This window comes from Agelaius phoeniceus, chromosome Z (assembly GCF_051311805.1).
Source record: "Agelaius phoeniceus isolate bAgePho1 chromosome Z, bAgePho1.hap1, whole genome shotgun sequence".
Lineage (NCBI taxonomy): Eukaryota > Metazoa > Chordata > Aves > Passeriformes > Icteridae > Agelaius > Agelaius phoeniceus.
The window spans coordinates 54,951,816-55,095,994 of NC_135303.1; the positions used below are offsets into that span (position 1 = coordinate 54,951,816).

The 144,179-nt window shown below is 37.8% G+C and overlaps 1 protein-coding gene across 1 annotated transcript; it reads right to left on the reverse strand.

Annotated features, from left to right (window-relative positions):
* Positions 1-33,429: 33,429 nt before the first annotated feature.
* LRRC2 (leucine rich repeat containing 2) lies at positions 33,430-112,288 on the reverse strand. The gene is made up of 9 exons (XM_054652669.2): positions 112,162-112,288; positions 100,169-100,314; positions 88,391-88,601; positions 75,252-75,408; positions 61,546-61,682; positions 40,320-40,465; positions 38,075-38,230; positions 36,133-36,269; positions 33,430-34,584 (listed from the first exon to the last, which is right to left on the reverse strand). The coding sequence occupies exons 2-9, from the start codon at positions 100,291-100,293 to the stop codon at positions 34,535-34,537; spliced, it is 1,119 nt and encodes a 372-aa protein (XP_054508644.2). The 5' UTR covers positions 100,294-100,314; positions 112,162-112,288; the 3' UTR covers positions 33,430-34,534.
* Positions 112,289-144,179: the final 31,891 nt, after the last annotated feature.

Below are 144,179 nucleotides of genomic sequence, written 5' to 3' on the forward strand. Positions count from 1 at the left end.
ATTATTCAAGAGGGAAAGAGAGCAGCATTCTTTACAGAGGAAACAGATAAAAAGTTAGAAATTATTTTATCATATATTTTATTAAATTATTCCTTTTTCTTGATAATGGCTGAGAACTGGAAAACATGGCTTTCAAAACTCTTTCTAACCATTTGTATTCAGAAACCTGTGTGTGTGTCCAATGTATATATGAAGTGCAACATTACAAAGCAAAGCCTCAGGAAATCAGGTAGCCTACTCTGCTGGAAAGGTTGCTATTTAATTCCGCAATTCCGCAAGTTTCCCCAACAAGATGGATGGGCATCTACACAGATACTGAGAATGCTTCCTTACAAAACACAGTAGAGTGTCATATTCCAGCCAATTGACTAATTCTGGCACACAGTAAAGAAATGACAAATTGCTGAGATGATGCACCATATCCTCTGGTATCTCATTGAGTGCCTCATAAAGTGCTGTACAGCTCTCTAGTGGTCAAGTGAGCACATTTAGAGGCAGCTAAAATATCCCCAGACTGTGCCGCCTAGAACTTTGCCGCTGTTGTCAACAATATACTTTTCTACAAATGCATTACTTGTAGTACTCACAAAAATTGTTTCTATTTGAATACATGTATTTTCTTTCTTCTCCTCAAATAAAAAGAAAAATAAACCAATTTTTCACCACAAAAACTGCCAGCTACCTCCCAGTTCCCCTGTGGAAGATAGTGTCAAATCTGCCATTTACCTGAACAGCAGCAGAATTTTGCCAGTGTCAAGTACTCTTCAAAAATCCGCGTCTTCATCTCTATTGTTTTGAGAACACATACACAAGAAGGATCGAGTTGTTACCATATAAGTTTCATAACATTTTCTGCAAGACATAGCACTATTTTCTTGTTTGATGAGCTGTGACATTGTTGGTGAAATCAAACCTGTTGCTCTAAAGGTTGCTACCATGCAAGCTCTGATGGAGCCGGCAACTGAAAATTTAGATGGATTTTTTTATTCCTTCATACTGTGATACAAAACAAATAAAAAATTGCACCTGAAATCTATTCTTCCCTTAGTGTTGAACCACAGGCATGCACCAAAGAAACATGACAGTATTTTGAAACCCCTCAGGTATTTTTGGCTGGGATGAAGGTCAGAGCATAAAGTAAAGCTTAGAGTACTTTTCTTAGTCCTCCACTATGGTAAGGCTACTACCCTCTCTTAACATAGCCTGAGAGGCAGACAGCCAGTTTGTTGGATGGGTGGGTGGCTGGTTATCCTTCCACCTTTTCTCTGTACCTGTCTTCAGACAGCAAGGAAGAGGGCATTTGTTCCTGAGAGGTGGTTTTCCACAGGTGCATTGGTGTTCCTTGGGCTTGGTTTTGAGGGCAGCAGCTGGGTGTTGTAAGTGTGGAGGAGATCATCTGTAAGAAAGGAGAGGTGTAGAAGAGGGAGGAGGCAGATGTCAAAGGTTTTGAGAAATATCAGTTCAGCATAAAAATACCTCAGAAATCAAAACAGAATAAAAATAGAAATCACTAGCAGCACAAAAAATTAAATAGATATAGCCTGTTAATCTATAATAAGAGATATGGACAGAGTTATTATAGAAAATCCTAAGTGGAAAGCCCTCAGAATTCATAATTGAAGCAGAAATGCAGCTGTAATATCTGAGTGTTTCCTGCTAAAAAATTACAAAATGCAGGAAGCACTGGCTGACTGTCCTTGCAGAACACCCTAAAGCAAACAAAAGAGAATCACAATTTCAGATTGGCAATAAAGTTTTTAATCTCTGATGGAAGTCGGAAGTGAAAAAAACCCAAACTTTTTCACCAAAGTATTAAAAATATGCTGTGCACTGTCCTCTCCTGCTCTACCACACAGAGAGGTTCATTAGGTGATTTACAAATCAACAGCAATTAAAACGTAACTTGCTTAAGTGCTCTGAATGAGAGGACACTAAGGGACTGAAGGATGGCAGTGAAGAGCTTTCGTCTCTGTGCTGCTCTTGAATGGAAGAGAGTTAAAATTTCCCACAGTCGCTGTTACGGCGCTGCATTTTGGGATTGTGCAGCACATATTGCTGGCCATACGAGGCAGATTTCATTCCTGCTGAGCTGCACTGACACAGGGTCAAGGCCTTTTCTGCTCCCCATCCCAGCAAGCTGATCTGAGCAAGATGTTGGGGCAGGTCACATGTCTGCGACAGCTCACTCCCACTTACCAAGGGGATATTCCATACCACATGAGGACCAGCTCAGTAATAAAAAGCTGTAGGAAGAAGAAGGAATGGAAGACACTTAGACTTATGGACATTCAGAATAATGGCATTTGCCTTTGCAGGTGGCTGGTGCAGGCTTGCTTTCCTCGAGATGACTGAAGACCTGCCTGCCTGTGAGAAGTGGTGAATGAAGTTCTTGGTTTGCTTTGCTTGCTTGCAGCTTTTGCTGCTCTTCTGACTCTCTTCCCCATCCCTCTGAGGGAAAGTGAGTGAATGACCAGCTTAGCTGCTGGTCAGAGTGCTAGAGATACTGACTGATAAGATCAAGTTTTTCAATACAATATGAAAATTAAAATCAAAGAAATTGTTTTCTCTAAACCAATTTCTGTATCATTTCAAAACCTACATTTCTATACCAAAATATGGTCTTCCCAGATTAATCCGAGATTTTAATATTAAAAAAATAATATTTGTGTAATTTTAGGTATTTCCTGGGGGCACTCATGCAATTGTTATCATTCAGGGAATAATAATGACTTGGGGGTTGAGAATTTAGTGGCATGAGGATCAGGCATTCTTAATCTGCATTTTCCACCTCAACAAGATAGAATACCTATGTCAGAGTACACCTAAAGTAGCCAGTTTGCAATAACAAAAAATAGATATAAATATAGTTTCTACTGCCTAACCTTCTTTTTACATTAAAGCACAGTGTTCATTATCTTTAATAGATTAAAATGAAATAAATTTTGTAGATATTGAATCTAATTTAGTGACTGAGTAAAATTAAGGTATCTGCAGGAGAAAGATATGGGTTTATTTCTGTGTGATAAAGGTGAGAGAGAGTTCTATGCATCTCACAGAAATGCCAATAGAAGTATGAAGTTACCAGATGTCTGATCACATGGGTTTTTTTGCTTAGGCTGTGTTCTAGAAAAGTTTTGTTAATAACTGCCAGTAGTACTATGTTCCTTCACTCCAGCTATGCAAAGCTTTTCTAAATTTATGTAATCTAGCAATATTTCAAATCTTTGACTTGAAAAGTGATCAGATTAATAACGATATATTAGACCTCCCAAAACAAGTTTTTTTTAATAAGGGAAAACAAGTGGTTCAGTACATCACAGCAAATACCAGAAACAAACATCAGTAACATTGAAAAAGTAATATCCTTGTTTTTCATTTCATTCAAACAATTCTAACACAAATCAGCCATTTAATACGAGATAAAAGCCACTCTAGAGCAAGTCTGCTTGCAAACAGGATTGTTAATTTCTGTTGAGTCTAGAAACTAACTTTCAAAGATTAGATCTATCTTTACAATAGATCTCCTATGTTAGAAAATAAAAGAAAAAATAACAAAAATAACAAAAAGACTAGTAAAGAATTCAGGGATTTTCTTTTCTTTTTTCTTTTTGTGTCTTTAACAATTGCTCCAGCAGAAATATAGTTGCAAGCAACTTGCAGAAAGGCATAAAAAGAACATGAATTTAACTGATGGCATGGTTTTGTAAATTATACTGTAAATAAAAATAAGGCTTTCCCAGAGCAACATATAAATTGGATCCTTTCTAAATTCCCAGAGTGGTTCAGGGAAAAGCTATCTGTATTAAACAAGTATGCAGTTCTTACTGTTCAGTCAACTAACAGCATCCAACAAAAAAGCTTTTGAAGAATTGGCAATAAGCTGGAAGGCATCCAACAATTACAGAAGGAAGAAAACTTAACAAGGAGAAAAAAGTTAAGTGTGAACACTACTGTTTCCAAGCAAAGCATTCTGTCAACATGGACATTAGGCAATATATACAGGCATACGCATCACATGTTGACATACATATGGATTGCAAGTATCAACTTACAAATTAGTATGAGGAACAAAGCTGGTAGTAGATAATGACAATTTACAAAAGCAAACAATAATGCAGACCGAATTCACAATTAAAATATAACATTTGTGTATGATGTGCCATGCCTCACAACACTAGTGACTGCAGACAGAATATTAATTTTCAAAAGTGTTTAGACTTCAGGATAATTAGAGACAGAAGCAAAGATAATTGGCTATGGTATCACAGAAACAGCAGGAAAATCACTATGAAGTAGCAACCACAGATATAAGCAAAAAATTATCTTAAAATAAGAGGACAAAACCAAATTTTCTTAAAAATCTTTTGCACAGAGGTACTTTAAAACATATTTTTGCAGGAGTTTTAGGCATACTAAATCAGAAAGAAAAAACATTTATACTCAAGAGCCAAATATCTCACCAAACCCACCAATATATATATATAGGCCTTATGGTCTTTAAAATCATGGGATGTGATTTTTTTCCCTCATGTAAGGTATGCTATGAAAAAAAAAAAATTTAATTGACTTAAAATAGATGTAAGAATGTAACACAAATATCTTTAAAATCCTCTCCAAAATATATTTCTCCTTCTACCATCCTAACAATAAGATTTGTCATACTGTGCATCCAGTTGCAAAAGGCAGACATGGCACCCTTACTCCAAAAATAAAAATAATAAAAAATGAAATTAAAAAGAAAGAAGGAAGAATTACTTCATTTTTTATATATTTTATATTTATATCTTACTAGTCCTCTCAGAAAAATTCTCTTCATATGTTCTTTCCTTTTACTGGAAGGAGCAGATTCAATTAAATAACTTGCCTGATCAGCAAAAAGACATTAACCAAAACACAATGTTTGCTGAAAACCAGACGTGTCATCCATAACTCCAAGATTGTGGGTTAGAAGACTGTTATTTGTGCCCCTTCCCACAAAGGATGTAGCTCTCGATATCTAAAAAGCAGCTGCTATTTTTTAAATCTTACAGATTTAGAGATTTTGATGGTTTCTCAAGCAGGAGATATATTGATGACTACCTGCAGCCCAGGAAGGTTTCAAACAGTTTAAAAATGAACATGAGAAATCACACCTGGGATAGGTAACATGAGACTTATTAGGTAAAAGAAATTCAAAGAACTTGAATGGGTTGTAATCATTCTGGTTACTGGAACAAACAAGATCTATATAACACAGTATATCAAAACCCAAACTAACATTTTGGCTGAAAGATAATGCATTCAAACTCGGGATAGAGCCACTCATAATGTCATAAACAAATTTGTAACAAATTCAGGAAAAAAAGCACCACTAAAACTAAACTAAATGAAACAAAAAACCAAACCAAGAAAATAAAAAAACAATGCAAAAAAGTCAACTCCAGTGGTGGAGTCACTAACTCACTAACTCCTGAAGATGATGGTTTCAAAAATATTGCTCTAGAAAGTTATTATTGAGATCCACAGAAACCTTCCAGCTATGGTTTCTCCCTTGCATTCAGAAACATAAGCCTAAAAATCTTGTCCAAACACACGAATATTTGATTTCAGGAGATAGATTCCACAACTCCAGAAGTCCTGCTCTGCTACATTACTAGAAGATCTTCTGTTTTATTAGGGAAGAGTAAATCCTTAGAGACTGACAAGACCCTTCCTAACAACATTTCTCAAGAGAGCAGATATACCTCAAGCTGCAAACACACCTCTGTGTTTCTATTAGGTTAATGCACATAAGCAAGTGCTTGCTTTAACAAAAGTCACAATAGATGATTTTGTCATCATACTTCAGAATGAAGTGGCTTTTCTCCTTTCTACACAAATTTTAGCATTAGGAACTCAATCTATAATATTAATCATAACACTTTCTACTTAGCAATAAGCATTTCAACCCACTGTTTCCAAAAGTACCATCCCAATTCAAAGACTACTGTACAATCCTGGAAACTAAAAAAAAAAAAAAACCACAAAAAAAGGAGGCCCTAGCCAATCCATTTTATTTAGTTTTGCACAAAGGAGTTCAGTTGCCCTGCAGCAGGGTAAGAAAGAGGATTCTATACCCTCCCGACATTGATTTCAATGCCAGTTAGGATATTAAAAGAATGGCACTTGTGACTCAGCTGCACTGAGCTATTTCTGTGATGAAACACTGTAATAAATCCAGCTTAATTTAATGGGTACATTTTGCTTACAGCTAATGCTTGTTACTGACAGAAACTCAATTCCAAGTTCTTTAGGCGAGAGACTGTCTTTTCCACCACATATTTTTAACATGCAGGACAAAAAGGCTGAGATTCAGAACAGAAACAACTGCAGCAGACAGAACCCACTTGTGAATCAGCTTGACATTTGCTCTAGACAGCTATTTCAGGCCATTACTGTTTAACTTTAGGTCACCCAATTAGACGCATAGTAACTATGTACAGGGAGAATCCCTGGTGGCTTTGTATCATGTCCAGAGCAGGTAAATGACAGGTTTTTCTCCATCACATTTGCCAATGAAATATTTTTGCAAACTTCACAGTGATGGAGACAGGGGAAAAGAATGAAAATGCCCCTTCCCAGCCAGTTTCTCCACTCTTGCTCTCAATTACTTTTGAGTTCAACATTTCATTATCAATTGTGCCAACTGCAATTTAATTAGCCAGCAAAACCTCAGTACACAAAGCTAGTCAGAAGAGTTTGGTATTATGAAGATTTAGTCTGCTTCACTTTATGGAGCTGTAAGTAGGAATGTTATTTTGCCAGCCTTTTCTAAATTGGATATGACAGCTTTGATTTTTTTATGTAGAATATAATACATCAGGTTGAACAGCTGGATAAGCTAGAGCTTTAGCCACTTACAAGCTTTTGTGAAATATTAAATCAGAAATTTATTTACCATATAAGCTATATGCCTTTCAGTTGCAGTCAAAAAACCTCAAAGCTTGAATAGATCTCATTTGTAAAAGTAAATACATAGTTGTGCATACAGGTTTATGTGTTAATACATATACAGTAAACACAGGCAAGGGGAAATTGAATGTAGCCATATATACATGTGTGCTTGTGTATACCATCTCTCATATACATGTGCACAGAAATCACTGGATGCAGATGCTTGGGTTTGGTGGGGTTATATAAAACCTCAATGGAAATTCAAGGTGCCTGTAAACTTCCTGACTGAACACCCTTCCACAAATTCCTGTAAAACCTTCCTGGGTTTTATCCTATTTTAAATCAAACTAGAATAGAATAGAATAGAATAGAATAGAATAGAATAGAATAGAATAGAATAGAATAGACTTGTTCCATTAGCAGAGATTTACAGTGATCTTCTAGTCCAACTGCCTTACCACTTCAGGGCAGATCAGAAGTTAAGGTCCCTTATGAAGAGCATTGTCCAGATGCCTCTTTTAAAGAGATTGACAGGCATCTGGACATCAACATATGGTCTTATTTGCACCTTAACTCAGGCATAGGCAATTCTTATAATTGGATCACAACATGAAGCCAGCAGTATGGGTGCCTTTTCCTGGCTGCTTACTAACCAGGCAGCCTGATGCATGTGCTGGTGCCTGGCTGTGTCCCTCCCCAGGGGCAGGACTTCAAATTTCTCCTTCATGAACTTCTAGGGGCTCCTGCCTTGGCAGGGTATGCCCCTGGGTGACACAGAGAGCACAGGGGCAGGGGCTGGCACTGGAGAGCTCATGAGTGGCCTGGGGTGATGGGCTGTGGGGCACAAACCTGGAGACCTCCCTGCTGGAAATATCTGCCCTGGGGCTGGCTGCAGCAATGGGCCTGGAGAAGGCCTGCACTAGCCTTCAGGGGGAACAGAAAAAGAGTCTGGAACAGCCTGGCACATACAGAAGGACCCCTCCACAAATATCCCCCCTTACCCGTCAAGAAAAGCAAAAAAACATGAGGATAGCAACACCACATGCCCTTTTCATAACACTGAGACTTTTCCTGTAGTTTTCATGCATTTATTTTATTTGAATAGTTTGATCTGGAAGGCTGGGAACCTGTGAGAACTGGTGTCTTCCCCAGCTGATGCCTTAGTCCTGGTCTGGTCAGCCCCCAAGACACCCTCCAAGGTAACTGATGCCATGTCAGCCTCTTATTAGCTGGAGAGGTGTGGGGGCTATTTGTCCTCCTCTGGCCCACAGTGGTGCTTTCACTGCCCTGGCTGGAAGTGGAGGGCCAAAGCACAGCCTCCCCTGCTTCCTTCTGAGTCTCTTGGTGCTCTGCACGGATGGCAATAGCAGCAAAGGGGGTCTTCTGGTTGAATGCAGCTTACTTAGACCCCCTCCACTGGCTGTGGAGGAGATGCTGGGGAGCTCACTGGCACTGGGTCTTGCAGCACTGCTGAAGGAGGCTGGGGTGGGAGTGAGACCCTCCTCAGGACGTAGCAGGGCCAGGGACACATGTGGGCTGCTCCCTTGCTCCTGGTGGCACAGGTGCCCTGCCAGCCCAGCAGACGACAGCCTCTGGGGCACCATTGCACAGCCACAAGCGCATGCTTCTGTGCAAATATCACCATGGCAAGAAGCTTCAGCTGTGATGAACACAGGACTGCAGGATCTGGAGGAGTGTTGGGTAGCTCTGGAAGCTGTTCATCCAGTTCAGGGCTTGGAGGTTGCCCACAGGATGCCTGGGTATCCTTTCCAAAGCCCGCCATGAGGGTCCTTCTTTTCCTTTGCCTCTTCTCTCCAATATAATATTTGTCAACTTAGAGAAAAACACTCCAGCTGTGGTCCTATGCAGCATACTGTGGCTTGTGCCCCAAGGACAAGAACATCTTGCCTAGACCTCCAAGCTTGCAAAGCTCCTCTGAATCCTTAAGAAAATTTATTTCTTCCCATTCCTTCAGGCCTGGAGGGACCTGCTCTCTCAGCTGTGAAGGCACCATATGGTACTTGTGCTATGTGGAGGAGTGGCAGCTGATCGTCTTCCTACAGAGCAGTGCTCAGCACAACGTACCCAACAAACTCAGCCTGCCCCAGGAAACAAACATAGGTCACTTAGACAGCCTACTTTTTATTTTTGGGGTTTTTGGGTTTTTTGGCCGGGGGGAAGGGAGGACACATTAAGAAAAATAAAGAAACTTAAGATATCCAGCCGTCTTCCTCTTCAACAAGGCAGAGTGGAATGTGTATTGTAGGTGACAATTTCATGTTTCTACCTACAATAATTTAAAAGGTATTATCTAGAGTGAAATTAAAGTCTGTAGTCTTCTCGTTTCCTGAAAAATTTCACTGGTGGTGGAAAATCTAATATACAAATTGAATCTTTCAGTGAACATCTGCACTCTCCAGGTGCACACAGGATGATCTTCATACTCATCTCATAAATATTTACATGACCTATAAAAAGATTTCTAGATTCACTTTCAATTTCAGTAGCATCTTAGAATACTTTCTGCAAAACTTCTTAACCCGTATAGTGCCCTAGAGCCTAGTGCTAGTGGTGGGAATTCTTGACAACTCTAAAACACATAGATAAAACATAAATTTTACCTGTCATCAGAAGAGAATAAAGAGTTATATCCAGAATTTTGCTCTGAAGACATTTTGAAAGTCATGGATCTCATTTAAGGAATGCCCAAACTCATACTATATTTTCATCAGTGGAGAACCTGGCCAATTATAATATGGGAATTCTAAGGGGCAGGGGGGAGGGAGGGAAGGACAAAAATTAAATAATACTCCTTTAAGTTGTAAAAAGTATGGCTAACTGATATAGCTCCTAACACACCCGTAGGAAGCTGACCAACTTCCTTGGGTCCAGAGCTGCAGAGTCCATTTGTGGGGCCTGAAAATATAACATTCTGTTTTTCAGTTCCAGGACGTCCGTAAGTCTAGGTCCTCATAGACAACAGTTTTGTTCCTGGAACTGCTGAAACTAGGTAAAGCAAATTCTATCAAAGCTGTTTAAGACAAATCAAGCACTATCTTTATATTATTACGTTTAAAGTGAATTAACAGAGCATTATAGAAGCAGCTTGTGACGGAAAGCCTATGGAAGCTAAATTTCAGACTATCCTGATATATTCAAAAGAGATCAGAATGTTGAATATATATATATATATATATAGCTGTCAGACAACTTGCTTTGTACAACTGTAGCATTGCTGGACATAATCTGGCTGTTGTTTATTCCCTATATTATTATTTTAGTTGCTAGATTTCAAAACAAACATAGATAAACTAAAAACTAAAAAAGTTTATTTACCTGTATTTTTTCTTTAATTCATAGCAATCACACCAAAACAAAAGTAAAATCACCCAAACAAAAACATTAATTTTAATATCCACAAAGTGTCTGTTCACACCTCATAAGTAAGGTAGAAAGAATATAAGAATAGCCAGTCTGATAATTATTAAACACAGCAATCACACTGTTTTACTTATTAGAAGACATAATCCAGATGGGCTCAAAATAAATGAAACACTACTTAATAAATGTACATCAACATGCCATTCTAATCTAGCTTTTTCATAATACTTCACATAATAATACTGAGATACTGGGATGCATTTTCACTTTTGTACAACCTGTCAATTTCATCTTAAGGCTTTTTTGTTTCTGCTGTGAATATCATCCACAGCTTCAGTTCAGTACCATCTGCTATACACCTTAGGACTCCCAAACAACAGCCTTTCCCTTCAAAACAGAAATCATTTGGAGTAATAAAATCCCCTACTGTGTTAGTATAATTTGGGAGGCATAACATAATCACAAATTTCATTTAATGTTTTTCCACCAAATACTTTTACCCACTTTTTCCCTTCATTTATTAGCATTTTGATCATGCTAGATAGAATTGGTCTCTTTTTGCCTGCTGATTCAAAAGTGATAAAATGTGCAGCAGAGACAGCATGTTAAATTTTCTGTGCTGCGATGCTGTCTTGCTCAGATGTTTATGAAGAATTGTCACCTTTCTGGAAACCCTTGTCATCAGTTCTCTGGTTCTTAAAGACAAGAAAAGAGATAAGGGCAAATTCCAATGCTGAGGTGGCAACTGGTTTGAAGAAAATTGAGTGAAGACAAAGATAGGGATTTTTTTTTTTAATGTCCTTGGAAACTATTTTTCAAATGTTTCAAATACTCAGTCCTGATCTGTCTGACAGGAAATTATCCAGTTTAGAAATTTTCCTTAAGCTTGAGAAAAGCCTTTAACAACCCTGTCCAATCTTGTAAATTGGAAAAAAAAAAAAGGCATAGTTGCATTTTCAAAATGCTTCCAAGAGCATATCACAGCTCAGCGCTAAGATGTTATTACACCTTGTGGAGCCAGAGTCTCAGAAGATGTATGTGTGGTAGTGGTACACAAGTTGTACCAAAACAAGTGAGTTAGCACCAGAAACATCTACCAGCTCTTGCACAGACCTTCATATGATAGATAAGCAGGGTAAACGAGCGTGTTAAAGTTAAATGAGACTGTGAAAGGACTGATTCCAGAATCTAAGCTAGCCTCACTAGCTCTTGTTTTTTCTACAGTCTGCACTGCAACCCATCTACACACAAAGTGCTTGGGAGCTTTGCTTAGTTTTCATTAGTACCCAAAGCATATAATCTAGCTTTGTAACTGTGTGCATACTGAGTTTTTCCTGTTCCACAGTTCAGCATCACAGAACACAAGTACTCACAAAACTAGACTAGACTGCTGTATAATTAGGAGTGTTGCCATCACAGGGTACTTCAAATATCCCTCAGACCCATAACATTTAATTTTCTTTAGTTTGCTTATTGATGCAGGAAATTATTAAAGTAAAAATTAAATGAAAATTGACTCCAGCTATGCTATGCTAAAAATGTAAGTAGTTTCTCAACTGTTTAGTCAATTCCTGACTGAAAATACACTGTACTTTCTGTGTATTGCAAAAAGAGAAGGACATAATGAGATTATGAATTAAAGCATTGTTTGAGAAGATATGAATAGCTAAGCTGACCTTGTCTACTTGAAAATAACCAGTACAGTGGTTATGATCCAGGAAACTTACTTACAAAAAGCCAACAGTAATCAAGACTGTTTGGATTCAACACACATGAAATTAGATAGCACAATGTACACCAGGCTGGGCCTTTTTTGGGGTTTTTTGTTTGTTTTTTTGCTATCATAGAGAAATGCAATTTGAATGAAAAAGCCAATCAAATAAAATTCCAGGAACCATTGAACACTTCCTATAACCTACAATAAGGTCCAACAGCCAGAATGAGATGAGAAATAAAATTATCTCTGTTTGAAATGATTGCTCTAGTCATGGTGAAGAAATAGCAAAGATATTCTTCTCTATTTATTTTTCTCTTTTTTTTTTTTTGGTTGATTATCTGGTTTGTTTGTTAGTTTCATTGATGAATTGGTTGGTTGGTTGATTTGCTGCTACACAACAAGTTTTCTATAACACAGAATTAAGAGTTTTGTACTTAATCGTGAACCATCCCATGTCACATACAGGTTCATAGGTCTGTACAAGAATTCTCTGCTTATAGGATCATGGAATAGTTTGGGTTGGAAAAAACCTTAAAGATCATTTGTTTCTAACTTCCCTGCTGTGGGCAGGGACACCTTTCACTAGACCAGGTTGCTCAAAGCCCCATCCAACTTCGTCTTCAACACTTCCAGGGATGAAGCGTACACGACTTTGACAGAAGTGATGAAAAATTAAACACGTGTTTAGATACCATGACTTTTCAAAGTCAGTTTCCCTGCAGCAGTGGATTATTTACCAAGCTTCAGGACTCAGCAGTCCACCATTTAATTTGAAGATTTTTGAGAAAGCAAGTTACTACCATATGTTTTTGAAATTAGCTGCAGCCTGGTCCTCTTGGGCAATTTCAAAGTCATCTGTGGCCCTCAACATCACTTGCTCTTTATCTTTCACTTCTTATTCCAAGGCATATGTATCCTATGTTGCTTCAGTAGTTCTTTCTTTTCATGTCATGAGTTAATTTTTTTTTTCTGAGAATAAATACTTCTTGTTTAATGCTCTGATATTCCTATTAAATGAACACGCAGCAGGAGATAGCAGAGAAATAAGAAGTTATATGTTAGAATCAACAGCAAAAAAAATTTCTCCTTGATAACTGCAGTCAAAAGCATTCAGAATACAAGCTGGGAAGGCAATTATACAGAAGACATTTTGGTCTTCTTAGTGCAAAAAATGAACTTTGTTAAGTCTCTCTGTTACACTGTCTTAACTTGAATTATTTCATAGCCTAGCAAGATTTGTCTGGTTCAGTCGAAACCTTATAAAAATGCATCTTACTTTCAGCCACAGTGCCAGAAAGAAACATTAGATACTTCAGCTCCATGACTTTGTAACTATATTTACACTGTAATTTTTTTGTACATGTATTAGACATTAAGCAGAGCGTAAACAGGGACTATACAATGTGTCACTTTAAAGCAGTAGTCAAACTTATTACCTGTATATCTTCCCTGGAAGATATAAGGTTGTCATACTTAGCATCTGAAGGCCACTGTTTAAAGCAAAGAACATATTAAAATCAATTTTTATTTACCTGACTTTGAAAATGAGTTAATCTTTTAATCTCTATAAATTGAAACACTATGTTTTAGGTGGTGGTTCTCTCCAACATCAGAATTCACAAGCACACTTGCATGAATGCGAAACAACTACAAAGGGAATCCTGCACACAATAAAGCAAACCATCATGCTGATAAAGCCCCACATGTCATTATCACATCAATGGAGAACATAGGAGCTGGTGAGATACGATAAAGAAAATTGCACAGAAGAGTTCCAAGAACAGGTAGAAAACAAACAAGCAAACAAACAAAACACCAACCAAAACCAAAACAAAACAATCTAGCTTAACTTGTGATTATATTTAATGCTCAAAAACATACATTTCCTTCTTCAATTTCTTCTTTACTAATTTAAAAATATGGAAATCTTTTCTAAAAAGAGGGCCACCTATGGAGTAACTAATTCATATTATGGATGAATTCCACTGGAAAAGGGATAATTAAAGCAGGAAACATTTCTTTTGTGTCAGCTTCAGAACAAATGTAAACTGTTCTCTCACATGCCTTTGGTTAGCCTTTTGAAAGTGGAAGAAGTAGGGAGAAAAAAATCTTACTAATTGCAAACAAGTCTCTCTCTCTGCTCAATTAAAATTTAAAGTGGAATAATTGTACATATGGCGTGCATGACAACAGCAGTAACATCCTGCTCAATTCACTGCAATGGAAATCTTCTCCTGCTGTTACTTGTATATAATGACACCAAATTTTAAAAAATTAATTAAATAAATGGCAAAAATATGGTTCCTTAAAAATCCTTACAGAATGAAAAAACGAGTATCTGACAGGACCTCAGGAAAATGTTTATGACTGTAAGATGGCCAAAGGTTTAGCAAAGGGTGACATTCATTGCATAGACCTGTTTCTGGGTGCATGCAGTAACATCTCCCAACAGAAGGGGTGCAAGATGCGATTGCAGCAATGCTGTATTTTTAACCTTCAAAAACTCAAGATCCCAACAGAGTAGGAAAGAACTACAAATTTTGAGTCACATAAGATTAAATTGAATGTTTTGATCTCTATGATTAAAAGACAGTTAATTCAAAAGGGCCGTTAGTGAGACTCTGACACCAAACTTTTTTTACTGTTGCTGACTGGCTAGCAAAAATTCTGTAATTCTGTCACAGATTAATATAATATTTTTGATTATTTGGAACATGGGTACCAGTACCAAAATTTTCAATCTATTTTGCATACATAGGCAGTCCACTTCTCACCAAAATTCCTCAGTTCCTTGTCAATTAGAACGCTATGAAATGACAATACAAAATTTATGATCATCATCCACAGACATCTTATTCCTCAGTATGGTTAGCTGACTACTGTCTCATGTGTCATTAGGCCTGAGCATTACAATATTTTCTTTCTTGATGTCCATTCTCATTAATTTCTTTAAGCTGTACATAATACAGGTTCTAGAAAGAGCAGATAAAGATTATCTTTTAAACAAGGTTTTTGCTGATCTAAAACCTACCCAATTGCATTTTTAATAGAAAAAAAAGACACTGTCTTATCTAAAAGAAAAATTATAAAATATATCATAAATTTTTTTTAATCATTTTAATCATTGTTAGATGGGCAACAAAAAAACTATCAGTTTTACCATACTTTGATGGATTAGGGAAAAGCATAAACCATTCACATGGCCTTTTTAAATCAGATTTTTTCAGTAGTTTTCACAATGTGAAATATGTTTCTAATCCTATCAAAACTGAAGATTTCAGCTTCCATAAAAAGATTTTCTTACAATTCAGATAGTTAGCAGCCCACCTGCAGTTTCTTTGTTTCACAGAATTCATTTTCTTATTGATAATTTAATTCTAATTCTATATATAACAATCCGTTGCCCTAAACATTACTTGAAACCAATTTCCTTTTATTCTAATGACTTCTCTTTTTTTTTTTTTTTTTTGTTTGGTTTGAGATTTTTTGTTTGAGGCTTTTGATATACAAACCAGCTGTGTTCTCCAAATGCACAACATGATCCCCTAAGATCAGAGGGCGGAATGAGAGAGAAAAGAAAGGAAGGGCTTATAGAGAAGGACACACTAATTCATCATTCAGTCAGTCTTCATTGATTAGGTTACTGTGAAGACTTCACTTCTTCTACCTCTTCCAAAATAGTGATTTATTCTTGAAGATAAGTTGCATTTAATTTTCTGAGGCAAAGAAAGACATGGTAGACATGGAAACCAAAAGTTATGTCCTTTAGGGGAATGACAGTCCAATCTCTACAGCAAGATAACATGAAAATATCTGATAGACACTTCATGGTTATTCAGAAATAGCAATCTAATAATTATGCAAATCAAACCTTTCTCAATCAGAGTGCAGGGATTTACATAATTGAGAAATAAACATACAATTATGGGTCAGTGATGGCACAGCATCAAGGTACTTGAGAGGAAATATCTCAATATCACTGTATTTAAACCAAAAACATGGAGTTATGGAAGGGCAAAAGATGTAGCATATTAAGCCTGAATCTACAGAAATATGAAACCTATGAAAAATCTCATTCTGTGCACCAGAATAAAGTACAAATCCTCAGCTGCTAAAAGCCTAAACAGCTTCACTGATTGAAATGGAGCTACATCAATTTCAATAGCTAGAAACAGAGCACTGTTGGATAAGTCAGTGTGCTATGCAATCAAGATAAAGACATGGAACCAAGATAAATGTTCTTAGAGAATTACAGCCTTTCCCACCCTCACCTCCCCTCCACCCCCATTTCCTCAGCAGAATGAATATTGTTTTGAACCAGGATTATCCCTAACATTATGAAGACCTGATGAATTCTCTACCGGTACTGAAGGTGTGAGTGGAGCAGCAGTCTCAAAAGGTCACTGCTTATGCTACACACCAGGACTCACAAACTTAGTGGCAGATGCTTGGGCAAAAACCTTTTTGCCCAAAAGTGGGATTAAATGTTTTTAATCTGGTGTGTAATCTGCCGCAGTTAACAAGAGTTAACTGCCTGGCCTCTTTCGTTTCATTTTAAATTTCACAAATGCATGAAAAGAATGTCTGGAAGTTACTAAAATAGTATTTTTACCTTTTTTTAAATTTAAGAAGAAGTAGGAGAAAAAAATGCCTGTAATAGGAAAAATAAACCTGTCACACTTTTCCCAACATTATTAAAAAGACTAAAGATTTTGTTAGAGGCCTCACAACAGACTATGAGCTAATTTTCAGCTAACTACTAAAAGATTATATAATTTTCTATGTATCTCTTCAGACCCTGGAACTTTGGACCTCTATTCCTGTTTGGGATTTTCAGATTCGTCTTTTCTTCAAACAAGAACTTCACTACGGTTTTTCAGCTCAATTATCCTACTTTGTAAATTATTTAGCTTCTTGCCAAACATTGTTTCCACCTCTCTTTTTTTTTTGCTCCTGCTGCAATCAATGCCATCAATCCCTTGAGTGTCAGTCAAGAGAAGGGAATTAATGAAGTCATTAATGAAAGTCTTGTCCCATGTTACAGACATTTCTTAAACCATGTAGCAAAAAGAAAGAAAAGCCTGCTAGACTCAAGAAACCAGATTATAAAACCACACATATAGTCTGTATTAATTTGCTGGGATAGGGAGCTGGAAGAGCAGGGAAAGATGACTATTAACCTTTGGTGGCACCTCATACGTTATTTTACAGAAGATGCAGAAATTCCTAATTTGAGAAAAATATCTTTGTATCTTTGTCTTTACCTTTAGGATTTGTTACTTTTCTGTTGAAATTTCTTCCATATATTTTGCCAAAAGAGGTCTGTCCTTTAATTCATCTGTTTGCTTGATTGTTTTTTTGTTTTGCAAAAGACCAAATCAACACACATATTTAAAGGCAACTGAAATAATATTATCACATAAATAACGAATGCACATATTGAGTTTTTTGCTGTGTGTAGTCTGTTTCCTACCTGTTGGTTACAAGAAATTTTCTTGAAAATCTTTGTTTTCCACTGTCCACTTTCACTCTGAACTATTTCACAAGCAGTTAGAAAAACACAATGCAAAAGCATCACAGAAACTACACTTCTTTAAAAAATTCAACCAAAATCTGTGTTCTCATTTGTCAATATGAAACATATACTGCATAATTATAAATTACTGGTTATAATAAAAATCTGCTATATCAAAATATTTCTATAAGGCAGACTCAAAAAATATAACGAATATAAAACAAAAGAATGACTCAAAGTGCCACGTTAAAACAGAGAATGTGTACCATACAACATATTAATTAGGCTTTATATCAGCACTGATTTTGAAAGGAATGTATTTTCTCTTTTTAAGTTGTAACAGGTTTTTTAAATAAACAGAAGAATTTAAATACAAGAAAGATATTTTTATGCCTGTGATATTCAGTGACTTCCCGCTGGCCTTATACTAGTGTTTTCCGCCTCATGTGTATCCTACTTAATCTTACTAAGTTGAATGTTTCTGCTGTAAATTTAGCAAAAGCTGTTATTTATTTTAGCAGAAGCTATAAATTAAATCTACTTCCAGTCTTATCTGAAAGATCGTATAAAATGTGGTAACTTGTTTTCCTTTCATTCAAGATGGTTTGAAAACAAAATATAATCCAGAACTGAGTCCAAAAAATCCCTCTTCTCCTTAGCTGCACAATTTACATGCAGTGACCCTGGAAACCTGCACTTCATATACTCATAAAATCACAGAATTGTTAAGGTTAAAGTTGGAAAAGATCTCTAGAATCATTAATTTCAACTGTTTAACTAATGCCTTTGTGGTCATCACTAAACTGTGTCCTCAACTACCAGAATCACACGTCTTTTGAACACTTCCAGGGATAGTGATTCCACCAGTACCCTGGACACTCTGTTCCAAAGTTTGAACACGATTTCAGTGAAGAAATTTTTCCTAATATCAAGCTTCAATTTGAAGCTACTTCTTCTCATTGTGTCACTCTCACTTGGGAGAAGAAGTCGACGCCCATCTGGCTACAACCTCCTTTCAGGTAGCTGTGGAAAGTGGTAAGGTCCTCCTTGTCCCTTCTTTTCTCCAGGCTCAACAATCCCAGGTCCTTCAACTGCTCCTCATGTTGCCAGGTGAAGAATTGCTTTCCTCTATTGGGCTAACACAATGATAATTTTGCAAAATCATAAGGCCATGGAACTCCCCACAATCAAAAGTTACAATAAACATTAACCATGGAGAGAAATAAGAAATTACACTTCATTGATCTAAGGACTCACAGTATGATGGACTAGACCAGATATTTTAACTTCTCTCCTAATTTGGAAAAATAACATCAGTTCCCCATGTGTTTGGACAAATAACACCAGTTTATGACCACCAGAGATCACCAACAACACCTTCAAGACAGAGGAAGCTATGTGCTGATGGAACGGAATATATGTTAATGGCTTTGGGGAAATTATCATCTCATATATGTTTCTTCTGGGAAAACCTATGAATATGTATGTGAAATATAGTATGCAAACAGGAGCTTTTTCCATACTCAGCATGTAAAACAGATGGAGCTATCCTCTGTATATCTGATGTCACAATGAAGAATGCCCTGCTCCAAAATACAAAAATTATAATCTTAGGGAGTTTGCTTTTTTGCTGGTTTTTGGCAACACTCATAGAACTTGTGCTCCCTATCCTTTCCCAGATTTGATGACCTTCTTCAAATTTGCTCCAGCACCTTAAAATCTTTCTTGTAGTGAGGAGTCAAAAACTGAATACAGAATTCAAGATACACCACCACCAAGTACAGGGAAAGGATCCCTTCCTAGTCATGCTTGACACATTATTCCTGATATTCGCATTAACAATGGCAACATAAAAAACACAACTCAGCTTCTATGCTAATTAAAAGCTGTAAATGTTTTTCTTATCTTGCTTTTCTAATTGCTGTAGATTTTGCACACCTTCTTCATAAGTACATGGCATCAGCAGCAGCACCAGGCTGCTGGACAAAAGGAAAGAGAAAACCTCCACAGCTCCAAAATTAGTAGAGCCTCCACAGCTCCAAAATCAAGACCTTGACAGTAACATATGGCAAAGACTGTAAAAGTACTGTGAATAAACACTAAATGGTGATTTTAAATTTCACCTTGAAAGTTTTTTAGTTGCAAGAGCAAGCTAGTTTTTTACTTCCTGGTGACTCCTCCTGGATAAATTTTAAAAGACAGGCTAGATGTGTGGCTGAGGTTTACTGTGCTTAAACAAGCTTACATTATGCAAACAGGTGGTGTTATAAGGTGAATTAGGAACCCACAGTTTAGCAACAAATTTTCATTTCCTTTTTGGTCACAACTCCCAGCAAAATATTGATACTGATCTTAATAAAACACTTGATTCTCTCGCTCCAAAATGTATTTCTGTACCAAACTGATAAATTTCTGAGAAGTGAAAGCTTCACTGTATGTGCTTTTTATTTTTCAGTATTAAAGGGGAAAAAAATCTAATATTCACATGACTAATCAAATTCACTCTGAAATGTAAAGAGTTCATAAAATTAATGTTTCCAATGATATTTGTATTTATCATTGTACTGGATTTGTCCAGGATGAAATTTAATTTCTACACAGAGGCCTTTTGGGTGCTATGCTCTGGGTTCATGGCTAGACCACTGTTGGTAGCACACCTGTGTTTTGTTTATTGCTGAACATGCTTGTGCAGTATGAAGGCTTTCTCTCCTCTCCCTTCTTCCCTGTGAGCAGCCTGAGCATGGAGGGTACATAGCCAAAACAGCTGACCAGATCTGGCTAATGCATTATCTCCTAACATTTCACATCTTGCTCAGCAACGAAAGTTCAGGGAGACGAGGAAGGAGGGATCTTTGTGGTTCTGGTATTTGTCTTCCCAAACAACCAGTATGCTTTTGCCCTGTTTCTCTGGGAGCAACATCTTCTGGGGAGTGGCAGACACTTCTCATTTTCCTTTCCATGAAGCTTTTACTTTTCTTGCTAAAATGTTGTTGCCTCTACCTATGAGTCTTCTCACCTTCTTTCTTTTTTTTCCAGATTCTGCAAATGTGAGTGAAGAGCTAGGAGGTTGTTTGCTGGGACAACCCACTAAACTCTCTCTATGATTTTACATGATTTTTGCACTATCCATTCACTTTAATATTTCCTCTCTACTGCTTACCTTCTCTGATTAATGTATCCACTGGAAAATCTTTGCTTTTTTGCCTTCTTTCGCCCTTCCCCTTTATATTTCCCTGTAGAAAAATGTGTTTGATCATTTTAAGAATACAAGGATAATTCAATGAGACAAATGAAACAACTATGCGTGTCTCTGATGACACACAAAATTAAGATTCTTAAACAGAATTATAAGATGTTTCATTTTCATAGAACTGTAGAATGTGCTGAGTTACAAGACCCATCAGAATCATCGAGTACAAATCCTGGCCCTGCACAGGACCCCACAAAAGTCACACCATGTGACTGAGAGCATTGTCCAAATGCTCCTTGAACCCTGTCAGGCTTGGTGCTGTGACCACATCCCTGGGGAGCTTGTCCCAGTGCACAAACACCTTCTAGGTGACAAACCATCTCCTGATGTCCCACCTAAACTTCCACTGACCCAGTTTCAGGCACTTTCCTTGAGTCCTGCCCCTGATGAGTATTCTGAGGGTGGGAGAAGGCATATGTTTAAGGTCTGAGAAATATTTAAGAATATCCATATGGATATCCCTTCACAATCCTATAAAAAAGCACAAGGACTTACCTTTGAACCTAATTCAAAATTTCCAAAAATATCAGCTGATTTTAAGGTGGATTATTTCATGACGGCAACATAATAAAAATGAAAAATATTTTAAGAGACATTGCAGAAGTATCCCACAGGCTTTTACACAAAAATTTTCCTGTTGCGAAAAGAATTTCTTGAAAATGAAGCACATTCATTTTGTTTCATTGAAAATAAATGAATGAAATACTTGTGGAAAACTGAAATCATAATACAGAGACCCCTAAAAGTTCTATGGACTAAGAAAATGATTAAAATTTAAACCATGTGACTTCCCCTTGAGCATTTCAATTATAATGAGAAGAATCAAGATTTTTCAGTAAGCAACATGATGAAAAATCACCAGTGTGGGCATCCATAGAAAACCAGCACATATTCTGTACATGCTTGAGTATGTGACAAAACCCTAATATTGCTCCACACAGCAGTGCTGAAGCACACACAGCATGATGCATGCCCCTTTATTCACCAATATATAAAATAAAAAAAGAAAGAAAGAACAAAATAAATTTTTTTAAAGGGGGTGGTGGGTGTTACTCAAAGCAATAAGACAGAGTAGACATCCTAGAATCAATGCAAATACCATTGAGAGAGAACTGCAGATTTACAGAGTAAATGAGAATTAATTAAGAATGAAAAATTTTGCTGATAGTATGCATAAGAGAATGATGTATAAGGACAGGGAAAAAATCCATTTAAGGGCAACCTTGGTACAGAACTAAACAAATATAAATGTTTGCTGGGGCAATCCATTGCACTCATTCTATCATTTTACATGATTTTTCACACTATCCATTCACTACACAAAAATAAAAAGGGAGAAGGAAGTTCCTAATTGTCAGAAAATGAGGCTTGACAACAACATTTGAAAGCATTAATAACGTGAACTTGGGAAAAGGGAAAGGATGTCATGACATTTCCCTTTTTGCTTGGCAAGGAAAACATGCGTTAATAGATTTTGCAAAAAAGTTATATCAGAAGGCAGGTTGATGGAGCAATTTTTGCAATAAGATATATGAGTCTTCCCACAAGAACAACAAATGTAATTTAAAAAATTATTCTTAGAGGTTAGTATAAAATGATTTTGTAATATAACACTATAAGGCTGGACAATTTTAAAATAATTATGAATAGCCAATTTATTCAACATTCAGTTAAGACCAGGCAGTCAAGTCAAGAAATACAGTGAAGAATGTGGTGAATCAATTACAAACTTCATTGGCACATTCTCTTAATTACCAATCTTGTAAGTTTGATATGACATCTTTTTTTTAAGCATAAAAAGTCACTTGGCATGTGGCATTAACACCAATGCTGGTTTACAAAAATAATGAAAATTTAAATACTTCTAATAGCCAGTTAAAGAAGAAAACAGCATCTGCTGACTTCAGATAAACAGAGCACTTGCTCTGCTACTGTTTACCCAGCTACAGCAATCTAAATTCTATGGCTCCTTTCTTTTGATATCTTCTGAATTTTTCACCAGATATATTAGTAATATCAAATTATAACTTCTTTTATGAGAAAGAACTAAATTTTCAATATAAAAAAAAATTTCTAAAACAGCTAAAAATGCACTGAAGATATCTGTAAACTTAGGGGAAAAAAAAGAAAGAAAATAGATATGGTCTAAAGAGCATGGTTGAAACAAGGAAAATATTAATGTAATTTTTTAATTGTCAAGAAAAACAATAAAGTAACCTTGTGAAATTTATGCATCTATTACATAAGTCAGGCTACTTCCTATATGACATTAAAGCTGTGGTAATAATCTCGTGGTACTCCTCTGTCTTTTTCCCATCACATGATAATTTCTGCAGATCTCTCCATGTAATTGGTGTGGCAGGGAGAAAGAGTAGGGGATAGCTCACATTCCTGAAAACAAATCTCACGTCTCAGGCTGAATCAACAAGTTTCAGAAACCTCACAGAAGAAAAGTTACTAAGAATGGTGTTTCTAGCATTCTAATGAAAGTTGTCTTCCTTGAGACTGAGACACTACAGGAGTGAGAAAACACAGAGGACACCCATTTGTGGGACAGCGAGGTCTGTGAGATAATTTGGCCAGAAATCAGTCACAGAGTACTTACACTATGAGTTACAGTCACTACCAGCCCAAGTAGTACACGTAATCCACAGGATATTTACAGTTTATGAATCTGAAGACATTGCCCCATAGGAATGGAGGAGACAGTCATAGGAGATGTGCAAGCTGGAGGCAAAGTGAAACTATTCACTACAAAGTGAGCAGCTTTTTGAACAGTGTGGAACTATTCAAAAAGCTGCATGCATTATAATGATTACGATGCTGTAAATTCACATTTACTTCATATTTTTGTCATTTTATATAAGGATTCTGGAAGTAGAGGAAAGACCTACAGTGCACTTGACAGTCTTTTCCACAGTGCTGGAAGCTTCATCTAGATACCTTAAACTTATTTATTATGCCAAATAATCCCTTTCAATCAATTTCATTGCTACAGTGCACTCATTGCTGTAGTCTCCTCCCTTCAATTCTACTCAAACACCTGATTAAAAAGAAGAATAATGTGAACATAAAATTCATGCTATTTTCTTTAACCAAACTGATCTGGACAGACACTAAAATGCTGGCAACTTTCTACCCTAAGGCTTGGTACTGCAAAAGAAATTAATGTATATGAGTGTATGTAATTTCCTGAAAATTTCTAGCATGACATCAAAAGTCAAAGCAGATAATGGGAACACTTTTCACTTGGCAAAATGCCACTGATTTCTAAGGCAAGACTTATATGGAACCAATCACTCCAATGCTGCATAGCTTCCCTTCTAATAAACCTTTCTACATCTAATGCATGGCAAGGTTTTATATTAAAGTGCTAGATATTACAGTAATCTTCAGAAGGACTACAACTTGGGAGCAAAATCTTTGTATTCTAAAGTATACTTATGAAACACAATTCCTAATAATTTGATCAAAATCTCTCTAAAGTGGTTGTGAAATGGGACTAACAGAAAGGTATAAGACATATTTTTGTTGGCCTCTAGGCCATAACACCACTCCCCAGAATAAGGCAAAGAGTGATACATGTAGCATTTGTGCTGGACAAGCCATTTTCAGCAGCTGCATGCCAACCCTGGGCGTGCACCTTTTCTCCAGCCAGGCAAGGAAAGGACATGAAATGTCAGTGAACCAAGATGCTCTCCTCAGCTTGCCCTACTAACGGTGCAGTTTGCAGAACCACAACAAGCAGGGCTAAATAAGAGAATTTAAGATTACTGGATGGGTGAGAGCTGTGCTTTGTGAATGTGGGAATTTGTGTGGGAACAGCTAGACAGATTCTCCCAGGGTTTAGAATAAGATCAAGGTATACAGTAAGAGTAGGGAGAAGGGCCTGTCTCCCACATTTGACAGCACCTGTCAGCTCCAGCTACTCGAGCCTCCTCTTTGTTCATACAACTTGTGCCAAAAATATGTCACATTAAGAATCTCAACCAGACCAGAAAGCAAGCCTCCCTTGCACTTAGCTGCCATTTCCTCAGCACCCTGCTGTCAGACAGAAGACATATGAGTAGGTAGCTTGCTTGTCACCACAAAAACCTTCCAGATACACCACTTGTCTGACTATCTGCCCTTACAGACAGCCTCTATGGTCCCCCGTGCACCCTACAAACTAGGAGCAGTTTGCATCTGGCTGAGTTGGAAATGGCCTTGAACTCACCTTCAGACTCCTCACTCCATGTCTATATGTGTGACATGGCTACAATAGGTAATTTCCTACTCACATTACAAAAGACAGAAGAACAATACTAAGCCATGGCAGTTTCTACCAACAGGTGTAATTGCTGTGCTTTCTATGTACAAGTTCAGCCTCTCTAAAATGAAAATGAAGATTTCTTTCCCACAAACAGAGGACCACAGAAATTCAGAAAAAATTACCTTCCTGCTTCCCACAGTGTAGTACTTCTTTATATATTGATTTTTTGTGTCTTGAAGTGACACAAATGAGGAGCAGCTAAATCTTCTGGGCTAGAAATCTTTATAAAACTTCAGAAAGCCAAGCTCATACAAGTTTGGAAGCATACTTTTTTTCTAGACCACTGGTAAGTGATAAATTAATAAAAGTCTTTCATGCTGAACTTAGAGCTACATGGACTAGAGCAGACAGCATATGGTCTTTTTTACATTAAATAGACAATCTCTATTGACTATGAAATGCTGTACTTAGTTTACCATCCCTCTCAAACCAAAAAAGTCCTACAATCTCTATTGTCCCTGCATTACAGAATTTCTGCAAGCCAGTCAGTCCTTGCTTTTTGCCAACAGATGCTGAAACTTTACCTACAGATAAAGCTAAATTCTAATTCATTGCCTGTACATTGCTTTTTGCCACAGTTTCTGTATCTGGATGTAGGCTTCCAGAATGCTCCTTTTGGTCAGAATGAAGACAAAAAGTAGGTTCTTAAATATAAATGTATTTTAAAGCTGCATAATACATAAATAATAAAATATTAAGGGTGAAATGTAGAATGAGACATAATGAAAAGGTAAAACAAGGAAAAGTCATACTTGGTAAAGATGTTTTATAAGAAGTAACCTTGACTGCAATAGTGAACACAATTTCAAATTATACAGTACTAACCTGGTCTTCCTTAATCTGTTGATTTTGTTCTATTATTGTCTGGTTTAGTTTCCATTAGGGAGGAAGAAGTGCATAACCCACACAAAAATTCCAGTACCTTTGAAATAAAAAGCTTCTTGAGGTATTCTGATAGCATCTGAAAACCCTTCAGACGTGGAAGAATAGACCTGTTCATATACTGTAACATTAACAGAGAGGGAAGAGAAGTCACAATACTTTTTGAAATTAAAAGGTATTCCTGGCTGAAGACATACATTTCTGATACTTTTCAGAACTCCTCTCTCATGTAGCATGCAACTATTCTCTCTCTAAATTTACAGTCATATACAACAACAACTGACCAAAAAAGAAGTGAAAACTTTGAAGCTTAAGATCCATGCAGCAATATAAATTAAAACCTTTCCAAAATTCTCAAGTCTACAATCATGCCTCTCAGACAATAGAAGACTACTCATTTAATTTAGAAACACCTAGAGAAATCTGTTTTGTAACATTTTGGACTTTGTCTTTCCTAAAGTCTCAAGCCTTTTTCTCCATTCACACCATTTATCCTGAAAATACCTTATATTGCCTCCTAGAAATTTAGAAAATTAAATAGAAGAAAAATGCCATGAAACTGGAAGGCCTTAAGAAAACCTGGGCCTTGCACTTTAGATTGCAGTAAGACACTGAACCATATTTCAAAGCGCATTTACATCAGTGTTTCCTTCCAATCAGTTGACCCTTGATACTGTACAAATAATTAAAGACTTAAATTTATTTTTTTAATGTTGAAAATACAATAATAATCACCATTGTCCCTTTAAATAATCTATATGTTTTGATTAAATTAAGAATCCTAATGGAAAACTTGTCCAGAAATGTTTATCTCTCTCCAAAATAAGTAACGGAATGATCAATGAATTCTCAGTCGGTGTTTATGTCTTGGGTTTTCTTTGTTTCTGACATTTGTGTCTATATGGTTTTCAAATAAAATATAGAAATATATTATAAAGAATTCACTGGGAGCTTTTGAGGAAGCCAGATATGAAAGCTGTTGAAATTAGTAACTGCACAGAGCACAAGGAATGGACTGCAATTCCCAGAAGATTGCATGTAAAATGCAATACTTAAGTATTACAAACATGGCTGACATGTTTTTTTCCAGAGTTCATTCCTATTCCAATATTACAGAGGTGCCACTTACAACTGTTACTCTGATAGTTCACAGCAGCACTTCCCATGTGTATCTGCTACATTGATTTTAAATGGATCAGAAAATGTCAGGAGCCAACAACTGTAATCTACAATGGATAACCTGCAACTTCTCCACAAGCTGGTTGCTAATGAGGCAAGGCTGTAGTTTAGTGAACACTTATTTTGGAGGAAATGCTTTACTAAACCCCTTTGTGATAGTAGAAACAGTCAAACAGAGAATTTACCAGAATTAAAACACCCAAAAAAAATTTAATCCACATGAGTTCCCTGAGGGAACCGAAAGCAATATGAAGAATAAATTATGCTAACACAACACTAGAAAAAGAAACTACTGTCAAACTCTGACAAAGATACCTTACTGGTGACTTCAGAGATTTCATCTGAAACTTTTCCTACCTTAACTTGCCATTCTATATTTAAAACTATTTTACTTATTAACCTGAGCTTCTCAGAGCTACTCTTATTTCTGATTTGATTTTAAACATAGTTTCTGAGGGGAGGGGAGGGGAAACAGAAATCTGGAACAGAATCCTGAAGTCTTTTCTCAATTATTCTGAAACTGAAAGTGCTAAGTATTTTGGCTTAATAAAATATATTCTTCAGCTAGTCCAAAGGGGGAAAGGAACCATGGGACATCTTCTGAGCAGAAACTTTTCTATAGGAAGACTATCTAACATACACAAGGTGTACTTATAGCATAAAAGCAGATATATATTTTTTATCCATATCAAGGTGTCATCAAAGATCACTTTAATGCAATTAAAATACTATTGCTTTCTTTGTACTTTCATTCCTGAATCATGAGGTACCATGATATGCCAACGTGTTCTTTAACAGACAGCTTCCTTAGCTATAGACAAAGTAAAGCTGGCAATACAAACCTCTTTAAAATGTAAAAACAAAACCATACTTACTTTTTTTTCTTTTCTTTTTTTAAATAACAGCTTAATCTCCTTGAGTTGCCTGTTTTTATCAAGTGTTGCCAGTAGTAGTTCCTGAAGTGGCCATAATGTGACCACTGAACTCACCTTCTCTGAATGCCCTCAGAGCAAACAGATGACCTGGCATACTTCTCTGGGGCCAGGGCAGCACCACTGACCTGGGATCAACTTATTTGCAAATATTTATCTTGACAAAAAGTTGTATAGATTCCACAGGTGAAATATTATTACAGTTTTGAAATCAACAAACATTGAATAAGAATGAAACACTGAATAATATTTTATTAATTTAGAGCCCTACAGTATAACAAATTGGTTTTTGCAAATGAATTATTTTATGTCATTACCTAATACACAGGCTCAAAGGGTGACTGTGCTACAAATTGTCTGAACCTATGTAACAAATGAAAAAAAAAATGCAGTGTTATATATGTAAATTTGAACTCAAATATTGCTCTTGTATAGACTAAAACTGATTTTCAGTTCTCTAAGATTATATTCTTCTTTATAGATCTATTCACCAGGATTTGACAGATAATTTAATTATTTTATAAATGTCACTGTTGATTTTAGGAAAAGATTAGAAGTATTAATGAAAAATAGAAACTCTGAACATAGCCAAGGCAATATGTTTAAGACACAATTGCATTTTAAATACAAAAAGCATCTTTACTAAGATTTTGCTGAACCTTGAGTAGTTATGTTGCAGCTGCCAGAAAACAGAAAGTTCCAGGGAGTAGCAAGAGACAGTAATGATCCTTTCATATTAATGACAGCCAGCAGATAATGAAAACACCATGCAAATGGCCTATTTACACTGAGCAATACCAGAGCTGTTAATGGACCAGTGAAGTGAAGAAGAGAGCAAGCTGCAGTAGAGAATGTAGTCACAGCTGGAATCAGCCCAAGTAGCAGATTCAGCTATTGAAAAGAGAGGAGACTCTTCCTGAATTGCTCAGTGTATAATAGTTACTCTAGAAGTACAGAACTGGAGTTATGCTGAGTTACAGTTCTATTTATGAGGACCAGTTCAATTGAGGTCTCAAAATCAGGAGAAAAACCCTTATTTCCCAACCTCCTCCCATCCATTATGAAGCAGGTGCTAATCTGTGCAGAAAGTGACACCAAAAAAGCATGAACACTGTTAGTAATTGCTGACTTCTCACTGAGAGTTGCTGAAGTACCCATTTGCCATCTGCTGTCTACTTGCTGTCTACTGGGGGCTCACATTCCCAAGGTCACAAAGAGGCTGCCACACCTGGTAAAACCAGAGGACTACCATGCACTCCTACTTTTCCACACAGGCCAAATTAGGTTGCAACAAGGAGTTCACAAAGTATGAAAAGGGGCTTCACATCCTTCAGAAAGATGTTGAAGCGATCAGAATCATGGTTAGTGTTCTCCTCTATACCCCTAGCTGGAGACTGGGGACCTGGAAAGATGAATGGGTCAAGAGAATGGTTGACTGCATGGCTGGTGCCATGCTTAGGGTTTTGGCTTCTGTGATCTGGGATGCACCCTTAAGAAACAGCTGACAGTCAATGCAGCTCACCTGACTGCCTGAGATGAGCATGTTCTAGGAAGGAAACTGGCTGGACTTCTTGGCAGAGCTTTAAACCGTGCTCAGCAAAGTATGATATTTCCAAGTGTCAAAGAAGAACAAGGAAACAACAGCACTTCCAGAAAACAGCAAGGAAATACACATAAATCATCAGCAAGTAATTAGGGAAGGATTCTCCCAAAAAGTGAAGAGATCTCCAGCTCAGAAAGGGCTATATGGATGTAGGTCAGAAAATAAATTCCAAGGAGAGTGTACTCCCGTCTCTGGTAGATGAGAAGGGAAATCTGGAGAAGGATGTAATACTCAAAAAGCTCTTTGCTTCAAACTTCTCCCACCACCAGACATCCTATGTCTCTTAAGTCCCCAGATTCCCCATCTAGGTGGGATGGGGGAGTGAGTTCTCTCCCAGTGTCAATGAAAAGGAGGCTTGAGATCACTTGAAGCTGAATAATCACAAGTTTACAGGACCTGATGACATGCATCTGGGGTCCTGAGTGGTGATGCTGTTGCCAAGCACTTCTCCATCCTATTTGAAGAGTCATAGTGACCAGGTGAAATCTCCAATACTTGGAAAAAAGGAAAAATCACTCCTATTTTTAAAAAGGGGAGAAAAGAAGACACAGAGAACTGCAGACTAGGGAGTCATACTTCTATGACTGGGTAGTCTCACTTCTGTGACTGGGAAGATCGTGAGGCAAATCATCCAAGAAAATATTTTAAGGCACATAAAAGACAAGGAAGTGATCTGAGGCAGCCAGCACAGGGACTGCAGGTAGCAGAGAGGGGTTGGATGAGCTGGGCTGACCCTCCATACTCCACACCTGCTCCCTGAAGCTAAAGACAATAACCCTTATGCTTCTGGCCCCATCTGAACCAAGGCCCCACAGTAATGTGGGAGATACGGAATTAAACAGTCCCAGAAACTACATCCCTTTTTTTCTATAACCACAACACTAAAGGCAAATTTGGCCTGACCAAATTGGTGGCCTTTTGTGATGAGCAACTGCAATGGTTGACGGGAAAAGGCTGATCAATGTCACCTATCTAGACTTCTGTATGACCTCTGACACTGTTCCACACAACATCCTTAACTCCAAAATGAAGACCAGTTGTCTTCGAATTGGACATGGATTTGAAGGGTGGACTGCTTGGTAGGTAAGAATTTGCTGGACAGACACATGCAGGGAATTGAAGTCAGTGTCTGGGTGGAGCTGATGACTAGCAATGTTCCTCCAGTCTCTGTGCTTTTCAATATCTGTCTCAATTACACAAACAGCGAGGTCAAGCTCTCCCTCAGCAAGTGGGGGATGCAGATGAAACAAAGCTAAGTGGAATTGTTGGCACACCTGAAGAATGAGACACCATCCAGAAGGACCAGGACAATCCTGAGAAGTGGGCCGATGAGAACCTCATGAGATTCAACAGGGCCAAGTGCAAGGTAATGCACCTGTATTGTATTTGCAGGGATCGCTGATGAAGGCAGGAATGATGCATCTGACTCCATGTTCTCTTCTAGAAGGCTAATTTGTTACTTTATAATACTATATTATACTAAAAAATACTATATTATACTGTACTAAAGAATACAGAAAAGATACTTACTGAATGCTAAAAAGATAATAATGAAAACTTGTGACTCTTTCCAGAGTCTCAACACCCCTTGGACATAATTGACCAATGAGTCAAAACAACTCACACCAGAGTCCAATGAGGCAATCACCTTTGGCTAAACAATCTCCAAACACATTCCACACAGGAGAAGCAAATGAGATAAGAATTGTTTTCCTTTTCTCTGAGGCCTCTGAGCTTCCCAGGAGAAAAATCCTGGGCGGAGGAATTTTTTCAGAGAATTTGAATGCTGCACACCTGGGTCAGGGTAATCCCAGATGTGAGCACAGAAGGAGAAGTTGTTGAGAGCAATCCTGATGAGGACTTGGGAGTTGTTGTGAATGAAATGCTGGACATGAGTAAATAGTGTGAACTCAGCCTAGAAAAAACATTTGTGTCTTGAACTGCATCAAAACCATAATGTCCAACAAGTTGGAGGAGGTGATTTTCTCCCTCTGCCCTGTCCTTGTGAGACCCTACATGGAGTGCTGCATCCAGCTCTGGGATTTTCAGCACAACAAAGATGTGTTGGGAGAGCCATAAACACAAGCAAAGGGTCATCTTCTATGACGACAGGCTGAGACAGCTGGGTTTGTGCAGCCTGGAGAACAGAAGACTTTGGTGAGATCTTATAGCAAATTTCCGCTACCTTAACAGGACTTAAAAAAAGAGGGAAAGCTATTTTTTATGCAATCTGATGGTTTTAGGTCAAATGGGGACCCATTTTAAAATTTATATTAGAATTAAATTAAACATTAGAAGAAATTCTTTACTCAGAATGTGATCAGTCACTGGAACAGAGAAATTGTGGATGCCCATCCATGAAAGTGTTCAGTGCCAGGTTGGGTAGAGGTTTAAGTAACCAGGTCAAGTGGAAATTGTCCCTACCCATGGCAGGGAGAAGTGAAACTAGGTGACCTACAAGGTCTTTTCCAACCCAAGCCATCTACGATTCTATTAAATCTTCCACAAAACAGGACCTAGAGCCTACCATGTCAATTGGAATGTCCCTTCCAGTTGAAATCAATATGTGATTCCATCATAATTGGATTGAAAGGTGTCTGAAGTCAAGTTGAAGAATACTATTTGGAACCCCTGTGTTTGCATTTTCCATGACTTAATTGTTACAGTTTTTTATTTTTAGGAACATGTTAACCTGAACTTAAAGATTGCTGGTGATTGAGAATTTGTGGTTTTTAAGTAATCCCATGGTTACTTTTATGGAAAAACAGACCTTTTGTTTCTAACTCAGATATGTGAATTCAAGTTTTAGTCTTCTGCCTTATGTTTGCCTGCTTCATTAAAAAACCCTGCTTCTAGACAGTGATCTTGCATTTGTAAATATTGACAAGCAAATGGACTTGTGAACAATGCTGTTCAATGAACTTAAAAATGCGTGGATTTTATTAATGCTAATTTTTTGTTTCTGCCTCCAAATTTTTTTTAGCACTCTTATCTGTGAACAGCAAAAAATTTTTGAATACGATTAGCAGCAATGCTAAGGACTAATATGACTTCTCTATTAATGTAGTTTCTGTTATTTATCCAATACTGCTGATGGTAGAATTTGCACTGGCACTTTTGTTTTGTTAACTGTGTTTGCATCCCTAGTGTTTTGTAGTTGCATCTCCATTCTATAAACACAGCCTTTGTGATTTGCTTTCCTATAATTTTCAGTGGATCATATTAGACTATAAGAGAATTCTAGAAATAGAATTTCAACCAATATCAGAACAGATGTCTTACAGAAGTTTATTACATTAATATCAATACTTAATGAAGTAAATTTATAATTTCAATAAAAGAAAGTTTCGTAAGATATTTTCATATAGCCTAATTTCTCTGAGACCATTTTGGCACTATTTTTTCCTATTTCAATTTCTTAATAATAATTTTAAAAAAAAAGTGTTCTATTATTCTGCTTCAGATCAATGCAAATTTTTCTAACTTTTTTAAACTTACCCCTGGATCAGAACTTGCTTAAAATCTGCATTAACACCTAGAGACCATTTTGAGTGGGTTACATTTTGATAGTAATATAACTGCAGAAGACTGTAAGTGGAAATAACACACCCACTATTTAAATTCTTTTTCTTTTAAAAGATTGAATGCTAGAATGTTGAAAAGAAAACATCTGAAGTTCTTTTTCTAAATGGAAGCCTGAGGAGCATATCCTTCATTGCTTTGTGTTTTAAATATAGCTACTTAAGTGACATTCTACTGCACAAAACAGAAAATAGATCACCCATAACAAAAAACAAAGATGTAAATATTGTCTCACCTAACTGCACTCATAAATTTAGGACCATTTAAAATCTATCATTTGAGTCTAATTTGAGTCTCCATTCTCAAAGTCACAAATTTTTAGATTAAAAAGTTTGCTTTATTAAACAAAATACATGTAAAACTAGGTTTCTGAAACTCTACTCTATATACACTTAAATAATTGTATATAAACAGATAATTAAATAGCAAGCAAAATAATGTTTTACCAGGAAACTCATTCTTACACTACTTGGAAAATTCCAACAAATGTCCACAAAATCCTGTGATCTGAAACCATTAATACAAGACCTGTATCATCATTTTGCTGATAGTATTAGCTTACACTGCTTAGTGCCTTAAAATCTTACTTAGTACACTACTATACTATAAGACTGCTTACCACAGAAATTTCAATCACATTGGTACTTGAATTTGCAAACAGGTTAGAGCTTAACACGCTTGAATAAAAAGAGAAGTGCTACAGTTTCTGTATGTAAAGTTGTTGAAACTTATCTAAACTGAAAATTCCAAGAACAATTTTCTTGCAGAACAGAATATAAATGCAAACCAAGGGTGTGTTCTCATTTGAATATTTAAATACTTAAATGTGTATTTGGTCTTAAGAAAACAATAGATTACATTCATTTTCTAAATCAGTCTATCCCCTTTTATAAAAACAAATCTCTTCCTAAGATCACATTTTGTGTTTCACCGTTTCAGCTACAAGATACAATGTCTTCACTCTTCAGCTATGCCTGTGTATACTTAATTATAGTGAATATTTACTTTCAGCAGGTCTACATGCAAATTAGTGGCTGTTGTGGGAAAGTTGAAAACAAACATGTTGACTTAAAATGTGAAACAGCATCTTATGAAGGTTCTACTGCTCCTTGTTTTATCTGTAGTTACTTGAAAAGACTACAGAAACAAGTAAATAATTCAATATGATTTTGATGTCATTCTGACCATCTATATTTTCATGTGTTTACTGTTCAGGTGGATAAAAAGAGTTATTCAGATATTCAGTAGAGATCTAGGGATTTTTAATCTTCAGAGCTGGAGGCTGAGCATTACTTTTGTAGTGTAGGAAGGAGTAGACTCTGCAAAAAGAGAAAAAAGAAATAAATATCAGACTTCAGCTATGTAATCCAGCACAAATAAATGAAGTCCTTAGCTAGAAACAGCTGGGTTTGGTCTTGTTTCAGAGGTACTCTACAAATTATCTCTGTGCTGGTTCATATTTTATGGAAGATATTCCTTCTACAGTCTGTTTTTCAAAAGAGCTGTTGGCATTATCTATAGCACAAAAGTTCTGAAGCAGGAAATACAAAAGTTATTAATGATCCAAACTCTTCATAAAAAGCAGGGAAGTAAGTTCTGTCTAGGAAGGAAGAAAACGGTATCCCTGAGCTGCTTTGCCCCAGAAGAACACAAACCTGGCCTGTGCTCAAAAGGGTCAAGGCAGGTTTCAGGCAGCCTGTCATATCTCCACGTTTCCTAAGACTGTAGATACAACTCCATCACTACATATTTTATGGCTGCCTCTAAAGCCAAATTATGACCAAAGTTTTTTCCTCCATTTTTTTCTTCTCTCCATTTTAACCATGTTGTTACTGTTATCAGAATCCAGCGCTTTTATAGCAGATAGATTTTATAGAATCCAGCACTTTCAATTTAGAAATAAACAGAATTAATATTCATATGCATAACTTCTAGATGTTAAGGAACAGAAGTCTGGAATGAGAACATGAAAAGTATTATGAAGTCACACCCTTTCTTTATATTTCTCTTTTAACAGGTTTTGTAGGACCACTATATAGACCACTTAAATTAAATGCAAGGAATGAAAATCTACTGTAAGATTCATTCCACAAAAAGTCCTTTCTACACACAAACTATTAATGGAACTAAAATGAGCCTATGGGGTAGTCTGTATCACAGGAAACTTTCCCCTTTTTCCCGAACAAATCTTACTAAAGAATGCTCAAGAGAACAAGGATTTCTCAATGATGGTAAATATAAAACAGAACAGCAACATGAATAAATATGTACAGTTGCAGATGCAACTTTACATATCAGATGTAATAAAGATAAAAGCAGGTATTTTACTATAATTGTACAGTGATTAAATAGATATTATCTTGAAGTAGGTAATATTGTCAAATAATATTCTACCAATACAATGAGGCTTTCATATATATACTATCCTTTTTGAGGAGAAGAAGCACTTCTTAAGGAATTCAAAATCACTAATATTAATCCCAAGAGAAGTAAGTAAATCTAGTGAATGAGAATATTCTTTGTGTACACCATCAATCAGTTGAGGTTAAGGCATATACTGATGCAATTAATTTTGTATACATTTGTTCAATATCAAGGGTCTTAATTAGGGTCCAAACTTTTAGCAAAGCAGATTTGGCATTTCACTATTAGTCTCATTTAATACCATAAAAGACAACTGGAGTTTAAGGGTGTATTGCTTGTCCTCTTAAAATGAATTGTCACAATATATGTCTGCATTTATATTCACATTATTAATACCGTAAAAGACCGCTAGAGTTTAAGGGTACATTGCTTGTCCTCTTAAAAATGAACGGTCACAATATATGTCTGCATTTGCAGAAAGCTTACTGCATATTTACACATACCCCTTTCCCTTAGGTCTTCAATGTATGCCTTCATAAACTCTTTCTCAACTTGCTCACGTTCACGTTCATTTTCTATAATTTCTTCAGTGTCTTCACATACAATTGTTTCAACCGGACTGTCCTTGAGACTTACAAATCTAGACAGAGATTAACACACAAATGTATGTACAGGCAGCTGAACGTCACTGGCCATTATGAATGACAGTTTAGAAATTGCTACCAGAGCCAGAAGCAGAAATGTAAAAACATTACCTCAATTTTGCACTATGGCATAGTTAGGATACATCTACTATAGAAATACAGATTTCAAATGGAACTTTCTCTACAATCCACTTTCTGTATAAAAACAATCAGGTTTATCTTTTTTCCATCTATCTACATAAATCATTTTTTGTAATAACAGGTTTAGTTCTTTATTACGGAGGTTCTGACTGACTACACTGTAGTTTCCCCATCTGTTAATGAACAATATGAATTTAATCCTAACAATATTGCCTAGCAGTCTGGAATTTTGCCAGAATCTTTTAGCTGCAATATGTGGCTCCATTTTTTGGTTATTGCATTCCTCGTCTTTTACAATACATGACAGGACATGCATTACTTTGTAATTGAAAATATTGTAAAGGTACACTTTGCATGTGAGAAACTAAGTGGTTACATAAACAACTTATATCATGTGCAAATAAGTGCATATCATTCTGAAAATCTCTGATTTTTACTCCAAGAAGGAAAAAAAATTCAAAGTTATTGCTTTCAGAAGAACACATGTTCCAACAAATTGTATGGCTTTCTAAAATTCTAATGAATTGCTGTAAATTTGTGATCAGCTGACTAGTTTGGCCCAGGTACTCACCAAACACCTCTCTCTGCCCCTCTCTTCAACTAGGCAGAATAGCAAATAAAGGGAGAATAGCAAATAAAAAAATTGTAGATAAGCTTAATGAGAAAAATAAAACCAATGCATAGAAGAAAAGGAAAGCAAAGCAAAAAAAATAACTCTCTGCTTTTCAATAGGTAATGTCTAGCCACTTCCTGGGAAGCAGAGACTCAGTACATCTAGCTGGTTTCTTTGGAAGACAAAAACTTCAACAACACATGATCCACCACCCCTCTCCTTTCCTTCAGCTTTATATGCTGAGCATGACACCATGTGGTATGAAACATCCCATTGACCAAGTGGAGTCAACTGTTCTGGCTGGTGTCCCCAGCTGTCCTGGCTGTGTCCCCTCCCAGCCTCCAGCTCACCTTCAGCCTACAGTGCTTCCTTAGGGGACAGCTGGAGAGACAGCCTTGTGATGTGACACCACTGCTCAGCAACTGCTAAAAACACTGGTGTGTTTATTATCAGCACCTTTCTAGCTACCAGTGCAGGGAATAGCTCTAAGAGAGGAAAGGTAATTCCATCCACAGCTCACTCCACTCTGAGCCAGATCCAGTATTCAGTCAGCAACAGTTCCATAATCAAAAACATAAACATTTCCTGCAGAAATGCAACTGCAGACTACAATTTAGGTCTTTTAGTCCTATCCTGCATGCACCAATAAGATGGTATTTTACAGCAAGGAACTACTAAACCCATGTGACCTTATCTAACATTTTCCTAGCCATATCTCCCTCTCCCAGCAGGATGCCACTTATCAGCAGCTAGATTCCAGGCTACTAGTCCCACTCTGATGCACGGTTTTGCAGCTCCAGAGTTAGAGCTACTAGGACCCTGTGTACCCAGGAATAGCTCTTTAGACACAGAGATGCACAATGTGGTAGATGAAAGTCATGAAACTGCAGGTCCTCTGTAATTTTCAATCTTTTTAGTGCCTCCTTTACCACTCTGATATAAATTGGGTCAGAATTTGTAGAAACATGCTGCTGAAAGCATTTCTTCTGGGTGTATCTTACCTTATCGTCTTAAGGATATTTCCTTTTCTTTCTCGCTTTTACTTACTTTAAACCTCTGGTTGACTCACAGATGGCTGTGGGTATCTCAACCAGGTCATCCCCACTGACAACTAGCAAACTGAGTTTTGGCATATTGACAAGAGCTCGTGGAAGATAAGTCAACTTGTTTTTCTGTAGGAGAAATGTCTGCAATTCATCTAACCTGTAAAGATGTCAAAGACAGAGATGATGTAAAATATTTAGGAACATCCAGCCAAGATAGTAATACTCACTTGATCTTGTGTATAATAGGAGCAATTGCATGCAACATCTTTGTCTTAAAAAGTCACTCAGACACTACTTTCAAATTTCATCAACTTTCATGGAAATATCCAGTACTGGGTCAGCACTATAGCGTTAATAGCATACCTCTGACAAGTAATCAGAAGCATGCTTAGGATAAAAGGTTACAAAATTTACTGTGTTTTCATACAGAAAATGTGGACAGAACATGATATAAAGCCTCACCATGTTCATCCTGCAACTAATGAAAAATACAGGCCAGCAGGTCACACTTTTGCCCATATGCTGGTTTCTATGAATTAGGTATGTCTGTGGTAGGCAGTACATCTCCATGTATTGTTTTTCAGCAGTAATTAATACTGTGGGGAGCAGGAGAAAGACCAGCTCCTCGTCAAAAGACTCTTGCAAGTTGTCCCAATGAAATCAATTTAATGACAGTGTTTTGTGGAGGAACTTTTGTTTTATTTCCCCTGGCTTTTCCTAATGCAATAGAAATTTTGTGTCTGTGCCTTTATTCTTTATATTAGGTAGAAGACAAAGAGCATAGCAAATTGATGAAACAAATTTGTCTTATTTGACTGGAAGGGTCCATTCTTAAAACACTGTTGGCAGGCTATGCTTATCAGGCCCATGCGGTTTGTTTGAATTCAGGTAAAAATATTAAGTAAGGCTTCAGTTTAATGTCAACTCATCTTTATTAATCATAGATTGTTGTAATGGTATTGCAGACAATGATAATTCACAGAGGTTCTTTGACACCACAGGCATTGAAATTATGAGAGTATTAGTTTACTGATGCAGGGTTTGTCCTGACATTTTTTAGTCTTCTGAATGCACATGAGCCCAAAGTCAAGCAAAGATCTCATTTTTTATTGTCTGATTATGATATTCTAGCATCAAATCTGACAACTCAGTACAAAATGGAGAAGAAAAAATGTAGAAAGGGAATAATTTGAAGCTAAGGGAATATAGGTTACAGGGGAAAAAAAGGTCTATAAGTTGAGAGGGTATCCTTCCTTAAAAGAAAAATATCCTCTTAGGAACTCTTTGAAGTTAGTTAAATCTCTGCTCAGATCCCTTGGGAAAAAAACAGCAAGCTTATGTTGTTTGTTGAGAATTACTAACACAAGTTAAGACCAGTGCTGCTGTCAGAATAATCTGTGATTACACCATGTCCCAGAAAAGTCTTTTTGCCCAGCAAAAAAGGCCTTGTGATAGTTAGGAGTGAATGAGTTTTCTGTGAAGTTTATTCTGCCTTAGGAATTTCTTCTCCCAGATAAATAAATAATCTTGAATATTTTTTTAATAAACTTTAGGTAATATGTCTGGGTTTTTTCACTTAAGGCTAGGTAAAGTTTCATAAACCAAGTTGCTGCAGCATTCTAGAGTGAGTAGTTTAGCTCAGGGATAAGAAAAGTGGTTTCTCAGCTAGCAAGTCCCATTAAAGGGATCAGAAGAATTTTTTAAAAACTAGTTCAAAGTGGTTATCTAAACTGGGAGAATGAGTGTATGTGCATACATTTGTATTTCCTTCAGAGTAGAAGGGGAGGATTATCAATATGGTTTTTGAATTTTACCAATATTTTTCTTCTTTACTAACAGAGTTTATCAGGCTCTTTGAGTAACTTAAATACTTTAGTTCACCTTCTCCTCCCCATCTACCCTCCTGAGAGTTACTGCTGCTAATTCCATATGGTGAATTCCCTGTGCTGGAACTGGAGCAGAATATATGTGGAGAACTTCCGAAAAAACCAATGTCTAGACAAAATGACAAATTATTATGAAAGCAGCAAAAAATATGTTTTGTTAACTGACTGTCATCAACGAGGTAGTAAAATTAGCTTTTGTTCTCAGACCCAGTCCATCAATAACAGAAATATTTGTATGCAAAAATACTTGATGTGTATTCCAAATGTGACTTTCTATCAACAGTGTCCCTTGGAAGCTTTTTACTTTCTAAATTCACTTAAGAGTTCCTATACCTGTCATTGAATTAAAACATAAACTACCTGTCTATGTCTTCCGGGAGATCTTTCAGGCTGTTGCTGCTAATATCCAACCACTGCAAATTAGACATCCGGAGTACACAAATTGGAATAGAATGGAACTTGTTTGCCGACACATCCACATATGTGAGCTGTTTCAGGTTACTTAGCTAGAAAGAAGTGGTGCTTCATTTTAGTTACTTTTTGCAAATACAAGAAGACATTTCATTCATCAACCATTTTTATTCCTCTAAAAGCACTTAGAAAGATAAGAATTCTTTTTTTTTTTACTCAGCCATTTTCCAGCCTTGTCTCCTAGTCATCATTTTATAAAAAAAGTAATTCAGAAATCCCTACCCTCCCAAATTGTTCATCAACTTTCCAACAGCATCAGAGGACTGGATGAAATTTTTATTCTTTAAAATCCTAGAGGTTTAGATGACAGGTCTGGAAGCAGAAAATTAGTTGGTTCTGAGGTAATAAAGGACAATTTTTATAACTAATAGGTTACCATTCTCAAAATCAAAGATGTGATAACCCCTATCAAAATGACAAAGATTGCCTTCACTATAACTCTACTGTGCACTGTGTATTACTAGCACATGATTAGAAAATGAAACTATCAATTTAAGCCAACAGATAATTAGGTCCAATAGTTTTCAAAGATCTGTAAAAACACATCTTCCATACTGCAAACTAAATATATAATAAAGTACAATAGATAATTTTTTGAAATAATTTTCAAAAGAATTCTATTTTTATGTAGTAAACACTAAATGCAATGAAGATTAAGTACAAATGTAAAATATATCTGTTAAAGAAATTAATATGTTGAATAGAGTTCTATGTGTAGTGAATCAATCATGCACTCTACCAATGTTCATAAAACCATTCAGCTAGCTAAAGTGAATGTCAAAGGAGTATAAAAGTTAACAAAAAAAGTGTTATAGAATAGAAATTGTATTTCTGAAGTTCTAATCATCAGTCACCATCACAATCAAACTCTACAGATCATGATACAGAAAAAAAAGTAGCAAAAAAATGCCCTTGGCCTTTACCTGATGGTACCTTAGAATACAGAAAAAACCCTCTAACCAAACACATTTATCACTTCCAAGGCGAGCAGAACACATGCAAAAGATAAAATATGAACAAATGCTAAAGTAATAAAGTACATTATGAATCCTTGACAATTATTTTTTAATTATTAAGAATTAAGACCTGGAGTTTTTTTATATTATCTATACCAGCTCCTTGTTATTGCAATACTGCTAGACTTTTATCTTAATTTAACCCTTGCTATTTCAAATCTTCATATTCACAACACAGTGTTCTGACATAGCTAGTTTCTTTAGGGACTTTTTGATGGAGGCTTTTTGCGTTTTGTTTTTTTCTTTTGTAGGGTTGGGGTTTTTTGTTGTTGTTGGGGTTTTTTTGTGGGATGTAGGTTTCTTGTTTGGTTTGGGATTTTTTGGGTGTTATTTGCTTGCTGTTTCTTTTTTTCTAGTTACAGCCTCATAAGCGCTGAATCTTATCATCTTGAGAAATATTTTCAGGAAGTTTTACTGAAGCTATTCTATTACACAGGACTACACAATGAAGTTGATCTTTCAAAAACATAATGGAGGTTCAGAGTTCCTGAAGTAAAAGGCATAATTTCAAAATCTCCCCCCCTCACTGTCTTAAAACAGTCCTGGTGAGTCATTACCATGGATATGTCTCACCACAGATTCAGAGCAGGCAAACACATTTTATTGTGACACTTTTTACTTTCCAACCATTTTGTCATTTTGGGGACTGACTAAGAGCAATGAACATTCCATCATATCCTGTAAATTTTCCAGATACTGAATCTATTTTCCAGAAAAACAGAAAGCACAGCAACTCTTCTCGAATGTAGTAACAGGACAGTATGGAAAACAACTGGCACCATCTTTATACTGAAATAACTTTGTGATTTTAAATTATTCCCACAATTGAAAATCCCAAGCAAATATTTAAAGTTTTTCTAAACTCAGAATAACTTACTAAAACTCCTGATACATGTATTTCAACAAACTCTCCTCCCAAAACTTTTGCAAGTACAGAACTAAAATATCCCACAACCTTAAATACCACCCAAAATATTCTCAAACCACCCCCAAAGAAGAAAAGCCACAACCTCTAAATACAGAGTAGCAGATCCATGTTAAAATATACTTTCTTTACTGTTCACTCAAGTTCCTAAACACTTTACTTTTACATGCAGTCACCCATCACACTAAAACAACTTGGTAACATTAAGATTAGATGGTAAATTTATATTTCTTCAACTAGCCTTCCCTGAAATTTCTTTATTGAATTAAATATTACAAGCTATCTTAATATGTACAAACAAAACACAAGGCCGTCTACTCAATCAATACAAATTTTAGCTCAGCATGCCACAGAACACTTGGAGCCAAGTTATATTTTGTATGCTGCAAGCCCTCAGTACTTGTACTTTTAGGGTAATATTTAACAAAGCTGTCCATTTTCTAGAGCATGTTGAAACGTAATGGAGTTTTTAATTTAATATCTTCATGATATGTTACCAACAAATGCATTTGATAGATGATGCATTGGAAGTTATGGTAGCTGTGTATTATATTTTCTGAAGAAAACACTCTGTATTTTATTTCTTCTTAAAGGAGTGATGGATTTTTGCACCTTTTGCAACATTTCGTTTTCAAACAAGCATGGGTCCTATATAATTTTTAAGTTATCATTCATTTCTGTTTGACATTGATTTTTACTATTTTCCTTTATGATGCAACTTTGAATCAATCACTATATAGACTTTATGCAAGTTCAATTTTTTAAAAATAGCTATATTTAATAGTCTAGCTACCTGGACAGACTTATTGTGGTACTTATGTTTAATCATTCCTGTTACTTTTCTTTGACAAACTGCAGCATTTATCTTCATAATTTTGCTCACAGAATTATTCCAGATAACATTGTAGAGGTCCACCACTTCTTTTTCTCTCTGGCAGTTAAACCTCCAGTTGAAAGAAGAGGACATGTCCTGAACTGAACTATTATTTGATTAATGGGTGTGGTTTTATTTTTCTTCTGCTTTTTTGCTGTGAAAGGGATTTGCAAATAAGGTTGCATGCTTATTTACCATGAATTGCCTACTACTTAGCATTAACACATTAAAAGGCGCAACATTTTGTTAAAATACCATAATTTCCAGTGACATGTAAATAACAGAAACTGCAGCCCATCAAAGTCAATACATGATAAGATATGCAAAGGAATGTCTATCCATGCATTACAAATGTGCTTTTGCCCAGAAATTTCAGAAGAGACATCAGATAAAATTTGTACCACTTCAGTAGTGTAGGCTATCACATATATTGTTTCCCATAGATTGACACTCATTATTAACCTGCTGAACACAGTAGGATATATGTGAAAAAGTAACACCCTAGGAGCAAACTGCAGAGTCATCCACTTAGATATGGTGACTTCAAACCAAGTGCCTATCTTTTCCTTCATTGACCTGTAAGTGTAAACTCTTCTCTAATCTCACTGGCATTCATGGATAAAAGCAGCAATTACAGAAACAAGAATCTTTAGAGGCAGAATATATCTTTCAAGAAGATATAGTTGTGTATTTATAGACTGGTTCACCATCAGACTGCTAAACTGGACTCTTAAACTTGATAAGGCAAAGGCATTCAACAGTCAATCCAATGGCTTAGAAACAGAGTACTAATGTCATGTGTCTTGTGACAAAACCCTCTGAAGCCCAAAAATACATGAAATCAAACAGCACTTCATTTGGTTGTATCTTCTGCAATGCCTTAAAGATCACAGTTGTCTGTCTCAAACACTGTTAAGGCCACTGTTAAGGAGAAGGACTTTGCCAGGAGATGGGATAAGCACAGAACGGAGTGACAGGATGGCACTAACTCCAGGCCTGGTGGAGGTGAGAACAGTGACAGCATGGCGCTGACTCTAGGCCTGGTGGAGGTGAGATTAGGGTACTACATCCTGGACAATGCATCCAGAAAAAATTCACACTGCAGTAAACTCTGCAAAGAAGCAATTGCTCATATGCTCATCACCAGTCAGACAAAGCTCACCCCAAGCTATGGTATGGATAGCATCCATAATCACCGAAGCCCCTCTGAAAACACCTCTGTGGATACCTGGAATTTGGACAGTAAATTAAGCCACCACTTCAGGAGCTTGAGATAAGATTAAGGTGGTGCTATTGTCTTAGTGTTATCTCATGGGGTAGGTTAACAAAACTTGGGGTGAAGAATCTATCACTGATAATGACAAAAAAGAATGCAGAATTTATGGGCTCAAGGAAAGCCAACTCAGCAACTGTGCTGAAATTATGTCCATCTAGATAAAAGGTAATTCCTGCAGGGGAAGATCATGAGCACCAACTCACAGCCCACCGACCCAAGAAACCCAACTCAAAAGAAGAGAAAAACTAAGGACATGGACTTTACTATCATTGCAAGTGAGGTAATCACATGACCAATAGAATAAGATAACAGTGTAGCCAACAAGCATTAATTCCTTTGTTTGCTAAATTGTATAAATAGTGTATAAGAGTTTTGAAAGACATCAAGAACCACACTACCAAGAATCCCAGGGTGGTTAAGGACCAGTGGGATGCTGCTGGATTCATGGGTGGAAAATATCTTCTATTTTATATCTCTCCCCTCTGCCTTTTCTACTTTTTTCTTTCTACCTCACGCTGATTGTTAAATAAAATCTGTGCTGTTAACTTCAGCATATGGTGTTGTTTGCACCTTAATTAGAGCAGAGGCATTTCTCACTGATTGGATCTTGGTAAACTATACCCAAGAAATGTAAGTGAAAGACAACCTTCACTGTGATGGCATCGTTCTGATTTTGCAGCGCTAAAATCCTAAACATTTTGTAGAGTTAATCCACCAACAGACACTGTTATCCTTATACCAAACAATTTACTTGAAAGCTTAACATTGTCCCCTTTCATTGTTCATCATTTGTCATCCAAACAGCTAAAGTTTAGTGTCTAATAACGTAAATATATAATGTAATATTTTATATAGCTATGATAATCTCAGTATTAGAAGTTCATAGAAAGGGACTTTGCTTGTTATTAAAGCAGGTTTTTTGTATGTACAAATCTTTCATTAGCTCTACAAAAAAATGAGGAAATCAGTTTTATTCAATATTTACAAAATACATGCAATACATGCAACATAAAATGTTCACAAAAGTATCAGGTATCGATCATTCACAGGTGATTGAAGAATTACATACTAATAAGGACAGGAATATCATCATACAATTAAAATCCTTAAGAATGTGAATTATGTATTTAAGTCTAAATATAGGAGTTGTTCTAAGCCAACAGAAGAGTCACATGTATGAAATTACGTACCCAATTAAGGATTTCCTGGGCTAAAGCCAAAATATGTCTTTTGTCCCAAAAAATAAAATTACATTGATTACTTATGTTAAATTTTCATAGCTTTGATGCTGCAGCTACACACTCTGCATATATTATTTGCTATCATAAGCTTTGCCATCATGAAGTCATGTCATATTCAAATTTCCAAAACTTGTAAATTAAGGACATGCTTTATAAGGGAAAACTAGGCTCTACCAAAGGTCAATTAAAGATTTTTCATTGACTTAAATAGGTCCAGTCGCTCGCTTTGGGAGTGTACTCTTCACATGTTTCAATTAAAAACCATTAAAAGAGGAAGAACAGCAATGTCAGTAGCATATAGACATTAAGTAACCTATCCAGCATGTTTGGAGACAAAGTGCCTTTGAACCTATCAAAAGACTCTTTAAAGATATATTCTGTTCCTTCACCAAGAAATTATCAATATTGTTTACTCTTACAACAGAATAGAGACAAAGCCAAAAACATTTTTTCATTTCTGCTTCAAGGTGCATAGCAATGGTATTCAAAAGAAATACTATTCAGACAGAATCATCTTATTTATGATTAAAGCATGCACAACGATTCTGGTTTGCCATGACAACACAATGCATCTTGTGAAGTTACCCTTCTCATTCAAAAAACTGAGTATGCCCATTTGAGCTCATTCAAACTCATTCTAAAACCCAAAATAAATCACTATTTTCCAAAATGGGATGTAGGAAAAACATCCAAGATGTGAAAATTTTATTCTGTAGCAACTTAATATATTATAAACAAAGATAACAGCTCAAACAAAGAATTATAATACATCGGCTATTTCATTTTACATTGGTAAAATAGTAACCATTCACTTCAAAAGAAAAGATTCTCAAGGATATTTGAAGAGGTAATATCAGCACAAGAGAACCAAGTAATGATGCAATATTGACAGATGCAAAATAAATAATTAGGCAAACTGTGGGAGAAAATAATAGAAATAAAAGGATGTGGTTCTGTAGTTCTAATTTGTTACAATCACCCCATTTAGATGATTGATGATGAAATTATTTCACCATATATATACTTGGGCTGGGCAACGACAACAATCTGTGTTCTACACCAGATCAAGCAGAGATAGCCTGATAAGCTTGGAAAAAAGACTTTCATGAAATGTCAGGCAGAAATCAGCTTAGTAAATTGAGTGGAAGACATAATGTTATGGCCAAGAAGATACTTCTACCTCAGCAGCAGAGGTCAGAAGATTTGCAATTTGTGAGCCTCCTTTATGATACCAAGAATAAGCATCTCTGTGATTTTTTTGCCTTGCAAACAGAAATGGTGGAAATTCTTTTTTGTCATGGCACAGAGTAACTTCACCAAAATGCACAAGATTCTTGCCATTTTTGGCGCCGAGAACTACAGCAGTTGTGAAGAATTGCCTACCAGCAGGAGAACCCTGCAACTTGGATCTGGATTTGTCTTCTTGAAGCAGGAGTTTTATAAAGAATATCCCCATATTTGTGAAATTCACAATGGAGATAAAACTACTTTGCACACTGTGACATATCCCGTCTGGAATTAGACCATGTCTAGTGCAGCATATTTTTGCAAAATATCCACTATAAAAGTTATTTTTCTTGTAACTTCACAGACAACGTGTGTATGACACTGATAGTATACAAACCTACAACTGAGGACACTGTCAACAATTCAACAAAACAGGCCACTGCTTTGTGGCTTGACAGGATTACAGCAAATTTTCTCTTCCTCTTTTTCCTTCCTTTCTTATAGCACTACTAGACACACATGGGTTTTTTATTTACTTTCCTTCGGGTAGTGACAAAGCTAACAGGAAAAATTTTGACTATATCTCTTCCCAAAGGATTCTATTCTCCCTGTTTTAGAACAGTATTTCTAGGAAGTTTTATGTTGTGCTTTGACATAAACATGCAAAACCAAATTGAAAATAAAGCTAATATTAGTAAAATAATCAGATATGCAAGAGGTCTTTTCCTGACTTGGATAAGAAAGCTAAGGAATGGCACATATGTTGTGTGTACAGTGAGCAAGATTTTGTACAAATAGATATCTGGCTACTTTCTAGGAACTTGTTGGTGCAATTAAGAGCATGAAGCTTTGAATTCTTACAGTTCTTGGTACTTCATTGCTATTTTGCACTACTCCATCCAGTCTGTGACTGAGTAGCCTTAAGGCATCCATTGAATTATGTTGTTCTTATTAGGTGTCTGATAAATATAAAAATGAATACTTATTCATATACATACCTTAGAAAGCTTGCAATGAAGCTGGACTTTCAAGATGCATTTTAGAGGTAGAATTCCCCTAATGTGAAATTTACAGAGATGTGACACAGGTTCTGGAGGGAAGTACTCTAGCAATACTACTCAGCCATGTAATCTTTGGTAAGGATGGTTACATAGCAAGCCTACAAACATCAGCTGCTTTTCACTGGAAAGTCTGGAACTTATCTCTTTCTTGGGATTTTTGGTTGGTTGTTTGATTGGTTGACTGGGTTTTTTTCTATTATACACTAATGAAGCATTTGCTGAAATGGTGTATAAGAAAAAATTACACCTGCCTGCATAGAATATATCTGGCCAGGTCTTCAGTGTAGCCAAGATGCTCTTGTATTTCTGGAAGCTGCTAAGTCTGAATTATATCAAGACCTCTTCCATTGGCTCAGAGTACCTCAGGTAGGCATGAATGCAGCTGAAGGCTTGTTCCATAAGCCCCTTGGATTGCTAAATATTGTCCTGTGTCTCTTAAAAAACAAGAAATAAATGGCTAACAAAATCAGTCATCTGGCCTGTCCCAGCATAGCTGTTCAGATGACAAATTGTGTAGAATCCGGTTTCATGGTACTGAAACAGTATAAGCTCAGATACGTTTTATACTTTTATTTCTATGCCCTATATCAATGTAAGCAGCTTACAAACAGATGTTTTACTACTCAATTCCCTCTAGATTGCATCCAAGCTACTTATCTTTGTTTAGCTACATATTGCTGCTAGAGGCATATACAGCCCCAGTAATTTTTTAATAATAAAACAAAAAACTTTGACATATTTGTATATATCATGTGCAATATCAGATAATATTTTCTGTGACCATGACATTTTACAAATACCTATATAATGCTTTGAGCATATAAAAACATGAATATAACAAAAAAAAAGGTATGACTGCTGAGCAAATACATGGGAGTAACATTTATTATTAACAGCATGCATCTGAAGCTGTCAAGACTTTCACAACTGCAAATAAAACCTAATACTGAGTTCAAGCTAATGCAAGAACATTTCTTAAACTGACTGAAACCTGGGAAAAGGTGGAAAAATGAAAAAAGTAACTCTATGAAACTCTTGCACTCACTATGCATTAGTGGTGAAAAGAGCAAATAAATCATTGGATATATATGTAATGTGATATACAATAATTAATCCCAAATTACTTCCCACTGATTAAAACAACACTACACAAAAACCACCATAATTCCTAATTTTTCCTCTAGGTAAATTATGGGATTTTGAGATGAACAATAGATAATAACAGAATAAAAATATTTGTTATTTTCTTTAATTTTTTGGTTTGCAGTAGTTCTGAAAGACCTAAATCAAGATTAGGAAAAGCCATAAAGGTTAGAACAATTGAGTGAGAAATTGGTAATTCATGATGTATTTTTCTTTGACAATGTTCCTACAAGAGCAACATAACCAAAAATCATTGCACCTCTCAATAAAATGAAACCTTTACACAATGTTGAAGATTGCAATGCAAGATGTTTTCCATTACCATCTGTGTGGCAGATTACCTTTGTCAAGTGGGCAGTTTGCTTTATCTCTCTCTCTGAGTGACCACATTCACACCTCCCTGGGGAGGGGACATTGCTGATAACAGCTATTGAATGTCACTGCACGACTGATAAGAACTATAACATCCCATTGTGAGATGCTCTGCCCAGAGGGAGGAGCCAAGCATTGCTGCCCAGATATAATCTAGAAGATTTTGAGACACCAGCCTGGCTTTCTCCATGGGATTCCCCAGAGGAACAGCAGCTGTCTCTTCTTCCATGGGATCTTCAGAGGAAGAATACATCCTTCTCTACAGATTCCCCTCGCTCCAACAGAACCACACCTGACACTTCAGGAGGAGTGCAGCCACATTTCCAATTGGACTGCTACCAACACCCCACAGGGTGTCAGGTTGGGTTCTGACTCTGTCAGTGTTGTTCTAGTGTACTGCATTGTTTATTTTATTTTTTTTTCTTTTTCCTATTAAAGAACTGTTATTTCCTGCTCCCATATTTCTGCCTGAGAGCCCCTTAATTTAAAATTTATAGCAATTCAGAGGGGTGGGGAGGGTTTACATTCTCCATTTCAGGGGAGGCTCCTGCCTTCCTTAGCAGACTCCTGTCTTTCCAAACCAAGACACACAATTAGATTCTAGAATTTGCAACAACACGTTTTTAAATTACTTTTCAGAATTCTGAGGAAAATGACATTTACACAAATAATGAAAATCTCTATTTCTATGTCACAGTTCAAAGAAACACAGTTCAAATTGTTTCAACCTCAGAATATAGCATGAACACCTCACCAGTATTCTTGTAAAATAATACTGCTTACTGAGATTTCAAATGTCATAACATCTAAGAGTTTAATTTTTTGTAAAGCAGATCTGCAATTTAGGGTTTATTACTCTACTAATATCATTATTACCGGAGCACAAAAAACTGGAAATAAATCTCTGTGATGCAAAGCTCTAAAAAACACACAGTAAGAGTTCTCTGTTGTGCTGATTTGATACAATTAATAGTCACTACAAGCAAATGGAAATAATGGAACACAAACACAGTGGCAGGAAGTCACTTACCAAGGTGAAAAAGTACATTGCAGAAAGTATGACACAGGTTTCCTGATTTCTAGTCTTGAGATGCTGAGGACCACTCCAGGTATGTAATATAACAAGTATATCAAGACTTTAATTACGGCAATGAAATTATTTGAGATTTAAGATTACCTATAATTTTAGAACCTTCTAATTTCTTCCCTTTTCTTGAAAAATGTAGTTTAACATTCTACAGTTCTGAAGCAGCAGATTAGGTCCTCTAATCTCAATATTTTTTTGTTGCCTCTAACCACTATTTCAAAGAGCATTTTATATCTAAGAATAAAAAATATTTCAGCTATATTAAAGACAGTTTGAAGTAGCCTGGCCTCTCCTTAAACCAACTCTCTTCAATGAAAGGAGTCTATTCAAAGAGAAACCATAAGGGCAGAAAAGAACAGCAAGTCATTAAATGGTGATGCCTACATGTGATCCAGAGACTTGTAGCCCCTCTGCTACCACTGTCACACCCTTCAGACATAATTTTCAACTGACCAGGTCTGTATTTCAAGATGAAATGAAATAATAGCCTCAAGACTACAGGACAGCCAGCATATGACATAGCTGAAGCTAGGAGTCAGCAGCAGCTAGCCCTCAGCAGGAATCCATGGTGCATACAGACCCAGTGATGTAGCCATATAATCGGGCATTGTGTAACCAGACACAGTCAAGGGAAGTCCTGTCACATAGTCATACACACTCTTCATACAAACTCTACACACAGGCAGGCACTGGTTACTTTTACCCCACATCTGCACTGCACGAGTAAACTGGCACTTGGAATCTCAAATTTTGAGTCACAGAATTTGGCAAATCAAGACTATCGGTATCGCCTTGGATTAATCCAGAAAGAAACACTTCGATGTGGCTACAGCAATAACAGGTGATGGGGAATCCAGTAGAACACATATCAATTAAAATGGATAGGAAAAACATAGGTTGATTTTGCAAAGTAAAAGATAAGAGAAGTCTGGAAATTTTATTCTTACAAAGCTGTATTTTAACCTTTCCATGACCTCTATAACATTTGATTTTATTATTCATAAAATTACACATCTCCTTCTAAACTCCATCAGTAGTAAATGGCTCTATGACAAGTAAAAATAATTAATTAGATGGATAGTCTAAACAGCTAGTGAAGAAATGTCTCCATTTTTTGTATTTGTTACAAGCTTTCCAGTCTTTCATTTCTTAACCTGAGTTCATCCTGCTTTGTAATACAGTTAAGAATGAGAGAAGTCCAGGCCTGTGAGTTGACATCTCAGGATGCCAAAAGCAGGAATCACTGGGACATATCCGTCTTTGAATTCCCTCACAAATTCAACATCTCTTCCACTTTATATTGAGTATAATTCTATGCTCTTTTATCCAGGACTAGAAAGGCAGAGATCTTACCCAAGTTTTATATGAGATAAAAAAATTGTGGGATGATGTCTACTTTCAAGTGATCAGGCTATCTCTGTCTTCATATCTTTCACATTGATCAATGATGATGAATAAAAATGACAGTCAGCCTTACCAGGTGCTTTTTACAGCTGTGAAGAGTTGATCAATCATATAACTACCTGTAATTAGTTAATAACTGATAGAAATATCTTCAGTAATAAATTAAATACATTAATTTCAATTATACTCTCCAACTTTATTCTTCTTAAGGAATAAATAATACCACTCATCATCTGTACTTTATGGAAAAAGCATGCTTTTCTCTCCCTCCAACTATAATTCTGTTTTGATTCCCATCAATCCAGGTATGTTGGCACCAGAAACCTTTTTCTGCAAGACAAAACATGCAAGTCCGGTAGTGCTATGTATTTGTTCTGCTCTCTGCTTCTATTCAGTAGCTGTATAAAATCTGCCTCAGATTATCTCACAGACGAATGGAGGATATATTATTAGAATTTTGAAAGCCTATTTTGCTTTCAAAGAGATTTGGAGCTGTTTTGAGAGAAAGCAGGGCTGGAACAGTACCAAATACTCTTTCCTAGCACTGAATTCTTTTACAGTTATATTCAGGCTTTTTGTAATAATACAGCCATGTTTTAATGCTCACATTATGCCCCTTTGGTCATTGTTAAGTCTTCCCTTATGCTGTAAAACTACTTGTCTGTCATTCCCTATTACAAAAACGTTTTAGACTGTGAAAGGTGATACTACTTTTACTGAACTAATGTGAAAGGTAAAGGAAAGGTCACTGGCACCACAGCATCGAGGTAAGCACGGGTCAGCTCTCCAGTGAAGTGGACTGTTATTATTAGCTGCTGACTTATTCTGATAGTGAAGTGGTTTTAAAATGATGCCATATAAATTAGAAGGCTTTGGAAGCACAGTGTCAAGAGGGGGATCAACTGGCACATTTTCCCATGCTTAACTTCATAATCCTATTTCCTAACATAGATCTGTGTCCTTCTTTAGCCCCTCAACTATTAAAACATCTATGAGAACTCCTGCAGCAGTAAGGCCTCTGAGAATCTCTTCTGACACCTAACACCTTTGCACCTGCTTTTTTTGGCTTTCACACCCCTCCTGTTAATGTTTGATATTGCATCTTATACCAGTTCCACAACACAGCTGTTGTTTTGCACAGATTGACACTTTGACCACCTGCATTGGAAAACAACTCATCATGAGCTTTAAGCAAATTCAAAGAGAATATAAACCCTGAGCAAAGAAGGACAAGATTAAATTCTGTCTAATGGAGATGCAACTAAGCCAAGCAATTGGAAAATGCCTTCTGATACTGAAAAGTGTATGTACAGAAATGATGGCCCAATTACAGTCAATTGGACTCTTCCTAGTGATTTAAAATGAAAAATTTACCAGAAGCTGGCTTCCCAGGTCCAAGTTAATCCCATAATTACAGTACTTCTCTCTGTTTTGTGGTCCTGAAAAACCTTCACAAATAAAATTTCATTTTTAGCAAAACTTACAACCATTTTTAACAAATATGATATGGGGCTCCTTTGCAACCTATAAAAAAAATCTTACAGACATAAAGATTCAACAAATTCTTTATAGTCCCATTTAATAAGACAGGAAGGACCTGTGGGTGAAGTCTTCCAGTGCCTTACTGGATGCTGAAACCACTGGGAAGCTAATGTCCCGTACATTTGATTACATTTTTTATTTATAATTGTCACATGCATTAAAAAAAAATAGCAATGAAACAAGACAGGTTTGGAAGCATATGGATTTGAAGAATAATGTACTGGTAAAGCAACCTAACATTTTACATTTCTATCGAGATGGCTGGTCTCCCACCTACCAGGTAATGACTTTGAGATATGTCAGTCACTGATCACAAAAACAGGTAATATGGAAATGCCCAGTGGGGACTTATTTTGAAGTGTCCACACATGCATAGAGCTTGTGCCTCTGTTTTTCCTGCTAAATGTATGGCTTTGATGAAGAGGACTGGACAGACAACAAAAAGAGGACAAAAGAGACTGAAAATTTTCCAGCTATTGAACCACAGTTTTAAAATATCAATTGGAATTTTATTAATGTGTAAAAAGTTATTTGTGTCTGTTCTGGATACCGTTGTGTTTGAAAATCATAGGTGACTAATGTTAGAGCCTAATAAATCCCTGATCATGTCAAGGGGTTTTTTAAGGTCACACCTGTTAGCATTATTAAACTATTTAAGAGACAACTATTTATAATTATATTTTTCAGGTAAGCAAAGAAGAGAAATAGCACCAGTTATAACTCCTGTGACCAAAGCCTTTCCAGAGGGAATGTATTCCTGGACCCATAGGTCATCAATGCAAGTAAACTAATTGGTGACCTAAAGATAAGAAGCAACCTGGGCTGCAGTTATCATACACTAATGGAATTCACAGTCCTGAGGGATATGAGTCAGTTGAAGAGCAAAGTCAGGACCCTGAGCTTTAGGAAAGCAAATTTCCAGCTCTTCAAGGGCTTAATACATCGCAATCCTTTGGAAAACTTATGTCAGGGGCAAGGGTGAAAAACAGAGCTGGTAGATATTTAAGGATACCTTCCAGAGTGCACAAGATCTTTCTATGCCCAGGCGTAAATGATCAGACAAGGATGACAAGGGTCTAGAATGGCTAATCAGGGAACAGCTGGTAAAACTAAGGGAAAGAAGCAAATACATAGCAGAAGCAGGGAAGGTAGCCTGAGAAGACAATAGGAATATAGTCCATTTGTACAGGGATGGGGTGAGGAAGGCCAAGGTGAAGCTATAAGTGGATCTCTGCATCCACTTGGATGTGGAGCTCCATGGGCTGCAAAGGCACAGCTGCCCCCCCATGGGCTGCACCATGGGCTGCAGCAAAACCTCTGTTCTGGCACCTGGAGCACCTCCTCCCCTTTCTTCTGCACTGATCTTGGTGTCTGCAGAGTTTTCCTCTTGCATGTCCTTACCCCACTCTTCTCTGGTTACAACTACAGCTGCACAATAACTTTTATTTCATTATTAAATATAACAGAAGCATTGTCACCATTTCTGACTGACCTAGCCTTGGCACTGGCTCTCCCAGACTTGGAGGAAGCTTCTAGCAGCTCCTGATAGAAGCCACCCCTGTAGCACCACACTACCAAAACCTGACCATGCAAACCCAATACACTATGCTAAAGCACGCAGAAGACAGGGAGATGATTCAGGACAGCCAGCAGATCTTCACCAGGGAAATGTTCTGCCTGCTCAGCCTAGTGGCCTTCTACAGTGGAATGACTCCATTAGCAGGTAAGGAAAGGGTCATCTGTATGGATTTCTGTAAAGCTTTTGACATGGTTCCCCACAACATACTTCTTGCTGAGATGGAGAAAGTGTGATTTGATGGCTGGAGAGGTCAGTGAATAAGGAACTGGCTGGGTGGTGTCATCCCCAGAATACTTGTCAATGTCTCAATATCTGGATGGGAGTTGGTGAGAAGTGGTGTGCCTCAGGGGTCTGTATTGGAACAGTGCTATTAAGTATCTTCCTCAATGATATAAGCCGTGGGATCAAATGGACCCTCAACAAATTTGCAGATGACACCCAGCTGAGTGGTGCAGTTGACCTCTTTGGATGATTGATGTGATGTGATGTGATGTGATGTGATCCAGAAATGTCATCCAGAGGGACCTGGACTAGCTCAGGAACCAGGTCCACATGAGCAGCTTGAGATTTAATAAGATCTAGTACAAGGAGCTGCACCTGGGTTAGGACAATCCCAGCACCAGCACAGGCTGGGGATGAACAGATGGAGAGCAGCCCTGCCCAGAAGGATTTGGGAGTGCTGGTGGGTGAGAGGCTGGACATGACCCAGCCATGGGCACTCCCAGCCCAGAGAGCCAAACGTGTCCTGGGCTGCATCCAGAGCAGCGTGGGCAGCAGGGCCAGGGAGGGGATTCTGCCCCTCTGCTCTGCTGAGAGCCCACCTGGAACCCTGCATCCAGCTCTGGGGTCCCAGCACAGGGAGGACATGGAACTGTTGGGGTAGATCCAGAAGAAAACAAGAGAAATTATCAGAGTAATAGAAAACCTTCTCTGTGAGGACAGGCTGAAACAGCTGGCATTGTTTAACCTGGAAAAGAGAAGGTTTCAGGGGAGATCTCATTGTGACCTTTCAGTTCTTAAAGTGGGCTTCCAGTAAAGATTGAGACAGTTTTTAGTAGGAACTATCGTGATAGGACAAGGAGTAATGATTTTAAACTCAAAGAGTCTACAAATAGACGATATAAAGAAGGCATTTTTAACAATGAGGGTGGTGAAACACTGGTAGAGCACCCCAGAGAGGCGTTAGGTATCCTATTCCTGGAAACATTCTAGGGCCCCAGATTGGATGGGGCCCTAGAAACATGTTCTAGTTAAAGATGTTCCTGACCTTGGGAGGGGGTTGCACCAGATGATCTTTACAGATCCTTTCAAACCCAAACTATTCTACGTGTCTATGTTCTATGATTTTGAAAGGTCTTCATGTCTGTGCTTGCTTATATTAGGACTGAACTGAAACTGTGATCAGAAATACAAAACAAGATTTAATTTGATCTTTTGAAAACATAGTGTGTTAAAGCAACCATGAAGCATAACATTTTAATTTCTCAGAATTTCAAAGATCAGTATATACAGGTTGACATGAAAATGTAGGTATTCATAGGTACTCACTCTGCTTGACAAATTATTCATATGCTTTAACAGTCTCTAATTTCTTCATTTTGTGCTACTCAGATGATACAGAAAAAAATCTGGTCTCTTACTGGGACTCCTCAGATGTAGTATTGAACACTGCTGAAGGCACAATGATGTTGAAAAAAAAATTAAATTTGTTTTCTGTATCAGAACATCAGCACAAGCATTTCTGTCTTGCTCCTGGTACTGTGGAATGGCTTGCCTGTCCTGTGACTGACAGTATGTGCTGTACCAGATGGTACGGATGGAGGAAATTAGAACTTCTTAATATTCCCTCTCTTCTCATTGAAGTTCCTTTGGGTCACATAGTTGCTGTTGGCTGCAGCAACACTATTGGCAGGAAAAAAGGAATCCACAACAGAGCTGTCTTTTTGAAATATCATGCACAGAAAACTCTAATTGTGTGGTTCAGTAAATAATTGTAGAAAGCAATACTTTCTGAAGAAAGCACACCTGAAAATAAGGTCAGAGCAGTTTTTCTACAAACTTTAATAATAAAATATATTATTTATAATACAGGGCTTTTTCCTGAAGAAGAATTTTATTGCATAACCTGTATGATGATAACAGTGTGAGGAACACTATCCAACAGTTAAAATACAAATACTATCATCATACTAATGCTTAAATTCACATGCAAAATAGACAAGAAATTTGGAAATAAATCTATCCATCTCCTTCTCCCTGTAACTACTAATACATAGTTTATAGTATAATGACACTGTGGTGAGAGAGGGATTGGATAAGGTACCGGGCATGCCTCTCCTGAGCATCTTAGCTAGAAGAGCAAAGTCCTCTCCACCTAAGAATCTTATAAGGTATGTGTCATGTCAGGGAGGATTATGCCCTAGGCCTCATAGTGTACCTTCCTCTGCTAAACTTGGCTACTGAGGTCTGTTTCAAGCTGACTACATAATGTCATGTAGGTTGACCTTTCTTATGTACACTTATACTTTATTTCAATTTATATTTTCACTCATGTCCGGAGGAAGACATTGCTTATTTACAAGTGCAGCTAATATAGACTTGAACTCCACTGCAGATCCCTAAGCTTTCTCTGCCAAGTTTTACTTCTTGTGATACTAATCAAATATTGATTTTTAACGAATATCTAAAATGTTAGACATAATATCTAAATATTTAATTAGATAATACCTAATAAATATCTAAATCTAAAAATGTTAGACATCCAACAACAGAACAAATTTTAAAAAATTGAAAGCTAGACATTGAAACAGATTGCTGTTCCTTGGACATAATATGGAATGGTATGAAGTCCTAATCCTTGAGAAAGTAAAAGATGAGAGTACACATCCCCAATTTTTTTTCATGTAGCATCAGATTACCTCATTTTAAGATTTAGTGAGATGACTTACAGAGTGTTGAAAGTGGCCTTTACAGGCAGAGAAAGAGCTTTTTGCTAGAAATGAACAGACAAATGAGCAATCTGCTTTCCTCCTGATGCTGTTGCACAAGGAATGTCCCTCAAGGAGCAGCTCCAAATCACAGTTCCAAATAGAAATAGTCCAGGCACTTGGACATTCGTGTTTCTTATAGGCTGATACAGCCACTTCATGAGGTGCATTTGGACAAGAATAATGTCATGGTTTTGGATGGGATGTCTCTCTGGCCATTACTCTATGTAAAAAAAAAAAAAAAACTTAAATAATTTCTACTGGGCTGCAGTTGGCCTTTATTACTTCTCACTAAGTTTTACACTGAAGAATACTGATGCCATTCTCACACACTCCTTTAATCTTCCCAGAAGAAACTTTTAAGGACTTGAAAGTCAAATAAAAATTTAACTTCCTAAGAGAGGGTAAACAGGAAACATATTTATCAACCTTCTATGTTATTTTTTCTATTGGTTGCCAAGTTTTCTCTTTCTTCCTAGTTTGTAAAGAGAAGCCATTCTCCTACTAAAACAGAGTTTGCACATATTTGCTTTATTATAATCTCCAATTCCTAGTACTGACTCCACATGAGAAACACAGCCAACCCTTATGAGCATTTCACTGGATTAATGGATGTTAGCAACAATTCTATTGGACAATAAATTATATAATCTAACTTGTGGTCATTAATACTTGTATTGCTTGTCCATGGCAATGTGCTGGCAGTGTGGGGAGTTCAGGGGAAGATGCTCTGCAGAAAGACACCAGAGGCTGCCCTAAATGGATACCAACAGTTCCAGATGGCTCCAATGGACCAAGCACAAGACACAGAAAAGCTCCTCAGCAAAGTGTGTGGTGGTGCCACTCTAAAAACTGATTTAAGAAAAAGGGAAAGATCCACCAGAGAAAGGGACAAAATAAAAAGAGTAAGAAATAACAGAGGAAATACCAAGTCAAAGAAGGAGGAAGCAGAGGTGCTGCATGGTGGAGTAGATCCTACAGCTACAGCTCATGGAAGACTCATCCTGCTGCAGATGGATATTCCTGAAAAAAGCTCAGCCCGTGGGGACTCCCATGACATGGGGACCCCCATGACAAGGGGAGAACAAAAGTGTGAGGATGAAGGAGAAGCAGCTATAAACCACTGTGTTCTGGCTGTAAATTTCCTTGCCACCCTGCACTACTCAGGGACGGAATAGGAATCTGAAATTAAGTTGACCTTGGGAGAGGGGAAGATTTTTTTTTATTGTCTTTGTTTCTTACTACTGAAATATATGTTGACAAATATTAAATTAATCCTCCCAAAGCACAGTCTGTTTTGCCTACAAAAGTAAATGAGAAACAATCTCCCTGTCTTATATCTTGAACCATGAGTTTTCTCAAAATATTTCCTCCCAATGTCATGCTGAAGAGGGGGATGAAGTGATCAGACAGGGTAGGCATTTGGCTATTCAAAGCTGGCCCAGCACTATTTTTCTGTTTTCCCTTTTTAGACTGTTAAGACTAATTCAATATTTTAATTTATTAAACAGTTACCTGCTAATCACTGTTTGTCTGAGACACCTATTAGACACCTATTATGTCAGCAAGGATTCTGATGCATTTGTTCTGCATAATATGAGCCATAGTGAGCATGCTAAAGGCCAAACACTTAGCAGCATTTCACATCATTCAACAAAAGTGTTTCTTTAATTGTATGTTCAGCTTCCAAAGCTGCCCTTGAAATTTTGATTCTGAGAAACTGAGTTTATAATCTAAATCAGAAGAGCTAGTTTAGCCTACCTCCCAGATCACTACAAATATAAATTGAGTTTCAGCCTCCAGAGAAACACAATAAATAATGCCAATATTTTTCTTCTTGACCTTTTGTACCGTACTAACACGATGTTGCTTGCAGTTTTTACTATTATATACGGTTATTTGCACAACTCCAACTTTTTTTCCCTAAGTTTTAAGTGAACGATTAGGCCATAACCTACACTCACTTTTGTGGCTTTCAATTTCATTGAATAGGAGACTTTAGGAAGGAAACAATATTTTAGAGCTCTCCAAAAGAAACATCAGTCTCTCAGACTCATCCCTGAAAAAACTTACATGCACAGGTAGGTTTCCATGCAAAGGCTACCCATAATGCATAAACATGGGTAAATCCTTCCACTACAAGACCTATGTAAGCAGCTGGGAAAATACTCAGTGGTTTTAAAACAGCAGTGACTGGGAGTAAATTTCCATCCACAGGTTTGAATATACTCACATATTCTCACAATATCTTATATTCTGAGATAATTTTGTTTAATTCATTTGCCTATTCAGGACATAGGATTTCCTGATTCCATTATGATCCCTTTTTACTAGTTAAATTCTATCTGTTTCAGTCACTGACTTTGCTATCCAAAGGAGAAGAGGCAGGAGAAAGGACACCCTGCACTGGTTATTCTGTTGCTAGCATTTCTTTTTCATGTCCATTTATTGTGGGAAGGTTGACTCTTTGTTTCCATTTTGTTCACTCAATTTTTTTAGCAATTTTTTAAAATAAACTTCTTTACTATGAAAAGTCAGTGGAGAAAATTAATTACTATTACTTTCCTCAGAAGAGAACATAAGCAGGGCTAAATCAGATCTCACATAAATTTAATCCACTCCAACATTGCCAGTGAATTACCAGTAACAGATGTTTAGGGAAAAAGTAGGAATCAGTAAAGAAGAGGCTGACACTTTTCCCTGAAGGTTCCTCTACTCACCCCCCAGAAATCAGGATATTAAGAACCTGAGAAATACAGATGACAGCAAAAATTGTGGTTAGGTACCAGCCAATGATTTTATTTCCCCCTGACAATAAGTCTCAGAGCAGCTGTGGCAGAGAGCAGTTATGCAGCCAACAGAAAGAAAATAATGCTGGTGCATGCCTGGGAGTTCTTTTCTCAGTCTATTATACATTCATGCCATTCCTCACATGTAATATCCTTTTCAGAGAGATATTTGTGCTCATAGCAAAATGCAGTGCTGTTTATAGAACTTTCCATACAGTTTTTAAACTAAAACAGACACTGGGAACAAAGTGTGTATGTGAATTTGACTATGAAGATGTATTTTATTTTTACAGAAAACAGCTATTTGCAGCCTTCTGCTTATTACCACAGCCAAATCCCCTTTAGGATTCTGTCCTCCTTAATATATCAGAATATATACAAGTAAAATTTAGTTACTGGAAAACGAAAACAAAGTACCTTGGCCGTATTTAAGTGCTTTTAAGGCATTTTCAATGATATTACTAGTAAAACATTATTGTTAAAAACTTGAAGGAGTATGATTTAATCTGTTAAGGAAAGATTTGAACACTGTAATAAAATACCTTTTATGCCAAATAAGAAAGATGGAAACGAACATAGATTGTTATCTTACTTCAAATGGGAGCTCTGTTATTTCCATATTTCCAGACAAATCCAGTTTTTCTAGATTCTCACAATCACCCAGTTCTGGAGGAACTGACTTCAAATTATTGAAACTCACATTGAGCACTTTGAGGTTTTTTAAGCAGCCTGTGAGGGTAAGATAATTCAAATCAGTGTACTTAAAAAATAAAAGAAAGAGAGAGAAAGCAAAAATAAAAGGTATACTCAGTTAAGCAAAGAAAAAGCTCCTTACTGTGATGATGAATAAGATTAATAAATACTTTCTGCAGTGATCACTAACATTTTGAGGGGCAATAATGCCCTTAATCAGCAATGTTTCTGGAGAGAGTTTGAAAGGACATAGCAAAGACATTCAAAGATCTTGTTTCTTCTAACAATGAGATGCCTCTTGACTGCATTTGAAACTAGAGAAGTTGGTTTTTGGCTTGACCAAAAGTTCTTTCTTGGCTGTAGAAAATTTATTTACCTGCCTATTTACCTACACATCTTTGCAACTTTTATACAACCTCCTTGTTGAGAACAATCACTCCTACTAAACTCACATCAAGAATTTTGTCTTTAGTATCCTGCATAGCACACTTTTGATTATATAATGGATCTGTGCATGTGTTTCAATATTTTCTTTTTTGTGATATATCATATCTACTGGCTTAATTTAAAGACCATTATAATATTCTATGCTACGTTTAGTAACAAAGCTTTTTGTTTCTTCAAATTATAACATTACATAATTGTGAACAAAAAGAGGAGGTTAGAAACATAATTAAAATTCAATATCCTGAAAAAAATGCAAGTTATTCTGTGATAAAATCAAACTGGAAGAAATTTGAAAGTATCAAACAGCTAATGTGGTAGCAAAGGAATCATTAAATACACAACAAAATGAGAACATTTTATGGAAAGCCTTGTTTTTGTATTACATGAATGATCACGGAATTGCAGAATCGCAAATGGTTTCATTTGGAAACAACTTTCAAAAATCATCTAGTACAAGGCCTTGTCCAATCTGTCTGAATACTTCCCATGATGAGTCATGCACAATTTCTCCAGGCATACTGTTCCAATGTCACATCACCTTCACCATAAATAATCTCTTAGGTCCGATCTACACCTACTCTCTTTCCATTTGAAACCATTGTCCCTTGTCCTGTCAGCACAGGCACTGATGAGAAGTCTCCTCCTACCTTGCTCATAAGTGCACTTTAAATGTCGAAAGGTGGCAATAAGGTGACAACAGAACCTTTTCTCCCTCAGTCTAAACCCTCCCAACTGTCTCAGCTTTCCTTCATAGAAGTGTTCTAGACCTCTGGCAATCTTCACAGCCCTTCACTGAAGCCATTCCAGCAGGCTCATGCCTTTCTTGGACTGGAAGCCCCAGGACTGGATTAAGTTTACCAGGTGGAGTCTCCCTTCAACATACTGGTCACACCCTTTTTGCTCAAGATACTGTTGGCTTTCTGGGCTGCAAATGCACATTGCCAGCTCACATCCAATTCTCATTCACCAGTATTCTCAAGTCCTTCTCTGTGGAGCTGTTCTCAATCCATTCACCCCCAGTCTGCACCAATATTAGAAATTGTCCCAGCACATGGGCAGGATCTTGTACTTTCCCCTGTTGACTTCAATGAAGTTCACATGAACCCACCTCTCAAGTTTGTCAAGGTGGTCCTGGATGGCATCCCTTCCTGTAAGGATATTAATTGTATATACTCAGCTTGTTAACATCTACAAGATTTCCCTCTATTAATTTATTTTTCTGTAGTATTCTCTTCTACCCAGCGACAGAATACAGCATTTAGAAGGAAATGCAGAAGTAAGAAACACAAATGCAATTCAGCAGTTGGAAACTGGGAGAGAACAGTATCATTGTCAACAAGTCCTCAAAGCAGACTAGATATTTTTAATGCAAGAGGAGACACACAGCAACCAAAAACTTATATAAATCAGAGTGCCAAGTCTGGCCAGGACAGGACTAATTTTTCCAGTAGCTGATAAAAGGCATGGCCAGGACCCAGACATTATTCTATACCACCTCACATCATTGTCAGGAGTGGGAGAAAGAGACTTTCTTCCAGCAAGAAGGGGTTCTGGTTTGGACAAGTAACCATGGTGAAGGGAGCAGCCTGATTTATTAATTTTCTATTGTCAGGGTTTTTTTCTGTGTGAATGACGACTTTTCTTGTAACTTCTGTCATTAGTATTGTGGTTTTTACTGTACATTTCATTAACTTATTGCTGTTTCTGGTAAATTTTTTCTTCTCTCAGTGTGCAATCTTTACTTTTTGTTCCTCCCATTCTCCTCTCCAGACTGCTACAGAAAGAGGAGAAGGGGAAAGCCAGGGAGCAAGATGGAGTGGTGCATGGTTTGAAGAGTCTTGGGGGGCCACTGAGTTGGGGGTACCACCTAAATCATAACAATCAGTCTTCTATTTATAACCAATTTTTTTTAAGAATCTGGTGTTTCATTAGGTTTGGTTGACACTGCAGAGTATAAAGCGTCCTCAAGTCAGTGTCATAGTAGTGTTCTTATCCTTAAGACATTAATATTTAGTTAAACTTCTTCCAAAGCAAATGTTGGCTTAGAGTTGTTCACCTTTTGCAACCTATGGAAATCCTCACCTGAGGGTATTTAGTGCTTCCACAGAAAAGGACAGAGAAGAGACATAGGGACTAGAAAGTCCTACATTTTTTTCCCTGAGAAGTTGCTGTTGCCAGAGCCAGAGACATGCAGTTTGATGACCAACACTAGCAGTTGCCAGATCACACAGCATTTTACATAAACCCCACAGTTTCCCTTGGACACAATATTGTCTTTAAATGATGACTGGACCACCCAAATCATCTCACATGTGGCAGACAAGGCATATGTTGTGATAACTATGTTACATCAATCTCAACAAGTTACAACAAAGAAAAACACAGGGTCTTCCACCCAGCTTCCTTCCAGTTCTAGCTCGGCCAGAAACTGAGGTGTATTTCAAAATTCAGTTTTTCTTTTAGGATAAGTGACCTTGTTTTCCTTTACTGTAAGCTGCTGGTTTAGTTAAAATAGAAGAAAAGATTTCTGTAAGACTACAACAGGCATTGTTTTGCCAGTACACTATTATCTGACAAGGGTCATTGGGGTAATAAAACAAATTTAATTGTGTCAACATGTGAACTACATTTTAAGCACCTAAAAATAATAGAAGTTTAGTCTACTGATCAGGAAACCTCACCAGGTTTGGTATCATAATGTAGATGAAGATATCTTATCACATGCTAAGTGTCATAATCATGAATTTACCACTTCATTGCAACAAAATTATGACTGAGACAGAAATGCCTTAAAACTAGAGAATCAGAAAATCACAATTGACTTCTTCAACCAACTAATCCCTTGTTAAAGGAGAGCAAATCCCATTGGAATGAAAAAAAAACCATTTATTCAATAGCCCTGGAATGCTTTGCCTTTTCTTTCAGCACTGGAATATTGTACTGGTTCTATCTAGAATGGAGTTAGTGCTTCTCTTAGCAACTCATATAGTGTTATACTTTGGATTTATAACCAAACAATGCTAATAACTGAACAGTGCTAATACTGCAAAAAATTTTTTTCTCACCGTGGTGCCCCAGTGAGTCAGCTAGGAGTGGGCGAGAAGCTGAGAGGTGACAAGGCTGACACATTGGATCCAAACTGACCAAAGGAATATGCTATAGTCACATTCAGCAGTAAAAGCTGGAGACGGAGGTGGAATGGGAGTGAGTTTTAAGGTCTCTATTGCTTAGAGACTGAATGTGGATCAATTTGTGATGAGTGCTTTTGCATCACTGATTTGTTTACTTCTTTTTAAGCTCTCTTTGTTCTGATTGCGTGAGTTTTGCCACTTCTGCCCTCCCTTTTCTCTCCCCCTCCTCCTGTGGGAGACAGGACTTCAGGGGACTAAGCAAGCTGTATGAGGCTTAGCTGCCTACAAGTGCTAAACCACAACAGATGTTGCTAATTTTTCAGTCACTGAAAGTTCTACCTCTCAGTTCCATTAGTAATTGAAGAACTAAATACTAATGGACTACTAGGCAAGGCATCTGGTGTTACCAACATGATAGTCACTGTCTCATCTAACTCTGCTCAGGTGGTCATCTCTGATGTATTAGAGACATGGAGCAGAACCATTTATGAGAAAGAAATCACAAAAAATATAGCAGCCTTTTTGGGTAGTGGGATGGACTCAAGCACAGCTTCTCTGCCTGGTTTCCACAGCACCTAACATGTATGTCAATGTTCCCAGTATGGTTTGCAGGTATGAGAAAAAAGATAAGTAAAAAATGCATCACATTTTTTCTTGTCATATATAGTCTCTCTCTAACATGACAGAAGGACACTACAGATTCTACAGTCAATTTACAGTAATTGCTGTGACTAAGATTATGAAAATTACTGGGAAAAGTCATGCAATTGAATTTTATTTCCATAACAAATAGATGAATGGGATGAAGCTTGCCAAGATCTGCCTGAAGGGAGCAATCTCTTGGAATTCTATAGGGGCTATTTTTCACCTCTGGGCTCGTCAGTTGATTAAGTTATGCCACCTGACAAGCGAGCAGTAGTCAAACAATAACACATCCTCTAGGGCAATAAGAAATTTATAAGACTAACCAGGATATCCTGGATAAAATCCTTGCATGACCACTTCACATAATCACATTTTTTTCATTTCTCACATTTCATTTGAAAAGTAGTTTATTTTTTACATCTGCTGTTGTTATGGTATTATTAGAAGTTACTGAGTTTCTTAATTTTCTTTATTTGAATAATCTTAGATTGTTAGCCTAAATTTATTTGTAGAAGTTCTATAGACATCCATTCTTTTGTCTAGTTCATCTTTCAATCAGTTTTTTTTCCTTACCTGATGTTTACTTCAGATGTTTTCATAGTTAACAGACATCTCAGAATTAATTTTACTAGTCTGAATAAGCCATTTTTTCTAGTCTCTGCTGACAAAATAAAAATTCCCCTCCTTAAATGGTCCTAATAGACTTATTTTGCATCTGTTCTCATCTAAAATTACTGGATAGTCCTCCTGTGACTGTTACATTCGGAATTTCATTTATTTCATTTTTTGCATTTAATGATCTCTGACATGCTGCATGAAAACTGAATACATGATCTTGAGCTCTGCAACAGTGAATTTAATCTCTGTATTTTTAGAAGCCTATCTGCTCATCAGCCTTACCATATTTCCACCTGTTTTGCGGTGACAACACACAGACACACTGTGTCAGAAAATTTCAGTAACCCTATTCCTGAAAATTGCTAAATGTCAAGACTGATCCTTGAGAAAATCCACAAATTACCTCCTTCATGACCAACACCTTCTCTTTCCAAGTCAACACATTTTTGCCTCTGGTTTAAGAAGTCTTTTGCTCATTTTACAATTGTGGCATCAAAGTGCATTCTGTTAGAGTCAAACATTCATTTTCCATAGTTCTCTGTATCAAACTGGTCATGGAATACCAGGTAGACAAGATCTACTGCTTGAAGCTTAATCATATTTTTGAAAGATAGACACCAAATGAGTGGGGAACAACTTGCTTCTCCTTTATAAAATTTTTATTTCAAGCTGGTTTCCATTCAGCACCACCTGATTTCCATTCAGTCCTGTAAATAACTGTTTAAAATTTTTGTAACAAACAGCGTAGATAAGGATAGAGTTAGGCTATACGAGCTGTCAGAATGGTAATCCAGATTACAGAGTGAAACCTGCTAGGCAAACTTTTTCAGAGAGAGAGCACAAATGTGTGTCTATAAAAAATATGTATGAAAACTAAAGATTCTCAAATCCTGTGTCTTGACCTAAAGTACACAAAATTGTGGAGGGATGAATTCCAAAATATTCTTCAAATAGCACAGACATTGCCATTTGGAGGAGGGGGAAAAAGAAGGGTGATAAGGCAGTATGGACTTTCACAACCCTGAAACCTGCATCTAGGGGCTTATTTATGTCTTCTTAATACAGAAGTTATCCACCATCTTTGGTAGGGTGCCCAGTAAAATCAGGCTTAATGAGCATGTAATACAGCCCTTTAGGAAGGGAGGGAGGAGGTAACATCCCTTCCATGACTGCACAAATGCAAAACAGGATTTGACACCCACACATGTTACTTATACATTCATATAATATTCAAGCACAACTTCTGAATTAAAAGTAATAATAGTAAAATCATTGCTGTACAATACTCCTTTTAACTATGCTTCATGTTGCTGAATTTTCATTCTAAAAAATATGTAAATTCTGGAATTAAACAGATAACATTTCTGTGTTTTCCATGGAGAGGCAGTAAAGTCCAAAATTAAATCCATGGCTGCCCTAAAAGTTTCCCAATTAATATTTCTTTTTTAGATGGGAGAGCCGGTGTCATAGTTGTTGCATATATTCACAGCTTAAATTTTTAATTCATGTTTTAAAACCTGAATTGGTAATTAAATTCTGTAATTTCTTATGAGAAAAGCAGCATTCTAATAATGCTAGTACAAATTCACTTTTTACACAAGCCTACATTAGTGGTTCTAACAAGGTGTCAGAGACAAAATACAGATGAGGTTACAGAATGCCTTTATTGTCTAAGGATCCTATTAAATGCAAATGTAGATCCACTTGGAAAATGCTTGAAAACTTTTTACATTAATCTGCAAGCATAGAATAATTGAAATGTGGAATGTCTTGGCTTGGAACGGACCTTATAGATCATCTAGTTCCAGCCCCTCTGCCATGGGCAAGGCCACCTTTCACTAGACCACAGCTCTCAAAGCCCCATCCAGTCTTGAACACTTCCAGGGATGGAGCATACACAGCTTATCTGGGCAACCTGTTTAATTGCCTGATCACCCTCAGAGGAAAGAATATCTAATATCTAAACTAAACCTACCCTCTTTAAGTTTATGGCCATTACCCTTTGTCCTGTTACCACATGCGCTTGTAAACAGTTATCCAGCTATTTTTATAGGCCTCCTTCAGGTACTGAAAAGCCACAGAAAGGTCACCCCAGAGCCTTCTTTCCTACAGGCTGGACAAGCTAATTTCTCTCAGCCTGTCATCTTAGGAGAAGACCTCGATCCCTCTAATCACCTTTGTGTCTCTCCTCTGATATCACTCCAACAGTTCCATGTCCTCCCTGTGCTGGGACCCCAGAGCTGGATGCAGGGTTCCAGGTGGGCTCTCAGCAGAGCAGAGCAGAGGGGCAGAATCCCCTCCCTCCCCTGCAGCCCACGCTGCTCTGGATGCAGCCCAGGACACATTTGGCTCTCTGGGCTGGGAGTGCCCATGGCTGGGTCATGTCCAGCCTCTCACCCACCAGCACCCCCAAGTCCTTCTCACAGGGCTGCTCTCCATCTGCTCACCCCCAGCCTGTGCTGATACCAGAGTACGCCTCAACCCAAGCACAGCACCTGATTCTTGGTGTTGTTAAACCTCATGAGATACATGGTCCCTTTCATCTTTTCTAATTCCTTCTAAAATGGGCACAACGTTTTCCATCTTTCAGTCACCTGGGACTTTACCTGACTGCCATGACTTTCAGAGAGTGGCTTAGTGGCTACATCAGGCAGTTCCCTCAAGCTTCTGGGATGCATCTCATCAGTTTTCATTGACATTCAGGCTCCTCAGATGGTCATGAACCTGATCTTCGCTTACAGTGCAAGTGACTTAACTCCCCCAGCTCCTGCCCTCAGTGCCATCCACTCAGGAAGTGTGAGAAGAGAGACTGCCATTGAAAACTGAGTCCAAAATGTCCTCATAAAAACAGTCAACTTGCAACACCAGTGTTTAATACTGCCTCTCCAAAGGGAGGATATAAACAAAATTTTCCTCTGTTTCATAGAAGACTGAGCTGTTGGAAAAATCACACTGAATCCTTAATAAATGACAAACATAATAGATGAGTTTGCAGTTCCTCAGAATAGGCATTTAAGATGAGAATATCTATTTTCTTCTTGGAAAATCACAAAATACACTGGGAGTCTTATTAATAGAAAAAGCTATTTTAGGTATCAAGAAATCACTTAAAATTCTATTACTAATAGTTTTCCCTTCTGAGTTCTAGAAAATTGAATTAATGATATGAACAAAGGAAATTTAATACTGTGCCTAGAAAAGAGACAAAAATTTGCTGTGATTTCTTAATAAAGTATGCCTCAAAAGCAGTTATTTTTAATCCTAAATATTTGGAAAATCAAAAATGGGAGAGGACACAGTACAAATATTTTATTAACAGCTCTTTGAGAAGTATAATTTGTGGGACAAAAAAATCCCAGTATAACCTTATAGTTCCATGCCAGCATAAAGGCTTTGGCAATATATGAAACTTCAGTTCACTACTTCCTATGCGAATATGAGAATATATTGTTGGATAGTTTCAGTTATAGCAATTACTAATGTACTATCACTCTTTACATGCAGGAATTGCACTGCAGCCACAGAGCCAAAGCCAAAGCCATAATTTCACTCAGAAGACAAAGAAAATCCCCTGGCTACACCTCATTCATGATTTTTTCTCTGTTATTCCTAGGCAAACCATTTTAAGATAGACAACTCCATCTGCACTTTTTTCTTTTCTTTTCTTTTCTTTTCTTTTCTTTTCTTTTCTTTTCTTTTCTTTTCTTTTCTTTTCTTTTCTTTTCTTTTCTTTTCTTTTCTTTTCTTTTCTTTTCTTTTCTTTTCTTTTCTTTCTTTTCTTTTCTTTTCTTTTCTTTTCTTTTCTTTTCTTTTCTTTTCTTTTCTTTTCTTTTTTCTTTTCCTTTCTTTTTTCTTTTCTTTTCCTTTCTTTTCTTTTCTTTTCTTTTTTCTTTTCCTTTCTTTTTTCTTTTCTTTTCCTTTCTTTTTTGTTATTCTGATTAAAATATTTACTATTACACAAAAACTATCAAATCAAAAGTATTCTCAGCTGTCTTCTGTTACAAATATGTTCTTGTTCATGTAAATATGTGACTATAAAAATGTGATAGGAAATATCTGATAATGGATTCAACTCTTTTTTCTCTTGGATTCAGAGTGTAGCATTATCTTCTAAATCTAGTAAAACAGGAATATGAACATCAATATTCCAGAAGTCCAGAAACTTCTACTGCAGCAATGATTCTTTTCATTGAAAATATTCTTATCACCTGATGTTCTCTTATACCTTTACCTCTAGTGAGAATCAAAAGTTGTCATAATGTGCCTCACCAGGTTATCCTCTGCTGGATGATTTGTTGATCTAAAGTTGACTTCAATTCTGTCTGAAGATTAAAGACTCAACAAGATGTATGTCACTGCCAACATCAACTATCTGTCATTGCTCTCAAGTACATTTGAGCTGTGATATTTAACTAGTTATTGCTATTTTGTAAGCAGAAGACAAAATGATTAATAGCTTAGCACTTAACCTTTCCAGACACCTTACCTTCTGATTTAACACTGTCCTCACTCTTTGCTTAGAGCTCCAAAATGATACCCACATCAATAATTTTCCTTGTGAAAACTTAGTAGATAAGTTGACTTATATATAAGTATACTTAAAATATTAAAGATTTAACTTAGAAGCAGTATTCAACAACTTCAAATCATCCAAGACCTTCCATAATATTGCATTATGAAAATAATTAACAGTTCCAATACACATTAACATTTGTCTCTGTATGTACATACAGTACATGAAATAAAAGCACAGCTATTTGCAATTTGCAAGCATATCCCCTTACACATAAACAAAAAGAGCATTACAAAAATTAAGACAAAGCTCCTCTGTAATTTATGCCATAACAAAAAGAGCAGCTCCAGTGCCTTACTAAAATGTGGCCTATCAACACACAACATTCAGTAAGACTGAAAAACATCAGGAAGCTTTGGCAAAAAAATGCTGAACAGTCTTGGAGTGGATTTTTGTATTGTTTAATTTTAGACTACATGAGTGATTATGCCTTATTTTCTGGATAGGCTAGAATTACTACTGCAATATAGAATTATATATAAGTTACATATGTATATCTATAGATATATAGATATAGATATAGATATAGATATAGATATAGATATAGATATAGATATAGATAAATAGACATAGATATAGATTAGATATATAATATATATGTATGTATAAGTAATATCTATAGCTTAGCAAACCTCCTAATTTAGTTATGCGGCATCTAATGTTCAAATATGTGTTTCCACTGAGGAGTTATTAGATTTAATGAATTTTGAAAAATAAAATTTCTGAACAAAAGTTCCCGGGTGAGAGGAGGATGGTGAGTGCTTTAACACTGTGTCTGAGGGAAGCCCTACAACAAAGCATCAAAGCATTTTCTAACATTCTCTGGCCCTTCCAGGCAAATATTTGCATAAAAAACCAGCAACAAAAACATTGAAAGAAATAAATCATGGGTATAAAGTAGGGAGATAAACATATTGGAGGGAAAGTGAATAAATAGGAATTACATAAAAGATACTGATGAGCAGAAATCCCATCATTTTAATGCAGCTGAAAGAGCAGTGATTCCACTAGAAACAATGAGACTTTTTTCCTTGTTTCCCAAAAAAAGTCTGATAAAGGCTCTACATTACCTTCTACTAAAACAACCTACTTGTCCCCTGGTCATCAATGCTGTTCCCCAGGACTCAGTGTTGGGGCCAGCCCTCTTTAGAGTCTTTATCACAGAATCACAGAATCACTGGGCTGGAAGAGATCTTCAAGATCATTAAGTCCAACCCAGATCATCAAGTCCAACCCAAAGATCATTTGAGTCGAACCCAAAGTCACTATTGTTGATCTGGATGTGGAGATCAAGTGTCCCCTAAGCCACTTTGCAAACAACACTAAATTGGGTGGGAAAATTGATCTACTAGAGGGTAGGAAAGATATTCAGAGTCATCTGGACCAGCTGGACAATGGACCAAGAGCAATTACATGAGCCATGTTCTGTTCTTGGGTCACAATACCCCCAGACAGCACTACAGACTTGGGGAAAAGGAGCAGGAAAGTTGCCTGGGGATGCTGGTTGAAAGCCAGTCAAACATGGTCCAGCAGTGTGCCCAGGTCGCCAAGAAGGCCAAAGACATCCTGGCCTGTATCAAAAATAGTGTGGCCAGCAGGACCAAGCAAATTTTTGTCCTATTGTACTCAACATTGGTGAGACCACACCTCAAATCCTGTGTTCAGTTCTGGGCTCTTGTCCTGGTTTTGACCAGGAGAGGGTTAAATTTTGCAGCTGCCAGGAGGGGGCATTCCTAATACTCAGAGGTTATTCTATACCACCTCACAGACTCACAGAGTTTTTCAGGGGTAGGAGAAGGGGTATCTTCTGGTCAAGTAAGTGCAGTTGGGTATCACTGCTTTGCCCTGTAACTGATATTCCAGCTGCTTCTAGTAAATTGTTCATATCTCAACTCATGATCTTTACATTTTGTACCTCAAATTTTCCTCTCCACATGGCTGAAAGGGGAGGGGAGAGGGAGACAGGAATGAGTGAGTGACACATGGTTTGGAGTGCTTCTGTGGGAACATTAAATTAGGGAATACCATTTCTAATCCACAAACCCCAGACACTGAGGTGATGCAGTGTCCAGAGAAGGGCAACAGAGCTGGGGAGCACAAATTTTATGAGGAGCAGCTGAGGGAGCTGGTATTGTTGATCCTGGAGAAAAGCAAGATGACCTTATCACTCTCTACAACTGCCTGAAAAGTAGGGTGTAGCAAAGTGAGGGTCAGTCTATTCTCCCTCATGGGAGAAGTGAAAGGATGAGAGGCAATTACCTCAAGTTGCTCAAGGGGATGTCTAGATTGGATATTAGATGAAAAATTCTTCACTGAAAAGTTGGCCAGGCATTGGAACAGGCCACACAAATAACAGGTAAAATTACCATCCTTGAAAATGCTAAAAAAAAATGTGTGCATGTGTCACTTAGGTACACAGTTTAGAGATGAACAGAGTGGGGATAGGTTTATGGTTGGCCACAATGATCTTAGAGGTCATTTCCAATCTTAACAATTCTGTGATTCTGAGATCTGTGTTCATGCCTTTATTGTAGAAAGAGATTTTATAGCATTAGTGGTTTGGTTTTTTTAGGGATCATTTTCATTAACAGTGCATAACATTATAAGAAAAAAAGAAAAATCTTCCTGCTTCTACCTGCCTCGATGGTTAAGCAACAACCCCTTAAAACACTCTGTTTAATGGTTTAGGGTAGCATCTGGCAGGAAACTAGCAGCCTTTCCCCTTTCTTCCATGCTATTTCCACTTTCTTCCAAACTATGTCTTATGAGGCGTTTGTCCATTAAACTCACTGACCTGTATAAGTTCTGCAGTCAAAGTGCTGATAAAACAGTTAGTGTTCATCTTATGTCCCTTATGTCCTGCTTGTGTCTTGTTTACTATCTGTTAGTGTGTTTAGATGCCAGGCTGAAGCTATAAAATAGAACTTGATGTCTATGTAAAATTTTCTTTCTAAAATATAGTCCTAGTAAATAAATCAAAAGCATGAGTGTTACTTGACTGATAGAATACTAAAAGAGTAGAAAGTTCTAGCTCAGATTTCTGTGTTTCAGGATGCTCCTCCTCTTCCTGTTTTTTCTTAGTTAAACTTTTGATATCAAGAGACATGAGGTTTTTAGTCATTAAACTGTTCTCTCTTAATGTACGTAAGGAGTGGCACTCATGGGAAAAGCTTAGGACTGCTGTATTTCAAATTAAAGGCTGAGGTATCAGTACACCTGGGTGCATGAGCTTGATAGTGGTGAGCCCAAAATGGGCCCAGTTTCTTCAGCTCTCAAATATGCCACCTGTTACAGCTATATTTTTTCATTGTAAGCATAGTAAATCCCTCTCAATACCAATACAATCTGTCAAACAAGCTTTTCTATTGTAAGAGCTAAAAACATAGGCGAGGCAAGCATTAAAATTATTGTTACGTAGCTTAAAATGGCAAGGGCCAAAGTATTTAAGCATTGAGAATTTGTTTCTCTAAAACTTATAACACCTGGTTGAGTAGATTTAGTTTAGATATCACAAAGAAATTTTTCACTGTAAGGGTGTTGAGGCACTGGCACAGGTTGCCTAGAAAAGTGGTGGAAGCAACATCCCTGGAAACATTCAAGGCCGGGTTGGAAGGGGCTCTGACCAACCTGGTCTAATGAAAGGTGTCCCTGCCCACAGCAATGGGGTTGGAACTAGAAGACCTTTAAGGTCCCTTCCAATTCAAAATTTTCTATGAATCAATTACTCTATATGTCTTTAATAAATTAAGATCATTATTGAACTCTCAAAAAAAAATTAAAATGTATATTTTTTGCAGGATTCTAATTTTTTGTTCCTTTTTCCCGCAATCTTATGTTTCAATTCATCTTGTTTGAGGCTCAAAATTCTGTAATATTTCTATTTTTCTTAATCTGTAAGAAATATAAGACACCACCTGTTCCCAGAAACAACTCTCCATCTATTGAATACAAGCAATAACTGCCTTAGATAACAAAAATGTCCTTTTTCCCATACCATAATCATAGCTTTCTGTGCAATTTTACAAGTATAATTAAAGCCAGAGAGATATAAAAATGTAGTGGGAACTGTTCAGTGTAAATGAGGAAGACAATTATCAGTAAATTAACAAGAATATCCATGGATGCTCATTTCCCTGCAATATAGTTAAATGGTATGAGTATAAAGTACCTGAATATCTTGGACCAACTCACCAATTTCTGCTGGAAGATGGTTGATTTGATTTTTTGACAATTCCAGTACTCTCAGATCTTGAAATAGTGCAAGGTAGGTTGGAATGGTCTGTATTGATGTATTGTACACATGCCATTCTTTCAGATAGATCTGTTCTTTCAGAGAATCTGGGAGTTCCTGTAAATGAAATAAGAACTGGTAAACAGAAAGCATGAACTTAGAATTTTGTTACTCTGTTTCCAAACAAGGAGAAAAATGCACTTTGCCTTAATTATCTTGATGTAGAATAGTAGTTTGCCAAAGCCTTACAGAAGCTGTCTGCTATTAAGGAGCACTGCAGCTGTCTTCACATATTCATTTTTTTAACTCCTAATGCAATTATTTGCTCTAAAACAGAAACCTATCTGAAGAACTCAATCTGTTTGGTGTCTCACACATTATTTCCTTTTTCCAGATGGAGGATTTCTTTAAAACACATTTCAGTGCTTTAATTCACACATCAAGATGTAGTAAAATGCCGCACAGAACAGAAGAGTGCATAGAGAATATCTAAATAGGGTTGGCTAAAAAAAAAAAAAAGAGGTGCGATTTTGTTCTGAAAGCCTGCCAATGCTTCAAAACTTGTTTTCCAAGAGGGAACAGAAACCATTTCAGATACTATACACAAATATCACCTGGCTTAACTTCCTAAGATGCTGTAGCAATGTTTAAAAAAATTTAGAGGATTTCCTTAGAAACAATGAAATTGATTTTAAAATTTAAAAACAAAATTGAATTTTAAATCAGTCCACATTTGCAAGTAATTTTTATTTAATCATGCAAAATCCTTTGCTTTCAAAATACAAAATAATTTTGAAATTTCCTGTAATTTCTGAATTATTTTCAGATTATTCTATTTAACAAAAGTCTTCAATACATGAATGAAACCTAAATTTATAAAGCTTTACATTCTTACAAAATTGCTTTAATTAACTGGTAGTCACTTCAGATATACATGTCTTTGTTTGAATTGTCACCAAATTATTTGAGCTTGAAACAGACAAAAATTAATTCCAAAAGTTGAAGATCAGATCATTTAACCCTCACTTTCTTAAGCATTGCATAATTTACCAGTCTGTCCTAGCTTTTATAACACTGTGCACAAGTAACATGTGGAATAAATAATCTGGAAGAGGTTCTGCCACTAACTTTGCTCTGTATGAAGAGATGTGAGTGTTTCGGCCTTTGATTCTTTTATAAATTTCAGATTTGTTTCCTGTGCATGAAGAATATGGCACAGTAGGAATTACTGGTTTTTATAAAAATGATATTGCCCTCTTCTTTTTTTTTTCTCTAGGTTTCATAGTTTTCCCAAGACGTTTGTAAGAATGATGCATTTGAAATTTTTAATAGTGCTGAACTTCTGTATTAGCAATAGTGCTACTTAACTTTTAGTTAAATTAAAACATCTAACTGTAATTATAGATATTCTGGACTGTTGATCAGAAGCCATTTTTTGGTTGTTATGGCCTCTCATTTCAGTTATTTTCAAATTTATGCATGCAGACAAAAAGCCTATGTTTTGTTGTTCTGACTTGCTACCTTCCCTTCCATACTTGATAAGACAATTTCATTTCTTACTTCACTTTCTGATTAGGTGTATGTGTGTATTGCATTGTGATCCATCTTCTGTATTTGTCAGTTTATGACAATTAAAAAATAAAATGCCCCAAATGCCTCAGGGTTGGTAGTGAGAAACCTCTCCTCCTTTGTGGAATTAGTTACTATTTCTCATCTTCAGTGCTGCACATTTTTCTGCAGCAAAATAAAATAGCAGAGGACCACAGCAAAGGCAATTAATATTCTCTTTCCTATCTTTAAAGAATGGAAAATTCAGCACAGAGGAGATGGTATTTAGCTGGAGTGTTATAGATATCTCTGTAGGGAAAACCATGATTCAGAGAGAGAGATTCATAAACATATTGGAGAGGAAAAGATGTCTGTATTAACAGACACTATTTTCTACTCTATTTCTCCACACTGCAGGTCAGTCTCTGCTTTTCTATCGACCTAAAAGGTTTTTTCACTTTATTGTCACAACACACCATCTCCAGCTCTTTGGTGGCAAATACAGCCCTTTGTCCTCTGAAGCCAACAGCCACACTCTTCTCCCACACTGAAGGGAGAAGAAATAAATTCTCCTTGATACATTGAAAACAGTGCAGCATACAAGGGTCTCTACCAGAGCAAGATCAAACTCATTCACCATTTTAGAAAAATTAAGCCAAAATATGAAAAATATTTATTACTAATGCATCACTTTTTTTTAACTCTTCATGTCTGCGTTAAAACTTGTTTAGAGCACCAAGATATTCCTGTGCAGCAACAGAAATGCATTTAAACACTACTTCAAAAGAATGGAAGTAGATTCCATTCTTCTACCAACTGCCAACTTACTTTCCTTTTTTGCGAATATTTCTTTATATCATGTGATCATATTTACAATTTGCAAATGCAAGAATGCAAATACTTTGCTACTGTGTACTTTTTCAATATTTTCCATTTTAAAATGTATTTATGTTTGTGTTGCTGAAACATAAATTGATGTGATATTTTGCTTCATTACAAACTAGATAGGCATGGGAACTGAAACTTCCACAAGCTTTATGTTTGTTTTACTCTCTGATTCTCTTGTGTTCTTTTGTAATCTTCTGCTGCCATGCTAAAGCTGGCAGCCTGCTGATAAATTGCTGCGTGAAGACTGACACTTGGAGGATAGCCAGTCTTTTGCCTTTAACAGCAAAACAATACCTCAAACTTGTTTGATTTTTGGAGGAGAAAAAAAGTTTTAAAAGGAAATAAATAACAAACATACAACCATTGCTGATTATAATATCTCTAATTAGAAGAGAATTCACCTGCTAGACCTGAGCCTGAACTAAAACTGTGATCAAAGCTCTAAGTTTAAATTTGGTTTCTTTTCCAGGTCTATACTTTTATCTGTAATGGGCCAAAATAAAATTTTGGATCCAAATCTCCCACTCTTCTAAAAAAACGTGAAGCTAGTTCCAGGCACTCCCTGCTGCAGGTCCCAGCACAACACTGGCACTGTCCCCATGTCCCCCCTGTTGTCCCAAAACAACTGTGTGTTCTCTTTCACCCAGTGCGTGAAAGGCCAATGCACACAAGCATTCTTTGATTAATTTACAGTTTTGCATAGAAAGGATTGCTGGGTGGTAAGCCATAAACCTTAACCGGGCAATTCTATCAACAACTAGTTTATCCTTCTGACATCTGGACATCACTCCTCAGTCACTGGCTGCCCAGGGTGGTGGCACCCCAAGCGGCTGAAGGCAGACAGGGCTGAGCTCAGCAGGGCCACAAGCACTGGGGCTGTGTGGGAGGGGGTGGTTTAGGTCAGCTGGAGCCTCTGTGTGGAGAAAGCAGGGTCTGCCAGGCATTTCTGCTTCCAGCTGGCTTCCCTCAGTCCCAGACAGCTCTGAGCTGTTGTAAGGCTGCTGGGGTGTGTGGTCCATTGCCACAACAGCACATTCCAGGGCCCTTTGTGATGCAGGGGTCTCATGGTGCCTAGAGACCGCTGTTACACAGGGCCATGCCCTGACCCTGAGGTTACTAAAAGAGCACTAAGACCTGGAGTGTCCAATCCCAGGAGAACACTTCCTTCAGAAGGTAGCACCTCCCCTGGATGCCTCAGTGGCAGAGATTGCCAAAGAGGCGCAGGGTGAACAGCTCGGGGGATGGGATGACCAACTCCTCTTCCTACTCCTCCTCCTCCTCTTCCTCTTCCTCCTCTTCATCTTTCTCCTCCTGCCCACAGGTGAGCCCCGTGCAGCCATAGGCAGCACGGCAGGCAGACAACCACTGTGTGCCTCTCGCCACTGAAGCTCAAGAGATATCCAAGGCAGCAGCTTCTGACTTCATCAAGCAGGTGACAGCAGCAGAGGCAGAGAGCCAGGGAACTGCTGCACACAGCCCCTGCAGCCCACCCCCCAGCTCCTCGCCAAGCCCTCTGGAAGCCCACATCCTCAGCAGGCGATGGGCAGGGGCAGCAGCAGGGGCAGTCCTGGAAGTACCAGAGACCAAGAAGATCTTGGTAGAGAAGAGGGAATGCTTGAAACTCTACAACCTCCAACACCTGTTTCAAGTGGAACACAATGAAAACCAAAGTTGGAGTGCTAGAAAAGGAGAAGCCTCCCCTGCCCCTCACACATCAGGCATGGTCAGAGTACTGGGGTTTTAACAATGGAGCATCCTACCTCAGCAGCCCACCTGAAAGAAATAGAGAAATGGGCCCAATTTGGACCCTGTTTCATGAGCCCCCCCCTAGAAGGCTAAAATGAGGGGTATGAGGATGACAGCACCATCCAGCGCAGCAGACAGAGAGAGAGAGGAATCTGCAATTCACAGGCCTGACTGGTCACGTCCCAGCTCCTCCACATCAAGCCTGATGGAAGCCCATGTCCTCAGCAGGCAGCAAGGAGGACTGGCAGCAGGGGCACTCCTGTCAGCATCAGCAACCAAGGCCTTGGCTAAGAGGGTGAAATACTGGGAAGATAGCAGAGGCCACGAGCTGTCCCAAGAAAAGGACAGGACAGACAAAAATTGGAGTACTAAGGAAGAGAGTTTTTCCATGCCCCTTCCACATGAGGCAAAGGAAGAGCACTGGGACAGTTAACTGCACACACCCACAAGCACCAAATTGGATGTGCCAAGGTGGGTCCATTATAGGCCTTCTTATGACCTGGATCTTCTCTCTGGCTTGGACGAAGACATGGATTGGGAGGAAGAATGTTTTTTCAACTTTGAAGGCGATGACATGTGGGACATGAGGGAAAGAATCCCTTCCAAAAAAACCACTTTCTGGCAGGAAGAGTTGTTGGCATGCAATAGGAAGTCATTTGAGTATATCCCACGCACGTCTGCACCAACAGCTGTCCCCATGCAACAGGCCTCCTCTTCAGGAGGGCACTCAGTGCTCTGTGCAAGTTGTTCCAGTGCCCTGGCATCACAAGACAGCCAGAGTTATAGCATCCCCCTGCCAGCATCAGGTGGACCTCTGGAGATGGCAGCTGGTCCTAAGCCTGTGCAGAATCCCTGTAAAATCCCAGATGATAAGGGGCTAATGTGTATGTCTCAAACAACAATATACAGATGGATAGCTGTGGGTCCAGCCAAGTATTTTGGTAATAAAAGACAAGAATTGTTGATAATAACCAAGGATTTTTTGTAATAACATGTCATGGTAAAGAACAGGATGTTCTTCTTGAGAAGACAGCCACACAGTAGGCTGTGCTGGCCCAGGTAGAGCAGCACTTTTCCAGGACAAACCTGCTTGTTGTACCTAAGCACGTGAACAAGGCCAAGATGCAGCATTTGACTGTAGGGGGATATTAAGGCCACCCAAAACCCCCAAAAGCTTCCAAGAAATGCATTTCCAGAAACGTCTGAAAGAATGGACTGTTCATGATGACAAATTTCCACAGCAAGTGAGATACCTGCCTTCAGGGCAGGAAAACCTCATTATAAAAAGTACCTGCAGTCAAGTCCAGGGGGAATTTCTCATGTGATATTAGACTTGGGGATAAAGGAGATAATTGTTTCCACTCACTCTCCTTGTAACTATTCTGTCTGGCCAGTAAAAAAGCTAAACAGAAAATAGGGATTGACCATTAATTATTGAAAATTAAATGCTAATATTGCATCTTTAACAGCAGCAGTGCCTAACGTTGCTGAGTTATTGCCATAATACAGGAAGGCCATAATACACTTTCACCAAATACCACAGGGAGTCTAGGACTCCTCCATGCTAGCACATTTTACCCTAGCCCAAAAAAAGTCTACAATTCCAGTAGATGAGGGGATAATAATATATTGATGATGTATTGATTAAGGGTCCGGACACATAAAGTGGGAAATATTCAAAGCTATATTATTGAGCACCTTGAAGATGTAGTGTTAAAAGATCCCAGAGGATAAAATTCAGTGCCCTGTTTCAGAGAAAAAATCTTGGGAAGGGAGGTGCTGCTGAGACATTAACCTCAGTGTAGCATGCAACTGTGCCACAAATAAAAAAGGAGGAAGGCCACCTAAGAAGCTCTGCCCACAGCCTGTCATCTCTGCACTTCTATCCCAATATGGTACCCCTTGACAAAGCACTGAGGGATGTTACCACTCCCAAGCACATACCCCACAGGCCTAATTTGGGACTTTTTCACCCTGTGGCTTGACTTTGGACCCAGTTCCTGGAAATCAAGATGCACTGGACCCATATCCAACAGGCAGTATTTGTGCAATTCCTCATACCCACTGCCTGTTAAAGACTATTTTGCTCCCATAGTGTCCCTACGTATAATTTATGGACTATAATGACACCTGGATTTGCAAGATGAGGAACTGTCTTGTACCATTTGGATTAGCTCTGAGATTTAAGATACACCTTATATAGTTATCAGACCACATCAAAGGGCGATAGAAAACATAACATGGCAAATGCATACATCAAGCAATTGGACAAAGTATGCCTCTGGAGAAGTAAAATTGCAAGTCCAACAAGTATCAAAAAAGGCTTTACAAGATCAATTTCTTAAAGAACAAGATGTATATGGAATTCTAAATTTAGCCAACACAGAATGTTATATAACCATTCATTATGCCTCTACTTCCATCAAGGAAGCATGAACTAAGATGAAAGAGATAACTGGCTAAATTGCAGAATTGTTTCAACCTATGAAGCTGAATGACTGGTTTAATGACTGGAGCCCCATGTAGACATCCTGGTTGATGTCTACATTCTGATCATTAGAACTCCTTAGGGTGGGGCTCATGATTACTGCAATTTGGAACGACGCTGTTAACTGGATTTATTTTCTAAATTATTGGAATGGTAATTGTTTCATACATGATTTATTGAGTTGTCTCTTCTGCTTCATTCTTATTTTCTCCCTCTGTATGGTATGTTCACATTACCACCATGGATGAAGAGTGTGATCAAAGACTATGACCACGATCAAAATTTAAGTAGCAAGTTGGTGTAAGGAAAGGCTTAATAACATTTGCAGCATATACATTAAATAAGCACTTACTGGTGGCTATCTTCTGCTTGTACTATCTCCTCTATGACTTTATCTCTCTCTGCCTCCTCCCCACCTCAGTCTTTTTTGCCCATTCTCTTAATAAGCTTGGTACACAAAGTAAAATTGGTGTTATTGTACCAGTATTTGGTCTCATTTGCACCTTCATTTGGGCAGAACAATTTAATATCAAATTGTAACAGTAATTTACTGATAAAACTCTGTGAGCTTTTTTGGACCCTCTGGCTTTTGTCATTCCTTTCAACCATGAGCATTTACAAGTCTGTGGTGGGACATCACAGTCCCAAGGGAGCAATGTGGGGGGCTTTTTGTGGCCATGTCAATCAAACATGATGATTTGCCAACCCTCCTCATTTGTGCCTATTGCTTCTTGAGAGAAAGAGGAGAGCAGGCAAAGCCCACACCGACAGGCAGAGCAGGAGAACCCTCCTCCTCCTCTTCTATGGGCCAAGCAGAGACCCTGCCCTTAGCCTCTCCCATGCCTCTTGCACTCCAGCTCCTGACTGGCTGGAGCCCAGCAGCAAAGAGGGATTACATCCCCGCAGTGCCACCAGGGTAAACATCCCCCAGGCGTTTTGGGTCACTGGCTAGTTGGTGGACCTGGCAGTTAATGGATGGAATCAATGAACTTAAATGTCTTTTCAATCCTTACTGATTTTATGATTCTATGAAATATAGCATGTCATGAGACCACCTTCAATAATAAATGTAGTCATGACTGAGTCAGGAATGTCTTTTTTCATTTGGTTTGGGTTTTTTTTTTTTTTCCTAGGGGGAAATTTCTGGGGAAATCTCTGGAATTTACATAAGTGAAAGCGAGATTTTCCCTGTCCATTCAATGCAGCAATGCTTTTTGACCCTTTGGAGGAAATAAATACATCAGTGTGAGAAACAGTTGGAAATAACAAATGGAAATTGTCTGTTTTCTGTGAAAATACATATTATGTTAGACAATAAAACTGTGAGAATAACTACAAATATAGTCATTTGCTGCCTTGTTTTGTGAGGAAATTAAAGCAAGAAAATCATGATTGATGAGTAAAGAATTTTACCACCACTCACTTACTTGCACATCTGACATTAAAGTTTTTTAAAGTAAGTATGCATCCAAATCTTCTACTCAGGCAAAGTAGCATAGCTGAGAGCAATACTACTCTATATTTAAGGAGCATCACCAGCTTTCCTCTGCCAATATTGATATCACAGCATTTAAAAATTTGCTTATGCTGAATGTTTTGTGAAAAATATTTAAAATTCACTGATTCGCTAGAGAATAAACATTCATTAATTAATAGCAGAAAGCAAACACTCAGAGGGGAAAACCAGAGTTAAAAGTGATTTAGTTTAAAAATTCATATGAATATTCATGTCATTATTTTGCCTCAGTTTCTAGTTCTAATGCTGCTGTTTCTCTGAAGAACTCATTTAGTTGAGTTGATACATGTTTATGTGTACAGAGGTTCTCAAGTGTTGCATCAATTGTGCTTTTTTTTCCTAGGCATCCAATTCAGACACAAAATTCAAAGGTCCATCATCTATACATACATATATATATATATATATATATATATATATGTATATATTTCACAGTGTGTTTCCCTGTAAAGCTCCCAAATAAGTAATTTTATTTTTCTGGAACATACCTTGGAAACCTGAAATTACTTGTAGCACAACATATCACTGTCATGCTTTCAAAGTCCCAAATGTTTTGCAAACAGAAGAAGAATTGGCAGACTCGCTGCTGGGGCAATACAACTGGATTCTGCCCCTTTTTTATTAAAAGACAAAAAGAAGAGAAAACCCGTCCGATTTCATTCACAATATCAGGTTGTGATTCTGTGATTATGAGACCAGACAATTTTTTATGGTATGCTTTTTTCTTACCTAACTGCAAATACTGATTCGTTACTGTTCCCAGCTGGCAGAAATGCACACCCATGGGAGGTAGACACTTGAGTCACAGAACCACAGAATCACAGAATTAACTAGCTGAAACTCAACTGACCTTTGAGATCATTGAGTCCAGCCCATGACCCAACGCCACCTTGTCAAAACGTGGCACCAAGTGCCGCATCCACTCTTTTCTTAAACACCTTCAGGGACAGTGATTCTACAAACTCTCTGGGCAATCCATTCCAATGCCCAATCATTCCTTCTGTGAAGAACTTTTCCTTAGTGTCCAGCCTAAAATATTTGTCCAATATGTAAAAGGGAGACAAGGATCCCTGAACCTTAAGGTTGTTGTCAAACAGCCCCAGCCAGATGGAGCTTTGACAGGTAAGATTTTGTCATAAATGTAGTCATCAACTACTGCCCATAGGCTGAAGCTAACTACATGGACAGGCATGGTTAAACCACAACCCAAGTTACAAAATGTCTTTTAGATTCAGAGGGACTTGAATAAGGATCTGCATAAAGAGAAAACAGATTTTTCAGAATTCATATTCTGTAAAATTAGGTTCAAGGTTCTTTAGCTACTACTTTGTGCCTACTTGTCTAACCTAGTAATTTTGGTGTGAGCTTTTTACTTTCATGTGAGCTACACTGTAGTGTGTCATTCGCTCTTGCAATCTAACATTTTCTCCTTTTGTTTTCCTGGAATCAAGGTCGTTTTCATTTCTATAGTTATCCCTTTAAAGGCATGACCAGTGCTAACTGTATCATGTTTAAGACTGTTATTCTTGCTTTTAAGGAAACCTGATTTGTACTTGATTCCTCTTATTTCCGGTCTCTTTTTACTGATCTCACTGTCGCTCTACCTTTGTTAAAAGCACAAACTGCAATGCTCCCCTGTCTACTTTAACACTGTGTCATAATTTAAAGCCACACTTTGGCTTAAAATCCATAAATCACTCACTCTATTCATCTTCTTCACAGAAATACATGCTTTTAAGGAGGCTCATAGTCGTGAGCACTAAAAGTAAAATATACCAGAAAGTGTTAAAGGCTAATTATTACAAAATTATTACCCTTTTGTCCTTTACTATTGTGTTGATGTCAAAGAGCTTTATCTTTTCTCAGATGTGTTAAAATAATTACTTTACAAGGAACAGTGGGTCTCCACCTAATGAAAATACATTATCATACAAACAATATTTGAGAAGTGGGGAAAAAAGTGGCACAAAGTCTCAAAGGAAGGAATTCCTATTAGGAATTCAAAAGATGTGATCTGCTCTGATTTTCACCTTTACTAAGGTTCTCAGAAGAGGGTCTGACATTATTTTCAAAAAGGCATGACCCAGATTATTTTCAAAATATTTACCCAGGCTATCCCAAACTCTTGTGACTGGGTGAATATAGTTATGTATCCACAAGTACTCTGCTGTGCAGGGTATCCTCAGAGATAAGGAGAGACCATGTTCTCCAGGTGCCACATAGCCTCATGGGGCTTTTGCTGCAGCATAACCAAAGCCAATGACTACACCTCTCAACTGCTAGGCTAATAGTTTTTCTAAATGAACTTAAGGGTCTTCTCCAGCCTAAACAATTTTATGATTCCATCATAGAATGTTTTACAAATTCCCTTTTTAGCCTCCTACTCAACAATGCAGTATCAGTAAGCCAGATGCTACATGAATATGGAGCACAAAGCAGCAGCTTCTTTCCAACCAGGCTGCATTTTTACCATCTAGACAGCCTGGGCACTCTGACACAGAGACCTATGGAAAGCATGTGTTAAAGCCACATCCCTCTGCTGGGGATTACTCCTCTGTGTGACTTAGCTTCCCAGCATCCATAAAAAGAAATGGTATAGCTCAAAAGCAAGCCTTGTTCTCAAAATTAAACCTCTAAGTCACACCAACAACCTACTCAGATTTAGCTATCAACTGTCCGGAGGATATATTACTGCTTCATTGATGGGAGAAAAGGGGAAACATAATAGAAATACTTATCAGGTAAAAGGAAGATAGAAGATTTAGCAGCTGGTCCCCAAATGGATACTTTACAGGACTGTGCTGTTTGCTGCTGCCAATGGTAAGTGGCCAGTCAACAGCAAATCCAGCTTGTTATGTGCCCATAAATCTGCACAGGTAATCCCAACTCTGACTTCTCCAATTCCCTGAGTGCTTAATCACCGAAACTTTCAACTCATAGATGCATTTGTGCGCAAAACAAATAAAAAAACCTAAACCACAATTGACACCACAGCTCCCAACTACATAACATACAGACTTCTCTGAGAAAACTGTCATATGTCCACATATTTTATTCATGTGCAGATTGCCAGACTGTGCAGCATTGGTTTCATAGTCTGAAAAATCATTTTGCTTAAATGTGAATATTTTCTTTTTGTGAGAAAGTAATAGGAGAAAAGACGATAGTATCTGATTCTGTCTTTGGTTCAGAAACAACAGTTCAGATTTTAAAAAGCAAAATTAGTGGTATGATTTCTATAAGAGACAAAAGTTTCTGCATTAAGTGGATATACACACACTTCTTTCAGAACTTTGTCAAGTGAGTTTTCACAATTTTAAAATAATTGTCATCTGTTAGAAAGTGACATTTCAACTTTAAAGGTGCACTGATCTAAATAAATCAGCTGTTACTGCACTTTTGTCTGGAGACATCTAAACTATGTAAGTTTGTTGTTGAAACAGGAAACCCACTTTAGCTAGGCTAGAGCTGGACAATGAGACTTGAGGGCTGTTTTATATGGACACACTGAGCATGTGATAAGAAGATATCAAAACCCATGGTGTTTAGGAATGTACTGCTCAAGGTGGCATAATATACATAACAGTACATCAATTTCTCTTAAATGGAGTTTTTCAGAACATCAAATTAAAATTAAATATTCTGGAAAACAAAACAACACATGCATGTTTGATTTTGCCTCCTAATGTAAAGCCTAGTTTATGATGCCAAAGCAAAATTTTAATGGTTTGACAAAGGGAATAAACAACAGAGAAGTCTAATTATGCAACTCTCTATACCCTGATACATTAAGGATATTTGCAGGTTCTACTATGTCAGTGTCTAAGTAGCTGTAATCTCTTTCTCTTGTTTTTTTTTTTTCCTTTAAGTACCTCTAAACTAAAGTACCTGTAAACTAAGGTTTACAATACCCAAAAGAATGCAGCATTTAACTACACATCTTAAGCATCACATTCAAAATCCCAAGTTCTTGAATGAAGAGTTGTGGTAGCTCCCCAACAACCAGTCCTACCAGGTCAGTGATTGGTATCAGTTGAGGAAAGAGTCTCTGTAGTAGAGCTGAATGGGAATCAGGGTTCTCTATAGCCCAGAAATTTCAAATATTGTATGTTTATTTAGAAGGAAATTAAACCAAGAAAGAAAAATGAAAACTGAAAAAGAAACCACCATGAGATTCAAGATCAAATCTAGGATAAAGTTACACTTCAGGTCAATCAAAAAATAATTCTAGCTTCTTTATCAATGTTTTGACTTCTATTTTTTGGAATGATAATACCACATGAAAAAATCAAAATTTTAATTTCACTTTATCATTAATAACATTTCTCCAAATACAGTTCAATCAAAGCTTTTACAACTCCAGAAATCTTGAGACTAGCTGTAACCCATCACTAGCTCAATTTCAAACCAGCACTAATTCATATCTTACCTGCAAGCTGCTATTTCACATCAAGCATATCTGCAATTCAAATGTGGCATTTTTTCAGTAGGACCCTTGTGGATTGATGCTAATATTAGTTTTAAACTGAGCAGAGCTTGAGAAAGTGTTATCACACCATTAGAGCAATAACACAGATCTCTGATTAGTAGAAGACGGCAATAAGCCAACAAATATTATTTTCATGTCTCTTCGTGCACTGGGGAATTTTAGAGAAAGAGAACTTATTGCAATATTATTACCCATACCAAAATTTTTGAGGGGGATGAATTACATGTATCAGCAGAGAATTTAAAATACTCATACCTGAAAACTAAACCACTAGTTCAGGCTGAGGTAGAAAATACTTTTGGTCACTTCTAACACTGTGTAAAAGCATCAATTTCATATTTGCCATAAAAAGAGGGAGATTAAAAGATAAGTCTAAGAAACCCAAACTCTTCAGCAACAGAAACATATTTTCCATTAGATTTACCGTCCACTGCTCTCCAGAAAGCTGAAAAATAAACTTGTTTCGTTCTTTATTTACTCCATCTGACAAGGCATGACTCTTCTTGAGCTGAGGATTCTTTCCATGGGTGTCCAGGTTCTTCTCATTGATGTCTACAAAGCCATTCTTGAGGTATTTTGATTGAGGAATACCTTTCTTACGGCACTCTAGTATAAAATTCCATTCCTGTTTTATCCTGAAATAGTGCCAAAAAATGCTCATGTAAAAAAAATATGGCAGGTAAGTTCTAAAGCTTAATCTGTGTTTGCAGAAGTACTTAATTAAATATAATTATTCATCTAAGGTATTGGCTATTTTTTATATATCTATACTAAGAAAATAAGCATTTCCTGGAGTTACGCTAAGATTTTCTAGACTTATGTATAGATTTCAAGTGATTAGGATTTCATTCACTGAATATAAAACAGTGAGACCCAGAGAATAACAGAAAAGTGGAGACTGAGCAAGCTCTTACAGAAAACAGCAAAAATTATACCCTTTATTTTGATAGGATATGAAATATATTCTCACAGAACAAATTACCTGCATAAACAAAATCAAGTTCCTGGTGATATAGGAAAACATTTTCTTTGGGGGAAAAAAGATATGAAGTGCCTTTTTTCCCTGCCCTTTCTGGATCAAGTATAATGATATATTTTAATTTTTACACCATGATATATTTTAATTTTTACCTATCTTCTTAGAAGGTAAAGGTCAAAGTTATCACATGCCAACTGATTCCAGATTCAGTTTCAGTGTAGCTTCTACATCACCTCCACGGCAAGCTTTTCTTCATAACTTCAGGTGCAAATTCAATTTGGTATAATTAAGCATTGTCAAGAGTTCGTGCTTTTAGTTAGGAGAGATTTATTTCAGTTTAGTCAATTAAAGAACTGGTTGATTAACAAAAACAAGCCTTTCTTACACCAAAACAAGACTCTGCAGGGTCCCTTGTATCATAAATCTCACATTTTGAATTCTATATCCTGTGGTACATAAGACTCATTTATGCCATCTCCATCCTCTGACAGAAACTTTAATCTAAAGGATTGAAGAAAACTGAGAGCTTTAGGAGGACGCAAAGTTCAGGATAAAGTAGCTCTAGAGAAAGTAAATGCATTATGTCCCAAAAAGAGAAACACGTGCAAATTTATAAAGTTCAAATAGGAAGTAACAAAATCTTTACACATATTACCACTTAATCATGGGGTTCTTCTCTACAATGCTAGGATGTAAAAAAAAAAAAAAAAAAAAAAAAAAAAAAAAAAAAAAAAAAAATCACATGAAACAGAATCGTGAAATAATAGAATTATTTGGGTTGGAAGGGATGCTGAAGATCATCTAGTTCCAACCCCACTGCCATGGGCAGGGACACCTTCCATTAGACCAGGTTGCTCAAGTTCTCCCCTCAGCTCCAAACGAACCTTTAACACTTCCAGGGATGAGGCATTCATAGCTTCTCTGAGCAACTTGTTTCAGTGCCTCATCACCTTCTCAGTATAAGAATTTCTTCCTAATATCTAGTCTAAACCTACTCTCTTTCAGTTTGAAGGCATTCTCCCTTGTCTTGTCGCTACAGTCCCTGACAGAGAGATTCTCTGGCTTCCTTGTAGCCCCTCTTCAGATAATAAAAGGTTGCTATGAGACCTCCAAGTAACTTTCTCTTCTCCAGGCTGAACCACCCAAACCTTCTCAGCCTGTCTTCACAAGGGAGGTGCTCCAGTCCTCTTATCAATTTCATTACCTCCTCTGGACTTTCTCAAAGAAGTCCATATTGTCTTTATTTTGGGGGCTCCAGAGCTGGATGTGGAGTCTCACAAGAGCAGAGCAGAGGAATGGAATCACCTCCCTTGACCTGCTTTTTATGCTCAGGAGGCAGTTGCTTTCTGGACTGTAAACACACATTGCTGGCTCATGTTTAGTTTTTTCTCAAATATCACCTGCAAGTCTTCTCAGGACTGCTCTCAATCAATTCCATGCTCAGCCTGTAATATGTCTGGGATCACTTCAACCCAGGTGTAGCACCTTGCATTTCACTTTCTTGCAATTCATGAGTTTTGCACAAATCCACCTTTCAAGCCTGTCAAGGTCCCTCTGGGTGGCATCCCTTCCCTCCAGCATGACTGCAGCACACAGCTTGGTGTTATCAGTGAATTTGCTGAGGGTGCCCCCACTGTCCATGTTGCCAAAGCAGAGATAGTGAGCAGCCTTGGCCCCAGCACTGACTCCTAAGGGACACCACTCATTACTGGTCTCCACTTGGTCATTGATCCACTGGCCACAACACTTTGCATGCGGCCATCCAGCCAGGACTTTATCCACCAGAGGGTCCATCCCTCAGATCCATGACCCCCTATTTGGAGTCAAACATGGCATGCGAGACAGCATTGAACATTTTGCATAAGTCCAGGTAGATGATGTCAATTTCTTTGCCCCTATCCACCAATGCCATGGTTCCATCATAAAAGACTGCCAGATTTGTCAGGATTAAAACCAGAATGTCTGGTTTTAAGTCACATGCAAGAAACCCATTGCAAACTTAGGTGAAAGAAGCTTGTCCCAAAATCTTGTTGAAATAAATTATTTTTGGACACCCATAACAAGATATGAAGCTACAATGTAGAGCACTCTTATGGAAATATAGTAGCACAGATTAAAAGTCATAGATGACTTAATGCTTTCCAAAAAAGTCTTTAGAGAGCAAAACTGCATGCCTAGATAGAAAGGCATTGAGACAGTTGTATACATTGTGGCACTTACAGAAATCTCAGGGGATTTTAGAGAGACTTGGAAGCAGACAGCGCAGCAATGGCAAAGACACAGAGCACAGGGACACACTGCAGGCACTTTCTACACTTTTGGAAAATACATATAACCATTTATCAGAGAAGCAAGCCTGAGGGACCACCAGAGGAGAGTTTCAAGGAGCAACACTCTACACATGGAACATAAGAGAACTGCAGAAAGCCCCTTCTGTAACAATGACTGCAATGCGCTGTAAGTGACATCTTTATAAAGGGAAAGCACAGAAAAGCACCTTCTACAAATATTTCAGGAGGTGAATTAACAGTGAGGTTGATTAAAAGGTAGCTCACTGGATAAAGTGTTGACGGACTGTAGGAAGACAGGACAAACTCGGACTAAGCGCATTCTAATGAAAAGACAGTAAGGCTCTCTTTGTCCTTTATTTCAAAAATTACAGAAATATTTTTTAAAAGATAAAATTGTATTTACCTTCAAATGAAAAAAATTAGAAAGAAACATGAGTTCTGATAAACACCAAAAAAGCAAATGAAGTAACTACAGGTATACAAATGAGTAGGAAAACGATTTGTAGCATATCAGATGAAGGAAGCTCCACAAAGACAATGGGAATAACTTCTCAAAATATGAAAGGAGCAATAAAGGAATAGTTATAGAAGTTATTGATAGCTGCAGAAATGTTATTCATTCTTGGCTTCAGTTTTCATTAGAGAGATCAAGATGTACTTCACAAGTTAACATCTGGAAGAATTCCTGGTGCTAAAAAGTATCAGTAGGGGAGGTGTGAGAATACTAAAATATATTTGAAATAAATCTCCTAGTTTCTCTGAGTGTCTACTGCATTGTGGAATGTTTCATACCACAGCAAGCTGTGATATATAAGTGAGTTAAGAAAAAATATACTGGACAGACAGAAGAACATTCAGCCCAGGGAGTCCCTAAAGTGAACTAAAGGTGTTAGCACAGTCAAGATGTTAGCACAGTCAAGGTGTTAGCACAGTTCACCAACTATTCACAATATCTCGACAAATATTGTCTGAGTTTACTTAATACAACAAAAGCAAGAAAATAGGTTAAAGCAGATACAGCTCCTCAGCCCACACTGTGATATGTCACCAAATTGTGGCTAATATTTCTAAATTTTCTGAGGGAGAAAGATCCAAATATCTGGTATCACTAAGCAGCCCTGCTAAGGGTATCCCCACCAGCTGCAGTCTGCAAGTGCTGAGATGATAGAGTTTTCCATACCAGCAGACATGATAGTTCAAAAACCTTTCAGACGCTTTGACACATGAGCAAATTCAATTTTTAGTGTTGATTTTAACAATCTGTCATTTGTACTGCAGAAACTATCAACACAACTGAGTGTGGATATTGTAATTGCAAGAGGTTGCTAGGAAAAGCTACCAAACAATAGTTCCATATACTATACGGAAAAATAAACAATCCCAAAACACCTACTCATATTTTGTTCCAAAACTTGTGTACCAGCGAGTATAGCTATATAGATATAAAAGCTCTGTACGGCTAGGAAGTGAAGGGTATGGGGAAGGTGTTAACTGAATTTCAAGAAAGAAAGAAAAATTATCTGAACAAATAAGAGACAGGAGCCATAAGGATCATAGGATCAAACAAGTAGAATTCTTTTTTTCTAAAATATTCCATATTTTACTTACCACTGCTGTTCTGTTCTTTCTGACATTCTCCAGTCCTCCAGACAGTTTTTTCTGTCCTTCTCTGAAGCTTAATTCTGCATTACTACCCTCTCATTTCCATGGAATTCCTTCATTTTCTACCAAAGCAATAAATATTTCACTCAGTGCATACTTTAGTGCACTGAAAAAAATTGCACAAAGTGCAATACAAAATGGGGGAGTTTGTGTTCATTGCTCTTCTTTCAAACCCAAAAAATGACTGACTCATTCCTGACAGTATAAATGCTGAGAATGTTAGAAACCTAAACAACAGAAATAAGAGGTCAAAAAGTCTAACCCAATAAAAAGTAAGCTGCATCACTACACATAAGCACTGGCTCTGTCAGGTAGACCCCAGGAACACCAGAATAGAGGGCTCAGGTCTAAAATTTTACTCTCTCAAAACAAGGAATTTAAAAAATGGTAAGAAGGGAGTTACATTAAAGCAGAAAAAACAAACTGCCCTCTGACAGTCTGCTGATAACCTGTATAAAACACAAAAGTCAGGAGGTCATTGCTAGTCAAAATACATACAACAAAAATGGTTGTTAAGCAAATCAGTCAGTGATTTATCTCAGAAGAAAGACAGGGGTTAAAAATTAAATCTACTAGGGAACTCACATGTATATTGCACACTGATATGGAAATCCTGTGTCAAATTTTCTCTTTACTCATACATGAAGTTATGGTAACATGCTCTGTTCGGCTTTTAAAGAATGCAGGTATCATATACAAGCACATTTAGAACAGATGGAAGGTGAATTAATAATGGAGCAACAAAAGTGCATAATTTTGTACAGTACATCTCAGAATGAAAACATTATATTTCCCATGGGCAAAGAGTCTAATAATTTACAACACCTGGCTTTACCCTCAAGTTACATACTACCCAAATTAATCACTATGAGCCTTACTGGCCTGGAGTTGCAAATTATATCAAGCCAGTGTGTATCATGAAGAAAAGATGACAAAGCTGTAAATTTGCAAGTTCAGTTGAGACCAAACCAAAGTGATCTATTTGGCTACATGGCTGTCATTCTGCTCTGTCATTGTCAAAAAATTGAGATGATGGTACTTTTTAAGGGATCATTATGAAAATAAAGACCTTTTAAAATCTTCATTTGGTGGCAATCCTCAAATTATACAGAATTTTCGCCATTTTTGTCATATCAGGAGGCTATTACATGAATCTTTAGGAAAGATATCTAAAAGAAAAGGCATCTAAACCATTGAGGCAAAAAGAAAAGAGATATTCACATAAATAAAATAATCTTTCAATTACTAATATACATTTAAGAAGTAATATTTGGTCTTGGCACTTTAAAGACTCCTAATATTCCAGAAACGCATTTCCACATATGACAAATAAGTTAAAAAACCTCAGCTCTCCTGAAGTTTATGTCCTTTTAATACTATTTAACAATAAAATATTTTCATCTTCCTCTAGGCCTTGATCAAAGAGTTAAAGTCAGATTAAAAAAAACCAGTTATTTTCAATAGTAAGAAAAATAAGGGCAGTAAAGTCAAGCCTAATTTAGGTGGGATTATGAACATGAGAAATATTTTTCTTGGACAAAGGGCCCAGATGAGATGTAAGGTTCCAACTCAGCTAACTATTATAGTATTTCCTCTTCAATCATACCAATAGTTCCCCTAATTTTAAAAAAGGCTGGTTGCATGCTGCTTATGTTTGTCAAAAAAAAAAAGAAAAGGAATATTAAGTTTCATACCTATATATCTGTAACACAAAAGCACACCTGTCACTAAGGCAGATGTATGTGGTATAGAGGAATTTTACTCTGGCAAGTTATTTTCCAATATATTGCCTTTTTACAGTAAGCTTTCAGGACAATACATTACAGTTATGAAACAAGATCAACAGGGAAATAGAAGATTCAAGTATTTTCATTTTGGTTAGTGCTGTGTTCCTCTTCAGGTAATCATTTCCCAAATGCTACTTCACTATTGGAGTGTACCTTCAGAAGAAAGACTCACAGCATATATTTTTCATTATTATTATACATATTTCTTTTCAAGGACATGGTAGTTCCCTTCTTGAAATTTTATTTTCTCCAGCAAAATAATGAATCTAATCAACCTGATGCAAGGAATTACTCTACAATAAATCCAGTGATGGGACCCTTCAAAGGAGCAACCAGTTTGGAAAAGAAGTGTGCATGGGCAGGGATTTCAGAGCCATCAAAGCAAATGAGGAGCAACTGGGTTTCTTTCAATTGCTCTTCCTTCAGCAGGTATACTCTGCTCAATGTCTGATTAGAAGCCCTTGGAGGAAAGCTGTGATTCCTAGGTAAGGAAAGGAAGTTTCGTTAGATGGCACTCTTTCCTCTAAGCCAGGGCACAAGAATTGACTGGGACACTACATGGTGACACCAGTTTAGAACTCCTGAGCAATGTTTAAATCAGAGTCACTAGCTGCACTGGATCATTAAATAATCCTATGGAATTTTTAGAAGACCATCGCAGTAGAACTGGAGCTCAGCCCAGAATAATGTTCCTGATGGATGAGAAACATTTGCTTCAAATTCAATTGGATTGATTCAATTTCAGTATCACTGCCAGGCCCTTCCATGCAATTTAAAGGATTGTGGCTGAACATCAGCTTTTGTCTTACAATGCATTGCTGTGCATTACTTTAGACACATGGTCTGTATGCACAAGTGCCTACAAACAAAGGCAAATAACACAGTATTTTTATTAGTGCTGAAAATCGAAACCAAAACTGTTAACTGTAATTTGTGTTTGTGGCCAAGAGACTGCCAGCTCCAGTTTTAGTCTAGCTTGGAAAAAGTTCTGCATTGGGTATTGAGTAGGAGAATAAAGATAAACATAACAAATGAAATCTTAGTTAAGGTGCAAATAGAGTTATAACACTAAAGTTTGGCAGAGTGATAGAGACAAATATTTTTAATTAAACTTGTAAACTCTCAGGGGGAAAAAAAGTCAGTCTGCCAGCAAAATGTAGTTTTCTTGTTGCTTTTTATTTTTAATATTCAAGAAGTATATAACTCAAAAAATAATACATGCACATTGACTTATATGCACATAGCCAGACTTTGAGAAGAAATTTTTGAAGAAGAGACAGCAGAAGAGGTAGCTGAACAAGCTTTTATTTTTGCTGCATGTTTGTTGGTGGACAGAGAAGGCTGTGCCATTTCACAGCAAAGATTTAGATAGCTAATCTGGGCAAACAGCTCTGGCATTTCCTCACAGAGATGTTTAATTTGTTAGCGTTCAGATTTATCTTACCTACTTCTCACCAAATGACAAACATGTTGCCATCCCTCAAAAAAAAAAAAACCCTAACTGTAAACATTCATTCTTTTTCCCTAAAAAAAGAAAAAATAAAAAAGAAAACAAGTAAAAAAGAAATCTCAATGAAGAAAATCATCATACCACATCAAGGTCATCTGACAGCATTCAGGATTTTGGGGAGCAATAAAAGATGGCTTTAACAAAAGATCACCACTACAAAAATCTAGAAGATTAAATATAAAACAGTGCTATAAATACATGCTTCTTTCTATAATATGCACTTTCATGAACATATAGGAAATCTCAGGACAGTGAGCACTTTTTTATCAGTTTGTGGTTCATATCCTATGGGAGATTTCAAATGGACTTGTCTGACAGGATCAAGAAGATGAAATAAAATGAAAATAAGCCTACCCAAAACTGTTCCATTTCTTTTTCTTTTATATTCAGTTGTTGGTTTATGTGTGTTCTTTAAACTGCCACACTTTCACAGTCCCACAAAAACAAAGAGGAAACAGAGGACTGAATTAAATCCATAAAGAAAATTTACCTGATCCCAGTACCTCAGAAGGCCAGTATTCTCAGTAGTTGGTTGTCCAGAATTGGCTTTCACTGGCCAGTTGCTTAACATCTACCTTGTAAACAAATCTTTACAAGACCTCACCATTAATGCTCAGCTGAAACTTTTCATTCATTTGTGGGATTTTCCTCTGAAGAAAATCTTCAGTCAGAAATTATCTTACAAGTTACAGTTTAATGAGGCTACATGAACTAAATTACCTTGCCCCAAGGCAAACAGAACTCCCTAGAGGCTGACTGGGAGTTTGTCCTCGAATAATACATATTACATTTCACTGCATATTATCAGGTCATTTTACATAGTAACACAGCATATAAAGGAACTGCACAATCTCAAAGGCATTAGCAAATTATAATCTCTTTGAGGAAAAATGTTTAAAAAAACAAACCACAAAAAAAACCACACCAGCCCCAAAGGCCAGATTCCAAACTCTGTTGCATTAGTGTATTTGTAGAGAAACTCTATTAATTTCAACACTACTTAAGAATTCACTCTGACTTCTGACAAAAGTGAATATCTAGAGCCTTAAATGCTAGAATGTAGTCTTCATTTCAGGAAAGTTCCCTCTCTAAATAGCTTTTGGGAATAATCATTTTGGATCAAAAACTGTGGCACAGTATAAACTTGCATTGATTTCAGTGGACCTACCTGACAACAGTAAAATTTTAATCCCTGGGTATGATACCTGAATTTAGTCTATGTAGAACCCCATAAAATAATGAAATGTATTTATACATGGACACATTATTTCTATTATTTAATTAGAAATACAATTTTATCTATACTTTCAAGCTAAAAATCAGCAAAGTGTTCTCATATTTTTGGTCCAACATTTGAGAGCACTGAAAAGCACAAAAGAAATAACTTGTGAGCTGACATTTAGGACCTAAATGCCAGTGGTCACTGCACACATCATAAAACAAAGAGGAATTTCTTTTAACTGAATTTGGCATATTATTACTAATATTCTTATTACTTTGACCATTATTCTATCGGCTTTGACCATTCTATAAGGCCTGCACCATGAAAATGAACATGAACTTTGCCATTTGCTTCAGTGGATGAAATACTGATCACTCATACTCAGGAGACAAAGTCTAATGTATTTCCTCCTTTTTTTTTCCAGGAGCTCTACAAGTAGAACTTACTGGAAAGCAATTTGAGTACATGAAGACACACAACTAAACAAAGTACAATACACAAATTGCAATTATTTAAAGGAAGAAAAAGATCTTTTGCACATGCAGCAAGTGCACCTGGGAACTCATATTTCTGTGCATGATATCTCCAATTTCCTATCTTTGAGTGGTACGGGAAGATAAGAGAATTAATTTGGACTTCATTCATGGAAAAAATGCAGAAAAAGCGGTGAAGGCCCACTCTTTCAGATAGAAGTGTGTCTAAAATAATTAACCACAGGCAGAAAAAAACAGGGAGAATGCATTGGTTTCATGGAAAAGACAAGTCACTGTAAGAACTTATTCTTAACATATTCTTAACTGACAAAAGCCATGGGATTAGCTCAAATTAGCTGCCTCAGAGGACATAAGGCTGCCCTTATTCCCTCTTACAGAGAAAATTTACCATGCATCATTTGCTTTTGCACTAGTGAACTCAAAAGTTTCTTCTGCACCACAGAAAACCAAAACCAAAAAAAGAAAGTGGCAGGGGAATGTTGACATGTTGTCCACATTAGGACAGACATAAGGTTTGATCAAGTTGAATCCCAAGTCCTTTCACTTGTGCTTTCTACCATAAGGGAAACAGCAAACATCCATCTCTCAGCTGTCATGGTTTAACCCCAAATGGTAACAAGTACCACACAGACATTTACTCCCCAGCCCCCCAGCATCTGCATGGGCAGAAGAATCAGGATAAAAAAGTAACACTTCAGCATTGAGTTAAGAATAGTTTAATAATAGAAACAAAGTAAAATATGATAATAATATTAATATTCATCGCAATAATAATAATGAAAAGAGAGAAAGAAAACCCAAGATAAATAAATTATGTCAAATACAACTGCTCACGACCTGCTGACACACTCCTAGTTGATTTCTGAGAAACAAAATCACTCACTTCTGGCCAATTCCACCAATTTACATAGTAAGAATAAAGTTCTATGGTATGGAATATCACGTTCAAGTCAGCTGTCCTGGCTGTGCTCCCTGCCAGCTCTTTGTTCAGCCCCTCACTAGCAGAGAATGAAACACTGGAAAGTCCTTGGCTTAGCATAAGCACTACTTAGCAACAATCCAAACAGCAGTGTGTTATCAAAATTATTCTCATACTAAATCCAAAACACAGCACTGTAGCAGTTACTAAGAAGAAAACAAACTATCCTACTTGAAACCAGGACACAGCTCACACCAAAATGAATGCTTATCCTTGCTAGAGAATTCAATCTGAAGGATGAACTTCTTTTTTTCTTTTTTTTTTTCTTCTGTTTTTGTTAGGATTACAGTTTTGATTGTAAGCTTTGGTAGAGGTGGCTGTGTTGAAGTGAAAGGTCCCACAGAAAGGATGGTCAGACTCTGTGTTATCCTGGTCTCCTCCTAGACCAGCAGCTCTGTTGCCAGTGCAGCTGCCCTGGCAGTGAGAATCTACTAGTGAGGGTGTCCTGAGAGTGCTGAAACACCATGCAAAAGTTGAATGCTATTGTGTTCTTAAACAAGGGCACTGTCTTACCCTGTGCGTTTTATTTTTAAAACAGAACGTGATTTCTATGTTTTTCTCTTCTCAGAGGGAGGAAATTGATAAATCCTATGTTTTCAAACTTTCCAATGCAGTTTAATATTTAACTGTGTCTTATGGGAAACAAAACATTGTTTAAAGAAAATATAAATTCAGTATAATAAAAGCAATAAAATTATCATTGGATGTAAGCATTATAATCAAAGCCTTCTTTAATACCCCAGGAAAAAATAACTTAATAATTCTTATTCTCTTTGATATTACCTATTCAGAAGCAATTGATTATGTCCACTTCTTTAACTCCTTTTCTTTCTTCTCTCAACACAATAAAATACTTAAAGTATTTCTTAGTACTGAAACCTGTGAGCATATGTTCACTAATTCTATAATCCCTACTTTTATGCAGTATATTAAAAGAGAAAGGTACAAAAATATATGTTCTTTTTCTCTTCAATTTATGTCTATGGTAAACAATAAAATATATCATTAATATATCATGATCTGCATAGGAAAGAGCAGAAAGTAATGAAACATAAGTATTGTTTGTGCTGCATTTCTCTAACTATCATGTGAGGAAAGGAAGTAAGATGTCATTGAAATCAAACCCAAACCCCTAAATTTTAATAATCAACAATTATTTTTTAGTATATTTATCATATTTGTTACATATCTTTCTATTTATTATATTTAGTATAAGGCAATGTTAGTGGATAATAAGAACAGATTTGGTTAAAATTAATAACACAAAAGTTGTCTTACTTCTCCAATGCACTTTGTTCTAATCTTTCTTTCTCCTTCCTCTGACGTTCTTTGTTCTTCTTAACTCGAGTTTCCCACAGTCCTCTTATGACAGAAAAGTCAAATATTATCACCTGATGCCCCATATTGTTGACATTAAGCTTCTCCTGCAAAAACAAGCCAATTCTTCAGAAAAAGGAATAATGAGAAAGATAAAGCTCCAAACTATCAGGTTTCATTAAAATTGTCTGAGGAAAAGAACTGAAGTCATAAGAAATGTTAACATGGTATGATTTCCATCTTGTCCGAATTATCAAGGGTTTTGTGCTGGCAGTAATCAATGTAGCATACATCAATGTAGCATACAATGTAGCGTACAATTCATTTCTACATAAAATCCATGGCAACAGCTACACATTGAATTTTCCTTGCATTTTTTCCTTTTCAAGATAAAGACAGAGTTGCAAAAAAAATACTGGTTTGATTAAGTAACATTGATGAAAATAGCTTTAAAGGCTTTGCATTTTTAATAATTTCTGTGACTAATATTAAAATGAATGCTCATAAAGAATTTATTCATTTTAAATCATGCAAAAGCACTTCATCTGGAGTTGTTGTGTATTGATCTTTATGACCTCAAGCTATCCTGTTTCAATGGAGTTTGTGAAATTCCTGCTTTCCCATAAGTATCTGCTTATCTGTGAAAGGCATCAAAAGACCAGCCCCACAACACACAAAAAAATTCACCTAAGGCAGGAGACACGGGGAAGGTTTGGTGAACACGTCATGGTCCCCACTTACTAACATGTCCTTATTCTGGCCAGTCAACAGGGTTGACTTTGCAGCAGCCAGGAGAGTCGTGGCCAGGACCCTGAGGTTCTTCACCTCAGCACATGGTAAGCTAGTCACACCTGCCTTTTTCACTTTACTGGAGTGCACAGTCAGATAACACCAGGTCATAATGAGCAATCACATGTGAATCATTCACCTGTCCTGTACACTGTTATTAGTATTGTTGTTACTGGTTTTTTTTTTATTTATTTCATTGCTTTTTCCACTAAATCATTCTTATCTCAACCTATGATCTTCACTTTTTTGTGTCTCCATTCTTCTCTTGATCCTGCTACAGGGAAAGGCAGGCACAGTGAGAGAGCAGCACATTGTCTGGTGTGTTTTGAGTAGGAACACTAAATTGGGGAATTAGGAATTCCTAAACCACAACACATATGGAAACACATTCCAATAGTCAGAGGCTTGGTATCAGTGTATCAGGTTCCACGCAGTTAGGAACTGATGTCAGCCAGAAAGGGAAGAAGAATTATACCTCTTCTGATATAAAATGCTGTAAAACTGGTAACAATGGACAAAGAGAAAGCTTAGTTACTCATTCTTTAATGGCAACCTCTTTTCCAACCCTTCTTGACTGGGTGGACTGCAGGATGTGGACTGGAAGAGAAAACTCCCTCCCACAAGATCAGTTTCATGATCATCTGAGGAACCTGAATATGCATAAGTCTTTGGGGCCTGATGAATGCATATCAGAGTTCTGAGGGAATTGGCTGATGTAGTTGACAAGCCAATCTCCCTGATATCCAGAGAGTCATGGAAGTCAAGGGAAGTCCCTGGTGAGCGGAAAAGGGAAACACTGCATCCATCTTTTAAAAAGTTAGAAAGGAGGACCTTGGCCATCACCAAACTATCAGCTTCACCTCTGTGCCTGGAAAGGTCCTGGGACAGATCATCCTACTAGTTATGCTAAGGCACAGAGAGACAAGGAAGATGATTTGGGATAGCCAGCAGGGTTTCACTAAGGGCAAATCTTGCCTGACCAACCCAGTGGCCTTCTATGATGGAGGAATTACAGCAGTGGACAAGGGAAAGGCTACAGATATCATTTATCTGGACTTCTGTAAAACCTCTGACACAGTCCCCCACAATGTCTTTCTCTCTAATTTGACATGGATTCAGCAGGTGGACTGTTGGATGGATAAGGAATTGGCCTGACAGTCACATCTAGAGGGTAGTGGCCAATAGCTTAGAGTCCTGATGGACATCAGTGACAAGTGGTGTCCCACAGGAGTCTGTACTGGCACTAGTACTAGTCAATATCTTCCTTTATGACATACACAAAAGGATTAAGTGCACTCTCAGCAAATTTGTAGAGGACACCAAGCTGAGTGTTGTTATTACACCTGAAAGATGGGATGTCATCCAGAGGGACCTGGACAAGCTTGAGAAGTGGGCCTATGGGAATATCCCACTTATTTTTTCACTTTCCCACTTGGCACAAGTGCAACTTGCTGCGCTAAGTGCAAGTGCAAGGAGACCAAGGGCAAGGTGCTGTACCTGGGTCAGGACAACCCCTTAAAACACGGGCTGGGGGATGAACAGATACAGAGCAGCCCTGCCAAGAACTTGGGGATGCTGGTGGGTGAGAGGCTGGACATGACCCAGCCATGGGCACTCCCAGCCCAGAGAGCCAAACGTGTCCTGGAGTGCATCAAAAGGAATGGTCAGCAGTTAAGGGAGAGGATTCTTCCCTTCTATTCCACTCTCATGAGGAGCCAGCCTGGAGTGCTGCATCTTCCTCTACGTTCCTCAGCACAGGAAAGACATGGACCTGTTGGAGCTAGTCCAGAGAAGGACCACCAGGAAGATTAAAGGGATGGAAAACCTCTCTTTTGGGAAAAGACTGGGAGAATTTGGATTATTCAGCCTGGAGGAGGGAAGGCTTTGGAGTAATTGTAACTGTCCAGTACCTGAAGGAAGCCTGTGAGAAAGATGGAGACAGCATATAATGATAAGACAAGGGGGAATGGATTCAAACAGAAAGAGATGGTTTAGATTAGATATTCTAAAGATACTCTTTACTGTGAGTGTGATGAGTCACTGGAACATGTTGCCCAGAGAAGCTGTGGATTTCCTATCCCTGCTCAAGAGCAGGCTGGATGGGGGTCTGAGAACCCAGCCCAGTGAAAGGCATTCCTGTCCTGGAACTGGATGATTTTTAAGGTCCTGTCCAACCTATCCATTCTCTGTGTGAAACACAGCATGACTTACAAGATGGTGTTCTTCACAGTGGTTCAGTACTAGCATAGGAAACTAATCACCCACTAAATCTCTAATGCAAGTACACAAACAATTCTTGATAAAAGAGGTGGAACTATACTTTCTTGCTGAGAGTCACTAGTGGGGATACAATCATCACAATATACTGGCTCTCATAAACTGTAGCTAGATTACCAACAGAGGAAAGTCAGTTATTTAAACTTTGTGTGAGGTTTTATTAGAGAACACATTTATTATACTGTTTATAAGCTTAGGGGGAAAAAAATAAACAGTAGAAGAAAACCCTTCTTGACCATCTACTTATCAGTTAAAGAGCAATCCTCCCCTTTCCTGTGCGTTTTCAAGCTCATGTCTATAATTTTTCCTCAGATGCTACTGTGATCATTTTTTCCAAGCATTGTGTCCTTCAGCTGGAGCTATTTATTATCTGTCCTTCTGTTATAATATTGAGGACAAAGGGGAAATTATTCTCCCCTTTGTATTTTTTCCCTTGTAACTTTGCAACTGTCCCTTTTCTTTTTCACCCCCTTTCACCCACACATCCCTCTGTAGTACATAGCATACAAAGGAATAATTTATTCTGAGCCAGGAAAACATCCTCATGTCCTCTGGAAAATGCACAGCATGGACTAAAAAGAATTATGCATAGGTACATCCAGAGCAAAGATACCTACCTTCTCACCTTATTAGTCATCTCAGTAAGAAAGGCCCTCTCAAATACCAACAAGTATTGGCTCAAAACTGGTCAGAGACCAGTATCATTCTATTTACATAGTCTTCTATATGTTAGGATGTTTATATAAAATGTTATCTTTGTTGTTCATAAAGCCGCACCTATTGCTTGTTTATCTTTGCTAGCACTTAAAATGAGGCAAAAATAGTTCCTAACCTATCTGGAACTAACAGCTGATAGCAGCTGAGTCAAAACCCCATTAAAACAGTGTAATTAAAACAGCGACCTTATCCTCTGTGGAAAGGTTTGTCCTTCTAAAACATATTCACTACTAATTTACCGGAACTGTTTACCTCATAAAATAAAAAGTTCACCTCTGCTTACAGGAGAAAGAAACCCAGTGACAAGGACTTCACCCCTCACAGTAACTGCAGACCAGCAGTCACTCTGCAGGGTCTAATTCATTTTAATAGACCAATTCATAGAAGTGTGTTTTGGTAGAAAGGCTGTTGCAGAAGCTGAATTGTTGTGAGACAGTGAAGTTGCAGCTGGACACTTGACCTCTGTTGGAACTAGATGGCCTTAATCAACAGAGAGTCTGAATAGACTGTGAAAGCACTCCTTTTCCTTGACTCATTTCTCACCTTCCTGTCTCACAGCTTAAGTCATCCGTTCTTTATTGAGACACTGATTTATTAAACACTAGGTTGGAAAAGTTCATTTTATCCACATATTGCTTTTATCCACATATAGCTTTTACCCTCATGTTGCACTAAGCGGCAAGGTATTGTGGGGTTTTCTTCTGTGGTAAAACCAAGCAGAGGACAAACTTGGGTGGCAGATGAGAGCTGTCCATCATAATACCTCAGAATTAATCTCTTCAGAAGGAGCAAAGCCACAAATCCTGATCAGATTACAGGGTGACTAAGGCTTTAGAAATATGCATCAGGACAAATGTGAAATGCTTTTTGACATCTGCAGCTCTGAAAAGGTCACCTAGCAATCTTCACAGGTCTGTTGCTTTATCCTATATCCTTGTCTAAAAAATGGGGATAAAGTATCAAGCATGACGGCAGAATATGTATTTGCCAAAATTCAGACACCGTCATTTTCCTAATGATGAGATATTGCCCAGGAAGGAAAACTGGCAAAAGCTATGCTTAACTGATACTAACTATAGGTTCTTCAGGCTACTTACTCATGCATGGCAAGAATTTATCACAGAAGAAGCAACTACTAATAATGATTTTGATTTCTAGAAATACATATTCAAATTCATACACAGTAGTTTCTTTCTTCCAAACATCATATTAGGCCTGTAGAGGAAAACTTAAAATTATCATCTATTATTCACAGGTGGTAAACTACATTTGGATAGAGAAAAATCTCAATCATACCCTTCTTTCTAACTTCTTAGCTTCAACTAGGAACACAGCTATTTTTCCTCCCATACTTAGGCTATTCACAGGGAATCACTGTTATCATTTTGTTCATTGTCAGAAACCACAGCGAAGTTAGGCAGGACTTCTAGAGGTCACCTCGTCTGACTGCTCTGCTCAAAGCAGTCATATGGTTCTGTACATCAGCAGCACCCCTTCTCTTCCAATTTACCCATCATTTTATAATTCAGCATTGCTTCTTTCTCATCCCATACTTACACATGATCATTAAGGACAGGCTTTTGTCATACTTGTGAGGATTACCTCACCCACTCATATGGCAGTAAGTGAAAAGCAAAAAACTATTTCTTACCCAAAAAACAGGCACCCTTGCTTTCATTAAGGACAAGTCCTGTCCACAAAAGCAGTCATGACCTGCATTCACAAGATCTTACTTCATAACTACATTGAGTTTGCCTCTTAAAGTCATCTTGACTTAAGTAACATCTACGTCTAAATTATGCTGCAGATCATCAGCACACCTTTCTTAGATGATGCATGGTTATAATATTTATCAGTCTTTTGAGTTATTAGTGAGATAGGCCACAAAACAAGGCTATTCAGTAACATATGATAATTAACCTACAGAACTTTCCAGGGGAAAAGGGATTCAGGAATACAAAAAGAAGGCAATGTCATTTACAAGAGAATTATATATGGAGAAACTAGTTCTCTGTGCATATCTATGGAAGCAAATAATCTTATCCCTAGCCATTTACACCTCCCAAGAAGTTATCTGCAAGACCTTAATCAATACCCTTAAAAGGCAACATACCAGGAAGTCAAACTGATCTTGCCTTCTTTGTAATGATTAGCTCAGAAACAGAGCTGACCATTCAGGTTTTTTTTTTTTTTTTTTTTTTTTTTTAGCTATTCTAAGATTTTCCCTTCAGAAGCAGCTACACGTTAATTTAAGGAAATACTTTTAGGTAATATAATAAATAAATAAATAAAATCATCTCAAAATTTTAAAAATAGCGCTTTTTTTTCTAATAAGCATTGCAGTACTTGGCAAGGTGATATGAGAGTTTGTAACCAGAGAAACTCGTATTAGTGGCAGAGGAAAGAAATTTTTTTTTTTGGCTTCACTCCTTCCTGCTCTTTAGGCTTTTTTTAGGAGGAGGGGGAAAAAAATGTCCCTTTGAACAGCATGTCCTTTGCATCTCTTCCTCAACCAGCAGGTTATGTCAACCTTGTCCCTGTTTTTATCAATAAGGAGATCACAGGAATATCTGTAATTAGAATTTTCCTTCTACATTATAAACCACAATTCTTTCTCTCGTCAGGGATGTACTATCAGTTCAAGATACAATAGCCTGCAAAATATTCTGAATGTCATCATTCCAGGGTTCTGTGCCTTCACTAGAACACATTACCAAGCGCCTCCCCTACAAAGGAATTCTCTCTGACTCTTCCTACTGCAGGCCCCATCTCAACACCACGACCCATCTTCTTATCAAGTTAATTTAATAATCTGCCACTTCTCCGGGCCAGCTGAGGTGAGAAGGAGCGCTTGTCTGTAAGAGCATTCCTTTGCTGCCAGCATTTGGGTTTGGGTGCCCTATTGCCGTGAGCTATCCCTACACACATAGAGCAGAAAAACTGCCTTTCCAGACACTTGTGTGCAATTTCTGTTCTTAGAAAAAAGAAAACACCTTTCCTTAATCTTGCAGAAACTTTATTCATTTAAATGTATTTATAAATAGGGCTATTAAAATCAAACACAGTCCTCATGTGTATAATGATATTGAGCATTTGGAGCATTTGGATGCTCTTGAGCATTTGGAGGATTAACTGGCAAAACACCACAATATTAGGGATGATACTCATCATATGTTTTTATTTAAATGATATAATATTAGTGCCAAATATTATTGCTAGTAAAAGCATCTGCCTAAGTATCTGCATTTTTTTTATTTTATCATTTATATTATCATTTAATTTATTTTATTGTATAGATTCACCTAAAAGTAGGCAGACAGGTCTCTAGCATCTATTTCCGAGATTCTTTTTTAAATAATAGGAGTACTCAGAAGCCATGAAACAGACTGTCTTCAGCAAGGTGTTGAAAATATATAGGATGGAAAAGAAGATAACTACCTTGTAATGTCCATAGTATTTATTATTTTTTATTTATTGTTATTCATGTTGTTGTTACAAATATACACATACTTCATATGTCAGCTCTTCAGTAAAACTGGAGAGGTTTAGTGCTGTGCCTTAAATGCCCTTATTCCCTTCAGCTATTGATATCTCCAACTCTTGTTTACAGGTCTGCCACAGATGCTACCACAGCCATCTTTGATAGCAGCAGTGATTTCATGACCACTTGTGTTTGTTTCCACTTGACCTCTGAACCCTGAGAAGGCATTTGATGACTGGGTTTTTTCCTTTTTTCTTTTTTTTTCCCCCTTGGCTTAAGGGGGAAATAAAGGTGGAAATTTATGATTTTCAATACCTCTAAAAGTGTCACCAACCTGAGTATGGAGGACCACTGAAGGCAAGTAAGTTTCAAAATTAGGATGCCTTTTGGGAGCTCCTGGTGTTTAATGCTGAAGGAGTTTCATCTCCATCACCTGCACTTGCACCACAAGGTGCCACGGACTACCCAATCTTCAAAAAAGTGTTTAAGGATATATGAGCTAAAATCAACACTGAATTCTGGATGGAAGGCCTTCCACAGATAAAAAGTGCTTTTCAAATCAGCAACTTCATTGAAAGAACAGTTTTCAGCCTTTTTGCATTTATCTCAGCATCTGAGATAGATCGATCAATTAATAAATACCTTAAGAAGCATACTAAAAACAAAAACAAAAACAAAACAAAACAAAACAAAAAAACTAAAAAAACCCAAAAACATAAAGACAAGGCAAGGCCTTCTTTAAAAAGAAAAGTAGTGGAGCACAAGAGAAGTATTCTTAGATATGATGACTCTGTGGTCTGCCAAGATTAACTCTTCTGCAAACATGTACCAAACTCTTCTACAGCTCCTCCCTGTTTACCAGTATTATCTGTCTTCTCTGGAGTGGGTAGAATACTGCCAGTGATAAGTCAAAATTGCATTGGCTTCATTATAGTAGAGTTTAAAGTTCTCTGAACTTTAGCTGGGATTAGTGTTCATGCTGGCCAACTTGTGTGTGCACAGTATTCTGTAGAACAAGACCTGAGTCTTGAGTCTGAAAGAGTCCAACATAGTTTTGAGACTACAGGTACAGCCAGTAGTAGTCTCTGTTAACAGCTCTCCTGATTTCACATGGCACCTCGCTGTCCTAAAGCACAGCACTGTGTATACTTTCCTCTGCTGTTTTATGTGAGTTATTAAATTATTAATGTTTTGGTTCCTTCAATTTGCTTAACAACCTGGCTCACTTGGGCCCTTTTTCTTTCTGATAATCACTGTGGGAGATGTGCTGCACTCTAATGAGTATTACTGGCAGGATTACATGGGGGAAAATATGAGTGAAATATTTCCTACCAATGCTGCAAATAATTTCTTAGGAAATAAGCTCACTCACACTGTGCTTTGGAATCATCAAGTCATTTATCTCTCAAGTTTTTTAATAATTCAGAGGAAACCTGACATTTGGATAGCAACTGAACACATTTTTTATGTTATCAGGAAAAGATTAAATTAGAGAAACATGCTGTGATTGAAAGAGCAACAGACATTGTGGCAATGTTCACCCTATACAACTATATTTTGCTAACTGAGCACAGCTTGTAAGTGGGGTAGTGCCTCTCTGTGATGCTTGACGAGTGGGAGAGGACTGCAAAGTGGGAAGTTGCTCTTCCCTACCTTGTTTTGCTTCTAGTAAAAATCTCTTATTGCTCTACACCAGCAGGGAATTATCCTTCCTGCTAATTTGGTTGGTTTAGCTGTCACTAGTCTCGCCAAAAGTGCAGATTTGACAGTGAGAATTTGAGGTCTGGGATCCAAGATAGATTGTGTTTCAGAGCACATATGCATGCATCCATGTGATTGCTGGGTCCTGGGGAATATGTGGGCAGGGCAATGTGATGGATCACAGTGGGTGTCCCCCTGAAGGCCTGGGTCCCCAGAGATCCAATAAATGTAGCTACAGCACAGAATAAATGCAAGAGGAAAGGGACAATCTGCTCCAAGGCTGGAGAAGGCAGTCCTGACACCTGGACATGAGCCCAGATGTTTTGGGAGTTTGAAATGTTCCTTCCTGCTCTCTCAAGAGTACAGTCTCAGCCAGCTGGCTCCTACATAAACAAACAGAGACAGTGACACTTTCAAGCTATTAATTAGTTCAACTTTCAGTGTAGTTAATTTCAGAAATTAGTGTCTTTCTGTATCATGGAGCTTAATCATGAATGCTTTGATGAATTAAGGTCTTTTTTTTAGTTTTCTTCTTTAGCTACTTTGTGGAAGAGACATTTATGAATAGAATCTGACATTAGCCTCTTTCATACACAAATAAATAACGTTTGCATTGTTTACATTCCCCAGCTAAGAGAAAACATATCTTTTTATTAACCTACTCATTATAACTCAGGTAAAAATAGCTATGAACACTATAAAATTAAAAACAGATATGCAAGAGCTGAACTTGGTTTCCACACATTTTTATGTGCATATTTTTCTTTGCCCCGTGCTGCAGCACAATGCTTTACTGACAGTTTTCATTAATCAGTTCCTATTCTAGATGTAAATTAAAGTCTTACAAACAAGAGTCCTCTTTATCACTGCAGTCTTCACATCTTGATTTTTAGACAATTTTTCACAGGGTTATTCATTAATTAGGTCTTTAATTATGGATTAATTAGCAGCTGAATTACAATATTCCTTATACTTTCTCAACTCTTGTAACACTAATATGTTTGCCATCAAGCATGATAGATGTTACATATGCAAGGGGATTTATTACAGATGTATTCCCCTAGCACTTCAGTGAGCTGACTAATTATTCTTCCATTGACAATGAAGCTAATGAAACACTGGACTGATGTCTCTGACAAAAATCCATTCTTTTTCTTTTTTTTTTTTTCCCTGGATATTGCTGAGGAGAGGTCTAATTCTCTTAAGACTGCGAGAGGGATGATGTATTTGAAATGGGCATGTATTTTGAGGTTATTTCTTGCCAAAGGAAGAACAGCTCAAAAGTGTATTACATATTGGTGAAGGTGTTGAATCTATGCATGTAGCTGTAGTCAGCAGGTGTAAACAATTGTCTTGGGCTGTATACAACAGAGTCCTGGGAAACTAAAAACATGTTTTAAGAACTGATTAGAGAGATCCCCCTTAACTTCTCATACATAGACCCATGGCTAATAAATTTGCATTCTTTGTCACTGAGCAAAACACTGAGGCTTTCATATATGATTAGATTATCTTAAATTAAGATTACACCATAACATTACACTCTCAGGTTTCTAAAACTTGTTTCATGTCCATTGCGGTTTTTAACACAATGTTTCATTGACCTCTTATTTGTCTTAAGGTTCCTGAACAATTCCCAAGAATTGAGGCAACTCTTACTTACCTTTCATGTGCCCTTATAGGGTACGGCCTCAGATGCTATCTCTGTGAATGACAACATCATAAATGTTATTTTAGACTCTCTGTCCTAACTGGCACTAATTAAAAACCCTCAAAATGTATCATTTCTTTTTCTCCCTGGGGGGGGCATTTTGAATGTATTGATCTAAGAACTCAGTCCTGTCACCTGCCTCTACTGCAGAAGGAGAACAAAAACCTATGTCTGACCTACAGCAGTCCTATTTCCAGTGTTAGAGACAAGATCATTACCTGTATAATGAGTAAAATGGTCATAGCCAATTGCAAAGATGTTAAATTTTGTGATTTAAGATGGTAGATAATATAGATAAGCTAAAGATGATACTGCTTTCAACTATTCCAGCAGTCAACTTATTTTATCTCTAATGGCCCAAACCCCACCATTCAGTCATGAGGTGGCATCTGTATTTTATCAGTTCCCTCACCCCAGCTGTGCCTTTGGTCTTTCCCACAAAACTTTCCCGCATCTGTGGAGAGGAGACACAGGTGATATTGACAGCTGGACACCTTTGGAATAATTTTCCACTTTTACTTTCTGTTTGAGGAGAGCAAAGTGAGTGAAACTCTTTGGTATGATCTACCTCTTTGCTTAATGAGCGTTATCATCCACCCATGATCCTTGAAACTGGGCTCAATTAACTGCTGTTCAGAGGAAGAGAGCTGGTCAGCACCTCTTAACCTATAAAAGTAATATGTCAATGATAGCACATAAATGCTTGTGGTAGCAACAAAAGCAATAATGACAATATTTGACTTTAAATGATAGGCTGTGTTCTCAAAAGATGTAGCAGACTGTATTTCCTATGCCAGTTAGATTAACTGTAAATAGCCTTCAGAAACTGAAGTTCTATAACTCTTTTTAAATTCCACTGTAAATTCTGACAGACAGCAAAGATAAATGACTGACCTCTCAAACCATTTTTTTTCTTGAAAATCATTCCCACACCAGCATATGTCCTTGAGATGAAATAGCAATGGTTTATTATAACTGAGTCACAGAGTAGAACTTGAAAGGTTTCCTAAATTATAAACTTTGGATTTGTCACAAGTGTAAATCTATTTACAGGAACAATGCAGAGGGTGAATCTCATTCTCTTTAAAGATACCCACCAAACATACTGCCTTGAACTAAATGCTCTCTGTTTCAACTGCTTTTCCCATATGCATTAGTTTTTAGAGATCCGCAGCAAAACCAGAGCTACCTGATAGCTACTTCTCACTTTTCCTGCCATTTTCCACCTTGACCCCACACATCTGAAGAAACACAATAATCAGCAAAACTGTCACTTACCTACTACTAAAGAACACAAGTGTCCAGAGCTCCTGAGTGTGCTCTGCAGTTATTCAATGTGGGACACTGAGGTTGTTTATAGCATAGCACAGCTCATGGCCAGCCAGATCTGTCTGAACCCTGCAGCGTGACTAGCCTTCCAGATATACTAATATGCTATATTTGTAAAGTGATAACATGATCTGTGGTCTTACAGCAGAGACACGGGCAGGATAAAGTGTCTGCACTGCATGAGTCAACACAGGATGGAAACAACAGTGCTAGGACAGCATCTCATTTGCTTCAAGGGAAGTATGACAGAGCTAATATTACTCATGCTCATGTATATTTGTCGGAAAAGGGCAAGGAGAATAGAAGAAAAATGCATATACAGTCTGAATTCCTCTAGTAATTAATTCCTCTAACCTTTTCCTTATTCCTCTAGCTACCTTTTCCTTTCCGTGTCCATTCAATTCTCAAATAAATATACACATGGGTACACAGACTATTACCATGCAGTTTGCATGACTGATTGATTTACGGCAAATTCTGCTTTTTCTTGCTGATGGTGGCTCACCTTTTTTAGGACAACGCTTGTCACTTGTATTCCTGCTTATTGTTAGTGGATCAGAAGGGCAGGGCTGTGGGCAGCCAGAGATCATCTTGCTGCAGGATCAGCATTGCCAGGGCAGGGGCTGATAAGCTCAAGGAGCTGATATGAGCTATGGGCAAAAGGAATAGGTCCTGGGGATGCAAGAGAGAAGATGGACATGGACACAGAAGCCCATCAGGACCTTCATGGCCCTCCCTGACATTTCAGCATGAATGTTAGACATTTTCTGATTGTACCTTTAATGAAATAAGTGCATTCATTTCTAATTAGAAAATGATGGGAGGGAGGAAGGGAGGAAGGGAGGAAGGGAGGAAGGGAGGAAGGGAGGAAGGGAGGAAGGGAGGAAGGGAGGAAGGGAGGAAGGGAGGAAGGGAGGAAGGGAGGAAGGGAGGAAGGGAGGAAGGGAGGAAGGGAGGAAGGGAGGAAGGAAGGAAGGAAGGAAGGAAGGAAGGAAGGAAGGAAGGAAGGAAGGAAGGAAGGAAGGAAGGAAGGAAGGAAGGAAGGAAGGAAGGAAGGAAGGAAGGAAGGAAGGAAGGAAGGAAGGAAGGAAGGAAGGAAGGAAGGAAGGAAGGAAGGAAGGAAGGAAGGAAGGAAGGAAGGAAGGAAGGAAGGAAGGAAGGAAGGAAGGAAGGAAGGAAGGAAGGAAGGAAGGAAGGAAGGCTATTTAAAAAAATAAAGGTTTTCATCAGAAATATTTTCAAAACTGCTTTAATTTTTTTTAATTCAGCTTTTCAATTTAAATAGTTTCATATTTTAAAGGGTTTTTTTTAAAAAAAACAAGCTTTTTTCAACAACTTCTGCTTATTTTGCATCCCTGCCAGTAACAATAGTCATTAATTACTGCATCTGGGTTTGGCTTAAGCTTCAGATACTAGTTTTACATTGCTGTGCTTTCAGTGACCTTGCTGAAATCACATCTGTTGGGATGGGAAAGTCATGATCTGTGAGTTTAAATGTTCAATTTTGTCTTCAAGTCTGACGGAGATAGTATCAGGATTCACTTTGATCTTTTTCAATGCAGTGTGTTTCAAGGTATGGTGACATGCCTGAAGGATCCTGCATCACATATCCTCACTCTTCAGTCATCTTAGTCTTCACAAATATCAGTAATAAATAGTGTGATCACCACATCCAATTTTTCTAATACATTTTTATTTTCTGATAAAACTACCCACAAATTTGCATGGTTTTTGCCATATGTCTGTATGGATTTCCTGCAGTAGTGAGCATTATCAGACTTCAGCTACAAGAGCTGATGAAGAAATCAGTGAGGGAGACAATGAGACAATACTTTGGAGCAGGAAAAGTGCATCCCTTCTATATTCAGTAGCATGGTGTGTAATTCTCCTTTTGTGCACACTGTCTCAGAAAACATGGTGCTATATTTTGTTTAGAATGTGACAACATTAAATAATAATTAATTAGAAATTATATTAAGAAAATACTGACCTCCATCTCACTTTTTCAGGATCCATCCCTTGCTGTACAGGTGTTGATTTTGGCAAAAGAAGGTAAGAATGTTCTTTAAGTGTTTAAATACTGAAATGTGTTTCAGTAACAGAAAGCTGAGCTTGCAGTTAATTCCCTGGCCTTAGCCAAGGATTCATAGATCAGCTAACCTTCCAACTACAATCATAGGTTACCCATGACAGGGAGAGCCTTGAGATATTTGCTGGAAAGAGAATGAGAAAAGAGATCAGCTCATGAAGTAGTCATCACCTACATTAAAAAAATAAAAAAATTAAAAAGAGGCTATCCTATTAAAGAAAATGCACTAAGGATGGAAAAACAACTGAGGAATAGTATAAAAGATTTAGAGGAGTATTGAAAAGTGACTGACTGGGAAGAGAGAGGGGGGGTGGGAGAGGGATAGAAACTATAATACTGTTTAGTTGTGGATCTCAGTGTACTTGACAAAAAATATGAAGGAAAAGGAAAACTGTAAGTTAGTACATAAACGCTGGCATAATATGAAAATAGCACAAGCAAGGGAGGAGTAGAGACATCCCACTGCTCAGCCAGTGAACAGACAGAAGGCTTGCTTGCTAACAACAAAACCCATTGGCAGGCTTGAATCTATTTTAAGGCATGCTAGAGTGACAGAAGCTAGTTTGTTCAAAGGTGTTTGCCTACTGCATCCTGCCTCCCGCTTCATCATCAACAGTATTCATCTGTCAGAGACAAACTGACCTTGGCTCAAACACAGCCTTGCATGCCTGCCAGTGTTCCCACAGGAATTGCTCCTCATCTAGGTGATCCAGTAGACTGACCAGCATCTATGCACTCATATGACACTGCAGTCTAATGAATCATCCTCCTGGACGAGGACCATTGCCTGGGAAGTGGTACAAAAACAGTCATTTCATAAAGGGGCCTGGTCCATTTTGGCTGCTGGAGTTCATCGGTTTCATAAACTGGAGCTATTGTGAAATACAGAAGTAGCCAGCACTGGACTCCCTGACAACCAAGTCTTGGAAACAGCTTGCAAATCTGCCCAAGCTATGGTAGTTTGAAGCCAGCTGCTCCAGAAGAGCAGCTGTATTGCTTCCAGTGATAAATTCACTCTGAAATCAAAACAGCCCTGCTTATAAATCAGTGTACTATCCTAGGATAGCAGATCTTCTATCCACGAAACTGACAAATCCAACACTCAGATAATCCAACTGATGTAAATGAGAATTGACTATAAACAAGCACACCAAGAGATATTCTCTTTTTCCACTTGTGCATTAGCTGTAGCAAAACTTCCCTACTTACTCAATCTCTTCTTTATAGAAAACCCACAATGTAAAGGCAACAAAGATACTAGCAACATAATCTGCTGTATAAATAATTGCTGCATAAGCATATCTACACTCATTTTTCTGGTCTGTCTTCCCTGTTCATTCTAAGGATAACAATATGCAATCAAATTAAGGTCAGTAAAAAACTCTAAATGTTAAGGTCAGTGTCTGGGTAACGCAGGCTGCAGCCAAGACTTAGCATCTCATGTAGACAAGGCACCTTCATACCAGCACTTCATACCTAAAAGACTGACAACAGAGTGGTTCTAGCATAGCTGTAATCAAAACATCTACTAGAAGGAAACACTTGACAAGTAACAGCTTTTTAGGGACATACTTCCCATAAATATACAACAAAGTAAAATCCGTGCAAAGACTTAGACAAAGTCAGGCTGAATAAAGAATAGAACTTGCTACAGTAATTTATCATGTACTGAGCAAAACTGTTCAGCAAAACTAAAACATTTTGCCTGTTGCTTTGTTTTCATATTATCCATATGGCTTTCAGTCTTGAGCTGTCAGAGCTGCTGAGTAAATGTAATAATACTGCAGAATCTGTAAGTCACATTTAGAAATCACTGGAGCAGGTCAGATTCTTATATCTGTAACCTTTCAGTATTAAGGGGTCAGTCCTTTCAGATGCAATCTCAGTATGGACCAAAGAAAGACCCAATTTATAGCTCCTGACAAAGCTACAGCCTAGAGATGACTGTTCTGAAATGTGCCTGGAGCATTAGTATGACGAGTTGAGACTCAGGCAATGTTCATAATTCTGGGCTCTGAGTTTTTTTCTCTATTTTGCTGTCCTACCTGTTATGTGAGACCTTTTGTGCCAATTTAACTCTGTTGTCACACAGATGCTTCAGCAGGCTTGGCTTGTGGTTCATGTTGTATTTTTTTGTTGAAATTGTACAACTCTTCTGAAAACAAACCCTTCCTCTGCTGCTCTTTAGAGACTTCATTGGAGATTCTGTTGACTTAATACAGAAGTCCTCAAAATTGCAGCTCCCAAGCGATCTGGGAATCAGCAAATCTCAAAGAACAACAAGACATCTGTACATCTGTCCCCAGAATTTCATAAATGCCTTAAAAATAATTTCAACTCATTAAGACTGTTTGTCCAGAGGTAAGTCAACCTCCAGTAAATGTGCAAGGACATTCAAATCATTACAGGAAGCATGTCTAAGAATTCATGAAGGATTGCGCAGGCACTGTGAGGAAGAAATGTAGCTCTTAAAATAGAGAGTTGTACAAGACACTACAGACTTTGAGTAGACAAGGCTGTGACTGATTGAGATCCTCCCAGGAGGTTGTTAACAAGGTTATAAAAATTCCCAAGATAAAAACATATAAGAACTTACATTAAAATTAACATAAGATCAGCCCTCTGTGTGAGTGATGTACACATTTGTAAGTGGAAGCAGAGTTTACTGAAGCACAGATTCCTTTTAGAGCTACTTACAATTGTACCTGATTTGAACTGAATCACCTCATTTAAGAAACATTTTCTGAACTAAATAATGGGCATGTCATCTATTGATCTCTCTCATTACGTTTAATTGTGCAACAAATTAAAGATACAAGAGCCCACCAAGAGCCCACTGAATGGTGTGAATGAACAGAAATTAGATGTGTGTTACGTTTGATTGACCAGTAATTGTTGAGAGCTGGAGGTTTTTTGGTAGGAGCCAAGCTTAGGAGACAGCCTCATTAGATGTGTCATTAAAGGGAGCCAACCATAGCTATCCCTCCACCCTGGCCGAGTCAGTGAAATAGCACAAGCTCTTTTTGGGTGTGCATATCTTCATCAAGGTGCAACAGGGCACTATCAAGGGACAAGACTCCTAGTTTTCTAGGGACAATTAAACCTGGAAGAATGAGGGGAAATATAGGAAAATTCAGTTTGACCTTTTCTGGCCATGAGGTCAGGAGGAAACAGACCACTGGGCTACCAAATGAAGCACCCTGCCTTGGCAGCTCTAGAGGGTTAATCCTGTCTGGATTCCAGGCACACACCAAATCTTCTCTATCATTCCCCTTTGCAAATGGACAGGGGAGAGAAAATAAAATAAAGGTTCCTGGGTTGAGATAAGGACAGGGAGAGACCACTCACAAACACCATCATGGGCAAAACAGGCATTAACTGGGGATATTAACTGAATTTATTAGTAACAAATTCAGAGCAGAATAATGAGAAGTAAAATAAATCTTAAAAACACCTTTCTCCTACCCCTCCTCCTTGCCAGCTCTACCTCCTCCACCCTGACAGCACAAGGAAACTGGAAACAGGGATTAGAGCCAGTTCATCACAGTTGCTTCTCCCACTGCTCAGGGAGAGGGGTCCTTCCCCTTTTCCGGTGTGGGGACCCTACCACAGGAGTTCTCCACAAACTTTTCCAATTTGAGTCCATCCCATGGGCAACAGTCCTCCACAAACTGCTCCATCATGGGTCCCTCTCCCTTCAAGGAGAGGGTTTTCTTGTGTGTGTTTCCCATGGATTTACAAGCCCTACCAGGAAACCTGCTCCAGTATGGGCTGCTCTTTCGATAAGTCTGCAGGTCCCAGCCAGGAGCCTGCTCCAGCACAGGCTCCCCATGGCTTCACAGCCTCCTCTCAAGCACCCACCTGCTAGAGCATGGGGCTCCTCCACCAGCTACAGGTGGATCTCTGAATCCCTGTGGATCTCCGTGGGCTGCAGGGGCACAGCAGCCTTGCTGTAGCTTACACCATGATCTGCAGGGGAACCTCGGCTCCAGTGCTTGCAGCACCTCCTTCCCCTCTTTCTCCAGTGACCTTGGATATCTGCAGAGTTGTTCCTCTCACATGTTCTCACTCTACTCTTCTCTGGCTACAATTACACCAGTGCAATAACCTTTTTTTCTCATAATCTGTTATCCCAGAGGTGTTACCACCATTTCTCATTGGCCCAGCCTTGGCCAATGGCACATCTATCTTTGGAGCTGCCAGGGATTAGCTCTGCCAGACACAGAGGAAGCTTTTAGCAGCTTGTCACAGAAGCCACCCTTGTAACACCCCGTACTACCAAAACCTGGCCACACAAACTCAATACACCAGCCTATTTGTGTCTGAGAGGATGAAGCAACTCTCCACCTTGTGAGAGCCACAGCACACTGTGGATCAACACAGATTTATGGCTCTTGCCCCCTTGCTTTTCTCTGTGGTACAATAAAGAAAACAAAGAAAGGTTCCTATTCTGAGCTGGCTAGGAAGCAGTGCACACACTGTTGTCACACTCCTACTGCAGACTTGCTGCTTTACAAAACCACAGCAGAAGGTGGTGTTTTTAAGAAGAAACAAAGGGTGCCATCTATTGTCCAAATTAAAGGGACATCCACTTCCTTGCACTTGCAGCACTGAACCCTGAGGTTCTTCTGCCTTCAACTACACTGCTGCTATGGAGAGATGAACATAAATACCTGCTTTTTCCTTTATTCCTGCATGCCACATGGAGCCTCAGAGATAGATGGGAGTCTATTTTACGGAGTGGAGGTATGTGCAAGAATAGGTTACTAGAACACAGAGTAACCCTCTAGCATGACTGCTTCATCCCAGCAGTCCCACTGTAGAGCCATTCATATACAATATGCAGTTCAAAGGGCTCCCCATGTCTATTACTCGGCTACAGAAAGAAATTTTCCTGGATGTAGCCATACTAGCCACAGATAGAAAAGACAGAGAGGAGAAGCTGTCTCTGTCTACTAATCCAGTTGGTTTTGTTTTTAATTCATGACCTACTGCTAATAAACTAAATGGTTCACCAATAAACAATACTATATTTACTTCCTTTTTTTCTCTTTTTTCCTTTTTCTCATTTTTTTATATTCTTTGCAGCCCACATGCCTTGTAGGTATTCCTTAACCATCTCATGCTTGGAAATAATTGTCACAAGCCAACACAAAAAGAAAATAATAAATAAATAAAATAGGACTGACCTTTTCAGAGCCCCTGATACAAAGGGAATGAGGTTAAATTGGATTAAATGTAGGAAAATAAGCACCAAAGAATTAAATAAAAAAAGCAAGAAACAAACAGTCAGTGACAACTCATGAAGGTGCCATGAATCAGACCAGTGAGTGAGGAAAAACTGTGACATCAGACAACAAATTTGGCCTGCAGTGCCAGGTGCCTACTCCTGTCTTTACAGCGAAGAAGGTGTAATCTGACCTCATATCGCCATTCTGACACATCAGAGGACACTGGGATAAAGGCTCAGAGAGACTTTGGGATTCTGACTCACGACCAAGGATTGCTGGCCACGATAATTAAATGCCCTTACATTGCCCACTGCCTGTTCCCTACCAGCTGCGTTGAGGTAGAAGCAGACTGTAAAGGCATGTTTGCCAAAGTATTTTGGGCTGGCAGCAGAAATGCCAGGTAGTTTTAATGTTTTGCTGACTCAGGAGACACTTCTTGGAGGGCACATGAGCCAGAAGAAAGAGTTGACTACAATAAAGGTGCAACCCAGGCAACTCAAAGAAAAAAATTGCCTTGAGAGGTTTTAAAACTTGTTTCCCACTCATGTGCTGCCAGACACCTTTTCTGCCCCTTTCTCCACAATATTTTTGAGCTTTTTCAAAACTCTTATCATAACTTTGCAATGGAAGACAGAGCCATGAGGCAAAGGAGTTTTGGTCCATACCTACATCTACTTCAAGCAGAGAAAGTATAAATATGAACATGATCTCCTTCAAGAGAAGCAACTTTCAGATAAACACAGCAAAAAAAGTCACTAAGTGAGTTCTCAACTCAGTGCCATGCTAGTGATTATCAGCTAAATTTAGATTGCACTGGAATGACCTAATAAGTATTAAAAGAGTTCAAGTGAATTTCTTACGCTTGGAGCCCATATGAGTAAAATAATTTCCAGTTTCAAAGTGACACATAAGAAGCTAGTTCAAACTAGAGCAATAAAGCTCAATCTAGGGCTGTAACAAAAAGTTTCTCTTTACTGCAGACCTTGTGCCATCAGAGTTAAGCTAATTTGTAGTGCTTCTCTCTGTAATTTATTTCATTCTCTATATTATGAATAGAGCTGAGAGAAATTACACTGAATGAAAGTTCACCCTCAAAACACACCATTATAATATTTCAGTTGTAAAGACTGTGGGAAGAGCCCTGAAAGGAAGAGAAATAACTTAATTGTGCCAGTTTGATGGGTTGTTAATGGTTTTCATTTATATAGAATACAAGTTTTTTTACTTAATAGAAGAGAAATACAAAGAATAAGACTAAGAATGGAGTATTGAAGGCGGATATGGAGAAGTTTTAATTTTATGAACATTCTTAGCACACATTAATATTGATAAGGTAATTCACCTAGTAACAGTCAGACATCTCCTCTACACATGGCTCATGGGGCTAGTTATCAGAATCAAATATTTAGCTGCAACAGAGTACAGGCTCTTTGCAAAAGAACCTCTATGCTGCAGGGACAAGACATCAAGTTTGCTGACCCCACAACTTATAAAACTCCACATAACCAAAAGCCACAAGACATATACACTCATGCCATGGAGAGCCTGAGGGTCTGGGAAGGTCTGTGAATAGTGCATAGGGTGGATGTGGCACCCTGTTCCAGAAGTCCAACCCATCACCTACAGAAGAACCTGGGTTTGGCAGGTGCTTTGGTTCAGGGATGATTACTGACACTGATTTTACCAGCCCAGACACATTTGTTAATCATTCCTGTGATCACACTGACCCACCATCAGGTCTTGTGTGCCATAGTCCTCAAGTGGAAGACACACTCAAAGACGTTGCCAGCCTTTGCAGATGAAAGGCATCGCACCAATTCACTAGTACCAGCACAATAACAAGAGCATTATTCATTACCAGTATAGCCTTACACAGTTGAGCTTTGTATTGTTGACAACAGCAAATATTAAAGGTGCTACAATCATTAAATATATATTAACTTTCAGTCTGTCAAGTAAATATTACAAGAGGGGGCAATGGCAATTACAGAAGGTAATTACAAGTGGAGACAAAGCAGTTTATCACAGCAGAAGATGAATTCTAAGAAAGGATGAAGGACCCTTGTTCTCTCTGGGCAATTCATACAGATTAAACAATAGTTTTAAAGTAATTAATCTAGTAGAATGTAATGATTTTTTAAAACAGTTTAAATGGTGCTTAATTTGTTTAAATGAACTATCCCATTAAGACCCAAATTCATCATTTTGATTTGGAAGGGAAGTTTTAATAAACCCAACATTTAGCAGAGCTTTAATAATTGTATATTACAGGTTTATAGATTAATGTCTGAGGTGGAACAGATCTTAGTAGAGTGAACTCATCAGTAGTTCAAATCACTGATAATGATTTCTCAGAATGCTTAGAATCAGAGACACAGAGAATAATTTTAATGAAAATATTTGGTTATGTTTTCAACTATTTCCAGAAACAGATAAATGTACATTTATACTAGGACACAGGTTTCTAACACAGATTCAAAAGGTCATATGAAATGCTTAGGTACAACAATGGATATAACAAAATATCCTAAAAAGAAGAGGTGTTACTGAAACAGCATTTTCTAGACAGTCACTGTGGTGAAAATATCTTCTAGGAAGGCCCTTTCAACTTCAGGATCTTCAGGAACTGTTTCCTACTACTGCAGGCACCAGTCAGACAGAGTTTTTCACCAGCAGATCAAACTCCTCCAGTGCTACTGGAAAAGAGGCTCCTGCATCCCATTTGTTTGGAGATGTGTAGCCCTCTCCTTGTGCTCTACCCTGAATATATAGGGTAGAACACAAGGAGATATAATTACTCACAGCCATTTTGTGCTGTTGTGCAAAGGCTAGTACAGCCTTGACCTGCAAAAGCACAGGATCTAAATAAAGGATACCTCAGTCAGATTTCTTGCCTCTGCAATATTTACAAAACATGCAGGATGCCAGGACCAAAAGAACTAATTAAAACACACACTGTGAAAAGCAGAACAATTAAAACCTGTGTTTCTCAGTACTGGAGAAGAAAAAAAGTATTTAATCAGCACTTTGAATATCCACAAACAATAGATGCCAAAAAAAATGTTTTCTGACTGTCATTGATTCCCAGATAGTTTGTGCCTTAAAAGGTTTTCCTTCAATCTAATAAGGCTAAGTGGAAGACTGTATTTCAGAGATTTGAGATCTATATAATAAGCAAGTAAGGGAGGAGCACCAAAATTAGATATTTTTTTTTAAGATGAAAAGACACTTTGTGACTGATTAAAGTCTATTTTTTATCTCTTGGAGAGCTACATGAGGCCTCCGGTAGGAGGCAGAAGAAGCTGGGATAAAATCTGCCAGAAAAAAAAAAAAGCTACTAGACCTCCTGCAGTTATTTTAACTTTCTCTCTGCCCTGGACATATCCTTTTGCCCTTCTCTCTTTTAACACTGGTACCTGCATTGTTCCAGACACAGCAGGTTTCGGGAGCTAAAGCGTAAGAGGAAAAACATCCCATCTCTTTTAGCAGCGCTAATTTCTGCCAGCTGAAATCCATGCCTGGCAGACCTCAGCAGGTGGGGAGACGGGCAGCAGCAGGGAGGAGTCCCACACTTCCACACCCCTAGGTAAGCAGGACCGTGGCAAAGTCAAATTAGCCCAGCACTTGGGAAACTGAAGTCTCACCCTCAGACAACCAAGCACAACATTTTTGGACTGGTGACCAGAGAGCTAATGACTGTACTGCTACTGAGCAGACTCTAGGAGACTTAAGGATCTTCAGAAAAGCACCAGGGACCTCAAAGGTCTTTCTGTCTTCTATGAAAGGATTGTACATAGGTATTTAAAATCCTAAATTTTTAATAGTGAATGTTGACTATAACTATTGATAGGGTTCACTAAAGTGTGGATGACAGTATCTTGAAAAAGCTCCAGTAGAGTAAAAAGCACCTACTGTGCTGTGCTTGTCCTCTCCCATGATCATCAGCTAAAAGTCAATGAACACATCAGACTTTTGCATTGTTCTAAATGATTTCTCACCAGTGTAAGCAAGGCATCTCTTAGGAACTACTATTTCCCTGTTTGTGTCTGGTCCATACTGATAGCAGTCTGCTGGTGTAAGATTTTGGGAGTCAAATCCAAAATTTCCCAATGTCTTCAATAACCTGTTCTGGAAGTGAACAATAGCAGTTTCTGCCTTCAGACAAAGCTCTGAATAACATATATAGGTGTATACAGGCCTTGGTTCTCTATGATGGTGTGTAGTCCAAGACTGAGTGCCGTGTTTGAGGCATGATTCCATGAGACAGAGTGAACTGAGCTCAATTTCATCAAAAGGTTTTTTGTTCCTTCTTGCCTTACGTGTTCAGGTCAAAAGCAAGGGATGAGGAGAGGCAAACCTCAGCCTGGGGATTCCTTGGCAGAAAAGCACACCTGGGTGTATGAAAATTCCTTGAAAGCCCTAGTTCCTTCTCTGCTTCTGGGTAAATACTTCCATCCTTTACCTTGTACCAACTCTGCCAGTAAACAGTTCTTCTTTGTGGCTTATGATTAACTCAGAAGAAAGAGTTCCAGCCAAATATATTAGCAGCTTTCTGAGAACACAATTAGTTTGTAACAGGATTTCTGAATCTAACACATACCAGCACAAGTGGGCTGCTCAGATGAGAGTAGAAAAGAGAAATAAAGCAGAGAGGCAGAGGGAGATTTCATAGCATAGGGTAGAATCACAGGCTATCCTAAGTTGGAAGGAACCCACAAGGGTTATCAGAGTTGAACTCCTGGCCCTGTAGAGGACAACCCCAAGAATCACAGCATGTGATTTACCCCATCAGTGAAGAAAATTTTTTATGTTCTGTTCACCAGGATATGAAACCATTTTAAAATAACTGGGGGGGAGGGAAAAGGGGGGGTGGGGGAGAATGAGAGAGGGGGGTGGGCCCTCAGGGGTGGGAATTGGGAAGGAATGTCATATAGTATTTAAGTCATAAATGCTTGAGACATTCTTGGAAGATAGGACATTCAGTTTCTCCTCTGGAGTCATGTTGTTTCAGTATCTAACTCAGGATCATTTAACACTCCATGTCCACATCATCCCCTAGGATTTACAGGTTCACAAGGGGAAAACTCACAGTACATTTACTGACACAGGCTTTTTTTTGCTTTGATTTATACCTTAGCAACTAGGAATACAAACGTGGGTAACAGAAGAAATAGATTTGCAGGATCTGTAAGTTGCTGCTCATGTTTGATACATTCACGGCAGCCTTCTTCCTGAAAACATGCAGAGAAAAACATAGTTTAATAAATTCCAGTTTACACAGCTGGGAACTTAACATAATGCAGTTGAAGCAACCACAGCACATATCTCTCCTATGTTGTCTAACCAGTTTGATGCAAAATGGGAATACATCTCGACAGATACAGTCCATAATAAAAACATGCTTTGGCCTGCTGGCCTACAAACATCCTTGTACCAGCATATTCACATTCCCATGGAGGTCTTAAAAACTGTGTACTCTCATCACATTGCAGATGAGAGAAGTTGTGGTGTTTCTGACCCAGTTTTTTTGATTCAACACATTTTGTCTTGTCTATCTTGTTAATTCTGTTCCCAAGGTTGATTTCAGTGGGATTGGTGAACAGGGTAAACTGACAGCAACAGAAGTCATGGCTCCCACTCCTTCTTTTCTAAATTCCTTTTCCACTTCTCCTACTTTTGACAAACACCCAATCTGATATCAAGTGAGCCAATTCAAGTCACAGACCAAAGATAAAACAACCACTTTGTTTTGTTATTCAATATGTTTTCTCTCTGAAGGAATGAGAAGGTGATCAGCCAATGGCAAGGAACAGCTCACTGGACAGGAGCAGCTCATATATTCTGTATTAAATTGCATGACCTCCACTCCCTAATCCAGAAAGCCCTGCATCACATCAATATTGATGAATACCATCAGAATTAAAAAAACTCTGCCTCACTCAGACACCAGGAACCTTCTGTATTTTCAGCATGACATGAATAATGTCATAACCAACTCACTGGCTTCACTGTTGAAGCATAGCCTCTCCCAGCTCTGGCTCAACAGTGAAATGATGCAAACTGCTTGTAAAATTGTATGAGCATGTCTGATCAAAATTTTCACTGCTGCTTGAAGTCACAGCTCACCCTGGGAAAAGGAGTGCATTCGCATGTTAATCTGCCTGAAGGGTTATAACTTATAACCCCACATAAAACGGTTCACATATTTATTGTGTGTGTGTGTGTATGTGTGTGTGTGTGTGTGTGTGTGTATGTGTATAAAAGAAAATTAATCCCATTTTAATCAAACTTGGAAAGGCTCGCACAGCTGGAAAACTCAGGACATTTGTGTGGAGAAGCTGATAACAGCTATCACTGGCTCCTCATTGACTCTTCATTGGCAGCTTCACACTTCTTGCTGTTCTGCAAGTATCAATTTAAAATGGCCTGCAACAGTGCCAGCTCAATTTAACGCCAAGAAGCTGAAGCTAGTAAAAAAGAAAGTATTGAAAAAACTATGCAAGTGTTGCAAGGGAGTCCATGAGTTTAAGGTAGTACAACTTGGAACACATGTTACTCCTCCATTTCAGCAGATTTCTCTTTTTGTTTTATATGCATATATGTATTTTTATATACATATTTCTGTGTGTGTATATGTGTGTGTGTGCTTATATGTGTAAGTGTAAGGAATGCTGGTATCTCAGAGTTAAATTTTAGTTATCACCTATGTATATGTGGCCTTTAAAGTTCCATTTCCCCAAGTTGCCTAGCAAATCATTACACATTTTTCTCACAGCTTTGCACATGACAAAAAGAAGATGCTTTTGTTCCAAGGACTGCAGTATAGCCATTCTGCTGTGCACTCAGTAAACTGCACAAGTCCTGTGAGATCCATCCCAAGCAGCTGCAGATGATGGTGTACTCAAAGCACAAGCAGTGGTTACCCAAGGGGCCACCACTAATTTCAACAGTAGTGGAATTGACTGCTTATTAGGCCCCATTTCAAATTTTCTTTAATGTAATGGAGATATGGCTTCTAGTCCTTTATTCTCTATTGCCTTGACCTTGTGTTTTGACCTTGTACTGCAAAATGAGTGCATAAATCCATATTGTCAAACTATTTCTCTCAAAGGGCTGGGCCCTTTGACATGGCAATTTATGTGTAATTTACAATGCCACAAAGCTTCGATTACTTGTGTTAGGCTTAAAGAGCCTTGGCCAGCTGCCTGACATTCACCTGATGATTTGTTCAAATTTAAACTTTACAGGTGCAAATTTCCTTGAGGCAGGCACCATCTGCATACAAGGCAAGGTTAGCATACAAGGCATTCTGTTTTGTATTGTCTTGGCGGATCCTTAAGCCTGCCTAGAGATCCTGTGATTTCATGAAGCTTTGACAGCTCTAAAGGCTTCATTCCTTACAGCTTTCTGTTCCGTGCCCAAGTAATGGCCATGGCTCCAGTTTGGAAAGGAAGGAAATGGATTAAAGTTGTCTGCTACTGCATGACTCAACACTATTAGACATCCTAGACTTAATATAATTAGGATTCTTTCGAATATGAGAAAGCATTCAACTCATTGCTGCAGTTTCCAGTTTTTAATTAGGTATTTCTTTGAATGTGTTACAGATATAAGTTTTTTCATTCACATAAATCTTTCTGCACTACCTGCTGGCTTTCCAAAATGTTCCTGGGGCAGTTATGTCTGTATAGTTATAAATAAATCTTCATCCTAGGAATATCAGTGAAAATGCATCTGCCTCTGACACCTGCTGCAAAATGTGTGCAGTACTGGGGCAGTGTGTGCCAGAAACACTGGCAGCCTCTATCTGCTGTGACATATGTTCACTCGGGTGAGCTGTGGTGGAAATATCCATACTGGGAGTGGGAGGTAGACAGGTGATAATTGCCTTTCAATTGCTTATTGACTAGCTTGCTAGGCAGGAAAGCAGAGGTAGCTGCATTTAAACCTTACAGGACACAACTTGGAAAGCTGCTTCAAGTTCTCACAGCGAGCTGTTCTTGAAAACAGACGTTGGTAAGCAACGGCTAGAGAGACTCGACAACAGAATGCGCTGTTATTCCTTCCTTGCTTTTGAAAATATACAGAAGGATGATGAGTAAAGAGCCTCCCTACTAGGCTAGAAAGGTCAAGATCCTCTTTACAGCTCTTTTAGAGCTCTTGACTTATTTTTTTAGCAACTGAAGGGGAAAGATTTCTCTGCTTTTCTAGTGGATTAGAATTTTGTTTTCATGAACTTTTGTTAAATTTTTTATCATATAGACAACTTTCAAGGAATTCCTCCACCTTTCTCACCCACGCTGCAACTTGGACTTGTCCTTCTTGCCTCTGCTGAACCCCTTTTTGTGTCAAGGATTCATTTGTGTTCTACTTCTGTTCTCTGACACAATGAAGCTAAGACTGGTGAGACTGGCGTTTGATAAGGGCTTTTCCACTCAGTGTGCTAGGGTTTTTTTGTTTTGTGGCTGTTTTTTTTTTTTTTTGGTTGGTTTGTTTTTTTTTTTTGGTAGTATATTTTTCAGTTCTTAAAATTAAAAGCACAGCAGAAGGCATCCACAGAAACGGACCAGGACACAAATTTTGGATTCTCCCTAGAGTATTAATGGGAAAAATATATTTTCAGATGTATAACCTAGCTACCTTTCCTTGGCCTCGCAGACAGTCAATTCCTGCACCACCCTGTAATTAAAGATTATGCACTGCAGCAACTTTCTGCCATAGAAATGGTGGCAACTTGGCTGAATAATACACACTAATCGCCTTAGTGACTTTTGCCTCTCCTTTGTCTTTTGCTAACTGTGAACAGATCACTTCACTCTTCAACTAGTTATTAAAAAACTGAACTCTCCATCTCTATCTAATTTCTAAACTTTTATTTGACCTCCATAATACTCTGCATGTTTCTAGCCCTTAATTTAGATTATTTGTCTTATTTTAAGATAATTACAACAAAATATCTCAGCTGGGATCATTCTTGTAGGAAAGTATTTTTGCAGATAGTAAGCTTTCTCCCTTTGGAAAACTTAAAACAAATAAGAACTACCAGTTATGATAAATGTGTAACCTTGCTGTGTATCCACCAACCTCTGCTTCAAGCTATTAAAACTTTTGCATGCAGGAAGCCAGCTAAAGCTTGCTGTTTTCAAAGACTCTATTTTCCAACCACTTGAAGAAAATATTTTTTAAACCAGAAAAGTCATTTGGGAAATGAAATATACATGCTGTGCCTGAAAAAGATAATTTTTATACTAGAAGATACTTGGTCTTGATAGGAAAAAGCCACTAACAGGTGAGGGAAACATCCTGTTATGATCATATTTTCAAACTTTGGTGATACCCAAAATTTCTTCACTTAAAATCGTTTTTTTAAGTTGCAAAGTTACTTGAAAAAGACTCTCAAGTTTTCTCTGTGTCCTTTCCAAAGTGTTGCTGGCAATACATTAATTCAGCTCCCTGACCACAGAATAGAGGTGAATTTTTACTAAACATGGTGTTACAGAATCATTTCCTCCTGTCACCGACTTCAGTCTCTGTTAAGTAATAACATGAGGAAACTACGATAGTGAAGGACAACCCTTTTTTCTCCGTTTCTGCTGAAAGAATATCAAGCAATTACAGAGCTACAAAAAGGGGAAGGCAAGGCGTCAAGAGGTCATCTTACCGTTCTGCCCTGTGGTCCAGGACAGGATAAAAAATATCCAAAAGAAATCTAATCCTTGTACAACAGAGCTTTCCAATATTTCTCTTTTTTAAAATATTTTTCCTTTCTTTTTATCAATACAGTTGAAAGAAATTCACTATTTATAACTTTCAGGTGATCAAACACAAAAACATATATATGTGTGAAGGCAGGATTTAGGAGAAAAGCACTGTTTTTAACAGAACTTTACAAGCAAGTGGTAAAGTTGTTAAACTCTGCTGCAAAAATGAAGAACTTGTACGTTTGGTTTGTGTTTGGAGGGGTTAATGTCTTAACATTTCTGTGGCTGGTACTGTGGCTGATGGACATAACCACAGTGAAAACATATAAACATTATGAAAAACATAATGGACATTTTCCAAATAAGGTTTTATTCTACCTGTTTACCTAGAGGCTCGTTTTGAAATAAACACTTTGTTTTCTCTGTGCTTAGCAGAGACTGTGATGCTGTTATCCATGGTAAAAAGGAATTGGTTCCTTCCCATACAAGTGTGTTTGTAGGACTCTGCATAACATAGCACGTACTTCAAGATGACTGCGGTAAGTAAATTAGCTTTAGGGGCTGAGACAGCAGATATATAGTGTGCATTTTCTCACTAAGCAGGATCCTAAGCTGCTAGGTTGCAGAAGGCTGCTGACATCAATATTACAACTAGGACATCAAACATGCCAAAAAAGAATCTTGGAGAAACTCCACACTACAGGACAACTGTCTAATTTATTGACGGGGGGAAACGCTAAGTCGAAGATCTGTGTTGCTAAAACCATAAAACAGGGGAAATCTAGGTTTTAAAAAGATTATTTTAGAAAGCTACGTAGAAACCCAAAACCATGACTTTTTCCTACTAGGTAAGGAACAAACTCCTGCTCTAGCTTTTCTAGCTTCCTCTACCTTCTCTCTTCTGAATGTAACTGTTAACAGCTATTCACAGCTCCTTTGAAATTTCCTGTGCTCCTGAGTGCCCGCCAGAAATGCATTCCAATGGCTCAAAAAGGTTTTTGAATAGAAGGGGAAAATGTGCATGTTCACTGCAGAAAGAATTCCTCCTTTTGATTTCAGCTTCTCAAGTAAAGTAAGGATGAAGAGGAGATTCTCAAAATACTTTCCCAGGGTCTTACCAACAGAAAACATCTGTAGTTATTTTCACACTACTTGTACTCTGCTTTCCAGAATGGAATCAGAACAGAAAGTTTCCACTTTTCTTTGGGCTTGGAAGCATGATTTCAGAGTTGTTTTTTCTTCATTTAATAGAAAATTTTAGTAGTACCTAACTAGAAATATTGGCTTCTTCGGTACGTTTTAACAGTCCTCAGAAATTAAATGAGAAATTTCCTCTAAAGCCATGTTTTCCTGTACCTGCAGGGATCTACCTTTACTACCGTGGAAGGTGTAACAGAAAAATCAAGCTGATTGTCAGTATACCTCAACTCACTATCGGGGATCTTCACACTCTTTTGTGAAGGGGGAAAAACGGGTAGGGGGTGGGGAGATTGACAAATAGAGATTTCTACACAGGATGTAATTTTCTACAGTGTGTAGAGAACATAGTTGTTCCCTTAAATATCTATATTTTTTTCATGGACATCTGACAAGCCTGTTAGTATCTCTCTAATTCTCCAAAATTGACTTCCTTGAAAGGAATGGAATTTCCTAAGCCGCGTTTTACCCTCACAAGAACTGAAACATATTTTCTTTAGGAAAGAATCTAGGCTTATAATGTATTTGTTTCAATGACTGATACAAAAGCTAAAATGGCAAATTAAATGGCTGTATCCATTTACATAGTTCAAACAACTACTTTTTAAACCTTTCTTTTCCTAAGCAACTACATTACTTTTCTTAGGACTCTTCATCAGATAACACCTTGAAAATTTTGTTTCTTCTTCCTCATCAAGAAATTTAATTTGAATGTCATGCTTACTTTAGGCATTTACATGTATACCTATCTCCTTCTATGGTCAGAAATAGTTCCTGCCATGCATGTGCCAGTTCGGTGAAGATTTACAAATCTAATTGTGTAGCCAGCACTTTTAGCTATCTCAAAGCCTGTATGTACTTCAATCATGGCAAAATAAACAAACAAAGCTCATAATACTGTTCCAGGGTCTCCCTTAAATCATTTACCTCTTATTAGAAGAAGAAAAAACAAACAAAAAAAAAAAAAAAAAAGCTTTTAGGAGTGTTATGTTTCCCCTGTTACACCTTGAATTTTTTTCCAGTTTTCAGATCTCACATTTGTCCACGGTTGATACCTACTTTGTGGTTTTAGGATAACTTTGTGCTTTAAGAACATCTTCTCTGTAAAAGTATTTTTACAGCATAACACTTGCTGGACTTTTTGCTGAGTGGCAGATTTTTAAATAAGGTTGATTTCGATCTCAGTATGGACATTCCCTGATTTGTATAGCCCAAGTGAATCAGAAGAATTTTCCATGTGTGTACACATGCAATCTTCTCTAAGAGTGGCTATAATGGGCAATAGCTTGTGCTCACAACTGCTAATAGGCTGAAGTTTTCCATGAAAAACAAATTGCCTCCTGCTGCAGGGCTGTAGAATGTTCAGCCTTTGTTTTAACCAAAGCAGTGGCAAAATATAGCTACAACCTATTGTGGAAAGCCTCTGATCCCCAGCTTCCAGTACGGTCCCAAACTGCTGGCCTGAAGGGATTCCCTGAAAATTAGCAACTACAAGTGTTGCAAACCTGATTTACAATAACATCTCATTTGCTAACAAACAACATCAAGATCTCACAAAGATGGGCCCAATACAAAGAGCAGGAGAAACAGATCCTACTGTTGTGAAGATGGTAACTTTTATTGGGCAATACAGATAAATTAGGAATTAATTAAAATTCACTACTGTTTTAAAGGTGTAAAACCTGGATCCAAGGACAGCATAACTCTGAGACAAAACCTCCTCTTGGAGAAAGTAGCACTTGATTGTCTGAAGTCCGGAATAGTTGCTCTGCTCTAGGGCCATGGCCATCAAATTGGGAGTTAGATGAAAATTTAATTGCTGAAGCAAGTTTGCATTTAATGTCCTTAGTGAAAGTTTGGAAAGTACAGATTTGTAATCCAGAAAAACTAGTTTTATTGCAAACAGAGTGCTCCCAAGAGCTGCAGTTAGTCTGTGAGGAGATGCCACCGGGGAGAAATGCATAACATCTAACAATTATGTGTTATCTGGCATTAACCTGTTTCAGAATTATAGCTAGTATATGTCTTTAAAGGATTACCTCATATCAACTAGATACACTCACTTGCAGGACAATTTGACCCTCATTTCTGGTACTTTCATAAAAACTACCAAAATTTTAACCTGCTTTTGAGTTTCTCAACTTCCCTCTCTCCTGGTTTCCTTTCTCGTTACTAATCTCATTACTACCTTAGATACCATCTAAATAGGTTAATAGACTGCTGCTGTGGAGCACTAAAAATCCATCTAAGCAATCAGTGGTCTGTTTAAAGCAGTCAAGTGAAGCTTTAAAGTAAAGATGAGGCCTGAATCAAAATGTTAGGTCTAAGCACCTTTACCCACTGGGACAAACTGAATATAGGGTCATGGTTTGTGACTTTTTGCTGAGCTGTTCAATTATCTTGCCTCACATGCCACCGCCAATGGGAATTTCTATTTTTCTTTTTAAGTGTTTTGAACAGAAAAAAATCCAAATATTCAAATAGAGGTATATTAAACAGAAATAATCACTGCTAGTTAAATAATGTCTGACCTAATCTTTTCAGTAGGTGAACTGAAAGGTCCAACGATCTATGCATCACATCAATAACTAGGTCTCGATTCTCCTTGGTCTCCTTTCAGTTCAGGAGAAAAAGCAAACCAAGTTCATGCCTTTGGGTGATCCCACAATTATGTTAAAGGATGCAGCAGGCCAAAAATCTGAAAACAAGAAGGGCTTTGTTACTACTGTTGTTCCAAATTAGACTTTTTTTTTTGTGGTGGACACCCCTGAAAAAGGAGCGGACAGACTGACACCAAGGCATTCAGTTATTACTGTAAGTTTAGATTTGGCTTCTAGATGTCCAATAGTAGCAGATGGAAGAGGAAAACAGCAACGCTGTTATCTAAACAGCTTACACTGCTGAATATCGAGGTATGTGAGAGACTTGTCTTAAATGACCCGATAATTAACAGCACCCGTGGTATAAACCAAAGCAAAGAAGCTTCCTCTGACAAGGTAAGCCTTCCTTTGGAGATTTCCTCCAGGACACGTAGTAGCTTTAGCATGAGATTCTGACTATAAGGTACTTCAGAAGTGTCTTCATTACACTGTGATCAACTGGAGGAAAACCTCGAGGAGCACAAACACTTCACACCAAATCTACCTCTTTGTGAGGGTACAAACAAAACAGTACAAAAGAGTTTTAAAGCCAAAGTTCTGGCCAAACCTGAACAATTCTGTTTGTGCTTCTTCAAAAAGTATCACAGAGACATATAATATAAGCAAACACCTAGAACTAGCAAGAAATACAGTAATACTAGTAAGGAATGAATATCTGACTTCAAAGACCCTCAACAATAATACAAAGCTGGTTTTAGAGGGGTTTTGGTAGCACAGGTCTCACTGAAGAAACTCTTTCATACATTTCTCATTCTGACCTATGAGTTCTGCTGCCTGACAAAATTACCTTCAGCAGTACCTATCAACTTTTTCACTGCAACTCTAGCCATGATTTGGATTCTCTATTGCTTTATCTTCCTCTGAGGTAGCTGAAAATACAAGTATGGATTCTGCTGATTCTCAGGGGGAAAAAGTATGTTCCTGGTGTAATTACACTTATGGTAGATTTTTCATAATTTCTACAGAAAATGTCTGTATCAGTACAAGAAGGAAGGAAGGAAGGAAGGAAGGAAGGAAGGAAGGAAGGAAGGAAGGAAGGAAGGAAGGAAGGAAGGAAGGAAGGAAGGAAGGAAGGAAGGAAGGAAGGAAGGAAGGAAGGAAGGAAGGAAGGAAGGAAGGAAGGAAGGAAGGAAGGAAGGAAGGAAGGAAGGAAGGAAGGAAGGAAGGAAGGAAGGAAGGAAGGAAGGAAGGAAGGAAGGAAGGAAGGAAGGAAGGAAGGAAGGAAGGATTTTGAATGTTTTGATTGTCCTCACTTAAATTACTTGGGTGAATTTTTTTGCTAGCAAAACTCAGCATCTTTAATACTGAATCCATGTCTATCTTGTTGCCTATAAATACTTTTTTCAATCCCAATTCAGGATGGATCTATATCCTCTTGACAAAGCCAGAGGTAATATGTATTCCTCAAGGAGGATCAGGAGAAATTCTGATCCTCTTTAGTGTCTTGTAAGTATATGCTCTAGTTTGCAGGGGAAATTCCTGCTGTGCACAGCAGGAGCTGGTGCCAGCCTGCAATCTCACAGGATATTTCGTGACAAAGTCTGGGGGTTTTTTCCCATATGTTTAAAATTAACCCATTCTCTGCAAAATCTTGGCAACTGGCTTCATAATTTTGAGTTTTTCATTGTAACTGAATAATATGCTGAGGTAATAATATGTTATCTTTCTTTCCACTGGGCAGTTACTTTTTATTTCGTTGGGGGGTTTTGTCTGTTCTTTTATTTTGTTAGGGTTTTTTTTAATTATTTTTTGGGTCTTGAGGATTTTGTTGATAAGTGGCACTTTTCCCAAAATCAACCTACAGATAATACATCCATCTCATGAGTTGATTGTCTTTGAGAAGACTGAGTGATCATCTTGAGCTGCTGATGCTGGTGTAAAGACTTAACATAAATTGTTTGCTTGACCTTTTTAGAATTGAAAATCAGTTTTTTTTCTTTTTAGCTCATAGCAATGTATTTATTTTGTAAGTGGAGAGAAAGCTTTCCCTCCCATTCACCCTTTGCTTCAGAATGAGAAAAAATTTTATATGCTGAGATTTTGCAAGTTATATTACTCTTAATATCTCTTTATGGATTGGTTTAGGCTTTCTAAAACAGGAATCCTTCTTATGAAAGTCATTAGAATTTATTCTCCTGTTTTGAGAGAGGAGCCATATTGCCTACATAGTTAAAATTGATGTGTTACTTAATCAGGTAGACTAAATCTGTACCAATAACTTAAAGTCGATTAAGTTTCTGCAGTAAAAAAAGTGTTTATAATTATTCCTGAACAGTTCCATAGTTTGAATATCTTAACTGCATTATAAGTGCAAGAGCACATAAGTGTTAATATAAAGTGATCACACTCTTCACTGAAATTATTGCAACAAGAAAATACTTCAAAGTTTTGGTCAGTTAGATTGTCTCGCTGAGATATCTCATACCTTTCTTTTCTGTAGCAAGGTTTTCTCAAGGACTGCAGCCCTCTACTGGGTAGTTATCTATATAAAGGAATTTGGATTCACCAGGTATTATCCCGTGCAGTGGAAACCCCAGTGTGAAGATGCTACACCCCTCTCATTGAGCCTGGTACAAGCTGCATTGTTTTTTCCCTAAGGTCATTCACACAGCTTAGGCCTGGGGGAAGGGTAAGGTGGATGCACCTATTGTCTGCCTCAACAGCAAAACTTGTACAGAATTAAAGTGTAATACATTTTATGTTGTTTTACTAGGCCCAGAGCGCATGTCACAATTCAATTCAGAGAGAATATTACAGATTTACGATAATACCTGATCTGTTCTTAGACTTTCTAAAAATGTTGTGTAAGGCCAAATTAAAGTCTTATTGCAGAATTTTATTTCATTTGGCCACTAATGAAGTTTAAAAGTTTGAATAGGAACAGATTGAAGTCCAAAGTCTCCTCTTTAAAAAATGAAAAATCCACTCTTAAATACTTGCTTCTACTGGTACTGTTATGTCAGTATGTCTCAGCCAGTATCTTTAGGGAGCAAAAAAATAATTCATTCTATATTTCCATCCATTTTGATCATTAAGATAAAAATATTTTTGTACCAGCTAGGTTTCATCAGGTGCATGGGTAACCTAACAGTCATTCCACATATTTCCCTCTGCTTGAAACCAAGTCACTTCTTCAAAGTTGGTCAGGTGAGCTGAACCCACGGGAGGCTTTAGTTAAAAAGTGCTAGCCTCTCCAGCTGAAGACAGTCTCCTCTCTGCAAAGATTTATCTACAATGGAATTATCGATAAATCCATCCAGGGTATTAGACAGGGATTGTGAAAAATTGAACAGGTGTAAAGAAGAGCTATAATTCAAAATGTAGGCTACCTGTTCTTGACTTCTTTGTCATTATTCATGGGCAAACATTGCCTGGATCAGTTTCAAAATTGGGTTGTCCCCCTCCTTCTAATATATTGGTGTGCACAGCTAACAAAAATGCACAATATTCTTTAGGGAATCAAGTCACTCTTCAGCTGAGTGCATTTAAATAATTTCATGATTCTGATACCCATCTTTATATAAACAACTGCTCATTTAGAAATGGAAAATCTGTTTCTTAGCAGAGCAACTCACTTTCATCTCTCTCACTCACAAGCTGAGGGCTGTAAACACCATGTTAGAGGTTATCAGTAGGGGCATCCTTTACTGCAGCTGCTGAAGCTGTGCCAGCACAGAAGCTCACTGGAGGAGCAAGAAACTACAGTCATACTTTTTGATTTACTCTGGTGCACTCATTTTCAAAGCAGAGGTCTGGGCTGCCTGCATCCATTTACAGATTTCTTTATGATTTCCATAGAGACAATTGTGATAAAATATATATATATTTGTCAGCACACAAGGACACAAGGACTACAGACTAATCTTTCCTAGTTCTGTATAGCTCATAGGGCTTTTTGATATATGGACACATAGCTTCAAATAGTTGGTTAGAAGGATAATCCACTCTGCTATGAGTCTAATTAGGCGTTACCTGATCTAGGGGACATGAGTTTAAATTTCCTTGGGCTGGAATCCATATTTCCAGCCACCTACTGTCCAAAATTCTGGTATAACTCTTATCAATAAAATGTCATGAAAGTGGAGCATAAAAGTCCCACAGATTATATATGTTGAAGCCAATAGCTCATGAGACACTAGCAGAGTCAAGATAGGAAAGCACTCTGAACACTCAAGCTGTGTCACTTAAAAGAGCAAATTAAGGTAAGGAGTATGAGAAGTCCCTCATCACACTCTACTGTTTAAAACAGACAGTTATTTGCCCTTTGGTCTCACCATTGTTCAATGTCTCATCCTATTCCTATAGAAATAAAAAGAACATAATCATGGCCTAACACAGGCCAGAAAGAAAATTTGAAAACAGACATTTTGCTTTTTTGTGGCTTTAAATAGTGTAACTACAGCTGCTACTTCTTCCAGCCCTGGCATATCCTAAACCCAGTGATTTTTTTCACTGCTAGCTCAGAATTTTATTTACATAAGCACTTAACAGAAATCCATTCAAGTCTTCTATGCACCAAGGAAATTCTAAAGATGCCACTAGCCAGGGCAGCAGCCTGGGCTCTGGCAGGAGCTACCTTGGTAGCCCCAGCATGTAAGCTGCTGAGGGGATATTGGCTACCAGAGACATTCAAGCAGAACCTTTGCCTGTGAAGGGATAAATCGATATCACAGTCATTGTGCTTTTTGTTGAGTACTTATTAATCGCCCCAGCTGGAGAAGTAGTCAGGACTGACAGGATTCCATGAGGTATGGAAACCTGGATATACATACCCTCATAACCATTTTCTTTTATCTGTGTGTGATATAGGGAATTTCTATTCCCTATACTTTTCACTCCTCACACAGATTGATCAGCATGTCCCACAAATTTTATGCTCACTGTGGTTACATTTTGGGCAGTAATTTCCCACACCAAGATGTCAGAGTCCTGGAAGCCAAAATAAGTATTCACATGGTAGCACTTTCACAGCAATTGAACAGATACTTGTTCTGATTATGTAGTGAATATGAAGTCCACTGCCCTCTGATGAAAAAAAAAGAGACATTTTCAATTCCATAAGCTAATATTTTCATGTGACCCAGCCTGTGGCCCACAAAATATACTACGATATCCAAGACAATGTCCATTTTATATCTATTTAATTTGAACTCATTTAGGGAAAGAAGAAACTATTAATCCTCTCTGAAGTTTTTGTGTTCCCACTTTCAGGGAAACTATTGTTTAGAGCAAAATGCTTTATAAGTCATTGTCTGTATTGAGCTACATGGGTAGAAAAACAGACAAACTGCCTTTAAACATGACAGACAACCTGGTTTTAAACATGAGTATGAAGATTATTACTAAAAAAGACAAGTTCTGTGGACAAAGTTTGGCAGGACAGACCAAGCTCAAAATATCCCTGGCCACGTCCAAGTAATCTATATTCTGTTAAAGTAAAGTTGCATGACTGTGCTCAAACCTAACCTTTTCAAATTTCTAAGATATTTAAATTTTCTACTTACCCCTCTCCTCATTATATTTGTCATGTTTTGGTTTGTCCAAACAACAATTTCAAAAGGAAAAAAACTATAAAACTAAAAATGCTAATCTCAAGAAAACCCTTTTTGTTCTCCTACTCTTTTCCAAATATCTAAATGCAAAAGTGACCTGAATCTGGATTTCAAAACTTTCTTTTTACTGCCCATAATGACAAAGCTAAGACAATATATGTGCAAGAACACCAAACAGTACAACTTACTAATCTTTCATGATGGGAGTGAAGAATGGTGGTTGCAAAAGAAACAATTAACAAGAGTTAATTTTAAAATTCCATCCTTGGAAAGTAATGTGACATTAACAGAGATTACAGTCTAGTCCAGAGGTCCTGCAGAGAAGCAAACAGATTAAGTTTCATTTCATTGCCTGTATGCTTTAGTTTTAACCTTTTTTTTATTCCTAAACTTCCAACCAAAAATAGTCCCTTATTTCCTCTGAAGGCTTCAGCTGGTTTTCATTATTATTTTACCTCCTATTTTGTCACATGGTCTCAGAAAAAACACATTTCTGAGCCACAAAAGTTCAGAGCCCTTTTTGGGTTTTTACAATCTGTCCTGTCCTGCCTGGTACAGTGAGTAAAAGACCTGACCTGTACTGGCTACAGGCCCCCACTGGAGCCGTGGCCTGCGACTGTCCCAACACCCACGGCTGAGGCATCGTTCCTGGCTTTCCTCAAAAACACCACCCAAGACAACTCCAAGGCCAGGTGCAGAGGACACAGTCCTGGCCATCCTCATGCACACCAAGTACATGATAGAGCTGCATATCCTTTAGCTGCCATGTCACACTACAGTTTTGCCTCCCTCCAGCTTCCCACATCTACACGTGGGAATCAGAAGAAAGTACCAGCAGGAGCAACAAAAGCTCAGAGCAAGAGAAAAAGACCCCTTCTGACGAATTGTCCCTGGATTTGTTTCATTCATTTGCAATTGCAACACACTGCTTATATCAAAGCCATTCACTCCCATCATGAAAACAAGCAGGTTGGCTTGTTAGTTAAGAGATAATACCTTTTGCGTGCATGAGGTAATTCTACTAGAATAAAATGAGTGAAAATAATCCTGCTCAAAACCAACAGTTTAGTTGCAGTTAGCTTTTGTGGGAAGAGCTGGCTTTGACTACCTCAAAAAAAAAAAGCTGTACATTTCTGCAAACAAATGTCTGACTGCATACACGGGTATCAAAATTTTTTTCTCACGTTGACCGTGCAGGAGAAGCAATCTGCCAAGTTGCTTGACAAAGGCAAGCTACCCTTCACCCATTTAATTATGCACAAAACATACTTAAACAGATAGGATCCAAGGACTGTGGTGTCTATGCCTTGGATGCCAGACGTGCTCTGACATCTGAAATGAAAAAGCTCAGAAATGGCCCTGATGCAGCCAGCCAAGAATGCATAAACTCACAATCAGAGTGAGGGTATCCTATCTCCTTTCCATCCCTGATTTCTGCAACCATTAAGCAAAACAGTTAATTCTGTTGTAATATTTGAAAAACAAACCCAAACTCACTATGGAAATCATTGCAGTCAGTGCAGTGTCCTTTACTGGTTTTTTTTTCCTATATTATGACTTCAAAATGGACATAGAACTTTTATTTTTGTTTTATGATGACCCCAGTCAGCATTCTTTAGGCCATGACAGATTTTTTTAGGCACCAGTGTGAATCTGAGAGTAGAGTTAGAACATACTTGCAATTAAGAAAGGGTATGATTACACTGGGGACTTACAATTACACTGAAGAGAATGGGAAAGGTTTGGACTTTCACTGAAAAAACATTCTTTCCTTCCCCATTCAGAAAAAATTCTAAAAAACTAATTGATGCCACCTGGTAACTGTTATTTTTTACCTGTTTCTTTGCCAGTATTTACACAGTAACAAGAAGACACAGGTCAATAACAGGATCAATAAAAAGAATTAAAGCTGAGGATATTAAAATTACCATAATTATATTCCAGACAGAGCTGGGCAGAAAATTGATTCCCTGTCCTGCAAATGTGGAGATGTAAAATGTATTCCTGTCTTGCATCAGGACAAAGCCAAGGATTTACTTTCTTTTTTTTACTATTATTATTTAAAAACTGAAAAAATAATCTGAAAAAAACAAAAAGAGAAAGACAGAAACAGGTGAGCACAGACAAGTTTTGAAATAGCTGATAGTCTTTTAGATAGGTAACTAAAAGTAGATTTTAGAAAAATCTGAGTTCATTCTTTAGGCTCAATCGGAAAAAGTAGGAATTGAAACCTATGTCTCACAAATCCCAGCTGAGAGCTTCAACTGTCAAGTTATTTTCCTTTTTTTGAAGGTGAGTCCTTCTTCCTGAACAATACTCTGTCAAAACAATACATTACCACAGCACGTCATTTAGAAAACAGGCCCTCTCCAATTTGTCACATTTCCAAAAAACCATAGTTACAGACTGCATGCTTATTGTCAGACTCATGGAATGGCTGCCTGAAGGTACCTCTATGCAAGCACAGAAATTCTCTGTCATAAACATAGAGCATTTTATTTTTTACCTTTCCCTCCAAAGATAAATCTTCTTTTTGCTAAATGGACACTTAGGAATGGACATAACTTCTGACAGAATGAAATTTTTGCACAGAATAAGCTAAATTGGTGGTAGGACCCTGTTTTTTAAAAACCAAAACAAACCCTTTATTTGAATTTTTGGCAATGGACTGTTTTCAATTTAGTTGTGATTTTTCTGTCTTTTACTCCCTACTAGACATTCATTTGCCCTTTCTGGAGCAATAAAAACTATCAATATTCCTACTTCCTCTACTTCACCTTCCTCTCAGGCTACTCAAGTGCTTGGCAAGCTGTGTTGTAAACCAGATGGGACTAAATGATCAAACTGGAAAATAAATGATGGCAAAATCTTTTGTCAATCTACCTCCCTCTTTTTGGTTAAAAAATTCACTCACAAGTTGCCATCTAAGAGACATAAAGTTGAGTAGAAACCAGGAAATTCTTGTTCACAGTTTCACTGATCTCTGGCCTGAAGTCCTTTTTTTTTGCTCAGGCCGATCACACACAGGCAACTTAAAACTCACATCCAGTCCTTCCTGTTCCTTGGTAGCATCATACCAGCAAACCCAGCTTCTCAGAAATGCACACTGGAATCCTGCGGCAAAAGCAAGCCCACAGCATTAATGCCACACCCACTGTCATTGCCTTGTGTGGTCTGAGCATCAAGCATCACTCACGTAAAACAGATAAATTAACTATATCTAGTATATGTAGTAGCATAGTTTACAGACTACAGGTTTTGTCACCTTGTATATGTATTATTTGCCCTGTTCTTTCTAAGTAGTAGTCCCTGTGATTTGTCTTTTTCTTCTTTTTAAGTGCAATTTCTTCATTAGACAACACTTTTTGTCTAGTATTGCTACCCACTTTAGGAGTTGCAAGACTGAGACCTCCTGAGATGGCAATTTATGGACAGGGAGTCTTTTCACAGCTGGAGGAGAAGCAAGATATTCAAAGTCTGTAAAGGGGAACCCCATAAAACCAAATCTCCCAAATACTCTCTCAATACTTTTTGAGTATGCTTGGCATTCTGTCTCATTGGTGTAAATATATATTTATACATATATATAAATAATCTCTTGCTATCAGGAATGTGGCCAAGTGGACATAAGGGAACAGAAGTGGCATGGCTCATTGAAAGAGCTGTTTCATACAAAATGAGATAATTGTCTGATCTTTTGATCTGCAGAAGGTTATAGATGCTTCCCCAAAGCTCCTAATGTTGCATAAGTCCCAGTCACTAATGAACAGCTGGGCTGACTTTGTACAGAGTTACTCTGTACACTTCTGAGACCTTCTGCTGATCCCTGCTTGGCCATGCTGCTCTGCCCAGTCTGAACAACAACAGCAAGCACAGACACTCAGCAACATCTGCACTCCTGTGCACAAGCCTGTGAGGGTGTTAAAATGTTAACACTGGGGCAAGCCTGGGAGAGAGAGAATAGAGAGAATTCAGTCCAAGAGAAAGAAAAACAACCAGACTGAACATCAAGAAGAGGGATCAGCAGGTAGATCATTGTTTTGAAAAGTAGCTTTTAATTTCTCCTATTCTCCCTTGTTAACTTAAAACCATGATGCTAGGTGTTGGTCTGGGAACCTAGTGATCTATAAGCTTTATAGAGCAGAGATTTTCCTCTTGTTGGCTGCATCTATTTCAACAGGGTCCTAGATAATTACAAGGCCCTGGCTGATAGCAGCCAAGCTGGGAAGCGGTAATGCCCAGCAGAAACATAAAATGCAAACTATATTGCCTGGTGAGAGGTTGGCCTTGGGACATCCTGGTGAATCTTCAGCCACTGTGATAAATACTGACCAACCTGCCAGCACAGTCAGTGTAGGAAGGGGTTAAAAAAACCAAAACACTCACTTTGATCCTTACTGTGTGCAGGAAGGCACACATTAGCCTCCAATCCCAACACAGCCCTGAAAAACTCCAGCCAGAGCCTAAATAGTTAACATAGCAATGTGTTCTCAGAAGACATCTATGTACTCAGCTGTGGCAATTTTAGGGAAAACACGAGCTTAACTGGAGAGAGCTCACTCGGAATAAAATGACAGTAAAGACAAGACACATAAAAATTATCATGATGTAATCACTCGGGGTCAGGCATGCATATTGGCATTGGATCCGATGATTATGTGGGTGCTAACATGACCCAGAAAAGAGTGCTAGACTAAATATTCGCTAATGTAGCTCTGCATCTAACTTGCTAATTCTTTTGCCAGATGTTTTGCAGTAGTTTATAGAAGGCAGCCATAATTTTGACAACAGCACATAAGACAAATGCATGCAAGTACAGATTTATCACTGTGGGGTTGGTGGGCAGGGGTGCTGCAGTGAGATTAGCTCCAGCTAATACAACACTTCCATATATCAGAGGGTGTATCATGATGATGCGATTCCTTTACCTACATCAGGAATTGTGTTTCTCTCCCACAAATATTTGTGGCTTTATTCTTGTGAGCAGAATCTGTTCCACTGAATAGATTTCATCTATTACAAATATACACATAAACAGAGAAAAGACCAAGGAAGAGATTTTATATCACTAGATAAACAGCAGCACAATTTACTAAGAAAAGAAAGCATTTTTGTCTTGTCAATTTTTATGTGTAGAAATGAAGGGCAGTTTTCTAAATGATGAACTGCCACAGCCCCCTGGAAATCTTCCTGTGTCCCTGTAAACACAGGAAGATTTAACAGAGAAAACGGTAGATTTTCACTTAAAAAGGAAATTTATATCTGTTCCCAGAGCAACCATTGTGCACCAGTGGAAATTAATTAAGCCAAGCCAAGTTCCACCATAAATGTCAAACACACACTCAAACTGTAAAGTCATCCCAAATTTGCAGATATTTTCTTGCTGCCATTGCCTGAGATAAAGTTTATTGCTCACTAGAATTCCCCAGCTATTACTTTTCATTTTTAGGCACACAAAACTACATAATCAAAATGCACACACACTGAGTTCTCATTTCAGGATTCTATGTCTCTTGGAGACTCAGAACACTGTGGTA

Excerpts from the sequence above, each read along its gene's own strand:
- LRRC2 (XM_054652669.2), bottom strand. The coding sequence starts at position 100,293 with ATGGGGCATCAGGTGATAATATTTGACTTTTCTGTCATAAGAGGACTG. Across the intron at positions 88,602-100,168 it reads GAACAAAGTGCATTGGAGAA|GATAAAACAGGAATGGAATT; the intron begins GTAAGACAACTT and ends GCACTATTTCAG. Across the intron at positions 61,683-75,251 it reads CCATCTTCCAGCAGAAATTG|GCTGCTTAAAAAACCTCAAA; the intron begins GTGAGTTGGTCC and ends TTACCCTCACAG.